Below are 109312 nucleotides of genomic sequence, written 5' to 3'. Positions count from 1 at the left end.
ACAATAAGAATGAAATAACATGGCAGATGTATATAATAACCTGGAAAAGTTATATTTCTGGACTACAACTTGTAGAACCGCCAGGCAGCATGGCCACTGGTCGTGCTGGTTGGGGGATTCTGTGAGCTGCAGTAGTCTTCCTACTGTTCACATAGGCTGCATCTGCACAGGAAATATAATCCATTTTGACATCACTTTAATGTGGTTCAAGCCGATGGAATTCTGGTACCACAACAAACTATAATTCCCAAAATTCCATCACCTTGAACCACGGCCATTAAAGTGATGTCAAACTGGATTTTATCTACCGTGTGGATGCAGTCATAGTTAAAAACAAAATCAATCAACACAAACAGAACAGAACCAGTTACCTACTGCTGTTTGACATAGATGGCCTTGGCATTTCAGGTATCTGTATCTCATTCTCTTACAAAGCAGCCCCACAATTCTATTCTTCATATCAGATTTAATAGTTAAATGGGATGGGAACCACATGTTATACTTGGATGCATTTTTGTTTCTAACACTTTCTCAGGGCTTTGCTATGTTTGAACATATAAACAAACATGAAACACTGTCACTTTTACAGTCGAAACTTAAACATATTTACAATGATATTTAACACTTTTATAGTACTTTTGGGAGTTAAAAATATTTTTCTCTTCTACCAGCGCAGTCCTACAGAACTAAAAGCCTTTCAGTCAAAATGTTTGTTGTTTCTGAAAATCCCACCTACCTTTTCTTCACATCATTGCTTTGTATTGGGAACCAAGACTATACTGTAATCCACATACAATTTTAAACAGTGCCCCAATGTGTGCAGCAAGTTTCCAGGTTTTTAAAAAATATGCTGCTTTAATCAACTACATTTTCAAATATGTGTATTGTTTTGTGCACACTTTATTTCTCTGAAATGGTCTTTAAGAATGCCTTCTCCCCCCTCAGAAATGCTAAGCAAGCCTCACAAATGTGTGTATTCTTGAAGCAAGATGTCTTTCTGCTTGCAACAAGTGAAACATATGAATATTTTACTTCCTTTGAGACTGCTGATCCAATTGAAATTTCTTTCCATCCTTACCTGCCCTCACTGGAGTTTTTGAGCAGGGATTTCTCTTTAAGAGTTTTTCCTTTTCCTTTTTTAAAAAACACCTACCAAGATCATGGCAAGGATGAAAGAAGGAGCTTCTCTCAGTCTCTTCCTTCCTCCTCCACTGACTTCAGTGGACTTTACTACTTACGGTAGTAAGTATGCAGAGAATGGCATTCTTAATGTCTCTAGGAATGTGGTAGTTATAACAAGTGGAGCCTGTAACAAAATGTTGTAGTGTAGAGATTTCCTGTTCAGGATGCCAGCCAGCCTTGCCCCTTCCAAGCTATTCTTTTCCACCATTTGCCCAGTTCTTCACTGCTTAGAGCAGCCAGTCATCATTCTGTGCCTTTTCACATTACATAATTGTTACTCCAAAAGGTGGGGAAACTGGGGGGTGGGGGTTCCCACTAACTGTGTCAGCGTCTTTAAATATTTGGGGATTGTTTAGCTCAAAGAACGCTTTATGAGAGGCTGGGTGACCTGAGGATCGTTCACCTATGTATACTGGTACCAATGTGAGAGAACTCCATTTTTAATGAAATAAAGGAGGTTTTATTTTGAAATCCCATCCACATACACGATAGTAATCCAAACACCATACAGAGATAGTGGAGGCTGAAGGTTGTAGGAGGGTAATGTTTACCAGTCCTGAAGAAGGATCAACGGAAAGTGGGGTTTCGCTCAGAAAAGCCCAAGGGTGACACAAGTAAGAGGGGCTCTCTGTGCACACACAGGGCTAATGTTCCCCAGATGTGCACTATATCATACTGGCTCTGGGTCCAAAGCTGAGTACTGTATGACCCAAATCTGCATCCTCAAAACAATTTGAAATAAAAGGAATGAGAAAATTTTGAACACATCCTTCTGCCATGTTAAATTAAAACTACTCCACTCTTTCTGAATCCACCATTCATTTTAAAGTGTGCATCTCAAAGAGTAATAGTTTTAACTCAGAAGTAAAGTACTTTACCTTGGATACAATCCTCATGAATTTGAAAAAAGAAATAATTTTTCTGGGAACAGTGTAAGTGCTGCATCCCAAATGCTATTTATGTTTGTTTACTTAAGTGAAATTCCTATCATTCCTAAGCATTGTTCAGGCAGACTGGGGCTGATGGAAACTGGAGTCAAACAACATTCGTAAGGCCAGAGTTTCCCCTGCATTGCTCTTATTAGTTAGAGTATCTGCACTGGCTTGAAGATTGATCCAGATTCAAATCCCTGCCTAAACATAGTACTTACTAGATGATGTCAGCCAATCTCGCTTTGTCCTTCTACCTCACAGGCTTGTTGGGAGAAGTAAACTGGAAGAGACTCTTGTGCTTCTTGGGGGTAAAGCTGAGGCATAATTAACAAGTAACTTATGAATGAAGTGGAGCCTGCCTGGCAGAGTTCACCATAAGATGGGAAAATTAGAATGTGATGTTCATCTACATTTAAAATAATTGTTAAAACATTTACACCCTCCCTTTCTTTTACCTCACTTATGGAGCCTTCAAACAAAAACAAACAAAAAAAAATTAATAAGCGATTCGGAAGGTGAGAAACATAATTCTAAAATAAAGAAGCCAAGCAGTGTAGTATTTTGACTTTTCATAAACGTCCCAATCCTAAAGATTTTTACTCAGAAGTAACACTCTGTATTGTTGTTGTGTGCCTTCAAGTCATTTCCAACTTATGGCAACCCTAAGGCAAATCTATCACAGGGGTTTCTTGGCACGTTTCTTCATGGGGGGTTTACCATTGCCTTCCTTTGAGACTGAGAGAGTGTAACTTGCCCAATTTTTTTTCCAGCAAAGTTTACTCGAGCCATGTTCCCACTATGATTTAAAGTGAATTGCTGATTGGGTTATAAGATCGTCGTTTCCATTTGAAACTTATTCCAATCCTACTGTGATCGGTTTCAATTGCGATGAAGAGAGGCAAATGCAAAGCCCCCACTCTTTCCTGACACTAGTTCTTTGGCTGTTCTTTTGAAAAGAATAGATTCTGAAGCGGGTTCAACAGGTAAGAACAACGGATCTGAATTGCATCATTCTGGAGGGGAGGGACTAATGGCAGAGGGGCGTTTACTGTCCCTCCTGTTTTTGGTAGATCCACCATCCCCTTTCAGCGCTGCCTTTGTGTTTATGGTGTGGCCTATGGGTGCATGATTTTTTAAAAATGAAATTGATAGAAGATTCATGGATTTTGCAACTACTTGCAGTCAGTGAGGCAAGGAGCTGCAAAACCAATGAAGCAGTTCTTCTATCAATTTATTTTAAATATATATTATAGTTCTCAAGCTGGGCTGCCCAGGCTGCCGCTTACGTCACTGATGACGCTCAGATGATTGACATGCATTTTGTGGGGACGACAATCGTGCCAAAAAAGAAGCAATTCCTGGGGGATAATGAAAAGATCCACTTTCATAATAGGAATGACGGGCCTTTTGGAATTGATTTACCAGGACGGAGCGAAGGCGAATAGCAAACTGGTTTAAATGTAAGTGGGAATGAGCCCTCACTCTACAGAAAGTGGGCAGAAGTTTGCAGCTGCAGTGTGAAACGGTAAAAAAAATGTATTCCATTTTTTTCTTCTGTTTTGAAAAGGAATTTATTGCACCTTAGCATGGGGATCTCCTCCTTCCTTTCCAAAACCCTGATTTACTCATCCTTCTACTAATGGGGCAGAGGAGGAAAAGACGAGCAGCCTCCCCCCTTTATTAACTTCCTCTTTCCTCCTCTTGAGAACCATCCTAAAGAAAAAAGGCGTGAAGAAAACAGTCCGAAAACAAAAAATATCTGAAAACAACCCCCCATGTATGTTTTTTAAATAAAATGCTTTGAAGCTAGGGCTGCGATGGGGAAGTGTGCCCTACTCAGGCTTGCTTTCTTTGCTCCTTTTTTTCTGAGGGTTGTCCTGACAAGGGATGGCAAAGCTGCTCCTTTTCTCCTCCTCAGCCCCATTTGTGAGTCAGGGTTTTGGAAAAGAAGGAGGAGAGCCCTATGCCAAAGTGTGATAAGTTCCTCATTAAGACATTTTAAATAAAAGGGGAATTAAAACCCGGACTTCATGTTTATTATATATTGTTGTGTGCCTTCAAGTCATTCCTGACTTATGGCAATCCTAAGGTGTTTATGGGGGTTTCTTGGCAAGATTTATTCAGAGGAGGTTTGCCATTGCCTTCCCTTTGAGGCTGAGAGAGTGTGACTTGATCAAAGTCACCCAGGGGTTTTCATGGCACAGTGGGAAACTGGACCCAGGTTTTCTGAGTCATAGTCCAAGACTCAAATCACTAGGACACAATGCAGAGTCATAGTCCAAGGTGCCTTGGACTATGATTCTGTAGACCAGGATTCGAATTCTGGCTCAGCTCTTGGGTGACTTTGGACAAATCACACTCTCTCAGCCTCAGAGGATGGCAAGAACAAACTCACTCTGAACAAAACTTGCCAAGAAAACCCCATGAAAGGGTCACCACAAGTCAGAAATCACTTGAAAGCACACAACACACATATAGATGTAGAGAGATCTTGTAGCCCCTTTGAGACTCACTGAAGAAAGAAGTTGGCAGCATGAGCTTTCCTAGACTTAAGACTTAAGTCTGCTTCCTCAGATGCATTTTAAAATACACGCATCTGAGGAAGTAGACTTAAGTCTTAAGTCTAGGAAAGCTCATGCTGCCAACTTCTTTCTTCAGTGAGTCTCAAAGGGGCTACAAGATCTCTCTACCGACTGATTCTACAGACTAACATGACTATATCTTTGCACCCTACACACACACACACACACACACACACACACACACTTGAGCTATGATGCTGGAGATCAGGATCCCAGTTGGGCCGTGATGAAACCCTCTGGGTGACAAGCCACACTCTCTCAGCCTCAGAGGGCGTCAGTAACAGACCCCTCTGAGCAAAACTTGCCCAGAAAGCCCCATAAGTCGGGGGGGGGGGGCTTGAAGGCACCCAGAAGGAAGGGCTGGGAGAAAGAAGGCGGCCCAAACACCGCCTGCCTCAGTCTCTTCCTCCTCCTCCTCCTGCTCCTCGTGGCGCCTGACGGAGGCGGCCGTTGAGGGGCGCCGTTGGGCTCCCTGTCTGTCTGTCGGTCGCTCTCCCTTCCCTTCCTCCCTTCGGAGGAGGAGGAGGAGGAGCAGGGGCAGGAGGCGGCCCGAGGGGCGGCGCGTGGGGCTGCGGGGCGGGCAGGCGGGATTAGCTCATCTCGGCCGGAGCAGTGGCGGCTCCGTCCCCCTCCTTCCCTTCCCGGTCTCATTCCGGGTCGCAGCTGGGCTCCGTGGCGCTCCTTGGCGGCGTCTCTCCTCCTCCTCCTCCTCCTCCTCCAGCCGGCTCTATGGCTCTGTGTAATGGAGAAGCCAAGGTCAGTGCGGGAGGGAAGGAGGAGGAGGAGGAGGAGAAGGGAGCGGGAAGAAGGAAGGAAGGAAGGAAGGAGCCTCCTCTTCCTCCTCCTCCTCCTCGGGGAGCTTTGTGTAGAAACCCCTCCGGAGGGACGGAACTGTGTCTGTCTGTGTTCCTGTGCGAGGGAAGGCTTCGTGCCTGGCGCCTGAGGGAGGAAGGGAGACTGGCGGGGAGCCTGGGGGGGAGCTGGCCCTCTCCCTGCCTCCGAAGGGGAAGGGAGGGAGGGAGGGAGGAACCGTCCCTCCCTCCCTGCCTCCCTCCCGCCGCTTGGCGCCCTCCTCCCTCCTCCTTGTGGCCCCTCTCCCCCTCCAGGCGTCAGCCACCTTCCCACAGACAGAGGGCACTTCGGGGGCCCCTCATGGCCGACACTTTGGGTTGCTTCCATGGCTCACCCTGCGGAAAGCCCCCCCCCCCATGGCTGACACTTTGGGCCCCCCATGGAAGACACTGTGCCCCACATGGCTACCACTTTGCACCCCCATGGCTGACACTCTGCTCCACATGGCTATCACCGTGCACCCCCCCCCCCTTCCCATGGCTGACACTTTGGGCTCCCGTGGCTGACACTGTGCCCCACATGGCTACCACTTTGCATCCCCCCATGGCTGACACTTTTGCTCCCCATGGATGCCCTTTTTGGGTCCCACAAAGCTGCCAGTTTGCCCCCCCCCCCCATGGCTGGCATTTCGCCCCACATGGCTGCCACTTCAGGCCCCACATGTATGGCTGCCACTTTGGGGCCCCCATGGCTAACATTTCTCCCCACATGGCTGCCACTTTGGGCCCCCATACAGCTACCGCTTTCTCCCCCCCATGCTCGACCCTTTGCCCACATCAGTGCCACCTTGCACCACATGGCTGCCCCCCATGTTGGCTCGGTTGCTCTCCCTGCTTGTTTGCCAGAGCAAAGGCCCTGGTCCTTGTGCATTTGTGTGTTGTGTGTGTGTGTTTTGTTCCCCCACCAGAATGGAAGGAGAGAGGTGACAAAGTCCTGTGCCAGCCCTGGTTCAGGGAGAGAGGGAAGGAAAGACTGGAGTTTAGGGGGTAATGAACTGCTGTTCTGAAATGTAGAAGGACAGAAAAGCCGGTGGTTTGCTTACTTTGGGAGCTGAGGGGGTTTTTATTTTTGTATTGACAGGTGAAAGGGGGGGTTGTTCCTTTCAATGCGGAAGCGCCTCCCCATTATATATTTTATTGTATTTATTTATTTATCTGTATCCTGCTTTCCCCTCAAAACTGGGACTCTAGAACGGCTTACAATTTAAAAGAACAGTAAAAGTAAAGACATACAGAAGTGATGCATTAAAACAGAATTACATGTTTATAATAGCAAAACAGATCACTTCTCAAAAGGATAAAATACAGTTTAAAAAGATAGAAGTGTTTAAAACACTACACTTAATAAAACTTCTCTCCCCCCTTTCTTTCATGACAACCTATTCAATATCGTTGCGTACACCATCTCTCTTATTTCGTAGTTGTGTGCCTTCAGATTTCATCAGTGACTGAGACAAAGTATGGAAAATCTGGAACTATTTCAATTTCTTCATCAACTGCTTTGTTCTTGTGTACCTTCAAGTCATCTCCGATTTCTAGTGACCCTAAGAGGAATCTGTCATGGGGTTTTGTTGGCAAGATTTGTCCAGAGTTTGGTTTGTCATTGCCTCCCCTTGAGGCCGAGAGAGTGTGACTTGCCCAAGGTCACTCAGTGGGTTTCATGGCCAAGCCGGGATCATAGAATCACAGAGTTGGAAGCGACCACAAGGACCATCCCCTGCCATGCAGGAAATTTCAATCAAAGCATCCCTGACAGATGGCCATCCAGCCTCTGTTTGAAGACCTCTAAGGAAGGAGACTCCACTACACTCTGAGGGAGTGTGTTCCACTGACGAACAGCTCTTACTGTCAGGAAGTTCCTCCTAATGTTGAGGTGGAATCTCTTCTCCTAAAGCTTGCATCCATTGCTCCAGGTCCTAGTCCAGTGATGGCGAACCTATGGCATGCATGCCAGAGGTGCCACTCAGAGCCCTCTCTGTGGGCACATGTGCCGTTGCCCCAGCACGGAGTTTGCCAGAGTTTGTTACTAGAAAGCCAGAGGGACATGGCATTTTGCAATAAATAAGTGGGTTTTGGGTTGCAGTTTGGGCACTCTGCGTCTAAAAGGTTCACCATCACTGTCCTACTCTCTGGAGCAGCAGAAAACAAGCTAGCTCCCTCCTCAATATGACATCCCTTCAAGTATTTAAACAGGGCTGCCATATCACCTCTTAACCCTCTCTTCTCCAGGCTAAACATCCCCAGCTCTCTAAGTCTTTCCTCATAGGGCATGGTTTCCAGACCCTTCACCATTTTAGTCTGGGTAGTCCAACACTCAGACCAGTAGGCCACACTCTTGCTACTATTCTTCCCCAAACTCTCCTCATTGGAGTAATGGGAAATTTATTTATTTATTTTTTACATTTTCCATTGTATGTTTGCTGTTCTGAAGTGTGGTTTTCTACTTCCGTAGTTCTGACAAGTTAGAAGTGTTTGTAAAAGTGCTCTGTTTGGAATGAGAAGGTAAATCTCATTACCCTAAGAAATTGCAGAGCTGATCCTGTGCTCAGTGTTGTCTAATTGTCAAAAAAACCCAAAAAAACTTACTGTTCCATATCACCTGAAAGAAAACTCCTTTAAAAACTCCTTTAGATACGTTATTTGTTGTTGTGAGCCTTCAGGTCCTTTCCAGCTTAGGCGATTCTAAGGTGACTCTATCACAGGGTTTTCTTGGCAAGTTTCTTGTGGGGTGGGGGTTGCTATTGCCATCCTCTGAGGCTGAGGGAGTTTGACTTGCCCAGGATCACCCAGTGGGTTTACATGGCTGAGCCGAGATTCGAACCCTGGTCTCCAGAGTCATAGTCCGACCCTCAAAGCACTAATATACCTGTAGTATCTAAAGCCAGAGTTAGCTAGCACCATGCTAGCTAATTCTGGCTTTAGATACTACAGGTATATTAGTGCAATGACATGCAAAATCAACAAAACAGTGATACCTTTATTGACCCAACCAAAGTGCACAAAATACATGTTGCAAGCTTTCGAAGCTCCACTGGCTTCTTCATAGTTTTAAAAAATCATACAGGAGGGGAAAAATTACTACAATGTTAATATCATTAGAACGTTGGTTTTTCAGAATGTAGTAGTTCTGTGCATCTGGGCAAAGGGAGATCTCAATGAGGAGCGAGATAGTAGTCCATTAATCAAGTCGACACAGATAAATTATTGTACAGAGAGACAGCTTGGTGTAGTGGTTTGAGTGTTGGACTGTGATCCTGGAGACCACAGTTCACATTCCCATTTGGCCATAGAAACCCAGTGGGTGGTGTTAGGCAAGTTAAATGCTCCATTATTTTGTACATAGGAAAAGAACGATTGGAAATTCAATTGATTTGATTGTTGTGTTGATTTGTTTGTTATGCCATTATCTGTTGATTCAAAACTTATGTTAATGCTCAGAGGAAACTGGGCACATTGAATTGAATGAGAAATATGTGACAAGATTTGAATTATGCTGGTTGAAATAGTGACCAAAATCCCTTTTTTGCCCATCTTACTAGAATCAACAGTGGATGTGTATACAGTCATCCCTCCATATTTGCGGATTTGATTAATCACGCATTTCATTAATTTGTTCTCTCTAGGACTGTCTAGGTCCTCCAGTGCAACTCTGTGGTCAACTTTAACTTAAAGTTGCACTGAAAGACCATTTGTAGCTACTCCAGTGCCATTCTATGGTCAGTGTATGTTGGACATTGACCACAGAGTTGCACTGGAGGACCTAGAGATTCCTAGAGAGGTGTCCTCTCAGGTAAAAACAGTATTTTTGTTATTTGCGGTTCTTCCATATTCACAGGGGTCTTGTTAATAATAATAATAATAATAATAATAATAATTTGTTTTATTTATATACCGCTATTCCAAAGATCATAGCGGTGAACAGCAAGTAAGCTAATTTGCCCCCAACAGTCTGGGTACTCATTTTAGCGACCTCGGAAGGATGCAAGCCTGAGTCGAGCTTGGGCCCTTTTGCTGGTCTTGAACTCACAACCTTGTGGTTTTGAGTGAATGGCTGCAGTACAGGCATTTAACCACTGCGCCACCAGGGCTCCTTAACCCTGTTCCCCTAACCCTAGCGAATATGGAGGGACAACTGTAATATATATTTTTCTCCATGGGATATTGGCCTCTAATTCTCTGAATGTGTGGTAGTTATGAATGTAATAAGCACACATCTTTCTGAGCCAAGGGCTGTGGATATGGCGCAGTACAGAGTGCCAAAAAGAGGCGGCGGTGAGGCGCCTTTCTTTGCTCCACAGCAGTGCCGCAGCAACCAAATTGTGTGATGCTGCTGCGCAGCAAAAAAGGAGTGACCGGAAGCGGCTTCTTTTGCCGTCACAAACCACCAGTTTGGATGCTGCGCTGCTGCGATGTCATAGTTGTGCACTCCATGTAGATGGTGCTGTGCAGTTGCAACGTCCTCATCACATGCTAGGGTTGGAGTGCGTGTGCACGCACAACCCCGAGGCAACCCTAGCACGTCGCCAAGACGCCGCAAAGGGCCCATCTGTCCAGGTCCTATGTAAATGTGCAGCATGCAGTTTAATAGTTCCAGTTATAGTTGAGAGAGAAGTTCAGAGTTCAGAAAGAAGAGTGATCCTGCTGGTGCTTTGTAGTTTTGTTTTGTTTTGAGGGACAGCCTTCTGTGGAACTAAAGAGATACGGTAGTGGAAAGTTCTCACTGTGCTCTCTTGCCATTTACATGCTGTGTCCAAACATGGGGAAATAAGGACGCTCGAGCAACAAAAACCTTCTTATGCCAAACAGTATGTGTGTAGTGGTAGTGGGTAGAAATGGCATCCCTTCTTCCTCTTGACATTGGCTCCTTTTAAGTGCCCTGCTGATGTGAAAGACTTTAGAGTGGCAGGGAAGCTGTTAAGGTTGTTCATCTTTCTCAAATCTAACTTTGCATCTTGGAGGTGAATGGATAAAGTGCCTGTGTAAGGAGTATAATTGCTACTGGAAACTTATCGCATAATTCAATTTGGCTTTCTTATTATTCCCAATTTTGTGTTAACATCTAAAACACTCAGCCAAATCATTCATTTCTATTGTATTTATTAAATATTCTATAATATAGATCTCTCGATGGTGGACAAGAAATATTTACTTCTAAGACACTCAAATCATTCATTACTATTATATTTGTTAAATAGTTTATAATTTAGCTTTCTAGCTGATGGACAGAAATCCCTGCTCAGTAGGTGTGAAGCCATCCAGTTTTTAAGAAGTTGCCTCAAAAAGTATCAGCTAGTTACTAGTAGCTTTCTTAACTATATCTCTCTCCCCAGACTTTATCTATACAAGGCTACATAGAACTGCTTAATTATTGAGCACATCTTTAGAGTAATTTTGGCCTCATGAGATTTTGTACTCTTATTTGGAGGGAGGGATTTTCTGTTTGCTTCTTGCAGAGGAAACTATGCCTTATGAGGAGAGACTTACAGAGCAGGGTATGTTCAGCCTGGAGAAAAAATGGTTAACAAGCGATGTGACAGTCTTGTTTAAGTATTTGAAGAGGTGTCATATTGAGGATGGAGCAAGCTTGTTTTCTGCTGTTCCAGAGAATAGGACCCATAGCAATGGATTCAGAGGAAAAGAGATTCCACCTCAACATTAGAAAGAACATCCAGTGACAATAAGTGCTGTTTGACAGTGTAACACACTCCTTCAGAGCTTGGTGGAGTCTCCTCCTTTGTAGGTTTTTAAACAAAGGCTGGGTGGCCATCTGTTGGAGGTGCTTAGATTCTGTGTTCCTGCATGGCAGGGAGTTGGGTTGGATAGACCTTGCAGTCTCTTCCAACTCTATGTTCCTGTGCCAGACCAAAAGGTGCTGGTTTGAAACATGAAATCTCATTTAGTTAGGTGGGTCCATAGCTGATCTTTTGCAGAGTTAGATGTATATGAATATGTCCATTGAAATCAATACACTTAGATCTGTAACTCTGCATAAGATTACTACCCTTTAAAAATATGTGTAAAATTAAAAAAATTAGCCAGGCTGCTTCCTACTTCATGTGTCAGTACTTAATCTTCCAAACTGGGTAAGGATACACAGTAGTACAAGATGGACTGCAACTCCCAGCACTGCCCCCCCCTCTCCAATTTTTTATCCTTGTTCTAAATCCCTCATGGTGGGGAGAACAAGGTGTAACCTTTTTTATATTTTTCTCTACAGCAGTTGTATACACTGACACTAACAAGACATCTCTTGTCAGAATGGTGGGATGCTTTCTGTCATTCGGTGCTCATAGTGGATGGTATATCTCTTCAAGACAGGTTTTCCCAGGTTCTAGTGTCTTGTGTTTCTATAATATGATTTATGGTTACTAATATGTGAGTGTTAATATACCAATTTCCCCCAACCTCTGCTCAGCATAATGTGTATGGTTGGGAGCGGTGAATATAGGACAATCTAGTACATTTGGAAAGCAGTAGTTTAGGAATAGTTGCATTCTGCTTGTTGCTGACACTGCTTCTACATTTTCTCTACATTGCCTGTTCCCTCTTTAAAAAAACAAACCAAACCCATAAGCTGTATTGAATATCCAGTCACTATAATGTGTGCAGGTTTTCTTCCCTTACTTTTTAACCCATGCCATCTTGAAGTAGGGAAACTCAGGCCCGATACAGACAGGCCAAAATAAAGCTGCTTCAGGTCACTTTGGAGGTACGCTGTTTAAGCCATGCCAATGGAACGATCCAGTCCTAAGGACTGGAGCACAGCTTTGTCGCAGCTTCTGGACTCTTTGTACGCATGCATCATTTGAACAGCATACCTCCAAAGTGACCTGAAGCAGCTTTATTTTGGCCTGTCTGTATGGGGCCTCAGTTTCCCTTTTTAATTTGTAATCCCTGGGGAGTGTGTGGTCATTGACTGGCAGCAAGGAGAAGAGATCATTCTTCACTTGAGGATATCTGAACTCCCCCTCCCCCCTTTTTTTAACTGAGGCCTTGATCCCATGTTCACCCCTGATAGTAAAATAATCTCTCTGTGACTTTCTCTTGTCACTTCCATGTTGGGAATATTTGTTATCAGTAAGTCTTACCAGGCAAAAGGTTTGACAGCTGACAGTCTTTGTGATGGGATAAATATGGAACTGTCACTATATAGAGGCATATAAGAAGTACTCTGCATGTGATATTGTTAAGGTAAAATACGTGTGGATTTGCTGTGTCAAAAGGGAACATGAAAATTGGACTTTGGGGAGACAATCAAACAAAGAGTTTCATGGATGGTCATCAGTGCATTTCCTGAGTATATATGTTCTCCATTTAAAAACAAGAGGGGTACATGTTGGGGTGGGGGACATGTATGCTTACTGTTACCTCTGAATCCAGCACAGATTGCTGGGTTGAGGTGAGTGAGCATTCATCTTCTAAAGCATGTGGCAAGAATGCGAATGTGACTTAAATCTGTAATGTATTTTGAGTACTGTGGAGTTTTCTGAGCATATTGTAGTGGGTGGATCCGAACCAGTCTATATCTCATCTTCACAATTATGTGGTTGACATTAAAAAAAGAAAATCTACTTTTGCTTGGGCATTCCATTGTCTATGTGTGGTGAATAAACAGAAGCTTTTACCACCACAATTGAAATGACATTTAATTTTTTTTCAAAGGGCAAAATAATGATGGGGAGGGGGCTATGGTATAGGCATTATGAAGGTAGGGCTGCAATGAGTTTGAGTTGGTAATGAGTTTGGCTACTATCTTTACTCCCTCCTTCTTTCACTTGTATGCTTGGGTATGTTTGTGTCATACATGTCTTACTGCAAAAATGTCAGCAGGGGTTCCAGAGCTATTTTTAAAGTGGAGGGTGGGATCAAAACTTGCAGGCATGTCATGAATTTTGCATATTTGCATGAGTATTTTTTTTTTAAAAAAAGTAAAACCACAGAATACAGTGAAGAAGAAGAAACACCACCACCTACAGCAGTTAATGCTTTCATGTTGCCTGTCAACTTATGGTGATCCCATGGATTTCACAAGGTTTTCTTAGGCAAGGGATTCTCAAGAGTTGTTCCTCTGAAGTATAGCCTACAGCGCTTGGTATTCATTGGTGGTCTCCCATCCAAGTACTAACCATCACTGACCCTGATTAGCTCCCAGGAACAGACAGGAACTGGTGCCTTTAGGCTATTTAGGCAGCTCACAAGACACTATTTACTTAAAAAATAAATAAATATGATGCCTAAAACTTGGCATAGTCGTAAAGCACCACTACCAGAAGAAATAATGAACTGACTTTAAGATATTTCCACATGTAATTGGTTTATTTGGTTGATCAGGCACAGATGACAGCATGAATTTCATGAATTAGGCTATTTCCTTCAGCATGAATCCTTGTGATTTAAATTAAACTACACAATCTGATAGCGTGTAAGGGATAAAAAGGTCTTATGTGACTTTGAAGCATCACACTGTCCTTTCATGTATGAATTTTCTGATTCAAAGTGTTCTTAGCTTGTTAGCCATTGCTAACAAAAAGTGGGATAGATTGTCTGGCAAAAAGCGGGATAGAAATAAATTTTTTATTATTTTTATTAAATCCAATTGTTTTTCAGACTCTTGATACAGAATCCTACAACAGTAACTACTGGCCATTGTTCAGTGTGGATTTAAATGAATATTTTCAAACAACAAGTTTTCTGTGATCCAAAACACACTGCAGAAATAATCCAGTTTGACATGACTTTTCTGCCTTGGCTCAGTGTTAGGGAATCCTGGGAATTGTAGTTTATTGTGGCACTAGTGTTCTCTGACCAAGGAGGATAATTATCTCACAAAACTACAATTCCCAGAATTCCCTAGCATTAAGCCAGAGCAGTTAAAGCAGTATCAAACTAGATTATTTCTTCAGTGTGTTTTGGCATTGTGTGGTAAATCAGTTTAGTCAGCCAACTTCATCTCCCCAGCCTATAAGAACAATCAATAACAGTGGTTTCCTGTAAGCAGTTCTTCATTTATAAACAGCAGCTATTGTCTCTATTATTGTATAAGGAGACATTCAAAGATGGATCTGCATCTACAGGGTGTTTGAAGCCCTATAGTGTAATGCAGGAGTAGAAATGGTGTGGATGTTAAACTGCAGTTCCAAGCTGGGGGGGGGGGGGGGGTTGTTTGTAGATTCTGGGAATTGCAGTATAAAAAGTAACTTTCCAGACTCTGTGTTTGATGGTTTGGTTTCTTACTCACTGTTGTTAAGTCTAAAATATATCTCTGAAACAGCTGACATTGTGAATGCAGAAAGACCAGTGCTGCTGTGCCTTCATTGTGGCACTGAAGGAACTCATGTAGTGATATGTCATGACAAGTGGGACAGACAGGTGGCACAGGGGCAAAGAAGCAAAATAAAATTCTAGAGGGGAGTGGTTAAAGCAAGCATACTAGAAATGAAGGGTGAGCAGTGTAAAGTGTCAGGATATCCGAAGGTCTGGCCCTCTGCACCCCTCCTCTTTTTCAATATCAAATTGATATCAAAAAGGATGTTTTAGGCACATACTTGAGAAGTGCAGGAAACTAGCCATGCCATAAAAGGACATTATGACTATAGAAGGAGATCCTTCTGACTCAGCATGGGGAAAACTCAAGAGCACATGGCTAGGATAGATCAATCAAGGTCAGAATCTGCATAATCCCTTCAATGATAGGAGTGACGGTGGGTGATAGACCTGGGAGTTTATCAGACAAGGGAAATTGGAAGTATAATCCAATGGCAATCTGAACGCAGTCATGGGGTTTGACGTTATTGCATGATAGACTACCATACACAATTTCAGGCAATGGGAAGTCAGCCCGAATGCAATCATGGGGTTTCACGTTATTGCGTGATAGGCTACCACATGCAATTTTGGGCAATGGCAAGCTATTTTTGGGCAATGGAAAGTCAGTTTGAAGGCAATTCGAATTCACATAAATTCACTGAACTAGCGAATTTACAGGAATGCATTCTGGCCCCACTTTCTTTTCATTCGAAATTAAGAGAAATTCCTCCCGTGTGATAAACTCCCTGGTGTTTTCAAAAGAACAAAAGTCTGATTATATTTCCCTCTGGAAATATCTCCCAGAGACATTTACACTTATTCAGTCATTTATTTATTATTGACAAGCTCCCTTCTCATTCTTCTCTCCTGGAAACTTCACTTTAACCCCAAAATTTTCTCCGGGGTACATGTTGCCCTATAAATATGTCTGCCAAGGCACCCCCAATTTCGTTTCTCTGGAGGTTCAGACACTGTCAGTATCTTCTTGACTCCTCAGCATTGCTGGTAGCTGCTGAGCTATTGCATTTCATAGTGTCCCCTCATTGGAGCCCTGCTTGTGGAATCGGTAGTGTATTACCCTGTGCAATCCTTGAAGTCGCTGTCTGCTACCATCTTTTATATTGTTAGTTCTTGTGAGTGTGTGTGAGTGGCAATTTCCTTTAACAAATAAAACTACATTTGGATCTTGCATTCTGCAGTTCTTTTCCCAGAACCGGTATATACAGACTTCATCCTCATTTTAGTTGCTTCAGCCCTCTTGGCTGCTGTCATTTGAGCTAATAAAATTCCCCCATTAAATACTGATTTGGGGCGCCTTCTCGGCCCCCTGGCATTTTGGGTAAGATGTGAATATATTGATGTCAGATTGGTGGGGCCTTATTTGGCTAGTAACTTCTCAAAGTGAAATCATCCTATCGTGTTGGTTTGTTGCGTATCAAATATGAATTGTTTGTCAGGCTGGTGCAGTGCCAGTTGAGACTATGATACTATTGAGAGGGGATATTTAGGGGTCCAGACAGCATTATTGCTTGCCGCTTACTTTTCCTTCTCACATAGGAAGAGTGACAGGAACTCATAGCTGATGTTATACAGAACTTGGTGTGTTTCTTGAGTTCTGTGCAACAAAGAACACTCAGAGTGCTTCTGGATCAGACCAGTCTATTCCAGCAACCTGTTTCCTGGAGTGGACAACAAAGTGACCATGGGAAGGCCATAAACAAGACATGAGGACAGAAGGCCTCTTCCCCTGTTTTCTTCTTGGTATTCAGAGACATGTTGTCTCTGATCCTGGAGGGAGCATATAGTCATCATGACTAATAGCTGTTGGTAACCTTACCTGTAAAATTATCTTATCCCATTTTTAAAGTGTAAATTTGTGCCTGACTCTGATAGCAACTCCAATATTCTGAGACTAGTGGGTATAACAGAGTAGGCTAAGTTAAGGGCCTGCTACATGTCTTGTCATTTCATGGCTTGATCTCCTGATAGCTTTTTCTTTTTTTGAAAAGCATCACTGGAATTTGCAGAGATGCATTCCTGCTCTCTGAAAACAGGAAACGGAGAAGTCAAGTTGTCAAAATGGGAAACCTGCCATTGTGAATTAATTTTGGGGGATTCCTAGTAATTACCTCTTCTTAAACCTCTGCAGTCTTCATTTGTTACCTTTGAAGCCCTCTTCCCTCTAGTTAGAATAAGGAGAGTTTTCCCATATTTTAAAACAGGTAATGCATAGTTAGTTACATTGAGCATAAATGTATAGAGTGTTTTTATTTTCTTTAACAGATTTATATCTTTTCTAATTCCAGTGTACTTCTCAAGGTTGCTTACAGCTAGTAAAAAGTGTAGCTTAAAATAACACAAAGTGATATATTTAAAAAAAAAAAAAAATAAGCACAGAGTGACAGGATCTCAGGCCCCATACAGACAGGCCAAAATAAAGCTACTTCAGGTCACTTTGGAGGTATGCTGTTTAAATGATGCATGCGTACTAAGAGTCCAGAAGCTGTGCCAAAGCTGCGCTCTAGTCCTTAGGACTGGACTGTGGCTTTGGCACGGCTTCCAGATTCTTAGTATGCATGTATAATTTAAACAACATAGCTCCAATGTAACCCGAAGCAGCTTTATTTTGGCCTGTCTGTATGGGGCCAAAGTCACTGGTGGAGGTTTTTAAAAAAATATTACACTGTTTGGGTGGAGCAACTTGAGAAGGCTCTTTGTGCTGTACCTGTATATAAGGTGTGGCTGCTATCCAGAGAGCTGATCATGATTTATTTCCCAAATAGCAACTCCATGTATTGGATATGAATGCAGCAAGAAAATGGCACCCTTTTCAGCCTGTAGGATTCATTCCGTTTCTAAGCAGTTTTTGGAGGCTGCATTCCATTGGTAGGCAGTGTCAAAAGCAAAAGGGTGGTGTCAAAATAAAAGCATATTTTAGCTGTTATTGCCAGTAACAGAAGCATTTCAACCATTTAGAATGGGATAAACTAATCAAAGCCAGGAAATCAGAAAGTCTTAGTAGAGTAGTATGGGGGAAAGGGTGCAGATCTTGGAACCAGGGAATGGCAGATCTGATTGGAAAGGATTCTGCCCCAGGATCTGAAATTCCTCACTGTTTCCCTGCAAAGAACTCTTGAATCCCTTGAGATTATTTACATGAAGCTGCCAAGAGGGACGTTTTTGTAGGTACATGGGGTTTGCATACTATTCCAGGACACCCAGTGACTTTCTCTTACCAGGATTTGTAGCATGTTCACAAGTGTAGAGTTTAAAGAACTGAATTGGATTGTCACATGTAGGTGTGAGGAATATTTGTGAACTTTCTTACCTTTATTGAAAACAAAAAAAAAATGTGTTTCACCACATGAAAAATACAGGTTTCAATTACTATTTCATTTTCACTTATTTCTTTCCACCCCAATTCTTTTGTGCTCAAAGAAGTGCATTTCCAGGCAATACATGTGTATGATATAATGTGTATGTTCTTCCCATCTGACTAAAGACCTCTCAAATCATTGGACTGTATTTGCCATTCGTTGTTTCTTTTGCTGTCTCTTCTTAAACATATCCAAGAGTAGCCATGTTGGCCATACAACAAAATACAATAGCATCCCAAATCCACAAAACAGTAGTACCTTTATTGGGCCAATGGGAAATTGACAAAATATATCATGTAAGCTTTCGAAACTCCACTAGCTTCTTCATCAGGAAAAGGTAAAATCCATGGAGTAAAAGTTAAACTCCTTTAGCAATTGAAAAAGTAGCTTCTCTTGAGATCTAGGCTGGATTTTATGACTGTGTCTCCCAGAGCCCACATGGCCAAAGAGAGGAGTGGCCTCTGCCTACATGAATATCACTCCAGTCATCCTAGCTGACAACAACAACAACAACAACAACTGCCTGTGGACCATCAAAAGCTTGCATTATGTATTTTGTGTATTTCTGGTTGGACTAATAAATAAACTGTTATTGGTTTTTAATAGGTATGTAATTTTAAATCTTATATTGTTTAATCTTTTTTAAGAGGGGATACTTTGTATATATGGATGTACTATTTTAACTTTTGTAAGCCACTTTGATTGTTTTAACAAAAAGCGGGGTATAAATAAAATGTTTATTATTTTTAATAAATAATAAATTATTTATTATTTATTATAAAGGTATCACTGTTTTGTGGATTTCTCTTTCAAAGTTCTCTGTTGATGACATAGTGGCCTTGATTCTGCATGTTTGCTTTGACGCCTTAGGCTACCCTTCGTTAACCTTTCCCAATGTCCTAAAGTAAAATATTTGCTAGACATGGCCCTGGGGAAGCATGCTACTTGGGGCAGACTGCACATGTGCCCTCCAGATGTTTTTGACTAAAATTGCCACCATCTCCAGCCAACAAGGCCCATGTGCATGTTGGGGGCAGAGAGAGTTATCTTCAAGTACAGTCAAAGCGAGGTTAAGGAAGGTCAGTTTAGGGGATGATGAACTTCTGACCTGTTTTAGGGGGATGCTGACAAATTAGCACCTGAAGTCTGGGTGGGAACATATTGAACATATTTGTTACAGTTTACTGTCCAATAACCTTTAACAGCTGTAGTAGGGAAAATACAAATAAAGTTTAAAATAAAAAGGCAATACAAAATTCAGTAGTCTTTGAGATTAAGAAAATGTAATATCTAGCATAAGCATTGATGGACAAAGTCCATTTCATCAGGTGCATCATACTGATTTTAGTGTGAGTTTCTGTGGATTATAATCGATGTCCTCTGATGCATGATAGAGTATGACATACACACCTGAGGTATATATTCACAGTAACATAGTTCTGGGTGTGGGATTAGAGAACATTGTTCAGTATAACAATGGATCAAATCCACATTGCTTGGTATCAACAGCTGCCTACTTCTGAGGTAAGCAGAAAGGTCATTACCACGTGCTGGAACTGTAGTACAGTATAGGTTGAGTCTCCCTTATCAGGAATCCCAAAATCTGGAATATTACAAAACCTGTAGCTTTTTATAGGTGGCTTTTTGATGGGTCAGTGTATACAAACTTTGTTTCATGCAGAAAATTATTAAAAATATTATATGAAAAAAAGTATTCAAACTATGTTTGTAAGGTATATATGAAACATAAATGAATTTTGTGTTTAGATTTTGGTCTCATCTCCAAGATATCTCATTATGTATATATATGCAAATAAAGGTATTACAAAATCCATAAACAAATAAATAAATAAATCCAAAACACTTCTGGTCCCAAGCATTTTGGATAAGGGAAATTCAATATGTAGTGGCAGTGCCTAGTTTATGTTGGGTGAGGCTATTCCAGAGCAATGGCACAGAGAAAGCTCTATTGCTTGTTGTCGCCAAGTAACCACCTGCAACTTCTGGTGTATCTAGGAGGGTCTCTAAAGAAGTTCACAGAGTTTGGGCAAAAAGATCTGATACCTCCTGGGTACAACTCACATCCCAACGTGTTTAGTGATGTATACATTTGTATCCAAACCTTAAGCCTGGTAATCAAATAGTAAGCAGTGATGTTGCATGTCAGTGGTGCTAGAGCCGTACTACACTCTTTATAACTTTTGGAGCAAGCATAAGAGTGGCCATATAACTGCTAAAAATGAGTGGAGGTACTTCCTGTTTAAATCTTACCTCAGAACCACACTGATTAATAAGCTTTGGCCCTACTACTGTTCTGTAAGTCCCACAAACCACCATTATATAGATATTACCTGAAGTACAAGACTATTGCCACCATCTCCAGCCAACAAGGTCCATGTGCTGGCAGGGGCAGTGAGAGTTGATTTCAAACACAATCGATACCAGGTTAAGGAAGGCCAATATTTATTTATTGATTATTTTTTAAAGTATTTCTTTATTGCTTCCTAGTCCACAAAGGCTCCTAAGGTGATGAACAAATAAAAACCAGTTAAAACAATACAAAGATAAAAACATTTTAAAAACACATTAAAATACTTTTTAGAAACTCCTAAAAGCATTCTAAGACTATCCTCAGTTTTGAAACAGTTTTTAAAAAGTGATTTCAAATATTGGCGTGTTACAGACTCACGTAAAGTACGTGCTTGGCATGTACTAGGGTTAGAAACCCTAGTACGTGCCGAGCGCGTACAAAATGGCAGCGCCTGTTCTACATGGGAGCCGCCATCTTGACGTTGCATACGCCTATCATCCGCACATTGCGCGGCGGAAATGACGCCGCGAGTGTGCCATTAGCGACTTGCAGCGCCATTTTGGAGCTTCTTTTTTGTTGCGTCTGGGAATTGCGCAGTTTGTCCGCTGCAGTTCCCGGATGCAGCAACCAGCGGCTTTTTGGGCGGTCTGTAAAGCACCATTGATTGCCTTGTAGAACAGCACTGTTTTTACTGTCCACCAAATGCTTAACAGAGGTGGGGCTAGCATAACCTCTTGCCTAGGGAGTTCCACAGGTGAGACTCTGCTGCAGAGAAAGCCTTGTTATGTCTACCCACCAGCCTAACTTAATGTGGTTTTGGGACATGCAACAGGGCCTTCTCTGAATATCTCAAATTTCTGGTAAGACGCCTATGGGAGAAGGCAGTCTTTCAGGTCCAAAACACACTGCAATAATAGTCCAGTCTGAGACAGCTTTAACTGCCCTGGCTCAATGCTAGGGAATTCTGGGAATAGTAGTTTTGTGAGATATTAGCCTTCTCTGTCAAGAGAGCTCTGGTACCACAGTAAACTAGATTTCAGGATTCCCTAGCACTGAGTCAGGGCAGTTAAAGTAATCTCAAAGTGGATTTTTTCTGCAGTGTGTTTTGGACCTCAGATATCTTGACGTCAAGTCATTTAAGACTTTTTAGTTCAACATTAACACCTTTGAATTGAGCTCAGAAGCAAATTGGAAGCCAGTGCAGGACTTGTGTTCTATGGTCTCTAAAATGCACACCTAACTCCAGTCTGGCTGCTGAATTTTGTACTAACTGCAGCTTCTGAACACTTTTCAATGGCAACCCCACGTAGACCACATTACAGTAGTATGATCGAGAACTACTATGTGTCCATGAAAAATTCTTTTACTCTAAATATTAACTACGTCTGTTTCATTGTGTGCGCATAATCATTTGTGATGTTCCTACTTTTTAAAAATATCATTCATACATTGGTGAAAGAATGAAAGATATATATATCTACTAAATAAAAGTAGAAAAATACACTTTTTGTCACTATATTGTTCTGTAAATTTCAGTTTGTGCCAGAAGACCCATTTGTATTTTATTTCAAAAATATGTCAAAACAGGGGCGAGTAAAGCGCAGTCCACAGGCTGGATGTAGCCCACAGAGTCATTTTTGTGGTCCTCAAGGGCCCTAGAACTTAAAAAAAGATATCAAAAATTGTTTTGCCCCCAAATGCTCTCAAAGAGGGTATGGAGGGGGCATTTTCACCATGTTTTCAGCCCTCCCTGGGCCAGTTTAGGCACAAGAAAGGCCTTAAAAAAACAAACACAAACCAAAAACTGAATGTGGTTTTGGTCACTTCTTATTTTGTTTCTCTCCTGAGAATAACATGACTGAAGTGGGATAAAAACTTGGTGAAAATGTCTTCTACTGCCCCAGAGGACATTGGCAGGAAATTGTATTTTTCTCCTGGAGGGTGTGGGTGTGGCCCCTCAGGGTCTCCTGGGGGAATGTGATGCCTTTGCCTCCCACAGTTGCCCACCCTTCTGTTAAAGGGAAATAGTACTATAAAATGTTGCCCTTAAACCATGATAATATTGTTATATCCCATTTTCCACATTGTTGAATCAGTATCACCAACACTAATTGAAAGCAGTTTGCCAGAGTTTCAGACAATGACTTTTGCCCAGCTCTCCCTGGAGATTCCAGGGATTAAATATGCAACCTTTTGCATGCAAATTATGTCCTCTGCCATGGAGTTACATGAAAGTGTTCTGCTACAAAGATTGTATTATACAGTAAATGACCGGATGGCTCAGTGCTTGTTATCTCTGTTTGACTGTGAACACCACTGAATCAACTGATGTTCAGTTGCATTCATACTATGTTTAGGGCAATAGGCTCATCTGTGTTCTAGGAAAATAAAAACCAAATTCTGTTGCATGTTTTAAAGAAAGTAATGTTATCAGTTAGTTATCATATTACTAAAATCAGAGCTTGGTTTTCAGCTATCATTACAGTATTCACATAGTATGGTTCTGCTAAAATTAGAGTTGTTTGGATGTTATTAATGTAAATAACTTCCATGATAAAAATCTGTACTTGAGATGTACTAGAAAATGAATCCCAAGCCTGATAAAAATAATCCATTCTCATCCTATTTACAAAAGCTTCCCAAAAGCATCTGGTAGCAATTAATTTTTCCCAAAGGTGCTGTTTAAAAGCTTGATTTCACTGGCTCCCCCCACTCCTTCCGTCTCTAGATGCTGTTTGCAGCAGTTACTTGCAAGTTACAGAGGTGTGTTTGACTGGTATCAAGTTATTAAGATACAAAAAGCATCTGAATATTATGGGCACCTAGTGCATATGGATTTCTCTCTTCACTGATAGTTGCAATATTTTGCATAAGTAGTAGAGTATGTTTTAAAAAAACATATTTAAGTGAAAACCTATCTAGAATTAATTTTGTATAAATTTTAATTGTTTACCACACTCTGAATAAAAGGAAAATGGATCTTTCATAAAACTAGTCTGGACAGACTCTAGGGGGAAACTAAAAATTGCCATATTTATTATTAAATATGATCTCCTAAACCAGTGCTAGAACTAGTGTGGTGTAATGGTTTGAACACTGGACTGTTACTCAGGAGACTAGGGTTGAAAAACCCATTTAGCCATGGAAACCTGCAGTGCTGGGTGACCTTGGGGAAGTTACACTCTCAGCCTCAGAGAAAGGCAAAAGCAAACCCTTTCTGAACAGATCTTGCCAAGAAAAATGCCTCAGGGTCCCTATACTAATTCAGAAATGTCTTGAAGGCACATAACGACACAATCAGTACTACTCAGAAGTAGTGGTCCATGGACCAGTGCCAGTCCATGAGCCATTGGCTACTGATCTATAGCAAGTTTGCAGGAAAGAAAGAAAGAAAGCTAGCTAGCTAGCTAGCTAGCTAGCTAGCTAGCTAATGGGCACAAATATAATACTGGTCTCTGGAACTTGGTGAGGAGGGGGGATTGCCCACATGAGATAGCTTGAGATGTTCTGTATTAAATTTTACTAATGCAAATTAAGGGTGGGTTTTTTGCATGTTACAGATTGTGAGGCATTCATCACTTACTTTGTGCAACACTACAAGTCAAAAACTTTTCATTTAGTGTTTGTTTACAGCATGGGTAAACAGTATCCCTGCCCCCACGTTTAGTATTACTGGAGACCTCCCCAGGTTTTAGAAAACCTGAAACAGTGGGAACCCTGCTGCCTTCATAGGTAGAATTAGTGGGAATGTGAGAGAGGGTCTTTTCAGTGGCTGTCCATAAACTTTGAAACTTCCTCCCTGGGGCAGATAGAATGTCCCTTCCTTGCTGTCCTTCTGTTGACTGTTGAAGACTTTTAAAAAATTATTTAGAACTGAAAAGTTCTAACAAAAGTACTGTAAGTGCTGTATTATTTTAAACTGTATTGTTTAACTTTTTTAAAAGTATATTTTTAGTATGGCCAATACATTAAATTGGTTTTAATGTTGAATTTTTATGTTTTTAATTGTAATCTTTTTAATGTGTAAGGTACTTAAAGTCCCAGTCCTGGGGAAAAGGCAGAATATAAATAAATTGGATAATGATGCTAATACAGTCGGCCCTTCATATCCACATATTTTTTTATCCACAGATTCAACCATTGATGGCTTGAAAATATTCCAAAAAGATATGAATTCTAAAAAGCAAACTTTGAATTTGCTATTTTATAGAGAGGATACCATTTTACTATGCCATTGTATTTAATGGGACTTGAGCATCCATGGATTTTGGTATCCATGGTTTTCATGGATATCTGTGGGTGGTCCTGGATTCAAACCGCAGTGGATACCAAGGCCTGCTGTAATAACAATACATGTTTCATTTATAAAAATATGTTCTGCCTTTCTGTTCTTGCTCTGCTTTGATTAGGTGTTTACAATAAATCATTTATGCAAATAATGTTCATATTTGTAGCTGGAGAATGTTGGAGAAGATCTCAAGGATGGCCTGTGCCGCTATGAAGGAGCTGTAGTAATACTTGATGCTGGAGCTCAGTATGGGAAAGTCATAGATCGCCGAGTCAGAGAATTGTTTGTCCAGTCAGAGATCTTCCCCCTGGAAACACCTGCATTCGCCATTAAAGAACAGGGATTCCGGTAAGAGTGATCTGTTCGTTTTGCTTTAAAAAGCACTGACTTTTATCTATAAAGGCAGATCAAAGACTTGCCTTGTGCTTTTATTTATTGTGAACCACTTGGCTGTCAAATTTGTAGGGCAATATTTTCATTTCCTCTGGAGCTCTTGAGGAGTAGTTTACACATAGATGAAAATGTGGTTGTTACATATGCCTCTAAGACTACATGATGCAGGTAGGAGATTACATGTTGGATGCATCCCATGTTACACAGGACAGTACTATTGGGAGAAAGCAAGGTTAGAATCTTTACTGTAATTTGTGTTCCCATGTGCAAGGAATTTTTGATGGGAGTGAGCTTCAATTGCTCAATCTTCAGCCACTTTTTGATGTGATAAAGTACTACACATTCCATGTTCCCCTTTCTTAACAGGCAGACTCGCTGTGAGCTTAGGTGCGTCTGAGGACAAGTGCAAGAATTTTCTTGCAGTAATTATCTAAGTGTAATTTTAGCCCCTCACCACATCACATCACATCATAATAGCAGTGGGTTTACATCTGTGGTTGTTACCAATGTGCCAGCCCAAAAATAACATTCCTGCTATTCTTCTGCAAGGCTCCCAGGTTTCAGAAGGAAGGAATTCACTAGCTTGTGAGGTATTCAGAGTATTCCTGTATGCACTTTCAAGACACACAGATGACAAATTTAAGCAGGTGTTCTGTTTTTGTTCATCCCACCAACTATGGCCAGTGGTGCTAAGAGCTTTAAAAGTAATGAAATAGAGATCAAGGTGATGACACATCAGTTCTAAATTTTAGGGGAGTTTATTCAGTGGTGTAGTATAAGCTGTTTTATGTTGGACTGGAGAAGATCCATTAGACTTCCTCAGGAAAGAGAGATGGGAAGATGACAGTTGCCTTTAGGATCTCTCAATTTAAGAGCAAGCTCAGCTTTTCAACAGCCCTGGAAACTCCCTCCAGGTGCCATAGTGGCATCATGAACATCATCATTTTGGCACTAGAAGAACCAACAGTATTCACAGGAGAAATGACTGTCAGTATCAAAAGAAAGATGACTAATCAAAGCCACAAGTGTTATCTGGCACCCCCATTAAAAAAACAAGTTTTTCAGACTTTCTGGTAGTTCTCCAAGGACTATACAAAGGAACTGAATGCAAAAACATTTACTTGTAAGATTTCATGGAGAAGACAAATTCAAAAACAATCCTGTCAAGTTCCTACTGGGAAAAGCATTGCAAGTGTAATGGGAGCAGAGATAGCAGGTATGCTATTGTGCTTAGTTGTAAACTAGTTGTATGAAAATAGAGTTAAGGGGCCACAACTAGGAAACTTCAGCTGAACAAATTACCCATGCCTACAAATAAAGTGGTTATTCTATCCCTAAAGTACAATAGCTGAGGGAGAAGCAATGCCACCACCACCACCAAGCCCTGTGTATCACCCAGCCCCAAAGACAACATAAGTTTCCTTTCTGCTGTATGTGGATGCATTCATGAGTAAGCATCAAGGCTTTTGTTGAGGAGACAGATTAAATGTGCCAAGCAGTTACTGGGCAGTAGCAATAGTGATGGGTGACATTAGGGGAGGATCTCTCAGAGAGAACAACAGTGGCACCATAGCTAACAGTTGTACTGTGCAGAGGGAGCCATGGTAAAGCCTCTTTTGAAGATTTTTTTTTACCATGGAAACCCTGCTGCATAGGAAACCTGTGATGAGACCATCCAGGTGAAACAAGAGATAATGTCAGGATGTACTCAACTAGCTACTGAGGTGTAGAGCACAGACATCTATGAGTAGTGCTTTGGCTAATGATGACACTGGACACAAGCCAAAAGGAAGTTCAGCTGTAGATGTGCTCAGAGACTAAAGGAAAATCCAGAGCGGCACAACATATATTATAGAAACATGGAATGTGAGGAGTATGAATTAGGGAAAGTTAAGACATAGTAAAACAAGAAATGGAACATATAAACCTTGCAATACAGTGCTCCCTTGCCTTACGTGGGGGAATCCATTCTGGACCCCACCGTGTAAGGCAAATACCACGTTTGCTTGAGCCCCATAATGGGGCTTGTGCATGTGGTGCGGTGCAGCGCATGTGCCACAGGTGCACACACCATTGTCAGTTCCGTTATGTGGATTTCAGCGTAAGCTGAAAGCTGCCTAAGGTGTGCCCATGTATGACGTGAGTGCACTGTACTTGGGATGAGCGAACTAATGTGGAGAGGATTGGGACGTTTTGAGCCAGATAATTATACAGTATTTTACTCAGGCAATAAAAATATAAGAAGAATTTATAGTGAGGAGAGATGTAGCAAAAGCAATCCAAGGCTATAATACAAAATCTGAGTGAATCATGTCAATAAGACATGAAGGAAAAACCTATTAGTATAGCCATAGTCCAAGTTTATACTCCAGCTACAGAGGCAAAAGAAGAAGAAACTGAAAGATTCTATCCAGAAATCCAAGACGAAATCGATCACACACCAATCCTTGTTAATCATAATGGATTGAAATACAAAAATAGGAAATGGAGCAGAATCAAAGACTTTAGGATAATTTGATCTAGGATCAAGAAACGAGACAGAAGAATTGACTGACAATTTTGCAAAGCCATTAGTTTGTTCATTGTAAACACATTATTCAAAGAACCCAAGAACTGATTTTGTACATGGACATTACTTGATGGCCAGTATAAAAGTCGAATAGACTATAGTACATAGTTGGAAGCCGAAGGTGAACAAGCTTCATTCTTTCTGCAAAAACAAGACTAGGAGCTAATTGCACAGACCATCTACTAAAAAGTACATGGTAAGAGTAAAGCTAAAAAAGAACACTAAACCAACCATCACGCTAAAAGATTTGGAACGATTATTGAAGAAAGTGAAGGAAAAAAGTGCAGAGGCAGGTATACAATTGAATATTAAGAAAAGAAAAATAAAGACCATAGATAAAGAAAAATAGTGACTGTTCAGTGAAGACATTGAAATAGTTCAAGATTTTCCATACCTTGACTCAATTGGTAAGTAGAATGGAGTCTGCAGTTGAGAAATCAGAAGACTGGAACTTGGAAGGGCAGTGATGAAGAAACTAGGCAAGATCCTGAAGTGCAGATATATACCATTGAATACTAAAGTTAGGTAAATCAAAATTGGAAAGATATGTATAGTGGTAAGAGTAAGGGAATAATTAAGTGACTGTTTGTATGTTGGATTCATGTAACACAAATGTGTAAAGAGGAAAAACTTTAATAAATAAATTTAAAAAGAATACTAAAGTTAGGATGGTCCAAGCCATTGTATTTACTATTTCTATGTATAGTTGTGAAAGGTGGACAGTGAAAAAAGCAGTTAGGAAGAGAATCAACACATTTGAGATGTGGTGCTCAAATGAAGAGTTCTGTGAATACTGTGGACTGCTAAAGAGACAAAGAAATGTGTCCTAGAGTAAATCAAACCTGAGCGCTCTCTAGAAGCCACTAAACTGAGGCGGTTATACTTTGCCATCATGAGAAGATATGACTCTCTAGAAAAGGCAATAATGCTTGCTAAGGTAGAAGGCAGTAGAAAAAGAGGAAGTCAACATTCCAGATGGATAGACTCAATCAAGGAAGCCATATCTTTTGAGTCTGCAAGACCTGAGCAGAGCTGTTGAGGGTAGGGTAACTTGGAGATCTCTCATTCATGGAGTCGCTATAAGTTGCAGTCAACTTGAAGGCAGATAGCAATAAACAACAAAAGTTCAATATCAGAATTAAATTTCTTCTTTCCAGATGTATTCCCAGAAGTTAACTTGTAGTGCAGATAATCTCTAGATATTTAAAACAAGTTCAGTGTGGATACTTCAAATTTGGTTTAATATGTAAAATGCTGAGTTGCTTTCCCCCCTCTCTTTCCAGTATATTAGCACAGTTTTGTCTTTGTTACCTTAATGATACTCCTTGTTTTTACTCTTTAAAGCTATTGTGCATCCCATCAACTATGGGCAGGAGTGCTAAGAAAAGATGGCAGGATGTTAATATAGGCGAGATTCAGACTGCCCAAAAAGGGCGGCCTGCTGGCACCTGGATTTCTGCCGGAGGGAAGCCTCAGCCGCCAAACAGCGAGGCTTCCCATTGGCGGAAAAAGAACCCGCGCTTGCGATGCCCAAGTGCGCAAATTGTGCACTCATGACGTCACAAGCGCAACGCGATGTGCGGACGCTATGCGTCCATCATGTAATGGCGGTGCCCATGTAGACAAGGTGCCGCCATTTTGACGCCGCCAGTACGTACTAGGGTTAGGGAGCGTGTGCATGGTGCATGCTGCCTAACCCTAGTGACACCACCGCCACACCACATTTTGCCTGTCTGTACCAGGCCATAGATATACTGTGTCCTATAACAGTTATGTAATGTGCTTTTTGCCAAATGGCCTTATTAGGAGCGCAGCTAATCCATTAAAAATCACAACCCATCATTACAGTACATGGAATGAAAAGTTACAATAGCACAAGTAACAGACCCTGTGTCTAAAATGAGCAACTTCAAATGGGTTTTTAAACTTACTGTAGTAACAGAGGAGATGGAATAATGGAAAACATTATAACCATCTTCTCCTGATGGTAAGTGGCTTGAGCTAAGTACTACTGGCAACCAAGAGTTACCACTAGATCTGTCATTGTACGAGTGGGAAATTCACTCTTGTCTTTACTACGACTTCTCCTACAGCTGCTCCAAGTTAAGTGGGAGCTCTGCTAGTGCTGACCTGCTGAAGGCATAGCACCCAGCACTAGTGAGGCTCCTGTTCAACTTAGATGTGGGAGGAGAGGTGGTAGAATCAAGACTGGATTTGCCACTTCTCTGACAGCAGTTTCAACCCCCTCTTGCTGGCATGCAAACATTGCACAGGAAGGGACCAACCTATTGGTGAAGATTGCAGCTGGTGAGGACAGATGCTGACTGTCTCAGTACACATTTAATTCACTTTCAGTAGTCTCTCTATATCTATTAGTTTAATTTTTTTTTCACATTACATATACTGAAAAAGGAACATTCAGATTCTTGAATCAAAAGTGGTCCTAAATCCATGATGGTTGCTGCCTATGGCTGATAATATAGAATAATTTGATTAACTAGATCCTAATACTATTTGAAATTTTTGCTGAATGCTAAAACAAAATTGAAGGAATGCTTCGGCATTTCAAAAGTGCTGCATTGGGGGGGAAACTCATTCTACAAATGGTTGCATTTACTAGCAGTTTTTGAAAAGCTGTGCTACTGATCATAATTTTCTCTTAGGCTAGACAATATGCTAACCTTGATAATGTGCTGTTCCATTGCAGTGCATCTTGCTTTTTTTTTGTCAATTAATTTTTCTACAGTTATTTTAAGCAGGTCTTATGTGAATCTGTGGGAAAACATATATTTTATTAAAGCAGTGTTGACTTCCCAAACTCACATTTATGGGTTGTTGTTGTTTTTAAAATGTCTGTTTCCTTCACAGAGCTATTATTATATCTGGAGGTCCAAATTCAGTTTATGCAGAAGATGCTCCCTGGTTTGACCCAGCAATTTTTACAATAGGCAAACCTGTTCTTGGAATCTGCTATGGCATGCAGGTACTGACTGCATTTTTACAAATATTATTTTATGTATGTATTTTTTCCTGCATAATATGTAGCAGGACAGTCTATGGAGATTATAGCAGGAAATAGATGTCTTGAAGTAGACTTAAGAAAATAGCTTCTGAAGAAACTGAAAAAGAAGCAACAATTAGTAGAGTCCTAAGTGCACGTCTATGCATAGATAGACTGTAGGCGTATGTCTTCTAAGTGTTTACAAGCCTTCTTTGTAGTGAATCATGAGCTTTTTGAACCTATCACTGTTTTAAGAATGGGATTGCAGTCACCTACCAGTTCTATTAAATAAATGTCTGGTACAGTATTTAACTTTAACACTGATACTTGTTTGCAGCATTTCTCACAGAAATGAGAAAAATTATGTTTTTGTACTACAATTTTCAGACTTTCTCAGCCAGCAGGTTTGCTAATCATGATGGTCAGGCAATTCTAGGAGCAGTAGTTCAATTTCTTTTCTCAGTTCCACCTTTTAAGCAAACTAATGTGAAGTGAAGACTTAGATATGAGTAGTTTACATGGACAAATGCATGCTCCCCCAAATAGCTTTTCTAGCCATTTTCTTCTCATTTGTAGAAACACTTAAAATAATCAAGGTGTAGTACATGGGTAGAATGCAAAAGGCCTGGTCTGAAGGCTCACAGTCAAGGTAATATAATGGGACAAAAAGGAGAAATGGTTTGAAGATAACACTAGCTGGACAACTAAAATGAAAAATTAAATATTGAAAGGTGGGGGAATTAACCCTAATAAAAAATAGAACAAAGCAGTAGCAAAATTAAAAGCAAAAGACAAAAGAAGTATGTTTTCTCTGACTGTTTAAATGAGGGTAAAGAGAGGAATCTAACAAATAAATGAATGGAGGGAGTTCCTTGCACATAACAGACCATGTGGCAGAATGTGAGAAAACACAAGAAAAGAAAGTGCACAGGGGAATAGCATCTTAATAAGGATATTAGTATTTGGTGAATGGTCTGACTGAGAAGGAAAGTAGAGAGAAAACAACAAAAGATAAGTGGGGTGAGACCATGAACTGATTTGAAAGTTAGAAATTGTTCAAAATTTTAATATTGGACAATAGAGAAAGCCAGTGAAGAGAAACCTATAGAGGTATAATATGATTAAAGTGTGAAGGAAAGAAAATGAAGCATGCCAGAAGTGTTGAGAATGGAGAATAAGTTTATGGGAAGCCAGTGAGCAAAATATTGTAATAATCAACACAAGATAGAATGAGGGTGTGAAGAAGGATGTTAATGAATAAGTAGATAAGAGAGGATGAAATTCAGAAGTATAAGAACTGACAGACCTTAGCTAGAGTAGTAATGCAACATAAAAAGGATTTAAAAAATAGCACTCAAGCATCTTAACTTGCTGAGAAGACTGAAGAGTGATTTTCCCAATGAAGGGAACAAATGAAGGTTTAAGGGGAGATGGAATACATATTGAATTTGAGGTAATGATCCAAAACTGAAGCTGAAATAGCTGCAAGAGTGAGATTTTAGCAAGGGCAGAGGGAGGGAACATAGCAGTATATTGTCAATGTAACAGTGATAACACAAATCTAAGAAGGAAATTGGACTGCCAAGGGGAAAAGTATTATGGGAAGGGGGTGTTAACTGATCTTTGGGGAACATTAAAAGAAAAAAGAAACTGAAAAGATCTGTAAATGGAAGCTGTAGGACGGGGTGGGCAAAATGTAGCCTCCACTGGATGCCACTTTTATAGCCCCCGAAGCCACTACCAGTCCCTCAGATCTGACCAATACCCTCCATTTAAAGAAAAGTGCATTTTTTCATGTAATTTCCCCCTCTAAACCATGCTAAAGTCCCCTAAATGCATGAAAACACGCAGAAATAACCCACCCCTTCAAGCACCCCCAGAATCCTATACTACCCAAAATACCTCTGTTTTCTTGTGCAGTCCCTCTCAAAATGGTGACCGGAGGTAACACAACATCACTTCCTTTTGCCATTTTGAGAGGGACTGCAGAGGGGAAAAGCAGGCTATTTGGGCTTGCTGAGGTGTGTGGCCTCTGGAGGTGGGGGGCTTGGGCATAAAAATAGGATGCTTAGCACTATTTTCTGTGTCAGGAGGGATACCACACAAACTCTGGAAGGACAAAAAAGAGAACTAACAAATAGAGCATCATCAAAGAAGGCCAATATGAATGGAAAATAACCCTTAGGGCATATAGAACAGGGCAAAGCGTGACACTACAGATGGTTTTGGACTGGAATTCCCATCAGCCTTAGCTGATAAGGAATGAAGTTTGCCCATCTCATAGATGACCATTAGAAATGTTAAAATTCAGACTTGCAACAAAGTTTACTACTGGGTAACACAAGCTCCTTGTGCAAAGCAGACTACTATAGCCCCTTTCTTGGTATTCCATTCCATTCCACTCCCTTCCTTCTTTTTTCTTGTCTCCCTGGGTGTATCTACAGCTATACAACTATAGCATTTTGATACACTTTGTTTTCCATCCTGTGAAATCCTGGGATTTGTACTTTCCTGAACTACAAGATGACCCCATGACAGTTACAAGTGTTACCAAATTGCTATAATTGTGTAGTATGGGTACACCCTAAATAAAACAAAATCAGTAGAGACTCGGGACATTGAGTATACTCACTCCTTACTGGACTTTTGTTGTTGTCAAAAGGAACCTTTGAATTTTTTCTCAAGAACCTTGGTACTTCTGAAAACAGTGGGAATTTTTCCAAGCCTTACTGTACTTAAATTTTGTTGTTTCGTCTATCTAATAGTCAGCATTTGAAGAGCTGAGATTGCTGTTAGAATATGCAAGTATGACCTGCAATAAAATGGTGCAGAATGCATTGGAGTGGTTCTGAGCAATCCACAACATTCTATTCCCTCCTACTTAACTCATTCAGTCTTTTGTATTTGCTGAACATGCTGGTCCTCATTGGGCTCAGGAGGCAGGGAGGTACCTGTTTTGCCAACCTAAGAACTGGAATTCTGGAAACTGAGATTGCTGTTAGTATGTGAGAGTTATAATAAGAAATGGGGGAAACCCCTCATTAGTTGTTCAGGTGGTCTGGAGAAAAGGGAGTTTGTGGAAACAAAGATGATAAGATGGCAGCATCTAAACTCTCTATAAAGCATAGAAATAGGATTAAAACTGTATTTATAATAAATTAAAACAAATAATGAAATTTGTGCCAGAGATACTCAGCAACTTTACAGCAAGAATGAAAGCAGCTGAAGGGAGACCACTAAAGTTGGAAGGAAGTAGGCTGAAGAAGACAGAAGGAAAAGGAACCCTAAAGTATAAGAGTAAGGAAGAAAAAACTGTAGTAAGAAGATCTTAGGGATTTGGTGATGGAAGCATAGAAAGAAGAGAAGCTGAGAGCTGACAAGACTGAAGTTTTTTGAAAGGTTTAGAAACCTAGTCCAAAGAGAGTGAGAGCGAAAGTGAAAACTGAAAGAAGAATGGCAAAGAAACTGGGAAAAATCAGTTTCTAAAATTCACTGACAGCATGATTTGGAGAAAGTATGGGCCAAGACAGGTGGCCCTGAAGAGGCAGCTTCAAGCTCTGCAGAAAGCTGGATCAGGACTGTGGCAACCTCATGCCACGGCCCTGATCTGGCTTTTTGATGGCTCAAAAAGAGGCAGCAAAATGCCACTCCTTTTTGAGCCAGCAAAAGGATGCTTTCTGCTGCTGCTGCCGCCTTGCAGCATTCCTGTGATGGATAAATACTGCACTACTGGAGCACCACAATGCTGTCCACCATCTGGTTGGGCAGACGGTGTGACGCCAGCTTGGGAGTGGCATCATCTAAACCCCACACCTCCATGCCACCCCCAAGCTCGTGCTTACTGTTGGTCTGTTTTGGACCTAGAATTAGAATAAAAATAAGGAAGGTAGAACAGAACAGAATATGAACAAGCTCTTCAATTAGTATATTTAAATAAAAGTATTAACACAAGGAGAAGAAAACAGCAGGGTTCAGAAGGATGGATCAACCAGAACAGAATAAATTTATTCCACAGCAGAACAGATTCATTTAAATCAATGGAACTTATGTTAGTATTGCCTAACAAGACCTGTTCATTTCAGTGGTCTACTCCAGTTGTGACTAAAATGGGATGTATCCTTAAGAGAACAATATATGACAACAGTACACAAATTCAGATAACTGAAGGTATAAATAAATGAAGGTAAATTTTCCTACTGTATGTCTCCCAGGATGGACTGAAGGTCAAAAACTTGTTGAATCCTAAGGAATCCAGCAAGTGAAGAAACTCATGTTTTTCTGAGAACAAGACGAAAAGCTGAAAAATGTTTGTGGCCAACTTTTAAAAACATGTTTTCTATAAGATGTGGTTGGTTTCTTTACAAGGACAAACTGTGAGACTTGGAAGTTCTTGAAATATCTATAGTAAGTTCAGAGAAAGAAAGGTAGCTTCTGTCTATATGAATAAAGAAATTGGTCCTGTACTGGGAACTGAAGCTGCTCCACAGTAGTGCACAAATCCAAACAACAGACCCAGGGTGTGATCCTAAGTGAGCTAGTGCAAGACTGTTTGCAGATTCTATTCAGCTCTGAAACATCAAAACGCATCTGCTTAAAATTTGTTATAACAATGCAGAAACAGTCAAGCGCAATAAATGCCATGTCAAAACAGAACTCCCTCAAATAGTAAGGTTTCACGAGAGATCAAATACGATATAGTGAGAAATAATAATAAAGCAAGCTTTGAAATTGCTGACTGCCATAGTCATGCTTTATACGTGCAAGGAGAAGTCTGCTGTTTGTGTATAGTACTTTGTAATCCAAGATAAAAATGGTGGTCCAAGACGACAGATAATCTTCTATGATATGTTGAAAGAATAATGTTCAGCATTTTCACATCTGTTTGAACACTGTATTAACAAAGTGGAATGGTATCCTTTTGCTTTATAATACAGATCACATAAAGAAGCAGTTTCTTAGAACCATGCATAATAATCACTTGTACGTTTTCATGTGTTTAGTGCATATTGTCTTTCATCTCTAGATGCACTCATAACCTGTGACTAGCACATGATATGGAAAATCTTTCTGGGTTGTACTAATCAGACCGTATGGCTAAATTATTTTGTCAGTGCCAGTTAGAATGTCCCCATTGTATCAGTGGGATATATGTAAGAGTTGACTTGGCAAGGCAATGGATTTGCTCTAGCTCAGACTAGTGTTTAGACCATATGTTCTCTTATATAGTTTCACTGTGTTGGAGGCTGGCATGCTTTAGATTTTGGAGAATTATACTGGACAATTTTTAGCTTCTTCAGAGCTTTGAAGAAACATAGTACCTGGTTGTTGCTGCCATTTTGTGGGACCAGAAGTGATGTTGTATCTCTCTCGCCTTTTGGGCTGTTTGGCTTTTTGTAGGTTTTTTTTTGCTGTTTGTGATGGGAAACTATTCTTCCAGCAGAGATTTTGGGAGGCTTGGGCCTTTAGGGGGACACCGTGGTCCTAAGGGCCACATTGGATCCCCTCTAGACTGCATGAAGCCCATAGGATGAATTATTCCCACTCCTGCTCTATGTATAGGGAATTCTTAAGGAGGAAGAGCAATTGTGTAAGTTCTCACCTGCAGTCTCAGTAATATAGTCCAGGAATAGTTTTACTGTGCATCTATTTAAAAAGGCCTAATCAGGCACTTGTATCTTTATATGATAAGCAGCACATATAGAAAAATTGGAAAGGCCACATGTGCTGGTCCCACCCCCTACTGTTGTGTTCCTTGGTCCAACACTGCCTATGTACAGTATTAGGGCCAATATAAGGAAATTCCAACACCTAGGCTGGATGTAGTCACAGGTTTCCCCAACTGTCTGCAAACTTCTAATGTTCTTCTTTCCAGTCAGTGGTCAGAGATAAGAAGCTGTTTAAAACCTGGGAAGCTGTTGCATGAAACTGAGCTTTGGCTGAAGCTGTTTCTCAGGGGCCTCCTCCTAATTAGACATGTGTAGAATTGATCTATGCTTTGATGCTGTGCCTGAGCTGTTGCTTTTGCAAATGTTCAGACTGGTGAAAATTAGATTTGGCCTTGCTCATGTGTCTGTACTGTCAGCCCTGAGTGCTACAGAATGCTGGAATGTGTCCACTGAGACCTTTCTGAATCTGGCATTTGGCCCTCAAAGTCCCCCCACCCCATCCAAGATCCCTATCCCTGTATTAGGAGCATGCCTGTAGAAAGGAAGCATTATATCCTTAGTGCAGACTACATGTTCAGCAGGCTTCTTTTGCAGTGGACTGGCAGAGATTGTGAATGGCACATCAAGCATCTCTACTCTTCACAGGAATGTTAATAATTTAGAAGAAAATTGCATTTAAATAGGTCTACACACTTGATCTTAGCCAAAAGGCCGAAATAGGTCTTGAAGATAAGACGAAGGCATTTATAATCAGTAGTGGTTGGTTTTGGTGACCATGAAGTGACTTGCAAGATGATTCTCTACCAGGTGTTCCCTTGTGAGCATGATGCACTAATAAAATTCCAGTCTTTGTGTGAACCTGCCCATCATGTCTGCAATTGGATGCTAAAAAGGAGAAGCTAAATTAATAATTCTTATGTTTGAATTTTTTTTCTCAGTCAAGAAACAAAGGGTTTCTGGCTCCTCAGAAGTATAAACATGTCTCACTGAACCTAGCTCTTTTTCACCTGCAGAAATGGGAGTAGACAGACTGTTGTTAGTAATTGTTTAAATAACCAATCACCTCTGCAGAATGTTAGTGAAAATTAGAGAAGGACAGGAGCACGACATGAAACCATGAATGCTGCATGGATTATATTTTGTTTCTCTTCTTCTCTGCCCTTATGAGAATGAAGTGACAGGTCCACAGTGATGAAGAGAGATGTAGTGCAGGTGAGCAGAAGAAGGGGTGGCTCACTCAACTCTGTTAGCAGTATTGAAGTAAATATACAGAAATATCTGCAGCTTTGTCACTGATTACGGGTTTCTAGGGCACTGATCAAGTTATCTGATTCCTGGCTGGTTTGTGCACAATGATGTCAGTGCAGATGGAAGCAGTTTAACAGTAACTGAATTGTGGTAACTCAATAGCTTTTCTGTTTTTCACAGATGATGAATAAGGTATTTGGAGGTACAGTACACAAGAAAGATGTTAGAGAAGATGGAGTATTCAGCATTACTGTAGATAACATGTGTTCACTGTTCAGGTATGCAAATACTGTGGTTACAAAAAGGGAAGGTGAGGGTGGATTGGAGATGGTATTGGATTATAAAGGATGCTTTTTACAACATCCTTTTTAATACTCTTTCAAATCATGCAAAAAATTAACTGAAACACTTCAAACTATTATGTAACTTATTAGCATCTGAACTGTTTTAAGTTGATAAATGTTAGGATTATATAATATTTTGATTAGCAAATCAATTAAATATGGAATAGATGGTAACATTGTCAGATGGAGCCACAATTGATTGGAAAAACATGATCAAACAGTCATCATCAGTGTCTGCGCTTCAAACTGAAAGGAGGTCCTAGGGGTCAGTCCTAGAGCCATTACCTTTCAACACTTATATGATGGGGCGGAGGGAATCCTTATGAAGTTTGCAGATGTTACAAAGTTGGGAGTGGTTTAACATAGAATCATAGAATCGTAGCATTGGAAGAGGCCACGGGGCCATCCAGTCAAACCCCCTGCTATGCAGGAAATCCAAATCAAAGCATCCCTGACAGATAGCCATCCAGCCTCTGCTTAAAGACCTCCAAGAAAGGAGACTCCACTACACTCCGAGGGAGTTTGTTCCACTGTCGAACAGCCCTTACTGTCAGGAAGTTCCTCTTAATGTTGAGGCAGAATCTCTTTTCGTGGAGCTTGCATCCATTGTAACGGGTCCTGTTCTCTGGAGCAGCAGAAAACAAGCTTGCTTCCTCCTCTATATGACATCCCTTCAAATATTTAAACAGAGCTATCATATCACCCCTTAACCTTCTTTTCTCCAGGCTAAACATCACCAGCTCCCTAAGTCGTTCCTCATAGGGCGTGGTTTCCAGACCCTTCACCATTTTAGTCGCCCTCCTTTGGACAAGCTCCAGTTTCTCAATGTCCTTTTTGAATTGTGGTGCCCAGAACTGGACACAGTATTCCAGGTGGGGCCTGACCAGAGCAGAATACAGTGGCACTATTACTTCTCTTGATCTAGACACTATACTTTTATTGATGCAGCCTAAAATTAATTGGCCTTGTTAGCTGCCGCATCGCACTGTTGACTCATGTTCAACTTGTGGTCTACTTGAACTCCTAGATCCCTTTCACATGTAGTCTCATTCAGCCAGGTGTCCTCCATCCTTTATCTGTGCATTTCATTTTTCTGCCCTAAGTGCAGTACCTTACATTTCTCTATGCTGAATTTCATTTTGTTAGCTTTCGCTCAGCTTTTTAGTCTATTCAGGTCATTTTGAATGTCAAAGGCCTTACTGGAATCAAGATATACTATATCCACAGCATCCCTTTCATCTAACAAGCTGATAATTTTATCAAAGAAAGAGATCAGATTTGTCTGGCATGACTTGTTTCTCTGAAACCCATGTTGACTTTTTGTAATTATGGAATTGCCATCTAGATGTTCACAGACTCTCTGTTTAATTATCTGCTCCAGAATCTTTCCTGGTATTGTTGTCAGACTAACTGGACAATAATTGTTGGGATCCTCTTTTCCCCCCTTTTTGAAGATGGGAACAACATTTGCCCTCCTCTAGTCTGCTGAGACTTCTCCTGTTCTCCAGGAGTTCCCAAAGATTATTGCCAATGGCTCCGATATTACATTTGTCAGTTCTTTTAATACCCTTGGATGTAGTTCATCTGGTCCTGGAGACTTAAATTCATTTAGATTAACAAGGTATTCATCTACTATCTCTTTACTTATTCTGTGCTGAAATTCCCCTAATCTGTCCTCTGCTCCATTATCCTCAGGTTGCACACCTTTTTGCTTTTCTGAGAAGACTGAGGCAAAGAAGGTGTTGAGTAATTCTGCCTTTTCTCTGTCTCCTGTTAGCATTTTGCCATCTTCTCCATGCAGTGGCCCTACCATTTCCTCCTCCTTCCTTTTGCTGAGGACATATCCAAAAAAGCCCTTTTTATTGTTCTTAACCTCTCTAGCAAGCCTGAGTTCATTCTGTGCTTTAGCTTTTCTGACTTTACCCCTACACATGCCTGCTGTTTCTTTGAATTCCTTTTTCGTGATTTTTCCCCTTTTCCATTTCTTATACATCTTCCGTTTCAAACTTAGCTCAGTTGAAAGTTCCTTAGTTATCTGTCCTGGTTTCTTGAGATACCTCCCATTTTTCTTTCTCACTGGAACTGTTTGAAATTGTGCCTTCAGTATCTCCCTTTTGAGAAAGTCCCATCCGTCCTGAACTCCCTTATCTTTTAGTATTTCTGACCACGGGATCACTCTCAATACTTCTCTAAGTTTACTGAAATCTGCTCTCCTAAAGTCTAGAATGCATGTCTGACTATGCCTGGCTTCTCCTTTCCACTGTATAACAAACTCCAGGAGAACATGGTCACTTCCACCTAAGGATCCCACCACTTGCACGCCATTAACCAAGTCATCCCTGTTGGTTAGGATCAGATCCAAAATAGCTGATCCCCTTGTTGTCTCTTCCACCTTTTGGACAATGAAATTGTCTTCCAGGCAATGTTGGAAGATAGGAACAGAATTCAAAGAGACCTTGATAAGCTAGAATTGAGCAGAATTAATAAAATGAAACTCAGTAGAGACAAATAAAAAAATTCTACATTTAGGCCACAAAAACTAAATGAACAGGTAGGTGTAGGTTGGCATGGGGGCAGGGGGGGGGTACATGGCTTAGCAGTACTACATGTGGAAAACACCTTGGGATTATTTTTGATCATAAATTGAATTTGAGCCAGCAGTGTGATGCTGCAGCAAAGAAGTGAATACTATTTTCACCTGCCTATTAATTGAAACATAATTTCCATGTTGAGGGAAGCAATAGTCCTACTATACTCTGCACTGGCTAGGCCTCATCTGGTATACTGTGTTTAGCTTTGACCACCTCATTTTAAGAAGGATATAGACAAGCTGGAGCACATTCAGAGAAGGGCAATGATGATAAGAAATATGGAGAACAAAACACATGAGGACAGGTTGAAGGAGTTGATCATGTTCTGTTTGGTGAAGAGAAGACTGAGGGTTGACATGATTGTACTCTTTAAATACCTCAAAGGGCTATCACAGAGAGGAGGGGACTGGTTTGTTCTCCGTGGCCCCATAGGATAGGAACAACTATAATGGCTTTAAGTTACAGGAGAGTACATTTTTATTGAACATTGTAAAGAACTTATTGGCAATGAGGGCAGTCTGCCAATGGAATCAATTGCTTAAGAGGTCTCCTCCTCTGGTTGTCTTCGTAAGAGGTTGGATAGATACCTGCTGGGGATGCTGTACCTGGATTTCCTGCAATGAACAGGAGGTTGTACTTTATGGTCCATGAGGCCCCTTTAACTCTGTAATTCTATATTGACAATGTTGTTGTTTTGTTTGATCATCCTGTTCTTGTATTTCTGTTTTTAGAGGACTTCAGAAAGAAGAGATTGTTCTGCTCACACATGGAGATAGTGTAGATAAGGTAGCAGATGGATTCAAAGTTGTTGCACAGTCTGGAAATGTTATAGCAGGTATGCATTTTGCATTCCATTTAAATATTTGATTTCCTCATAAGGAATCTGTCTAATAAATGTACAAATGTGTCTCAGTAAATTTAACACCAAACATTTCTCTTCGTAAACTCTAGGCTGAGCATGTTTTTAAAAATATGGAAAATTCAGCAGAAATTGAACAGTGTGGTGATTGATTCCGATTATATTTTCTATTGTTTTTATTAAAATCTTTCATACACTAAAAATTAAATCTATCAAACAAAATACACACATTCTCAGTTTGTAGTGTCTCTCCACTGTGAGTTGAAAAATAAAGACCTGAATGTTGCACCTGAATTTTTAGGATGATTTACTTACTTAAAAAACAATTTACTTTTCGCTAAAGCCGCATTTTGCACAAGTGAAAATCTTTACATGTTTAATGTTTAGCGGATATTTGTAAAAGTTATGTTTAAAACAATTGTTTGGCACTCTATTCAGTAGTTATAAGATTGTAAGGCAGACATATGATCTCATAACTTTTGGAATTCACATTTATAGTCATTGATGACCAAACATGCCCCCCCCCCCAAAAAAAAAAACCCTATTTTTTTAGCCAGGCAGCACCCCAGCCAAAGGATTTCCAAGCACTGCAGATCAAAGCACTGGGAAGTGGTGACAGTAGTTCTCTCCTGGTTGTGAGCGCATTGAGAAAAGCAATTGCAGCAGGACGACATGGGTTCTCTCCAGCTGTCTGTTTTCAGTGTGCCCTACAACTGGAAGAGTGCTACAACCATCATTTGCTAGTGCCCTGATATGTGGCATCTTGGAAAACCTTTGGTTGGGGCATTGCTTGGCTGAAAACACAGGGTTTGGGGTGGGTGGCATCAGCAGGCCTAGCTGTGATGATGGATCAACCTTGTTGTAGTTTGTGCCTGATGATGATGATGCTATTATGTGTTTACAAGCAGTTACTTCTTTCCAGAGTCCAGAGCAATAGCTGTTACCTGAGAAAATATAACAAAAACCTAAGTCCAATTGGTAAATTGGAGAAGATCTGCTGGACTTTTTCCCTTCCCCACTGCCATTTCCTTCTCCTTTTGTGTCTTGTCTCTTTAGATTGTAGGCCTGAGGGCAGGGAACTGTCTAATTAACAATTTGTAAGCCGCTCTGATAGCCTTTTGGCTGAAGAGCAGGGTATAAGTAAATAATAATAATAATAATAATAATAATAATAATAATAATATCCACTTAGTCACTGGAACCCACATAACTGTTGGCTTATCAAGTTCCAATTGATACAGTACACCTAGTTGGGACTACCAATTGGAGTTAGAACAATGTATTCAGGAAATTAAATGTTTAAATGCCTTTTATTGGGTTTATTGGGGTTTATCAAGTTGTCTTTCTTTGATCATCTTGGCCTGTTTCTGATAGGAAATATTTATAATAATTTAGTAAGATGGTGTGTATATTTATATTTGGCAGGAAAAAAAACGCATTCTAACAGTACTTTAACAAAGGCCTTCCTCTAATTAGTTTTATCATTTATTTAATCACCCCTTCCCTATTTATGTCATCCCTTGTCATACAAATATAATTTATAAATAATCTTCTTTTTGATACCTCCATAGCTATAGCAAATGAATCTAAAAAACTGTATGGGGCACAGTTTCATCCTGAAGTTAGCCTTACAGTGAATGGAAAAATAATGCTGAAAAACTTTCTTTATGATATTGCTGGGTGCAGTGGAACATTCACCGTTCAAAATAGAGAATTGGAGTGCATTCGAGATATCAAAGAGAAAGTAGGATCATCAAAGGTTTTGGTAAGATTTGAACGTTTGACCCACATTTCCTTTTTCTGTTAATTAGAGTTGTTTTTGAATATGATACTTATGTAGTTTCAGTTCTCATGATGGAGCAATATGGCTTTTCTAAAATGTGGGGCGCTTTCCTCACTTGTTGGCCAGTAACATCATTGTATTGTGAGTTGTATGCTATAAAACAATTAAAAGCAATGAAGCAATTGAATTGCTCTGTTTGAGTTGTGGAATTTTACTTGAATGCTTTCTCTCTTTTTCTCAACCTTTTCAGGTTTTACTTAGTGGAGGTGTGGATTCCACAGTATGTACAGCATTACTGAATCGTGCTTTGGATCAAGACCAAGTGATAGCAGTGCACATAGATAATGGATTCATGAGGAAGAGGGAAAGTCAGTCTGTAGAAGAGGCACTAAAAAAACTGGGAATTCAAGTTAAAGGTATTAAAGTTATTTCTGACGTATTAATTGGAAAGATTTATTCAGAGAGGGTTTGACCTTCCTCTGAGTCTGAGAGAGTGTGACTTGCCCAAGGTCACCCAGTGGGTTTTATGGCCAAGCAGGGATTTGAACCCTGGTTTCTAGAGTCGTAATCTAGCATTCAAACCACTATACCAGTGATTCCCAAAATGGTCAGTATGCCCCTCCTGGGGGTGGTGGAAAATCCAGGGAGTCAGTGAGGCAAAAAGGGGCGCACCGGGGAGGCTTCAGTATTGATGCACAAGAAAGATAGGGGGAACCAGCAGCCTTTAGCACTGTTGCGAGAATGAAAGTTGCATAAAACGTCTTTTCAGGGACCCTTAAAACCACAGCACAGCCTTGCTGATCGCTTTGTATGCTGATGTCTTCTGCTCTTCGTATCCCCATGTCACTCCCTTAGTTACATCTTTTGCTAGAAGTGGAGGTTGGGAAACTCTTGTGAGGCTTGGGTGCAGGGCATTGCTTTTGTGGCTTGGAGTGATACCATTTTGGAACAGACTGACTGACTAGAGGAAGGAACTGGAATACATGATGGTGGGGGAGAAGTGGCTGCAAAAAGTAGCTTGCTTAAGCTTTGTCAGGACTTGGCTGAAAGTTGGAACCATTAACAGAAGAAACAATGTTGTGCAGGGAGACACTTGAAGTTGTATGAGAAAGGCACATCTCTGGTGAAGGAGAGGAAGGAGTAACCGGGGTAGATTCTTGGAAAGATTCCTTTGCCTTGGAATGGCTCCTATAGTTAAAATCTTGTAGATTTTGTAGAAGAGATCTCTTGTTCTTTTGTTCTTGTTAGTGTCATCTTTTATTTTTGCTTCTCGTCTGTCCTTTACTGCTAGAGTAACCTCTCGTCTAGATTTCTGTAATGCGCTTTACATGGGGCTACCCTTGTACCAAGTTCGGAAGCTTCAGTTAGTGCAAAATATGGCAGCCAGATTGGTCACTGGTTCATCAAGGTTCGACCATGTTACACCTATCTTAAAAGATCTTCACTGGCTCCCTATTTGCTTCCGGGCACAATACAAGGTGTTGGTTATTACCTATAAAGCCCTACATGGCTTGGGCCTGAGTTACTTATGGGACCGCATCTCCCTATATAATCCGCCCTGCACTCTTAGAACATCGGGTAAGAACCTATTGGAAATAGCAACCTCTAAGTATGTTGCTACTTCACAAAGAGCATTCTCATCAACGGCTCCGAGACTTTGGAATAGTCTTCCTGAGGAGATCTGCTCGGTGGCCTCATTAGAAACATTTAGAAAAGCAGTTAAAACCGAGCTTTTTAGCCGAGCATACCCCACCTGATATGAATACCCCCCTGATATGATATGAATGATATGCCCCTGTCTGTGTATGATCCCTGCCTTGCTTGTTGATGCTATTGTTATTGTCTGATGTTGGATATTTTATTGTTCTTAGCTGCTTTTAATTGAATTTTGAGGTAAACACCTTGTGCTTTTATTTAGTCTGTAACCCTGCTTCAATCCACTGGGAGAGGCGGAGAAACATAAATAAATTTTATTATTTATTATTATTATTAGAAGAGTTTCCTCTGTCATCCACTGAGTCTTCTCTTTTTTTTGGTTGCAGATAGTGTCTTTTTGCATTCTTCTCTGATAATGTCCCTGGCTTCAGTCCAGTGTTCATCTAGCTCCTGGTCAATTGGACTAAATAGTGCAAATCTATTTTTTTACGTTTTATCTACATTCTATGGTGATGTTCTTCAGGTTATATTTTGGCATGGTGGTTGATTTAGTGTTCTTCTGTAGCTTTTTTTGCTATTAGTAGTTCATGGTCTAAATATGTCCAAATATAGAGTCACCGCTTTGGTTGCTTGAAGAATGTGTTTGCAGTGTACAAACTGCTGCCTTGTGATATTCAGTCAGTCACTTTCCTGCTTCATTTCTTGATTCCAAGCCAAATTTTCCTAAAATCTTTGATTCTGTTCTGTTTTCTGTTTTTGCATTCCAATCACCTGTGATTAACAAGAAGTACTGTTTTAGTGTGTGATCAGTTTCCTCCAGCATAATGCCTTTCAAATTCTTCTTCTGCCTCTGTAGTTAGAACATAAACTTGGATTATGGTTATATTGATGGGTTTTCCATGAAGTCTTTCTGATATTATTCAGTTAGACTTTGCATTGTATCTTTTGACTGCTTTTGCTACATCTCTCCTCAATAGTAATGTCATCCCATTTCTTCTTTTCATTTCCTATGCAAAACATGATGCAATTGACTCCAAATGTCCCATTCCTGTCCACTTTAGCTCAGTCACACCAAATATTGCAATGTTTGTACATTCATTTCTTGTTTTACTATGTCTAACTTCCTCTGATTCATGTTTCTCACATTCCATGTTCCTATAATGTGTGTTGTGGAGTTTTGGACTTTCCTTTCACCTCTGAGTGTGTCACCAGCTGAATGTCCTTTCTGCTTGAGTTCAGTTGCATCATTAACCACAGCACTACTTGTAGTAGTCTGCTATTTTCCAGTAGCTTGTTGGGTGCTATCTGTCCTGGGAGTTCCATCTTCTGGCACTCTTTCTGCTTTCATTCTGGATTTTTTTCCTGGTAGGGTATTAGTGGTAAAAGGCATTAAAAAGGGATTTACCATGTACTAACAAGTGCTAGCTTGGTGCCACTACCATTGTTTCTGAGAGATCCACTGCCTGTGCCACCCCCTACTACTGCTGCTGCCCAGTGGCTGTTTGGCACATTTACTCTGGTTCCTCAGCAAAAGCCTGTCTGACATGGAGGACTCTACCATCAGCATAAGCTTTTGCCTCACTGGAACACACACTCCCACCAACACAGAAACGTAGTGCCATTGGTGGGAATTTTCAGTAAATAAAACGTATGAATATTGGAAAGAACTATAGGAATGCTTGGTTGGTGAAACAAATTCTTGGTAGAATTAGTTGACCCATGCTAAATTCTTGAAAAAGAATATGAGAGAACCTCAATGTAGCAGTTCTGAAATCCTTTCAGAAATGTTTGCAACAACAACAAATCTTGTGCCTTGTGCAGTGGTAAATGCAGCTCACTGGTTCTACAATGGTACAACAACTCTGCCTATTTCTGAAGAAGATAGAACTCCACGGAAAAGGATCAGTAAAACACTGAATATGACTACAAGTCCTGAGGAAAAACGCAAAATTATTGGTGACACCTTTGTGAAGGTACCTGTTTTATCAATTATCATCATCATCATCATCATTATTAATTGTATTTATACCCTGCTCTTTAGAAGTGCTCTCAGAGCAGCTGACAAATCGTTAATTAGAAAAGTGTGTGTGTGTGTTTATCTATGCATGTACACATATGTTTACATGTTTCTGCCAGCTAACCTACTTGCTGATTTGGAAGCTTTTCTCAATCCAAGCCTTTGTGCATACAGATTTTTTTAGAAGTCCTTTTGTGTTTAGTGCAGTGTTTCCCAGAGTTTTCAGATGTACACCTGTTCAAAAATGTGAACACAATACAACCTAAGCATCACCATTGTGATATTTTAAAAAATCACTATTATTTTGTTATCTAAGGGATCTTTGTTCAACCATTCTGTTGCCAAAGTTTACTGGAGTTCTTGGCCTTTTATTATTGTGATATCCCTGTCTTTCCTAGCAGCTTTCAGGATTATGCTGCCACAGCAAGACCCGCTTAGACCAGTTTATCCCACCTTGCAGGTGTAGGCAGTGTTTGTCTCTAGAGATGTCTTTTAGCCTACAGCTCCCACCCTCCTCTGCTAGCCCGGCTGCCTCTGCCATAATGGGTGTGATGCTGTTGCCTGGTAGTCCTTTTGGGTCTGTCAGGGCTGCTGACTGAATGGAAGATGCAGTCGCCTCTCTTTCCAGCTCTGCTAGACCTGGAAAGCATCTCCTTCTTCAAACCTGGAAGACCTAGAGGGCAGACCTTTGTGACCAGCAGCCACTAGTGGGGGTGGGAAGGGCTGCTGTGCCATGTAGCCCTTCCAGGTTTGCTGGCCAAGTGGGAAAGGGAGTTTTTTCCTGCCTGGCCAGCAACAGCACGAGCAGACCCTTCCCACCTTCAGCTAATGGTTGGGGTGGACTGCTGCCGCCACATGACAGCCCTTCCGAGTGTGGTGAATCTCCTGGCTAAGTGGCAAAGGGTGACATACGACTCTTTCATACTTCAGTGCCATAACTCATACTCTCACCCCCAAGCATGCTTGGCACACACCCCAGTCATCCCTCTTCTAGCCAGGCCATCTTTGCTGTAATTGGAGATGAGGTGCTGCTGCTGCTACCTGGCAGTCCTTCTGGGTCTGGCAGATCTGCTGGCTGAGTGGCAAATGGAGGCAAGCAACGCTCTTTCCTGCTTGGCTCACAGGCCTGGAAGGCAGCCCCTTTCCACCAGTGCCTGCTGTTGGAGTTGGGCTGCTGTTACTATCCAGCAGCCCTTCCAGGTCTGGCCAGTGGCAGCAGGGGAGGCTATGGATGCTTTTCATTTTGTGAAAGGGGAAGAGTCCATGGCCTCCACTACTGCTGCTGGTATCTTCCTTTCTAGACCTGGCCAGCAGCCCTGTCATGCCTAGAAGTACCCCCTCAGTGTACCGTAGAAGCACCCTGGTTGGCAGAGGGGGGTAGCTGGCAGGGGAGTCTTGGAAACACCTTTTCATCCTCCTCTAAGGTGTCACCCAGTGCTCTCTGCACCTCCCTAGGGAATGCCCCTGAGTGTATGTGTATCCTAGCCATGATTCAATTTTTTAGGCAAGTGAAACAGAATAGGCTTTTGAGTATGGCCCACATTTTTGTCCAGTAGGGGTCACCCACTATCCATTAAATTTGGGTATATTGAAATAATAGTATTATGTTCCACTGGCACCAGATTAAAGCCAGTACTTAAAATACTGTATTGCTTCTGGTTTGTTTCATGCTCCAGTTCCAAATCCCCCCCCCCCCCCCCAGTCTCATATACCTATAGAAGAATTCCTACATCATTAGAAAGATGTTTCTTTTGCAGCCAGAACACATTATAATGGCATATTTATTGCCAGCATTGCAAAAATACTGTTTATGTGATAAAAATACCATAGAGACACAGTGAATAAAATTACACACATTAATCCATAAATACTATATGTCTCTCTAGAGCAGTGTCTACGGACAAAACAAAAAGCATGTATTTCTCTTTACCAGAGACTTATATGTAAACAAATGAACACGATAGAATTGTCATATAGTAACATTGTTTATTCCCAGTGTTGCAGAGTTCATAGGTTTCTTAAAATTTACACTGACAGTAAGCTTAATCAATCAATCAATCAATCAATCAATAGCAGTAATTAGATTTCCACTTCCTACTGAGTCAGCTGAAGTTTGTATGAATATCCCTTACCATACACTGAGGACTGCATTCATGAAAACTTGTTAGCAACAAGATTTGCTGGCTGAATTACAGAGAAGCCTCTTCTCTATCTTGTTTTCTGTCTCCTCCTGTCCCCTCCCCATATGCTAGATTGCTAATGAAGTTATTGGAGAAATGAACCTGAAACCGGAGGAAGTCTTCCTTGCCCAGGGCACCTTGAGGCCTGATCTCATTGAGAGTGCTTCCATTGTGGCTAGTGGCAAAGCAGAAGTCATCAAGACACATCACAATGACACAGAGCTTATCAGAAAACTGAGAGAAGAGGTAAACAGAATGTAGCATTCCCTTTTTTACAGTTATCTCAAGTCCAACTGAATGTGCTGAGCCCAAAGGCAGGCTTTATACTTATCAGATCTACTTTGTTTTGAGTAGAATACCAAGAACCTCCAATCAGAGCCAGATACAAATTGGAATGGGAAGAATGGGAAGCAAAATACAGCTCCAGCACCGCATGGGGCAGTGCATTGCCTTCACTGGAGGCCTCTGAGAGACAATTCACCTTTTTGGATAAGTTGCAGCCCCTCCCTGCACTGTTTATGATTCCTGCCCACCCCCAAACCAAAAGTGGATTTCCAGCCACTTCTGGGTTACTGTTTTGGGAAAGGGGGATTTTTTGGCAAAAGCATGCAGAAGCAGGAAATTGTTCCCAAAACCCATTGCAAGTTGCTTCCCTTGTCTAAGAGTAAATGAACAGAGTCCTTTCTAAGTGTTATGAGACACAGAATTTGTTTTGAGTGCCAGAGATTAACTGAGTGAGCACAGTCAGTCTCTTCCTAAACAGGAGAAAGTCCACTTCCTCACAGCTTTCATATTTTCAGAACCAAATTGGGGTTGGGAAATTATTTTGTTGTTGCTTCTTAAATAATAGGAAATCAAAAACCTTTACTAATCACCTGCAGACTACTCATAAGATATACAAGTATATCTACCTGATAAACAGCACTACAGGATGCTCCAGTTCCTTTTGTACTGTGCATATAGCATAGATTTCTCAAATATGGGGGTGTCTTCATATCCTAAAGCAAATAAATAGCAGCAACCTAGGCATATTGGTGTACAGGTGCACATACAAAAAGATTTATTATGCTGAATAAATAGAAGAACCATTTCAGATTCAGTCTTAGATGTAACTCAGAATTTTTGTTACTGCTTGCAAGACAGCAGGAGGGTGGAACAGCTAGACTGCATTAATTTTATGAAATGTGTACATATACCATATGACAGCAGTTACTTAGCCTCCCTACTGAGTGCTCTGAATCACTTTGCTGTTTTCTTGGTGTTTGTGACATTTCATTGGAGTGGTAGAGGCAAGGTTTAAATTACAGCCTTGGTGTTGATGGTATTATATTAGAAAGTAGTTTTTCTCATTAGTTGTATGCTACTTCAAAGAGAGGTTCTGAATGCAAATGGCATTGTGTTTCCTTGCAGGGCAAAGTAATAGAACCACTAAAAGATTTTCATAAGGATGAAGTAAGAGTACTTGGGAGAGAACTAGGTCTGCCTGAAGAGCTGGTCTCAAGACATCCATTCCCAGGTATAAGGTTATTGATACTCACCAAGACCCATAAAACCCTTCATCTAGCACAATAAGGAAGCAGCAGATAGCAGAACTTGGAAATGTTCCTTTGTTGCAATGTATCTTGCAGAATCTCTGTGCTACTGTGGCTAGTGGCCGTGATTGTTAGGTAATTTTGGGAGCTGTATTTTTTTTTTAAATCCTTTCCCAATCTTTGGTATAAAGTCTCTTCCACCATCAGGATGGCTATTCCTGACATAGCATAAGAATGTCTCTTAGAAAAATACCTCCCTCTTAAGGGGTTTTTTTTAGCCCTAGAAACTGAATGCACTGTTCTTATCATTCATTGCTTCTAATGATGTGATGTAGTCATGGCATTTGTGAACCTTTCTTCCACAGTAGTTCATGGAACATTGCCAAGGTACATGTTCCTTTCACTTGTGGTTTTTCCCCCCTGTTTTTTGTATCCAAGCCATTGTCAATATTTTGAGAGTTGAGAGCAGGTGTGGTAAATGGTGGTGAATACACTTGTATCTCCACATTCGCTAGAGTTAGGGGCACAGGACCCCCGTGAATATGGAAAAACCGCAAATAACAAAAACACTATGTTTTTACCTGAGAGAACATCTCTCTAGGAATCTCTAGGTTCTCCAGTGCATCTCTGTGGTCAACATCTGCTAGAAATTGATAATAATAATAATAATAATAATAATAATAATTTTTATTTATAGCTCGCTTTTCCAGGGTAGGTCAAAGCGGGTTACAACAAGGCAAAAGAAATACAAAAACAGAATACAAGACATACAATATGATCACTATAGAATCATTGACTGTAGAATTGTGCTGGAGGAGCTCCACATGCCTAGTGGAGTGCTCTCTCTAGGAATCTCTAGGTCCTTCAATTTGACTTTTGGTTAAAGTTGACCATAGAGTTGCACTGGAGGACCTAGATACTTCTAGAGAGAACATATTAATAAAATCCATGAATAATCAAAGCCGCAAATGTGAAGGGATGAATGTAGTTGGAAACATAATAATAAATCTTTTATAATAAAACCTTTATTTATATTTCCCACTTCTCCCCATGGATCGAGGTGGGAGTACAACACATAAAATCAGCATTACAACAAACATGAATTTAAAACCTTGCTTTAACTCTTGAACTCACTCCTAGTTGGCTCAAGACAAGCCACCCAAGGCAAGTTCACTGCCTCTGCTGTATGAAAATAACAAATACTGATTTGGTCCAAAATAGGACTCTATTGGACAGAAAGTTTGATGTTTTGGATCACTGAAAGTCACCTTTCTTCTACCTGACAGTGATTTGAAAGGTCCCTTGCAACTAGAAGGGGCAGGAATGAATGCTTGTTAGACATGTGCTAAAAAGACACCATGCACAGAATCCGGAAACTGGATAGTTGCAGCTTTCCCTATCAACCTAACATAGTTTTAGACACAGGCTGCTAGTCATTGTACACAATATCAACTATTGTTGCACATGTTCAGATAGCTATGGCTAGCAGCAAAGTATTAGGCTGGAGAGAACCTGTAACTAGATTTTTTTTTAGATTGTAAGCCTGAGGGCAGGGAACCGTCTAATTAAATAATAATAATAATAATAATAATAATAATAATAATAATAATAATAATAATTGTAAGCTGCTCTGAGACCCTTTAGGGCTGAAGGACGAGGTATAAATACTGTAAATAAATAAATAACTAATATAAGTTACAATTAAGATTGCTCAAAGTACATACAGCTTATATTCAAAGTGTAGCAGACAACAATACTGTTCAATTGTATACTGATTAAGTAATTTTTTTAGGAGAAACTTAGAATTCATTGAATTTCTTGACCACCTCGATAGTTACACAGATTTATTTCTGCTTGGAGAATGAAAATGAGGCTGGGCTTCTTAGTGCAAAATGGAAGGCAGAATAAAACAGGATTGTAGGATAAGGTAGAATAGGAAACAGTTTAGTGTTTGAAGTCAGAAAACAAGGATAGATATGTAGCTCATTTTTCTTGTAACAAAACTTTATAACAAGAAAAAAAAATCAAAATCCATATTGTGGTAGTACATATATTATGCTAACCTGCCAAAAAGGGCACAAAAATGTGTGTAAATATTCAAAGATTCAAAAGCTTCATATTCCGAATTTTCCGGCATATAAGACGACTTTTGGGCCCATTTTATATGCTGGGTTAAGCGTTTGCTGGCTTCCACAGAGACAGGCGAATGGCGTAGCCACCTCTCCATCTCTCGGGGGGGGGGGGTGTCCTTTATGGTTCCTATCCCAGCAGGCACCGTGGCCGGGCTCCCTTTCTTGCCGCCATTACAGCTGAGGGTGAGGGAATGGGGGGCCGGAAAAGGTGGCGGAGAAGTGGCTCCAGAGCCGGTCTGGCGGGAGAGGGATGGTCCCTTATGCCGCAGCCCGAGATGCTCTGCTCCAGCAGCTCCTTCCACGGCGTTGAGTGTTGTTTTGGGCCGGATTGTGGGAGGCCCTACTGCCACTTCTGACACCCGCCTGCCAGGCCTCCATAGAGGCCCCCTCAAGCCAGCGTGTGTGGGTGCCAGACCCCCATAATTTGGCCTATAGTAGGTCGGGGCTACACGCAAGTGGGGGGTGGTCTTATACGCCCAGTCATCTTATACGCTGGAAAATACGGTACATTTTGTACTTTCTTGGATGGTCTAATAAAAAAGCACAATTGGCCCTCCACATTTGTGGCTTTGACTTTTGTGGATTTGATTATTTGTGGTTTTGATTAATATGTTCTCTCTAAGAATCTCTAGGCCATCCGAGAAAATACTTCTCTAGGCATTTGTAGGACCTTCAGCATGATTCTATGATCAACTTCTGGCAGATGTTTACCATAGAGGGGCCAAGACAGCTAACCCCACTTTTCATAATGAGTATATTCATAATGCATTTCTGTTGTGCAAAAATAATAAAGAAATCATAAATTCCTCAGAACTCATAGTAGTATGTATTTGCCAGCACTTTGCTAAGCCAATTACAGATACCGTAAATGGTGTTGTACCCAACATGCTTCTGCTTGCAATCATGTAGCATTTCTTTAACATTACTAACGATTTGTATGCTGCCTGTTGGTAACATTATGCTGTTGCAATATTGCATTTTAGGTCCTGGCCTTGCAATTCGGGTAATATGTTCTGAAGAACCATACGTTTGTAAAGATTTTCCTGAAACAAACAACATTTTGAAAATCTTAGCAGACTTTTCTGCAAGTGTTAAAAAGGTAATTTTAAGTAGACTTGAAGGACGTAAATTTAAGCAATCAGGCTACGTTTGTACTTTACTCATACTTACATTAAAATCAAACCTCTTTGGGAAGTAGCACATAATTTCCTAGTCCTCTCTTTTATTAAGAAATCCTCAAGCCTGCCTTCTCATCTGACTGCTCTATATTTTCACTATTTCCCTATGTAATTATGTTACATCACTAACCGTTTTCTTTCCTATTGGGGTCATTTCACACCACACAGTTGTAGCACTAAGATTCCACTTTTAATTTTTGTGGCTGTGGAATCCTGGGGTTTGTAATTAGTGAGGCACTAGAGCTCTTTGGCTGAGAATTCTAAGTATATCATAGCAATAGCAATATCATTTACATTTCTATACCACTTATCAGTGAACTCAATCACTCTCTAAGCAGTTTACAGTCTGTAAGCAAATTGCCCCCAATAAACTGGGTACTCATTTTACCAACCTATGAAAGCATGGAAGGTTGAGTCGACCTTGGAGCCCTGGGATGGAACTCACAACCTTGTGGTTGCAGTACTGGCCTTTAACCACTGCTTCACAGCTCCTTTTCACCCTCAACTGCAAATCCCAAGATTCTACAGCATGTTGTTATGACAGTTAAAGTGGAATCATACTGCTGTAATTATGTAGTGTGAAAGGGCCCCAAGACTCTGTAAATGTTCACTTGTTTTCTATAAGCAGTGACATCCTTGCCCCTGGTGTCACCCTGTACTTTTAGGGCGTCCTGGGTGGTATGCTTTAGCCTTCTCTGTTGTTCTGGCACCATTCTACTCATGAGTAGAGTGATGCTGTGGCAGCAAGGTAGAGAGGGCCACACTCAACATTTCCTTTGTTGCCATGGCACTGTTCTTCTTGTGAGTAGAGTGGTTCTGCGGCAGTGAGGCTGAGAGGGGTGCAGAGGAGACTGCTGCTGCTGATGATGATGTGAAGCTGATAGAGGTGCACTTGCCCTTTGTCACCCCACAGCCTAAGGAAGGCCTGACTAGGTGTCACCCCTTTTCTAGGGTGTCACCCCATGTAGGCCACATCCACCATACCACCTAGTGATGTCACTGTTTATAAGAAGTTTTGCTTCCCACAAGGATATTTTCAACATTTGTCTCCTTTTTTTCTCCTCCTAGCTTTTCTCTTCATCTTCTGACTCTTCATAGCCTAGCAATTTACAACTCATTTCCTTCATTCTCCTTTATATCATGTATAAGTACATTGTGTGCCCACCAAGTGTATACATCTCAGATTGTATCTTTGTGTAGTGAATAGTAGGATTTTTAAGTGCTTTGGAAGTAATAGTTGTGACCAGACCTCGTGAGGCACTGATTTGGTCTGTCTGCTTGCTAGAAATTTATCTGTCCTTTTACCATGACCCTCCTTATGATCCAGTTTCTTTCTCCATTCAGACCACTCAATGTCTAATGAGATGTAGTCTGCTAATATTTTAAAATTTTAGATAGATACTTTAAAAAAACCTATTTGCTTTGTTTGTGTAGCCTCACACACTGTTGCAGAGGGTCAAAGCATGTACAACTGAGGAAGATCAGGAGAAATTAATGCAAATCACAAGTCTACATTCACTGAATGCTTTCTTGCTGCCAATCAAAACTGTGGGAGTACAGGTTAGTAAAGCTGAGTCTACAGGAGTGATATCTAAAATGAGTGGAGACCAATAGGAAAAAGCAAAAATTGAAAAACAAAAATAGGACTGGATGGAAATCTCATTTTTTAATATGGGAGGGGGGGGGAGTATTTTTCTTTTTAAACAGTGCAAGCCAATTAAAAGGTAAATTAAGATCTTTGTGGTCCTAGATATGGTTACAGTTAATGCAGTTCACAAACGTTTGAAAAACGTGCTTTAAAATACTGGTTTTGTTTGTATGTTCTGCAGGGTGATTGCCGATCTTACAGCTATGTATGTGGGATCTCCAGTAAAGATCCTCCACACTGGGAGTCCCTAATGTTCCTGGCCAGGCTCATACCGCGCATGTGTCACAACATAAACCGGTACCTATACACAGTCTACTTGAAGGAACGCCTCCTCCCATATAGTCCTCCCCATACACTCCGGTCCTCCAGGAAAAAGCTCCTACAAATAAGAAAGACCAGATTGACGGTGACCTCCCGGAGATCTTTCTTGGCCGCCGCCCCAAAAATTTGGAACGACCTGCCGGAAGAAATTTGCCAACTATCCTCACTGGAGGCTTTCAAAAAGACGACAAAACCCCTTCTCTTCCGGCAGGCCTTCCCAGACTGAAATTTGCCCAGAACCAATTGAACCTTTTCCACACCTCTTTAATCATGGATTGTGCAATAATTGTGATGTATTATATATTTTAACTGTGTCCTACTGTGTAACTTTAAATTTGGGTGGGAGGGTTAGACAGGGTTTTTGTGGGTTTTAATGTTCGATTTTTATGTACTATATAATGTTGTTACCCGCCTCAATCCCCAAAACGGAAGAGGTGGGATATAAATAAATATTTCATTCATTCATTCATTCACATTGATGTTCAGTAGCTCACTTAAATTTTGCTTTTTCAGGGCAACTTTACATATGACAAGTAAAAACAAAAATGCTACATAAGAGGACAGATTACTGCTTTATTTATATGCCTTTTACTATACTGTTGAATAAGGTCTATTGAGAGGAAAGAGAAATTCTGCTTCAGGTTCCCAGTTTTACCCAGTGCCTTAAGCCATCGGCAAGCTATTTTGTGTTAGCTTTGGCCAGGGAATCTTTACTAATCTATTTTATCTATCTGTTAGTTGCATTTTACATCCTGCCTTTCTTCCAGTGAGTGTAGTTGGCAGGTGTATCTTTCCTTTACCCTCACTTTCTTCCACCTACCCTGTTAGGCAGGTCAGATTGACAGAGTATGACTGACTAGCATATCCAGTGAGTTTAATGGCTTTGTAGAGACTATAACCGGGGTTTCCCAGGTTTCAGACCAATACCCTGATTTGTAATTTTGTCCTTTTATACTTGTTAGTGATTTCGATGGGAAAAGTGGTTGTATTTCTATCTAGCATGGAAAGGTAGATGCTAATTTTTATAATAGATAAATCCACTAAAAATGTTCACATCAACACTGTCTACGTCTCATATACTGGGGAGTTAAGCAGAGTTAAAGTTCTAAGTGCTGCATGCACTGTTTTTATAGCAGAGATTTTAAAGCAAGAAAAGGGAGCAATTGAGTACTGGAGCAAATACTATGGGTATTCTGAATGTCCATGGACAGAATTTTCAAACAGGATACAAAAGTAAATGAACACATTTCACAGGGAACCAGTAGTAGTGCAATAAAACTTAGCCTGGTTGGCTAAAGCAAGTGTTCATAATGCTCTACAGAATTCTGACAGTATATTTAGCTGTATTGCTTGAACACAGATTCAGTCAACCAAGACCATATAAAGGCTCCAATTTAATGCTCTATTTTCTTCTCTCCTTAGAGTTGTCTATGTGTTTGGCCCACCAGTCAAGGAACCTCCCACAGATGTTACTCCCACTTTCCTGACTACAGGAGTCCTCAGTACATTGCGGCAAGCTGATTTTGAGGCTCATAATATTCTCAGGGAGTCTGGTCAGTATGTGCTTTTGTTTTGTTTACTATGTTTGCAACAGTCCAGTCTATTGTAAGTTTGCAACACTCCAATTATTTATTTTTGGCAACCATTTCAAATGATTTTTTTTCAAATAATTCAATTCTTTGTATAAGATAATAGAATAAAAGTTTGCATAACTGATCCTTATTCTATAGAATTCTGGCTTTGGACATTTGAATTGCCTGGGACATGGCATTTTCTTCATTTTATAGCTGAAAACATATAAAAATAAAAAGCAAATGACATGAATGTTAAATTAAAGCAGTGCTTCTCAATTATTTTCTGTCATGCCCCCCCTAGGAAGAAGAAAACATTTCGCGCCCCCCGCGCGACTGTAAATAGTATCATTTGTCTATAAAATTGTTTGCCGAGGTCAAACGAGCCCCCCCTTTACGGAGCCTCGCGCCCCCCCTGGGGGGCCCGCCCCACTATTTGAGAAGTACTGAATTAAAGTCACATCCCTAGTGTAACATGCAGTGTTTCTGAAACATATTTTAGAGCACAACTTATCTCGACACTATCTTTTTAGTTTCGTTTGTACCTTCAAGGGGATGGTAGTAGTCCAAATTGTCATTCCCCTCTCCCCTGTGATAGGAGTTAGGCTGGTAGAGTTATGAATCTCCTACAAGCTGGGTCTATTTCTATAGTAACCATTCTCTTTTGGTCAGCCTAACAATGTTATTAATTGTAGCATTGCTCTTTTTATTAAAGGTTATTCTGGAAAAATCAGCCAGATGCCAGTAATCTTGACACCGTTGCATTTTGATCGAGATCCCTTACAGAAACAACCTTCCTGTCAAAGATCAGTGGTGATTCGAACCTTTATTACTAGTGACTTCATGACTGGTATTGCAGCAACTCCTGGCAATGAGATTCCAGAAGAGGTAAACTAAATTGCTATTACCACCACTACTACTTGAGATGACCAATTATTTGTATGTCTATTTGCCAATTGAAAAAAAAATCTATTCCTTCATTTTAAAGTTGTTTTTAAAAGTGTGTATTTTTTCATCATTGAAATCAAGCAATGATATAGAATAAGGTTACCTTCTAGGTAGTGATGACAATTTGGTACCTTCTGAATATGTTGGATTGCAGCTCTCCACAATTCTTGACCATTGGCTATGTAGGCGGCTGCCTACCTGTACTTAGTAAACACTATGTGGTGGTAACCTGAGAGGAACAGATTGTTCTGGGTCTTAAGGACCCTCACAGTATTGTTTGGCTAAAATAATGGCCTTAAGTTTGAAAACCCAAAACTTTGATGTTGTCAAGATCTTGATCTTATGATATGTTTTATATGCTTTGTCATTTTCAATTTAATTTAATTTATTTAAAATTATTTTCAGCTTTCATGTAAGGTAGCAAAACCATTTATTTATCCATGCAAGTCCTTTCTACTGGCTGCAATCTACATTAAAAATACATTTCTGTTCACAGTGATCTGATATAGTATGGCATCATAAGGTAGCTTTACAGAGAAAATAAGTCTCAGTGCAGCTCTCCTATGTGTAAGCTTAGCACTTGTGAGCTTGCACCCAACAGTACCAGTCTGGGTCAAAGCCCTACTTTCATCCAAGTGCCTTGAAGAAACTACAGCTTCATCTGTTCAGTGTTTGTTGCAGCAATAGGCAGGCATGTAGTCTGTCCTAGCAAGGTGTTATTAAGACTAACTTTCTAATAAAGCACATTTTGTTATTAAATACAGTCAGCCCTCCCTATTACAGGATTTTTATCCATGGATTCAACCATCCATGACTTGAAAATATTTTAAAAGATATACATTCCAAACAGCAAACCTTGATTTTGCCATTTTATATAAGGCACACCATTGTATATAATGGGATTTGAGCATCTGTGGATTTTGCTATCCACAGGGGACCTTAGAACCAAACCCCAGCGAACACCAAGGACCTACTGTATTTCCATTTTATAACTGGAGTTGAAAGAGGGAGAAAAAGTAAGGAGCTAGCATTGCTACAGCTCCTTCAGTAGCAATGCTACTCAGTAGGGGGAGAGGGGAGGAGGCCAAAGATCTTGGGAAGATGAAGAGTCATGATAGTAATTAGAGTTCCCTCTGAAAACCCCTTTTCTGTCTTGGGGCCCTTTCACACTACTTACTGTAGTTTCAGCATTGTGATTCCACTTTAGCTGCTATGACAACATGCTATGGAATCCTGGGATTTGCAGTTTAGGGTGAAATACTTAGAATTCTCAGCCTGAGAGATAATATCCCAGGATTCCATAGGATTCAGCCATGGCAGTTAAAGTGGAATTGATGTGCTATATAACTTTGTAATGTGAAATGGCCCCAGGTGTTCTGTGTAAAATTTACCCCTTTCTGGAGCATTGCAGCAAGTCCTAAGGACCAGACATAAATTTCAGATAAGTTAATAAGGGCTACATACTAGCAGCAGGTGGAGCCAAAGGCAAAACGGGACCAGACTATCAGTATATTTTACCTTAAAGCTTTTCCTGCTGCAGGTTGAGTATCCCTTGGTTGGAATGCCAAAATACTGCATTGTATATGTATTTAGAGGAAATAGAATAATTTGATATTTACAACCATCAGCTAGTAAGTTGGAAACCATATGACTTCTCTTTTTCTCTTTTGTTATTTTGTGTATTGTTAGTTTTTATTGTTTGTGGTAGTAATTAGTTTTAAATTTATAGATTGAATGTATGGACTTTTTTTGTAGGTGCACCCTATGTTTTGTGTTATATTACCAAAATTTATGTGTTGATAACCCCCACCCCCCCAAAAAAAACCCAACAACACCAGAGGACACTCAATGCAAAAACTTAGAAATCTCCAAACAGTGATGTGAGTGTGGCCATTTGAAGAATTCCTGAGAACCAGATTAGGATTCCTGGTGGGCCTGAATCAGAGGGCCTTATGGTACCCACACTTGACCTAGAACATTCTGGTTCATTTAAAATGAGGTGGGCGTGAAAGGCTAGGGGGCAGCATTAGCCCTCCAGCAGACTTTGGAGGGCTGCATCACCCACCACACCTGCTTCTACTCTCTCTCTCTCTCTCACACACACACACACACAATTTGTTGTGCTCCCAAACAACCTCCAGGGGACTGGGAAGCATGTTTTAATGTGGCAAATAAATAAATAACATTTTGGGGAAATTCTCATTTTGACCTTGGGGGTCTGAGAGGGGCTCCAGATGTGGTGGAAATGCCCATCCACACTCCCTAGAGATCATTTTGGGGGCATTTCAGAGCAAAATAAAATGTGGGAAAGAGGGGAAAAAGATTCCTGGGGGCCACATGCAACCCACAGGCCACACTTAGCTTGATTTAAATCAGTTTACAGGAAAGGCCTGAATTTTTTCCTTCATTCTTTCAGAAATATTGTCATTTATGTTCTTGTCTTCTTTGTTTGTTCCTAAACATAGGTTGTATTGAAAATGGTGACAGAGATCAAGAAGATTCCTGGCATTTCACGGGTGATGTATGACTTGACATCGAAACCACCAGGAACAACTGAGTGGGAGTAATTATTTCCCCTCCAGTGAAAGTACTGTATGCAGTTTTAAATTATATCAGAAACCATTCCCAGTGTTGACATGCAGTACTGTGAAAAGAGTGACCGGAGCTGCTGCTACATCACATATGATTATTTTTTATTTCTTTTCTCCTGGAGCGTAATCTGCAAATTAAGAGTGATGACTTGGGGTGGGAGGGATGTGTAAGGTAAGTGGGGCTGAGGATATGTACGGGTAAAATAATTAGGGCAGCATTGCCTATGTGCAGATAGATTTATATTGCTTTGCCTTTCTTTTTGTTTTATTGACTCTTCCCAATTTTTTCATGTGTTTTTACCGTTATGTCATTTCAGTGTCTCTTTTTAAATTTTTTGTATACTGTGTAAAAAGAGACCGTTTATTTACATTTACCAAAACCATTGTTAGAGCCTATTAATAATGTAAAATGAAAAAGTGACCAACTGCTTTTGAAACAGATTTATTATAAATAAATATTTTGCCAAATGGAGTAGTGGGTATTGTTGAATTGTGGAATTAATGTATATTTGTTTGCTGTGTACTGTAAATTCTGTTCCATGTCATTTGGAGTATTAATACCATGGCAATAAGTGTTGACACTCTAAACAAATGGCTTTGGCACTCAAATAATTACTAGGTTCCCCTTCCCCCAAGTCTTCCCATCTTCCATAACATTCTCAAAACAAGCAACTTTTGTTTAAGAATCTTTAAGCATACATTTTCTCCACCATGCAGTGATATCTATATTTAATGTGCATTAAATCAGTTACAAGAAAGCCAGATTTGAATTATGTACATAGCTGAAAACACATCTTGTGGTTTGGACAGTATCAAAGTAACAATCCACATTGCAGTCATCAAAATCTGCATCCTTGTTCAGTTTCTGCTATTATTTTGAATTATCAGTCATATCTTTCCTATTGGTTTTAAATTCTACATCATGGTACTTTATAGAGTAAAGGGAAGTACTCCTTTTATGCGCACCTTTATAAGGTGCATTAAAATGTTTTTCTGATTTGTATTTAATGGGGTTTCAGAGCCAGCATAGCCTGTTGAATATAAATGAATTTCTTCATTACTAAGTTGTGAAGAATAGGCTACCAGTAAGTTGAACATAATTATTTGCTGCCTCTGGTCTGCATTATGATTAAAAAGCTAGATGGTTCTCCATATGTGTGGGTTATGATCTAGATAGCATGAACTCAAATCAAATTTTGTCTAATATATGTAGTTAGAGTAACTGGAATGAGGGAAGCACTTAGTTACCATAAAGCATGGATACCTTCTGCCCTTCCATATGTTGGACGGCAATTTGCATCAGTCCAAGCCAGTAGAGTGAATAGTGAGGCATGGTGTGCAACATCTGGAGGACCAGAAGTGGTTCATACCTTCCATAAAGAATACACTTCTCCTCTAACATTGGATTGACTTGACTTCTCTTGCCTGTTATAAATGCCACCTCAGCTCACAGGTCCACCATAAATCAGTGCAAACCCATGTACAAGCTTGCTAGGGCACAAGTGACCGTGCTTGGAAATTCATCAACAACTCAGCTTCATGAAGAGGAAGGAAAGAAGTATTTCTGTTTAATGCAAGATTTGATTGTGAAATATGTCATTCGGAATTGCATTCAAGATGGGTCTTATGTGAATTACCAAGATGTGGTTGATGCAATGCCCAGATCAGTGCTTTTCTGACTAGTCTCTGCTGGCTACAGGTAACAGCATTTGCCAAGAGGACACAGTTGGAGGAAGTAAAGGAGTGGTGCTGGCTACAAGTCCACTGATGACTTCTCAGAAAATGATGATGAGAGCTAGTATGGTGTAGTGGTTTGAGTGTTGGACTAGGATTCTAGAGACCAAGGTTCAAATCCCTACTCAGCCATAGAAATCCAGTGGGTGACTTTGGGCAAGTCACATGCTCTCAGCCTCAAAAGAAGACAAAGGCAAACCCTCTCTGAACAAATTTTGCCAAGAAAATCCCATGATAGGTTTGCCTTAGGGTTGTCTTAAATCGGAAATGACTTGAAGGCACACAACAACAACTATACACACCTGGTGTTTGTATAGATGGAAGTTCTTTCATTGTACTAACAATCCTGCCGTGCCATATAACTGTTTGCTGTCTCTTCAAGACCTTTCTTGTGGATATCATGCAACATACAGATAAGTTCCATTCGGCAAGATGGTGCAAAGAATAGTACAGTACTGGACTAATTTCATGCAACTCATGGTGAGCAATCTTAGTGCTTTGTCCATTGTTTTGGAGAAGGTGTGGTCAAGTGAATTTAGTATATACTAGGAAATACTTTTTGTGTTCTTACTGGTGGGTTTGTGGTGGCAAATCAAAATTTAATGATTGTTTGGAAATCTAACATCTCTTGTGAGATCAGCATTCAAATTCCTTGGGGGGAGATGCTGCTTCATGATGATTCAGCAGTGGGATGCTCCTGGATCTCTTGCTGTCTTGAGGTGCTTAGTACCTTTTCTTTTAATGAAAATGAAACAATTTTGAATGCTATTTTTAAGTTTTTAAAAATTCTATAATATGTAATCTTATCATGGTTAGTACACATCTAGAAAAATGTTATAACTACATCCAAAAGAGACAAGACATTTAACTAAATCTTTGTAACTGGTTTTAAAATATTTTGCTTTCATATTCACTATATTAGGTAAACAAATAGACAAATTCTGTGTACTAGTAAGTGTGTGGATTTTATTACCTCCCAACCATTTCTTGATAATTTATTTTTAAATAGGAACCATTAACAAAATGGAATTTGGCAAACTTTATAAGGGCAAATATGCTTGAGCCAGAAGCAAACACATGTGAGGTGTATTGCATTTTAAGAGTTGTTTAAAAAAACAGTGTTGTGTCAAACAGGTTTTCCCCCCCTTAAAAATATAAGTCTATTCAGTTTGTGAGGGAAGTTAAATGTGAAGTATACCTTAATTATCATCCTTCCAGTCCTTGAATGTACTTTATAGTGTTGATTCATGTAATCTCAGCCAGATGCAGAAACAGATTACTCTTGTAATCTGAAGGGAATGTATAACATGTAGGTTATGAATGCAGTTGCTCCTGTTCAGTCTGTTCACCCTCTAGCCTTCAGTAAGGCATGTCAACATTTTCAAAGGAATTTGTATAGGGAATAATTGCTACCATTTTCATTTTTTTAAAAAAACCAACATTTTCTGCGTGTAAATTATAAAATTACTGTGAGCCTTAATTTTTATCCACAAATAAAAGTTACCCATTTGGATACTTGTGTGTTTTTTTTTAAAAGCAATTTATGTCGGGGAGTAACTTTTCTTTACAAGACATTCTTTTTTTCTTTTGCTCTCTAACAAAGTATTATTAGCCCACCTTGGGTCCCTTGGTGTGGGGGAAAGGGTAGAAGTTGAATAAACAAATAAATTATTGAAGAGAACATATTGTTGTTAGCTCTTTGGGGGGATAGTTAACAACAAAGGAGAGAATTAGCACAAAAGAGCAAAGGAAAAGGACAACAAAATTACTAATAAAATTAGGTTTGTCTTACCGAAAGAGATGCATGTGCAGAGAGTGGACTTTTTGTCCTGATTTGTGGCAGGTGGTTTAACACTTTCTCCAATCTGATCTTGGAAACTAAGCAGTCTCAGTCCTGGTTAGTACTTTGATAGGAGACTACCAACAAATACCAGGTGTTGTTGGTGATATTTCAGAGAAAGGAATTGGCAACACCATCTCTAAGTATTTCTTGTGTAAGAAAATCCTATGAAATTCATGGGGTCTCTGTAAGACAACATGAGACCTGAATACCATACACAAACATTTAGTGTGTGGAATACCAGGTATGTGTATCAAGTTCCCTTTCAATTCGTGGCAACATCATGAATTTCATTGCATTTTCTTAGGGAAGGAATACTCAGACGTGGCTTCGCTAGTTCCTTCCTCTGAAATATGGGTATTCAAGTCTCATGTTGTCTTACGGAGACCTGGTATTTGTTGGCAGTCTCCCATCCAAGTACTAACCATGGCTAACCCTGCTTAGTGTCCAAAATCATTTCTTCTGTCTTTTGAGGTAATACAATAAAATATAGAAACCAAGTACTGCAAAATCAGAGGTGAAAGCAGTAAAGAGAAACTACTGAGTAAGCCACTCATGGGCCTGGTTCCTGAGCCAAGCTGAAACACCCTTTCTCTGGATGTTATAACAATACAGACTGGCTTACTGACATGTCAGACTACAAACCTAAGTATTTAATCTGTGCTGCATGGTCTGATTTCCCTTGAAGTGATTATCATGGTGCAGTCACATGGATGATTTCTTGGCACTGATTTTTATAACTGACCTCAAAGACAGTGCTACAAAAACAAGTTCTTAGTAAAACACAGTCCTATCCCGGTATATCACATGAGCTAAAAATTCTTCAGGATGTTTTTGAAAAAGACAGTTATGATTAAGTCTACTCACCTCTAGATTAGTCAGGCAATGAAACGAGGACAATTGGAATGGGTCAGGTTATAATGTGGCAAATAGTATATACCCAGTATTATTTCTGCTCTTTGCTGCTTTTGCATTTGGCAAATATGTGACATTTGCAGATGTGAATTGGGGTGTATTGGCTGGCAGGGCAAGTTAGTTCATTGCCCATTTGAGTGTGTCACAGACACCATCCAGAATATTACAGAGATACCTGAAGTACTACTGTATTAATTCTTAACCATAGAATGCTTGCTGAGATGCTATACTTTCTGAGTAATTGCCATTCAGATCAATTGCCATTCCATCCATGTAGCCATGTTTAGAGGAAGTAACTTAAAAGAATCCTATACATGAAATAGTAGCCCTTGATGATTAGAATACTGGTAGTAGATACAGTTTTAGGTTTCTTTCTTTCTTTCTTTCTTTCTTTTTAAAATAGCTCAAATTAGCTGATGACACCCAAGTATACTTCTCTTCACCTTAAAAAAAAGCTTTAGCTAAGGATAGTTTGTCTCCTCTGAGAGAATGCTTGGATGAGGTAGTGGACCCGATGAAGACAAACAAATTGAAATTGAATCCAGACAAGACAGGTGATTACTATTAAGAGTCCTGATCTGGGGTTGAAGGTGTGTTAACAAGTTCTGGATGAGATCACACTCCTGAAAGACTGTGTTCACAATTTGGGAGTGTTCCTGGATCTGTATCTCCAAATGTCAGTTCAGATAGATGCAACAATCAGGAGTGTCTGCAACCAGCTTCATCTGATAGGCCAACTGCGTCTGAACTAGAGGATCTAAAGACGGTAGTGCACACGCTGATAACCTCAAGGCTGGACTTCTGCAATGCACTCTACATTGGGCAACCTTTGTACCAAGTCCAGAAACTCCCAAGTGGTTCAGAATATGGCAGCTAGATTGATTACGGATACATCCAGGAATGATTGCATTACACCAATCTTAAAATCACTCCACTGGCTGCCAATTAGTTTGCGGGCAAAGTACAAAGTGTTGATTATTACTTACATGGTTTAGGTCCAGTTTACCTACAGGCCCACCTTCTCCCATACAATTTGCTCTGTACACTCAGGTCCTCTTGGAAATGTTTGTTCTAACTAGCCAAAAGGACTGGCAACGGTTTCCCAGAGGACCTTTTAATAGGCTGTCCCCAGACTGTGGAATGACTTGCCAGAAGAGATAGGAGAGCTGAAAATGCTGATGGCAGTTAAAACAACATTAAAGACACATCTCTCCTAGCCTACCCAGTCAATTTTAAACCATGACTTTGTACATTTTAAAGAATGTACTCATATGAGTGTATTTTATTGGGTTTTATATTATTGGATATTAACTATTGGTTTTATGTGTTTTCTTTCTTTTTAAATTGTGTTTTGTATTTTAAAATGTACCTTGCCTTGAGGAGAGTTGGAAAAGAAATACATTTATTAGTAGTATTAGTATTATTAAGCTTTGTGAGGTTTCAAACTCTTATTGAGTGTTTTCCTCCTGGGTCACAAGGGCCTCACTGAGGAAATTGTTGAGCACAATTCTCCTGTTGTCATGTGGATAACCCATGGTTATAGATTTTAAGTGTTCCTTGTGATTTTCTCATTCTTGCATGCTATCAGCCAGAAAATTGAATTAGTATGTTAATTAAATTGCCTCTCTGTAGCATTAAATATCTTAATGTAAGTCACTCTGTTCTTTTGTTGTTGTTGTTTTTTAAAATCATTTGAGTAAGTGTTCATAAATATGTTTCAAGAAGCACCCATGGATAAGTCGATGGTAAAACTCAGAGCATATACCATAAATTTTTTAACCAATAAATATAAATATATGAATTTTTCAGTTTATACAGAAGTATATTCGATAACTTTTAAAAGATTTTTAAAAGACCTTTTGGAAGGAGCCAGTAAAAAAATGTGCTTCTCTACAGTCAACATAATAAACTCCATGCTATTCTGTCAATCACATGGTCTGGTCCCACACAAATGTTTTTACTGAGTTAATTAATGATAGCTTAACAAATCAAATAATTTCAATTAATAGTGTTTATGGTAGTGAATTAATCTTCTCTCCTAACTGTAAACAATATCAAATCAATTTTCAAACCTAACCTAAGCTTTGTTTGTGTGTTACATGAATAACTGAGTAAAAATGCATGGCACTGAGCTGTTTGTTTTATGAAGTGCTGAAATAGATTTACACATGAAGATTTTATTTAGATTACCACACTACACTCTTGTAGTGGTGCCATTCCACTTTTACTGTTCTGGCTGCCTCCTGTTGCATTCTGTGATTTGTAGTTCAGTGAGGCCTAAGAGCTCTCTGGCTGGAAATTCTAAATGCCCCCCTCTCTAAACTGCAAATTCTAGAATGCAACAGGATGCAACCAAAACACTAAAAATGGAATAGCACCCCTATAAGAGTGCAGTGCGGTTATCTACTATGTAAATTATCACATGGAGGACGGGGCGTCCTTGTCCCGTCCTTCCAGCACGATTGCGCAGAGATTTTTACATGACATCATCATTATCCCATTCTTACCTCGTTCTTATTGTGTGATCATGGTAAGATTTTCAGATGTCATGCTTATCCCGTCCTTCTCCCATCTGTGATGGGGCATGGCCCCATTACTGTGTATTAACAGAAACTCACGTTAATACAAAGACGGGTGCTACTGATGGGAGGACAGGATAAGCGCAGACACGATAAGGATGGGGTAAGGACAAGAGTGATCCCCTCTGCCTCATATGATAATCCCCTATGTCTATTGTACTTTGTATTGCATTTTTTATTTATTAATTTGTTGACTTAATTTATATGCCACCATTCTTAAATCACAAAGGGTGTGGGCGGGTCATTTGTTAGGACTGCCCTAAGCACTGTAATATGTTTTTGAATCCTGCACAGTAACTGGAGACCTGAATATATCAATGTATGCACATATTCCATAATAATGTCTTGCCTTCCTTACCCCCCTTTTCTTCCTTCCTGCTCATTTGCTAAGCAAGAGGAATGGTCTGAGCATACCTAGTAATCTAGCATAATCAGCAGACCTCTAGCCAGCACTGGAGAACTCAGGAGATTCCAGAAGTGACTAATGAAGCAAGCTCCATATGTTTTTCCTTCAACACATAGCCCCTGACTGTTAACAATCCATTCCTGCCTTTGGTAGGAGAAAAGGTGTGTGTGGAAATTTATGATGTTATATTGGAAATCATAGTTGTGTCTGTGGAGCTCTTCCTTTAGGCAGGGCAGAAAAGGTTCTTCTTACTTATTTTATTTTTTCATTAAAAGGACACATCTCATCTTCCTTCCCCAAAGCTAACAGTCCAGGTGATTTCTATGAGCCTAATAAAATGAGGGATGCAGTGACTCAAGTGGTTAAGATGCTGACTCTGTTGATTGCAAGAGTGGCAGGTTGGCAGTTTGAGGCCTGGATGTTGGATGATGGGGTGAGCTCGCATCACTAGTCCCAGCTTCTGCCAACCTAGCAGTTTGAAAGCATACAAATGCAAGTAGATAAATAGATACCACTTCGGTGGGAAGGTAAACAGCGTTCTGTGCAGTCATGCTGGCCACACGATCACAGAGTAGTCTCTGACAACACTGACTCTTCAGCTTAGTAATAGAGATGAGCACCACCTCCTATGGTCAGACACGACTTGTCAACCTTGTCAGTAGGGAATACTTTTACCTTTACTTTAATAAAATGAAGAATTGTCTTTTACAGAGCTACATCTGACCTGTCTGCCCAATCCTTTCACCTGCATGGGCAAATAGGTACCAGTTCCCATGTGTCTTGGTGAGAGGCTGAAACTCCCCAGTAGTTCCAAACAGATCAGTCTCAGAAGTTTGACAAGGAGCCAGTCCAGAGAACTCATCATTCTTACCAATCTTCCTGGACTGCAATATGAGTATTGGTATATGTCATGCTCAGCCCAATAACAGCTGGAGCCTAGCAATATCTGAAGGAGCCTCACCATTGCTTTTAAAGTTGGTTTCCTGTTCAGTCCTCTTCAGGCATGTGCAACACATGACTGCTTTTTCTGTGACAGTGAGGAAGTGCTTAAAGTTCATGTGCAGGCAGACATTCCTTTCACATTCCAGAACAGTGAAAAGCATTGTGATCAGGTGCATAACTGAATTGTTCATAGGCATGACACATGATGTAGGGAAGGCGTCATATTTATACTTTTCAAGACATATTGCTGCTATTTAACTGACCGCTTCTCTGCTTCACATGAGCAACAAACCCACCACCGCTGTCCTTAACCAACCTTTCTGCTGTTTTATAAGGGGAGAGGTTACTAGAATATACAATTCTGAGGTCTCTAATTGTCTGGAGAGTGTTGCAGTTGATATCCCAACTGAATGCTAAAACATACCTCAGGTGTTATGTATATTATGTATAAACCCTGAACTCTCCCCAGGTAAGAGGTGGGCTGTTTACATTATGCAGGTCCAAATACCTGAATTAGGTCTGGGCTGTTTTTATAATGCCTAGACTAGTGGAGTTCGGGGGGTGGGGGTTGTGTGGCATGTGCCAGATGACACCCTAGAAGAGTAGTGAGACCTGATCAAACCCTACTCCTGTGGGGGGAAGGGGCAAGTGTGCCCCTCCTGTTTTTGCTGCTGAGGCCATAGCTGCTTCGAAAGTAGGTGACCATGCCAGTGGTCTACCCAAGAGTACAGGGCTGTGTTGGTGATCTACTTAAGATCAGGGCCCACACCAGGGGTTTACTTGAGAGTAGAGGATGCACCAGCAAGTGGACCACCAGGGCTACTTCCAACTTGTGAGTAGACCACAGCCACTGCCCTCTTCACCAAAGAGAAGGGGTTAGTGGACCCTTTTGGCCATTCCCTCGCCAACCACCCCCTTTGCCCTTACCTCAAAATAGATCACCAGGGTAGCACTTCCCTTCTCTTTCCCCCAGGAATAGGTGATCAATTAAAACAACTAAGGCCATTTCAGTGCGGCACATTTTGCACATTTTGACTTCAGAATGAGCAATGCTTGGCAGCAGCAGTAACAGCAACACCAAATGGCACAGCAGGACGCATAGTAAATAGCTGGACAGCATTGCAATGGAGAACTCTGGATCTCCTGGGAAGATCTGGATCAAACTGATTGGTTTAAAACTTTTTTTGCGGAGGTGTATATACAGTGGGCTCCATGCTGAACTGTCCAGATGTCATCCAGACAGTTGGAACCAGAACTGAGGATTGGGCCCTATATCATCTGGACTCCTTGCCATGGGAACTGGGGAGAACTTTCTTTGGCCTATGCAGACAAGGCCTCAATTACATTTCCAGCCTCTCCTTTCCTCTGCTCCAGCTGAGCTAACTTTTGCATTCAGTTTGCAACTGAAATAAGCCAACAATGAAGGCAGAAAATAGACAGACAAAAGAGAAAATGGGACATTCTAAGAGTAGTTGAAAAAAAATGGGACATCAAAGGATTAATCAGGTCTGTCTCTGCCAAACTGGGACAATTAGAGGATATGTCCCTGGAGTTGGGTGCCCCACTTAACCAAATAGTATGGCTAGTCTTCAGGAACATCATCATCTACTTTCTTCCCCAAACTAGGACCACTTCCCTTTTTTACATAAATAATACCTTTTTGTGTAAAATAATTTGTTGCACTACTTGTTACGAAGCTCAAAAAAGTAACTTGTTACTATTAATGTATATATACACAAAACCAAACAATAACACTGCATTGTTTCGTTTTTTGTGTTTTTTTCGGGCTATGTGGCCATGTTCCAGAAAAGTTTCCTCCTGACGTTTTGCAAAACGTCAGAAAGAAACTTTTCTGGAACATGGCCACATAGCCCGAAAAAAACACAAAAAACTATGGATGCCGGCCATGAAAGCCTTCAACTTTACACTGCATTGTTTGTTACTATTTTCATAGCTTGTGGGAGAAGTGTTGCCACTTCTCTTAACAACACATCATTTATCATCATTATTATTATTATTATTATTGGCCCTCAAAATTCAGTAAGGGATATTTGGGGACATGAGGCTCACCGAAATGGCATTGGGGCAATATGTACTGCATGGGCCATTCCTGCTGTACAAAGTGGCCAAGTGGAATTTGCCTAAATTTTGCTGTAATTTTTACTTCAAAACAAATGTTTCACATGACTCACAGCAGAGAAGAACCCTGCCTGCTTCTTTTGCAAAGCTCTTAAGCCTTTCCAGGAACCATAGTGAAATAGGATCCAGTTCAGATATGCAGGAAAAGCATGTGATACCACCTTTTCTGGGCTGTATAACATCAGATTGGGGGAAGGGAGAACATGCATTTCAGCTTTTCAATCAGTTTTTTAAAAAATCCATCCTTGCAATCCCAATAAATCATGGAACCTAACTCTACAAAAATCTACCTGATGTGCAGAATATGTTTAATAGCTTGTGATGCAAAATTACAGGCTGTGAGTGTTTCGAAATCTGAGTTTTTTGTCCTTTTGTTCCAGATAGTCCAATTTATTTGCCAGTCCATCAATTGAAAACTTAAAATAAAATCAAATATGCTTTGCATTTTTAGGGTGGTTAGAATATAGGCAGAAATGTCTGGAGTAATAACATTTCTCTTTCCAACTGCTTTATTTGAATACCATTGGGGGAGGGAACTCTCAAATTTGAAATATACAGTATTACCTTTGACGATTTTTCCAAGGGTTGTCAACCGAGTTATTTTAAGATTCTTTCACAATGTTGTAAGGAGACATCATACAGAGCCTGCTATAAGGGGCAGTGCAGGACCATTTAATGCTGACAACTGCCTTACATAGTTAGTTGTGATAGATAAAGCACTGAAACACACATTTCCCTCCATTTATCATCAATGTTTTACTGCCACCCAATGTTCTAGATGAAGATGAGCAAACAGCTAGAAGGTAATTGGAAATAGGAAATTCATGAAGAGATGTTTGCTGTTGCGTATAGCCACAGAGTAATATATAGTCAGCTACAGTGGGAACTGGTGGCTTCCATGTCAGTGGGCTGGTGAATCCACTCTGGGTTTTATGTCAGACCTTAAAGGCACTGTTATGATGCTGAACCTATTTTAGGGATAAGGTACTAAGCAGGTCTGGTTAGTATTTGGGAGTGAGACCACCAGGGAATGACAGGTGATGTAGGTTTTGTTCAGAGAAAGACAATGATAAACCACCTGTGAGTACTCCTTGCCTAAAAACACTATGAAATTCACCATTAGTCAACAGATGACCAAATGATTATTACTGATCATTTAAATTTCAAGCTAAAATCTGGAGTGAGTTTACTGTCACACTGACGTGAAAGCAGTTGGTCAGTTGTATGCAGCAATTACAAAAGGTACCACTGGAATGTTCTGTGACAAAGTTAATTTTGAGAAATATAGGTTATAGCCCTTTGCTGTTTGGTTAAATAACTAAAGTATTCTGAGCCTTAAAGTCATGGCTAAAGAATCCTCAGCCAATGTTTAATGAAGAATAGGAAATTCCTGGAGTTTCTGGCCCATGTAAAGGAACAGCAAGACAATGATGATGGCCTACATGTACAAGTGAGACCTGCAACAAAACGTTGCAGTATACCTTCATCTAATGTTCAGCCTTTCCATCCAGACAAGGTATCTGACTCCTCCCCAAATGGTTTTTGTTTTTATTTTGGCTACAGAATAAATTATTGGCTACAACTCTATTAGCACCTAACACTTGGAGCTGTTATCAGACAGAATGATATAGAAACAAATTGTTACATATAACCATACTGTAAAAGCAGAGGGAAGATGGCAATAAATTAAGAAATGTAAAATATTTCATTAAGTTTATTATTTATTATTTATTATTATTATTATTATTATTAACCTTTATTTATAAAGTGCTGTAAATTTACACAGCGCTGTACATACAATCTTTTTAATTGGACGGTTCCCTGCCCTCAGGCTTACAATCTAAAAAGACACGACACAAAGGGAGTGATGGTGGGGAAGGGGCCTCTCTAGTAGGATAATACATATAAAATACATAGCAATACAGGAAATGATTGATTAAAACAGACAACAAAAGAACATCAAATAGAATTATGAAATGCCTGGGAAGGCTTCTCTGAACAGAATGGTCTTCAGCTCCGTTTTGAAGCTGGTTAAAGAAGTGATGGCTCTTGCTTGTGGGGAAGAAGGTTCCAGGAGTGAGGGGCAGCAAGTGAAAAGGGGCGAATCCGAGATGGGGCAGAGGAAATCCTGAGCTGGGACAGCAGACCTTGACTACCAGAACGGAGGGCCCTAGTGGGAAGGTGAGGGGAAATAAGGTCTGATAAGTAAGGAGGGGCCAGCCCATGGAGGGCTTTAAATGTTGACAGCAGGAGCTTATACTGAATGCGGAAAGGGAGTGGGAGCCAGTGAAGGGAAATTTATGTCAATGTCTAAATAAATAAAAGTTATCAACATTAGAACTCTCAGTTTACACCCAGGGTAAATCCACTCCATCCCTAGGAAGCCAAACAGAAGGGTCTTACAATGCTTATGGAAGATACCCTAGGTTAAGTTTAGGCATGAATAGAGCCAAATTGATATAATGGTATGATATGCTGTCTGGCCTGCTGTTTGTATTAAGCCTCTAAGCAGCATGTTGTCTAGTTGTTTTTTTAAATTAATTTCTGGGCAAGGTACAAAGTGTTGGTTATTACCTTTAGAGCCCTACATGGCTTGAGTCCAGGTTACCTACAGGACCACCTCCTTCCATATAATCTGCCTTGTACATTCAGGTCTTCTGGCAGACATTTACACCAGTCATCCAGGACTAGGTTGGCAACTGTCAGCCACAGGACTTTTTCTTCAGTTGCCCCTAAACTGTGAGATGACCTGCTGGAAGAGATTTGACAACTTAATATGATGTTCGAATTTAAAAGAGCATTGAATATTTGAAAATCTGTTAATCCTTGAACGCCAAGGTCTCTTCTGGCAGGCTTATCCACTTGATATTTAAATTATGAAATTTAAATGATTAATTTTAAAGGTGGATGGATTTTGAGTGTGCATGTCTTATTTGTCCTTTTAAACTATTGCATGTGTTCATTAATTTAAATTGATGTTGTGCATTGTTTATTTTTTGTCGCTTCCTGCACTGATCCATGGGGCAAGGTGGGTAAGAAATAATAATGATGATAATGATAACAACAACCTTGAAAACCTGTCTCAAGATTTCAAATATTTAATATTATTTTAATATTTAATATTATTCATCATTTAATGTTATTTTAATTCTAGCTTATCAACCATTGAGATACAATGTTTAGAGCAGGCAACTTGGGCTAGGAAGACCCAGATTCAGCTTCCCACACAGCTAGGAAGCCATGTAGGTGGTCTTAGAGCTGTCACAACCTCTCGTTTTAGCATGTTTAACAGGGTTGTCATGAGGATAAAACTGGGATGGAGGGGTGGGGGGATATGCTATTTTGAACTCCTGCAGGGGAAGGCAGGATATAATTGTAATTAAGCAAAAGCTGAGATTTTAGATCAAAGCTTTTGGAATATAATGCTTCACATGTGCAGTTACACACCCCTCCCTGCAGCTATCATACTCCAGGGCTGCAGTTCCCCCATCTTCTTCAGTTAGTGGAAGGGAGCTGATGGCAATCTCCATCCAGGAGAACACACCTGTTTCTCTTCCCCCTTGTTGGCACCCAGGACCAGCACTAACTGGTCACTTCCCTGCTGCCTCCTCTCCAACCTGTAAAGTGCCATAGCAGAGATCTTGATTGTGTGTGGGTTTGGTTTTTTTTTTGGGGGGGGGGGATCTCACTTAAGGAACTAGTAAGTAATTCTTTGTATAACATCCTCAAACATGCATGCATGTGTGTAACCTTGCTTTTCCACTTGTATTTCACTAATGGATTCAGGCACTGATACTCATATGGTGACTCTAAATCATTATAATGTTTGCATATTCTGGTTACACCACTCAGAAACTACTGGATGGATCCCACTTGGATTGATTTAGAAATAATTATTTAGCTATAATTGAAAATAGGGCAGCCACTTGTTAAAATTACTGCAGAATGTTTTTTTTAAAAAAACAGCATTCTCTTATCTCCAAGAGTTTTCATTTCTTAATTTCTATTACAATAACTGTTCTAATAATATGATTATAACTGTCTGAGGAAAAAGGAAAGAGAGAAGAAGTGGAAACAGCAGGCATTTGCCTCGTAGGCAGCTCATTAACACAGTTCTTTCTCCAAAGCCATCTTGGGATCTGATGACCTCCTGTTGTATCCTTTGGAAATAAATTAGAATGAAATCCAAAAGAACAAACATTTCAGCTTAGAATGAAAACTGTAGTGAGAAAAAGGTCCAGATTTCTGCCTCCATTGGTTTAGTCCCCTGATACCTGGGCTGACTTTCGCAACCTGGGTTCAGGTGTTCTGCATTGGTAGAAGGTAAGGACAAGTAGTGACAAGTCATATGGTGTTTGTACCATTTTTACAGAAACATTTCCCTGAAGGAAACACAAAGGCAGCACACAGACTTGTCCTATTTTATCCTTACAACATCCCAGTTAGGTAGGTTAGACAGAAAGATAGAGAACTACATGTGACGGGCTAGGAACAAATCAAATCCTAGTATTTCTGGTCAAAATCTGATACTAGCTTCAGCTGACCACGTTCATAATTTTGAGCCCAAATTATTTCACACAATTTTTTGGACAGTGTGGGGGCAAAGAGAGGAGTGAATACAACATAGAGATACACTTTCTCTCAAAACTGATCACAGCAAGGAAGAGGAACACAGCTGGAGCATTATTTTGCACAAGTGTTCACTTGTTACTTTCAATGTATATTGGCATAGAAAGCGTTTGGCTCTTCATTTTAATAATAATGATAATAATAATAATAACAACAACAACAACAACATTTATTTGTATCCCGCCCCTCTGAGAACAATCGGGGCGGCTAACAAAGTTAAAAATACAGCACATATAAAATCCCTGGTGACCTCCCCTCCTTAAAAAAGTATTAAATCCAATGCAGAATTAAAAACAAACAAACAAACAAAAAACATACAAGTTAAAAACTGACCAGAAGGTTTTTCTTTTGTTTTTGAACTACAACTACACTTCCCACAGTCTCCCTGTATTCTGACACTAGGTGGCTGCTTGCACATGGATTCTATTGAGCCACCCAACATGCCTACTGCTTCTGTAGCTTACTGTGTTCTGAACTCAGGGGTGCTAAGTGATGATCACATGGCTGGTGGCAGTGGCAGATGCATCGGGTGGCAGAGTGGAATGCATTTCAACAGCCACCTGGCATTGGAACAGAAATCCAAGATCCAGAGCAACTGATGAGGTGTTTTGATTTGTTTTAAGGGTATACCCCTGTTCTGGTGCTAAATGGACCAGAAGTTGCCTGGTCTCTTGAGAGGATGGGGGAGGCCATTTTATTTGGCCTATGCAGCCAGGGTCCCAATTGTTACCTGGAAGCTGAATGTTACCACAGCTGTGTTCATGGCTTTCAGAGTTGTTGGGCAATAAATGAATGTTTCTGAGCTCCAGATGTTCCTTAGGATACTTCTGAACCTAGAGAAAGGATATCACTGTCTTGATGTGGAGATAGGTATTTATTTATTGATTGATCACAAATTTATTTAATCCCTGTTTAAAAGCATTTAAAAGCATTGCAGACCATCCCTACTCACTTGCAGCAGTGAAATTCTCATCAGATAAGACTATGAACTGCATGGATCTGTTTATTGTCATTTGCAAACACACTCTTTTCCAAATGGGCACTGATCTACAATTCCCTTTGAACAGACAAAACAACATCCAATGAACATGGTAAATTATTGGCCAATTTGCACCCCCCCCCCCCCCGCTCTTGAGTAGAAATCACTGTGAAAAAACCTCTCAACCCTTGGTCTGATTTGGTTGAATCAGTTGTCCACACACCAAGAGTCATGCATCCCCTGCACTGAGCACAGTTTAGGACTTCAGCAGAAATGATGGCACACCAAGCAGGCTCACAGGGCGCTCCTGCCTTTGAGGAAGTGGCAACACAGAAGAGGATGGGCCAGCAGGGCAGATGCACTGTTTGCCCAGCTGGTCTATGTGCACAACAATATGGCATTGCACTAGATTTGGCCTGGTACATGTGGTCACAGTTGTGGTCAGTCCAGGGCCAGTCTGGGGCATAATGCTCAAGTCTGAGAAAACAAACCAATGCATGAAAACAACAACAACAACAATGAATTCAAATTAAAAGAATAGAGATTTTACCTAAACATTAGGAGAAATTTATTTACTGTAAGGATTGTTCAACAGTGGAATAGACTGCCTCAGAGGGTGGTGGATTGTCTGGTCTTTAGTAGAGGTTGGATGGGTGTCTTTCCAGGAGTGTTTTAGTTGTATATTCCTGCATGGCAGGGGTTGGACTACATGTCTCTTGTGGCCCCTTCCAGCTCTACAATTTTATGATTCTATAGCATCAGTGCAACAATAGATTTATGACAGATTCAAAATACATAAATTGCTTAAATTTTAAATACATGGTATTTGGCTAAAAAGGGGGGGGGGGGAGATGTTTTTTCTTTCTTTTTTCCTTTAAAATCAGAGTAACCGCTCCTGTCCTTTTAGTTCTGTACTAGTGTTTTGCCTTGACAGCTGTGCAGCAAGAGGAATTGATTTCTCTCTTCCCCTTAGGAATTCACCTGCTGCTTCATAAGCTGATGAATAATAAACAGGCACGAGCCACATAAAAGCCTCTCGTCTTTTTTTTCGAAACAGCAATTATTTCCTTCTAGCAGCTCAGAGTTAAAAATGGCCTTCACAAAGTTGTGGGTGCTCATAGGATTATTTATTCAGGCACTGGAATATGCACCCACCCGAGGGCAGGATGACACAACTGATGGGGAGGCCGAAGAGGGTGAAGAGGAATGCAGACTGCTGGGGAAATTTAATTTACGGGGCTATGTTGAAGCCGAGGATGCCATGCATGTTATAGGAGGGATGTTCCCAATTCACTTCAGGACCATACTGGAAGAAGATCCGACAAGCACACCACCAATGTCACCGCTGTGTGAAGGGTAAGCTACTTTTATTTACTGCTTGGCAAAGGAAACCTCAGTGTGGCAAGCATAGTGTATTGTTTTGCATGAGAAATAGTGGTAGCCAAAGGAGATTGGCTGGCCTACATATGTTGTGCAGAAACAATCAAGTGTGAAAGAGATGAAAGAGACAACAAAACTTCCAGCAATGCTTGTGACACTGCCACTAATTTCCTTTAACTCACTGTTGTGTAGCAAATGTGATGAGTTTTGAAATAAACACCCATCAAGCAGTGTCAGTGCCAGTGTGTGTGTGTGTGTGGGGGGAGGGGGAGCATCTTCCATAGACACCTGCCAAACCTTCTTCAAAGCAGAGGAGCTGCTGTCAGTTCTGGAGCTGTGTTCTCAATGCCACTGTACTACTATACTGCTTCTGCTTGTTCACCAGCCTTATCAAGGAGAAGCAAAGGTTCTACAATTTCATCTTTCTCCCTCTAGCTAGTATTGCAGATCCAAATAAATCAAATGCTTGACAGACATGTTGGAGAGGGGAGTCTCTCTCTCTAGCCTAGTGATCAGTCTGTCTGTCTGCCCGTCCATCTGTCATTTTATTTACAGTATATCTTTCCCCCCTAGAACTGAGACTCAAGACAGTTTACAAGATTTTGAAAAGTACAATTAAAATCATGAGTGGTAAATAGAAATAGAGGTAGAGATATTGACTTTTCTCCTGTTTTGCACCAATAGACAGAATGAATTCCACTCCAGAGTAGGGATCAGTCGTCACTCTTGCTATTTTTAGATAGGGTGTCCCTTTCTTCAAACTGGCCCTTTAATAAGTTTTCATGTTTGTTGAGTTATTGTGAAGATTATGAGTGCATTTTTATATATGGTTGTTAGCCATCTTGCTAACTTTTTTTTGCAGTACAAAAGTGCTGCTGCTGCTGTTTTTGTTGGTGTTATATCCCGCCTTTTTCCAGTGCTGGGATTCAAGGCATCTTACAAAAATTAAACAGATACAGATCAAAATGAAATAAAAATTAACAAGACAGAAAACAAATGGATAATTGTAAGTGGCAAAGAAAATGCTGACAAACTAAGGGAGGGCATCTTGAATCAAAAGCCTCCCAGTTGTGAACAGAGGCAATAGTGGAATTATTGTTTAGACATGGCTGCTGATTTGTCCGGTAGATCTGTGCTACACAGTTATAGCACACTGAGGACACTTTAATAGCCATAGCTGCACCTTACAGAACTGTGGGATCTGGTGGAAGACTGAGATTTCTGCCACACTGCAGAATTAATGCAGTTTGAAACCTCTATAACTACCATGGCTCCATCTTATGCAATCCTGGGAGTGGTAATTTGTTGTAAAACCTTAACTGTCTAACAGAGGATCCTAAATATCTCAGAAACTACAAACCACAGAACTCCATAGCATGGAGCCATGACAGTTAAAGCAGTGATAAATGTCATTAATTCTGCAGTCTAGATGCAGTCACCGGCAACAATAATTCCAGCACTTGGGGGTGGGAGGAGTTTTTTTCCTGACAGATATAATTAATATCATTGTTTTTCAATAGGAAATGTTTTTTTTCAAAAAAAACGGAAACAGAATGGAGTGGATACATAGATCAATGTACTTTGCAATGTCCTCTCTTTAGGCCTCTATGACTTCAGAGGCTCTACCAAGATGAAATGCTCTGTGCTGTGCAGCTTAGCTCCTAAGACCTTGGAAACAGTTCAGGCAGGTGGCAGTGTTTCTGGGGGAAATGCTCCCAACACAAAGTGACTCGTTAGAGGATGTCGTGGTTACAGTTATTAGGAGAGCAGTTTCTGTCCATTGCCAGGAGTGCCATACAAGGGAATGAGGTGGTACAGTGTGAAAGGCAGGACTGTGTTATTTCAGACTGTGGGGGGAAGGTCACGTTTTCCAATGCTCTATTGAAACAGGGGTAAAGAACCTGTGGTCATCCAGATGGTGGTATTACAAATCCTATTGCCCTGGTTATTGTCTATGTTGGCTAGGTCTAGAACTGATACAAACTGGAAGCCCACAACCCCTGGAGAACCTGTGGTTCCCTACTCCTGCTTTAAAAATTCCCTGCAAATAATGAGGGAGACATTCCTAAAAGTGTGTCTTTTGTTGTGCTGGAAAAATCCATTTGGCAAAAGTTATGCCCTTGTGGTCTCTTCCAACTCTATGATTCTACGATTCTATTACCATCTCCCTCTGGAAGTGCTGTTATAGCTTGTGGAGAGGCAAGGAGAAAAGCCACTTCTCTCTTGTCACATCTTTGCTTTCTTTTGTCATGCAATAAGGCTCTGGGCCTTAAATAAGTTCTTGGCCAATATCCATGTTGACCGGGGACTTCTGGAAGTTGTAGTCTTAGGGGGAAATGAATATTTCAAATTTGTATATGAATACAGATTTGAAATATTCATTTCTCCCTAAGGGAAATGTTAGGAGTTAGGAGGAGTTTGCATAACTTGTACATGACCATCTGCTTTCTTCTTTGGCACCTGTTGGTTCCAAGGATGTAACAGTAACTTAAAACCCACAAAAAACTATGGATGCCAGCTGTGAAAGCCTTTGTCTTCACATTGGACATCTTTGCTGGGAGAAACTGTTCCAAGACACCCGGAGACTAAAAACGCACATCTATTCTGCTCACTAATCTTCCTGCTACACTGAAGAGACACAAATACTATATCATACTTTCTCAAAGAAAAAAGGAACTTAAAATCTCCATAGGTGTATCTACAACCGAATGGAACATGCAGTGTTACGGGAGAGAATACACACCACCCGCAAAGAACTGGTTAACACAGATAAGAAGCTGCTATCACTCCACCTCAGCATCAGTCAAAAGATTGACTGATGGGGACAAAATTGACAGCCTCACAGACACATGGAAAAAGATATGGTGGACCACACCAAAAGACAGAAATAAAAAATCAAGAGATGTCACAAGCACCAGCTGAAACCCTCACTAACTGGACACATCATGAACCATTGTCAATGTGACAGAGTGGCAACTTTTGAAAGAAGAAATATACATCCTGGCCAAAGGAGGCAGCTTTGCAGAAACCACCACCAGAATCCCAGTTGAAGGCATCATTGTCCAGGTTGAATCCACTCTCCACCATCTCCCAGAGGAGGAAGCAGAAGAGATAAGAGAAGAAACAGCAAGGATTCTGCACAAGGTAAAACCACCACCCAGCAACATAACCAAAAAACAGGGAAAGCCATAAAGGATCTCAGTTTGGACCCAGAAATCATCATTCTCCCAGCAGACAAAGACAATGCCAGAGTAATCATGGAAACAGAACAATACAAACAAAAAATCAAGGAACTCCTGGATCCTGCAGTATACAAAATACTGAACAAGACCCAACCAACAAAATCACCAGGAAAACAAACACCTTGATCAAAAACTCCTCAATTTAGCCAACTACACACCAAAGTTTATGTAAATGTGAGGCTCTCCCACCAAGACTTTCCAAAATCCACAAAGATTCCATTCCACTCCAACCCATAGTGAGTGCCATTGGATCCCCAACATATGACTTGGCCAAGTTTCTGCCCACAAAATTACAAACCCATATGGGGCAAACCTCGCACTATATCAAGGATTCAGCTCACTTCCTAGAAAAAAAAATCAACAACCTTGAACTCAAACCCAGGGACATACTAATCAGCTTTGATGTAGTCTCTTTATTCACCCAAGTCCCTATAATGGACACCATGGCACTCATCCGACAAATTTTTCCAGAAGACATCACAGCCCTGTTCAAACACTGCCTCACCACAAGCGACTTCCAGTGAGACAATGGATTCTACAAGCAGAGAGAGATGGGGTAGCCATGGGAAGCCCTCTGAGCCCCTTTATAGCAAATTTTGCATGGAATGCTTTGAAAGGCAAGCCCTGGAAACAGCATTGAAAAAGCCCACAACATGGTTCTGATATGTGGATGACACTTTCACCATTTGGAGTCATAGAGAAGAAGATCTTACTGTGTTTCTGAACCATCTGAACAACATCCACTCGAACATCCAATTCACGACGGAAGAAGGAACATCTCTCAAGTCCTTTGTCTGACTATGTGCTTCCAGTCCCTTTCCTTAGCCAAATCCCTTCACCTTTTCCAGGCACAAAAGGATTGTGCTAGCAAATCTGATGATATCATCAAGGCAAGTGTCTTTCTAGATCCTGGCTAGCTCTATCTGGGTTTGCCATGTGCATACCGGTCAGGTGTCCACAGTAGGGTCAAATCCAGGTCACACACCCCAACTTTATTAATTTAATATCAAATAGGGAAGAGTGAATGGGGGCTAAATCTTGGGGTAACATCTCCTCAGAATGTGTTACATTTTCCAGTTGTTCTGGGCTTCAGAAGTGCTGAGTGCTCCTGGCAAATCACAGAGAGTTCAGTGTGGTTTAAATAACAACAATCCACCTGGCACTAATGGTTATAAAAATAAAATAAACTGCTGCACTCTTGCTGGGAATAATATCCGGTGCTGGAAAGGATTGCCAAATAGTGGTGCATGCACCCTGAATGCAAAACAGGGCATATACATACTGACTGCTCTGTATACATATTGGTGGAAAATAATAGATTTCCTCTTCCTTTCTATGGGGATTTCTTTGCTTCCTCAACAGTAGGAAAAGCATATTTACACAGTATATTGCCATTACTGCCAGTGAGAGAGAGAGTAGCTGTGTTGTTCTACTGCAGTATTGTGAATAATTCATAGAGAACTGTTTATATATCTGATTTCTTCTCATCCAACCCATTCCCTGGCAGGTGGATGGTCTCAAATGTATTTATTATACAAAATTATTCATTATGAATTGGGTCTGGAAATTATGCAAGAGAATTGCTTTTATATGTGTTGTAATTTCCAAATGCATAGCTCTGCTTTTCTGATTCCAAAGCACATGGCTCAACTTGTTTTTTTGTTATTGATTCATTGTATTCCTTTGTCTCTGTAGGAAGTGCAATTTCTGGGCACATGTGACAGCCCTTCTGAGCACTGCTTTGTCCCACCTCCTTCTAATAGTTTCATCAGTAGCCCATGTTTGGGGGTAATTTGGTTGGGCTCCAAAGCTGCAGTGTGACTTTGAATTATCAAATGGCCAACCAACATGAGCAGGCTTTCTTTGCTGTTTGCAGGCTCCCTGGCCCATATTTATTTATTTATTTATTTAGGTATTTATATCCTGCCCTTCAGCCCTAATGGCTCTCAGGGCGGCTTACATTTATTATTATTTTTAACCAGACAGTTCCCTGCCCGCAGGCTTACAATCTAAAAGACACGACACAAAAGGAGAAGGGAATGGTGAGGGGGGAGGGGATCAGGTCCAGCATTCTTCTCTCCCTCTGAGGCCTGGACCAAGGCAGATAGTTTGGTGAGGTACTAGGAACTAGCACTATCTCACCAAACTACAAATCCAAATACAGGTAGATTTCAGCTAATGAAATAGTTGTGCCCCTGAGTGTTATGTTCTTACCAAAGAGTTTGGTGCCAGGAAAAATAACATGGAAAGAATAAACATAGGTTCCTACACAAAGAAAAAGAAGCAAACTTTTTATTCATCGCTATCCATATGTGAAATTAAACAGCGAAGTCAGGTATGCTTTTCGTAAGTAAAAAAACACACACATTGAACCTCATGTTGAATCTCAGTGTTCCTTTTGCAGAGGAAATGGCTAAGCAAAGCTCAGAACCTTGCTCCATGACAGAGCTTAGAAGCATCACATTGCAAGCGGTGGCCTTACCTGGAATATGTTACTTTTTAATATAGTGTGTAATAAATGCAACATGTTCTGCATAACTGGAATAATGTGGGCCACAGTCCACAAAAATGTATGCCCAATAAAGATGCCACTAGACTCTTCTGCATTTTGTTTTGCTCCTTATATCGTTATTTTTTAATCAGTAACATAAACACTGCTACGTTGCTACTTCTTTAGCAATAAAATATTATTATTGCTACATAAAAATGTCATTTTAGAAAGTCATTTGTGGGGATATTGAGCCATAGTTGCTCTTTCTTAAAAAAATAAAAATAAACAGGCAATGTATTTACTATTAAAATGCAACAATAATATGTAATTATTTTTAAAAGGAACAGATAACACTCTGATGTGCCAGTTTAAAAATAATTATACAGTGGTCTCTCCACATTTGCTGGGGTTAGGGGAACAGGACCCCTGTGAATAAGGAAAAACTGCAAAAAAAAACAAACAAAAAAAAACAAACACTTTTCTTTTTATCTAAGAGAACACCTCTCTAGAAATCTCCAAGTCCTCCAGTGCAACTCTATGATCAACATCTGCTAGAAGTTGATTATAGAATCATGCTGAAGGATCTACAAATGCCTAGAGAAGTGTTTTGTCTAGGGACATCTAGGTTCTCCAGCACAACTCTATGGTCAACTTCTGGCAGAGTTGTGCTGGAGAACCTAGAGATTCCTAGAGATATCATATTAATCAAAACCGCAAACAATCAAATCCACAAAAGTCAAAGCTGCAAATGTGGAGGGCCAGCTGTATTCCACACTCTGTTCCATTTTTTAAAAAAGAGGTGAGAAAGTTCAAGGGGTCAACTTTCCAACCCTCCAAAGAACCCTCCTAGAAGTGTGCTACCCTGGAGAGCAGGGACTGACCAGAAGGCTATTTCTAGTTTGAAAAAAGTACTTCTCCTTCTCAAAAAAAAAAAAAAAAAAAAAGAGTCAGATTTGTGGCTAAAACAAGGTCTGAGGAGCTCCCACAACTTTCCCTATATGACATCTACTGCTCCTGGAAGGTTCTACGAACAGCAGTTCTCATTTTTGACTTTAGGGAAGTAGTCTAGTTGGTCCACAAAGGGCCTGGAGTTCACAAAATGATTTTGGAGTCACATGAGGCTCATAGGCTGCATGATTCCAACTAGGTTTGGTGTTTTGATGGATTAAAGTTCAGTCTCTTTTCTGGTTTCTTTCTCAGTAAACAAGAGCAAAAATAAATAAACTCAAGATGCCTTCTCTGGTTTGTTGTGAAACTGCTTGAGTAGACTTTAGGTATAATGAGTCGTTTATCAATATTGGAGAGCCACCTAAGTCATAAGAAGGTGGTACACACCCTAGATATTATATTTTTCTTAACTGCCATCAAGTTGGTGTTGATCTATGGTGACCCTATGAATGAGAGACCCCCAAGTCACCCTGCCCAACTGCTCTGCTCAGGTCTTGCAGACTCAGACTGTGGCTTCCTTGACTGAGTCTCTCCACCTATAATATGGCAGATTATTGCATGGTAAATCCACAGCAGATCTGCACTGGGTTACATGCGGATTGTAAGCATCAGCCATGGATCTTAGCACACTGCCCTGTGCCCAGGAAGTAGGCAGCCTGTATCCAACCTGGGCTTTTATTTATGAAAAGCTGCAGTAGAAGCCCAGTTTGGATACAGGCTGTCTACTGTTTGGACACAGGGCAGTGTGATAAGATCTATGGCTGACAGTTACAATGTGTACATAACCTGGCACAGATCCAGCATGGATTTCCCGTGTGATAATTTCTGTGGTCTTTCTTTTTGTCTACTGTCTTCTACCTTACCAAGCATTTTTACTTATCTAATGAGTCATGTCTTCTTCTGATCTGTCTGAAGTATGACAAGCTCAGTTTAGTCATCTTGGCTTCTAGGGAGAGTTCAGGCTTGATTTACTCTAGGGAACAATTTCCCAATTATGGTCCTGTCCTAAATGTATTTGCTTTAAATTCAGTTTGATAGTTTTTGGAAGCATTTTCTTTCACGTTACCAGTAATATACTTAGGATTGCACCTTTATGTTAATTTTCTGTTCACAATTTTTAAAAATAATTTGTATATGAAAATTGCCTTATTTCAGATAAGATTTGGGGCCCAAAGCTGAGAGAGGAGAACTACTTCCTGGAGTGTGCTTCTTGTCCCTTCCCTTCAGCACCATTGTCTATACATTCACTTACAAATGTGAACAAATATGGATGGATATGATAGTTGCAACTTTTCTTTTAGGACCCTCACAAACATGTATGCATTGCATTTCTCCCACACAGGTTTAATTTCCGAGGTTACCGCTGGGTCAAGGCCATGATCCATGCCATTAATGATATTAACAAACGAGATGACATTCTACCAAACATAACACTTGGCTACCAGATCTATGACACATGCTATACAATGTCCAAGACTGTTGAGAATTCTTTGGCTTTCCTTACTGGACAGAATGAAACAACTCCTGTCTTCCGATGCAGTTCCGGAGCTCCTTTAGCAGCAGTCGTTGGAGCTGGTGGATCAACCCTTTCTATTGCTTCTTCCAGAATCCTTGGGCTTTACTATTTCCCTCAGGTATCAGAAATCCCATAAAAGGTTAATGGTAAGAAGTGAAGGTGATGGTTGGCATCCTGCTTTGTGGAGGCATAGAGTAATTCCCCACACATCAAGTTATGCATTGACTGTGCAGTGCAACTCGTATTGAATGACAACCTTGCACAAATGAATGCGTTCAACCAATGCACAATCCAATGTGTTCAACCAATGCACAATCCAATGTGCATTGCATACACAACAGTACCACATGTACAATGGCACCCCATGCACAGCTCTGTTTCCACAATCTTGAACTGAATGAGGACAGAACCCACCTGACAAAAATATCCAATAATTTCTGTAAGGAACATATGCATGTGTAAGATATCAATCGATCCTAGCTATTATGCCAAGACTGCAAAACAGGCTCATATTACTTGTCTATAGGACATCTAAAAAGCAGTAGAGCCAGGAACAGAACTCTATATTTTTCAGCACAAGCCACTCTTCTTTTCTTGGTTTTGAAAGGAAGAACATAGTTTTATATGGAAAACAGCAAGATTGTCATACTAGAGCAGGATTTCCTTCTTTGCTTTGCCTTCTGTTGTAACTCCTTGACTCACTCCCCTCAACAGCACATGGCCAAAGGCAGAGGTGGCAGTCATGTGGCACTCCAGAATTTGTTGGACTGCAAATTGCAGGTTTTCTCCTAGCTGACTATGTTGGCTATGGTTATTGGCCTAGCAGTCTAGCAACATCTGAAAGCCTCCATGATCCCTGACCTAAGGGGAATGAGTTAGCCAGTTATGAACTAGTGGCATCAGTCAGCATACAAGGTGAGCTGCTTTTTTCTAGGAATGAAGACTACATCCCAACAACTATGTATCTGAACTGCAAAGCTGAAAGACTGTCATAGTTGGAGGAACACTGGGCCTGGACAGTGAGGCCAAAATAAAGCTGCTTCGGGTCACTTTGGAGGTATGCTGTTTAAATGACACACGCATCTTAAGAGGCCAGAAGTTGTGCCAAAGCTGTGCTCCAGTCCTTAGGACTGGAGCGTGGCTTTGGCATGGCTTCCGGCCTCTTAAGATGCATGCATCACTTAAACAGCATACCTCCAAAGTAACCTGAAGCAGCTTTATTTTGGCTTGTCTGTTCGGGCCCACTGTTATTATTAAAAAGAGACCTGAGTTTTAATTTGTAAAGAACAGCAGGAGGTGCCAAAACCAAATCAGCATCTAGATTCTTCCTAATGTTGTGATGGAATCTCTTTTGCTATAGTTTGAATCCATTTATCTGGATCTTATTCTCAGGAGCTGCAGAAAACAAACTTGCTCCATCTTCAGTATCCCATCTTTTCAAATATTTAAACATGGCTATCATGTCACCTCTTAACCTCTTCTCCTAGCTAAACATACCTAGCTCCCTAAGCCTCTTCTTACACCATAATTTCTGAATTGCAAGAAGGGAGAAATATTTCCCATGGCCAGAGCTGTTTGTACTGTTCCTTTGGCTTTTCTGATCTTCTGGCTATTACAGGCTCAGCCTGTCTATCGCTCCAGTGCCTTCATGATATAAGAGTTTGCCTTATTTTTGCCTGCTTCCCCACTCATACAATTTTCCCTTCACCTGCCAGTTCCTTCCTTCCCATTAATAGGAAGCTGCTTATGATGGGTCAGGCTTTTTTTGTCCTCCTAGAAGTGTCTACTGTGACTGGAATTAGCTTGTGTTTTTTGCAGAACCTGCCTCTGGAGGCTTTTACATAGAGATATCAGGCATTGAACTTGGCTCCTTCAGGGTGGGATGCCACTACCCATGCTACTGTGGTACATGCACTGGTAACTTCATGACTTGATTTCTGAAATGCGCTCTGTATGGAGCTAACCTTGTACTTAGTTTGGAAACTTTAATTAGTTTGGAATGTGGCAGCCATGTTGGTTTCTGGTAGAACCAGATGTGATCATATTACACCTATTTTAAAATTGCTCCACTGGCTGCCCATTGGTTTCCGGGTGTAGTGCAAGATGTTAGTTATGACTTTTAAATCCCTAAATGGCTTGAGTCCAACCTATCTTCGGGACTGCCTCCTTCCGTATAATCCACCCCGCGCACTCAGGTCCTCTGGCAGGAATTTGTTGCAGCCTATAAAAACTAGGCTGGCTGCCACCACCTAGAGGACCTTTTCTTCAACCACTCCCAGATTATGGAATGGCCTGCTGGAGGAGATCCAACATGTTACCAGCTTAGACAGCTTCAAAAAGGCTGTCAAGACAGATCTCTTCTGGCAGGCTTTTTCTGAATAGAAAACCCGCCCACCAATTTGAACCTACTACCCCTCTGAATTTTGCTATAGCTCATTTGCTTGACTGTTTATTTTAATGTATGATTTTAAATTGTGAAATTGTTTAATTGAGGTTTTAGGGGACAGTGGGATATGGGATAGGGGACTGTATGGACTTTTTAACTTGTAAGCCACCTTGGTTGTCATTGACAGAGAGGAGGGATATAAATAAAAGTTTTATTATTATTTTTATTTCTGCTAGCTAGGGAATTCTGAGAACTATAGTCCAAAAACGGATTCCCAGTGATTGGGCGGTATATAAATAAATCCTATTATTATTAATATTATTAAAAAGTAATGCCCCCAAGCTCCAGTCCCTCCACTTGGTCTCCCAAGCATGCTACTCCCATTGCTTTTCTCAGACAGCGAAGAAGTCTACCAGTAGCAGACAACTTATGCCAGGCAAGAGCAGGTTATCTATGTCTGAAACTCTCCAGATGGGTTAAACTATGCCTCCCAGCATTGGGCATGGCTGGTAATGCTGGAATTATAGTCTGACATATCCAGAGTGCACCAGGTTGGGGAAAGACGGCACACGGGATGGGCAATATTTGCCACAATTCTGTTTTCTTTATGTTTGCTCTTTTCTTTTCTCTTTAGGTTGGCTATGCATCCTCATCATCACTTCTCTCTGATAAGTATCAATTCCCCACCTATCTTCGTACCATCCCAAGTGATAAAGTACAATCTTATGGAATGGCGGACTTAGTTCATCATTTTGGTTGGAGATGGATTGGAACAATAGCAGCAGATGATGATTACGGCAAATACGGTGTCAAAGCTTTTAAAGAAAAGGTGGAGAATTCCCATACCTGCATTGCTTTCTCAGAAACGATCCCAAAAATATATTCCAGGAATAAGATCCTACAAGTTGTTGATATTGTAAAAAACACCAATGCTACAGTCATTGTGGTATATTCATCTGACATAGACTTCCATCCATTAATGGAAGAACTAATAATCAGCAACATCAGTGCTAAAACCTGGATAGCAAGTGAGGCATGGGTCACATCAGATTTAATTGCTAGACCAGAATATTTCCCACTCCTTGGTGGAACTATTGGTTTTGCAATAAAAAGGGGAGAAATACCAGGCCTTAAAGAGTTTCTCCTTGACTTACACCCAAGTAAAAATCCAGATGATGACCTGGCAATTGAATTTTGGCAGACTGCATTCAACTGTACTTGGCCTAACAGCAGTGTCCCATACAATACGGACAACAGAAAAAATGTCACTGGCCATGAAAACATCACTGATTTTTTTTCAGATGAGTTATGCACTGGAGAGGAGAAACTTGAAGACCTTAACAATACATACTTCGATGTTTCACAACTCAGAATTACGTATAATGTTTATAAGGCTGTATATGCTGTTGCTTATGGACTTGACCAGTTACGCCTCTGTGAGGGAAGTGGTCAAGATGGACCATTTTTGCCAGAACGTAATTGTGCAAAAATAGATGAGTTTGAACCTTGGCAGGTATGTAGACATTTAAAAATAATTATAAATCTTATGTATTTTAATGGACTATTAGGCGGGATACATACCGCCATTTAGTACATATAGGATACGTACTAGGGTTAGGAAGGGGCGGTGCTTCCGCACCCCCTAACCCTAGTACGTATCCTATACGTACAAGATGGCGGCGCCCCTTCTACATGGGCGCCGCCATCTTTACGTACTGGACGCATAGCGTCCAGACATGTCGCGGCTCCTATGACGTCGCGAGTCCGCGCCAGGCGCCTCGCGACGTCATAGAGGCGCCGCAAGAAGAAGCTCCGAAATGGAGCTTCTTTTTTGCTCCGCGCGGGAGCCGCGCGGTTTGACTGCTGCAGCTCCCGCGTGGAGCAAACGGCGGCGGCAGCAGACCGCCGCAAAGCGGCGGTTTGTATCCCGCCTTAGATTTGTAAATAGGCAAGAAAAATGCAGCATGGACTTCAAAATCAAGGGAAGGAATAGGTGCCATCAAATGACCTTGAGAATTTTCCAAATCTTTCCTATCTACCAGGATGTTGTTGTTCTCTCCATCATGTTTTAGACTCCAGGTGAGTATTTAATAAGAGCACTTATATTTGAGACTCTGTGTAACACAGTAGCTAAGTAATCAAACTAAGAACAAGAATTTCCCAGTATCAAATCTTGACTTTCCCATGAACTGGTTTGGTGATCTTTGGGACATCATTATCATTAAAGGCTTAATCATATGAACTCAATTCTCACCGCAGTTGTGCTTGTTCGTGAAAACAGGCTTATACCTGTTTGTACTCACCACATGTCGTCCCAATCGCACAACCACTTCCATTTCACTCTTTTCCTGACTCCCCATTAACTCTCCTTCTATGTCCTATGCCTTCCAGGGTTTTAATCCCCTACCACCACTTCTTCAAACAATTTAATATTAAGCTCTGCTACTGCAATTTAATTTTAAAAGAGAGAGAGAGAGAGAGAGAGAGAGAGAGAAGAAATGGGGAAAAGAGTAATCTGGCTGCTTGGGAGTAGTGAGGAGGAGAGGGGTCAGGGATAGAACACCTGACTGCCAATAACATGATGCTCCAGCAGCAGCATTTTGCATCTGGGGATTTGTTTTATTGACAGCTCATTGATGAGTTTCTCCTGTCAATGAAAAAGGACATTTATCATAGTTGGGAGATGCCGCAACTACAGATAGGAGGTGGCATCATGTGATAAGTATTGCCAAAACCACTTTTTCCCCCCAGATCTAATTGCAGTTTTAAAACTGCTTATAGTAATTTCCTTAGACACAATTGTTCATCTGTGGAATTGGGATGATGACATTTATGATAACGACATCACTTTACACTGTAAGACTATTGTAAGGGTTGTGGAGATAATGGCCAGAACCCTGTTGGTGCATTATGATGGTGTCAGTGAGATGTATGCCATCGTAACTCACTTTTTGGGTCAATGCAGAGGTCAGAATTCTTTACCAACCACATGACAATGACATTCTTCCCAGGCCCCCCTTTCAAGAGGTTTAGCCCCTACATATGTCTCCATGTCATTGGAGAGCAAGGGGATTTAAAGAGGTGCATCTAGCTATTTTCCTACCACTGGATGTGCAGCAAGGCTATCATCTGTAGGGATCTCCCAAGGACCTCTGGAGGCCTGTGCCTATTGCAGTATGTCCAACTACAGGAAAATAGCTGGATACATCTCAGCTGATCCCTTGGCTCTCCAGTGATATGGAAATAGCTGTGTTGGGTGCTTAGACCCCACCTAAAAGGTGGGGTCAGGGTAGTAGTCTTAGGAGATGAAGCTACATGGAAATAGCTAGATGCCACTAGTATATCTCCTGATGCAGGATTCCAGCCAAAATGATTAATTTGTTATGTGTGCATCCCAGTCCTCTAATCAGAAAAAAACTGTCAAGGTTACAGCACTTCTCTGAGTTTAGTTTCCTTTGGAATGAGGTCACTAGACAAAGCTTCTCCATATTTTGCAATATTTGTCTTTCTTTGGAGATACATGTATTACAAGTTAGTGTCTCAGCCTTATAATCTAACATTTCAAATGGTAGCCAAGGTCTGTGCTTGTGCATCAAATGTGCCCACTGGCAACCCCAAGGTACTTAGCACAGATCCAAACTTCAGCTCTTGGATGATCTTCTCTTCCTGATCAGTTGATATTAAAATTGGCAGACTCTTCTCTCTTCTCTTACAACATGCTCATCTGGGAGGGGACAGAAGAGGCACTCTTAAAAACATCTTTAGCAGCTATTTAGGGCTAACAACCTAAACCACTTAACAAATGTCTCCTGTTCAGAGGGCTAGACTGGTTTGGAAACCCAGCTGACTTTGAGTATTTTATCAGTCATCTACTGTATTTTACAATCACAAAACACAGAATTGGAAGGTAGTCCAAGAGCACATCCAGCTCAACCCCAACCCCATATCAGTATAAATGGGCAAAAAACCCACAAAAACCTACCCCCCCGTGACCCTGTCTAAACAACAGAGGACCAAATCCTTAACTCAAGTGCAAACTGTCCTCATGATGTGAAGCTATTTCCCTATCCCTCCCTTAAACTGGTGTAAAAAAAACCAACACCTCACACTTTGCAGGAAAATCTGGAGCACTCCATAGCAATGCACATAGCCATATATCTACAGGTGCATCCTACTGTGCGATACAGCACCACTATCACCACTGCCATGAGTCATGCCCTCTGAGATCACAATGAGATACCCAGTCATGTGATAGACACTGACCTCAGAGGGAGCAAATCACACCAGTGGCAGTGAAGGTTGGCACCATGTGCTACAGTAGGATGCAAGTATGGACAGCTCACTAGTGCCTAGTGCCTCTATGGAGTGTGGAGGTAAGGGAATCCAGGGGCCAGAATACTCTGGGAGAAGTCTAGAGTATTCTGGCCAGTGTAGACGAGCCCACAATCATCTTTTATAGCTAGTTGTTCTATACACCAAATGACCATTATTAAGAGGAATTAAATTGTCCTTTCAATTAAACACAATGGTTTCATTAGGGGGTGCAGTGATACAGACCTCACCAGGTGACACCCCAAATAGGGGTGTCACCCAGTGGGGTAGTACTGTGCAGGACTTGAAAAGCTGGGGGGTGGGGTGGATGGCTGCCAGGACCACATAGGACTCGAAAGCCCCATGGGACCTGGAAGGCAAGGGGGACTACAGTGACGACTGAGCACACTCTTCATCTCACTACCATGGCACCATTCTATGTGCCATGGTAGTGAGGTGGGGGAGTCCTCTTTTGGCCTTGCCCCTGAAACCCCACCCCCAGAAGCCCTGTCTCATTGCACCGGGTGACACCCTGGGTGGGGATACCACCAATTAATCATGCATTCTAAAGACATCAATCATTTTCTAAAAGTGTCAGTGATAATTAGTGGAATTTCAGTAAGTGTGGAAAGGAAGTTTAACTTTTTCCTTACCTGCTGTGGTCCTTTGAAACTAGGAAATGCTGGCCCAACCATTAGTAAAAGTGTCACAATCATCTCAGGAGCTCATGGATGGGCAAAGAATTGTGATAAATTTAATTGATGATGATGACTGAGTGATTGTACTATTACTGCTTGGGCGAAGCATTTTTGAAATTATAAGACACCCATAGGGATTTGCTCCCCCCAAATTTTTTTCTCTCATTGATGAATGCATTCTTTATATACTGAGCAAGCTCAGTCTTCAATAGGATGTCTTGATGTGCCCTCTTCTCCTTCTGCAAACTCAGAATTATCCCGAATGTCTTAATTTATTCCTTTTTTTTTTTTTTTTACAAAAATGATGCTATTTCGGAAACATACATGACAGCCTTCGTGAATGCTGTACAATTGTCAGGCCAAGAGCCAAAACCTAGGATTTGTGGCCAGAACATAAATAAAATAAATAAATAAACTAAGATTTAAATTTAGTGTCTGGAGCTCTCATGTGTGGAGGGCCTGGTGGTGTCATGAAATATGATACATTTGTGCTGGTCTATGACCGTAATAAAGATGAACTGAAGTGAAATGAACTGAACTAATACATAGCATTGTCAGATCTGGACCATCCCAGGCATTGAGATTTAAGACCTAGAACCTGAGATCAAGAGACCACTCCTTGTGAGGTTACAGAGAGTGGGATCTGGTGATCTTTCAAGGGGCAGCTCCTGAGATGTGTGAATGCTAATGATATATTAAGCATTAATTATAGTTGGTCAGAGGATGCCAGTCAAATTAAAATTAAAATAATAATAATAATAATAATTTGTTTTATTTATATACCGCTATTCCAAAGATCATAGCGGTGAACAGCAAGTGAGCTAATTAGCAAGTAAGCTAATTTGCCCCCAACAGTCTGGGTACTCATTTAGCGACCTCGGAAGGATGCAAGCCTGAGTCGAGCTTGGGCCCTTTTGCTGGTCTTGAACTCGCAACCTTGTGGTTTTGAGTGAATGGCTGCAGTACAGGCATTTAACCACTGCGCCACCAGGGCTCCACTAAAAGAGTCTCCTCCTTTTGAGGTTTTTAAATTAAGGCTGGATGGTCATCTGTTGTGGGGTGCTTTAATTGTGTCTTCCTATATGACAGGGGGTTGAACTGGATGGCCCTGGAGGTCTCTTCAAACTCTATGATTCTTTGCTTTAAAAAAAAAATCTAACAAACGAGAAAAGAAGACAGGTGTCAATAGTAGCCATTCAGAAGCAGCCTGCAACAGTGGAAGTTAGTCGCACACAACTTTAAATTTTCTTCTTTTCAGAGTAGTCATCCTCATCCCTTAATGGAAAAAAATATACACAATACTTTATCAGATATATACAATTTTCAGCTTTTGCAGTAATGGGAAGTTGAAATAACAAAAAGCAAAAAATTACATTTAAGAAATAGATATACTGTATACTACTAAATAATATCAAAACAATTTAAATAAAAAAGACTAATATATATATATATATATATATATATATATATATAACAAATATTGAGCTATATTTAAATCTAATAGGTAACTATACAGATATGTTTTATAACATAATACATAGCTATAATTAAAGCCTACTTCCACTTATTTTGTCCCTTCACCCTCATCCTGTCCCCTGTCACCCTCATCCTTGAGAGCCAGTGTGATGTAGTGGTTTGAGCATACTGTATATACTCATGTATAATTCTAGAAATTTTAATCAAAAATTGACCCACAAACCCTGAGTTGACATCTATAGGTCACAGTAAGTATTGTATCTAACTCTTATTTAAAAAAGAAAAGAAAAGAAAAAGATAAAAGGAACCATTCCCTAATGAAAATCAAGGGCATAGTCTGTCCTGGAAGCTCTAATTACACCCCCCACCACCACCGCCATACACACACATCTATTCTGCCTGCTGGAAACTTGTAAGTTACTTTGGCATTGTTTTCCTTTGCTTCATCCTTTGGATCAGCGATTCCCAAACTGTGGTCTTCCAGTTTTTTGGGACTTCAACTCCCAGAGCCCCCAGCCAGCTTGGCCAACAGTGAGGAATTCTGGGAGCTGAAGTCTGAAACATCTGGAGGACCAAAGTTTGGGAATAACTGTTTTAGATCCTTTGTTATAGTCGAGTATGTACAGTAGTTTGTGTTGGACCATGATACTAGAGACCAGGGTTCAAATCTCTGCTTGGCATGGAAACCCTATGGGTGACTTTGGGAAAGTGGCATTCTTCCAGCCTTGGGGAAGGCAAAGTCACCCCCACCCCAGAACAAATCTTGCCAAGAAAATCCCATGATAGGTTTGCATTAAGGTTTCCATAAGTTGGAAATGACTTGAAGGCACATCACCACAACATTAGCTCTCATCCTAGGATTCATCTCCTCTCCCTGAGGCCAAGAGAAGAGGCCATGCCCTGATAGCTGGGAACCCTGTTCATGGGGCCACTGCATTCAGTGAAAGTATCTGACTGAGGATGGTGTCTGTGCTGAGTATCTCCCCAACCAGAAGAAATCATAAAGCAAGAAAAACAGATGGATCACACTCTGAAAATCAAATACAGCTGCAAAATAGTATAATAATAATTCATTCATTTTACACTATATTCGTATATTGCCTGAGGTGTACTCAGCACTATTGTGCCTAATATTCCAAAGGGGTTTAGACAGCTTCCTATATTTCTACCTCCCCACTTTTTTTTCTAACCCCAGGAATCTTACTATGGTGATTGGTGGATTTAGGGAGGTTGTAATCCAAAACAGTAACATTTCCCAGCTCTGATTTGTACTATATGCTTTAGGGCAAACTCTCACAAGCCCCTACAACAAAAACAAAAGCAAAGCAAAACAGTAGAACAAATGATCATGATAAAAGTTTCAGATGAAATTGCATATCAGAGACCAACAACAGCATCAGTGAAAAGCTTAGTGGAATAAGGATCTGGGTAAAGCATAGCGAGAATTATGCAGTTTTATTACTGTTGATTATACAATATTTCTTACTAACACCAGCTGAGGCTTCCTCATTTACCCTTCACATGTTAGACTGCAACCTGAGCACCCTTCACAATTGTAAGGTCACAACTGGTTGATGGGTTCTGCTCACCTATCAGCCCACTCAGAGCCAGGGAACAGGGCCTTTTAAGTCAGTCTATGGACCTCAGGAAGTTTCATATCATGTTGGTGGTCCTTCTACTAGCCTAATACCAGGATTTTAAAAGTTAATAGTAGCATATTAAACTGAGTATCAAAATGAACAGACAAAGCATTTGAAGAATAAAAAAATTAGATATAACATGATCGCAGTACCTACTGTACATACTCATGTATAAGCCTAGAATTTTTAGTCAAAAAACTGACCCCCCAAAAAACCTGGGTTGACATCCACAGGTCAATGTAGGTACTGTACTTTAGCTCTTATAAAAAAAGGAACCATGGCCTAGTGAAAGGTGAGAGCTTAATCTTGGCGCACCTAAACAAAGCATCAACCCCCTCTACTATCTCATCCATCCAGCACAAACAATTATGCCTGTCAAAACGTTTAACGATCTTTAGCATGGTTGTCCTTTACTTCAACTTTTACATCATTTGTTACATGCTGCTAAGTTTTACCCTCGAGTTATCCACAGGTCATATCAAAATCCAATCTTTTGGCCCCTAAACCTGCCCTCGAATTATACATGAGGTTGACTTATAGTCAAGTATATTCGGTAATCATCCATTGGCTGCACAGCTGAGGTTTTTTGTGGGTGTCTTTGAACTCTATGCTGATCCTATTATGGTAGTTTTGTCTGGATATAACCGGTATGTTAAGAAGTTTAATGTATTCTTCTTTATGCTTCCTGATTCATAGTTAATGTATTACATGAAGAATAAGATGCAATTTACAGTTCTCGATGAGTTTGTGAACATAGATGACAAGGGAGATGTGTTCACCCCCTATGACATTTTAAACTGGCAGAAGAATGAGACTGGTGATATTACCTTTGTGAAAGTTGGAGTATTTAATATGACTGGGGAGAACAATGGAGAGTTTTTTATAACTAACGAATCAATATTTTGGAACAATCCATCAGGAACAGTAAGTGAATTGTTTCTTGATCCTGGTTTCTAGTTCATCAATCTTTGCTACCCTGACTGCCAGTTTGACACAGATCTTTATTTCTGTCAATTTATGTATGATGTATGATAGCCACCTATTGTATAATGTTTACTTCTGCTTTTAAAGGTTTGTTTATAAGTGTGAGAAAACCAAAGATGGTCAGAATTGGGAAAGGGTAAATTAATGACACCTTCTAAATTCACAGATGTAGAGCATTTCCACTGTGAAAAAAATTGCCCATGTTTGCTCATGAAAGAAATAACCCCAATTTACATCGACACTGACAAATTTAACTTAGTGAAATCTGCATTAGATGTGCAGGACATTTCATTGGTGCAGAAACTGAAAGAGAAAATTTGTAGAAAGGAGGAAAAGATTACACATTTGTACAAAGGGCAGAAATGAATTGGGGGTGGGGGGTGAATTGTGCAGAAGGGCTTTTGGGAAAGATAGGGACATATAAACTTATCTTTGCCAAGGTCCTTTCTAACCTGCAAAATTTAAAGAAATAAATGAGGCAAGAGATTTGCTGCACTAATATGCTAAAATAGTAGAATGTCAATCATTTGCCAGGATTATGAGAGAATACCATAGTTATAAGTGAATTGCTGCTCAACTGTAATATCAATTTGCTTCAATAAAGATAGTCTTTTGCTGAAAAAAAGAGCACCTATGGGATTCTATTTTACGTGTCTTTTGAAGAGAAGGCAAGGCCTGGTGGCTGCAGGGGGCATTTTCCCATCCCTAAGACTCTCTGAGGGGCACACCAGCCCATCTTTTTAAAAATTACTTTTTAAATGGATTTAATGGATTCAATGGATTAAATGATTCAATGGATTTAATGGGGTGAGGGAGGCACACCTTACTTTTAGAGGACAATTACAAACTCTAGAAGTGTTTGTAATTCTCTAGAAGAAACCCTTAAAGTGAACAAAATTTGGCCACCAGTCCTGAGGAATAGCAAAATAAGGACTCAGCAAATGCAAATGGGAAACCACTCAGAGTCAGGGGCATTCCCAGCAGATAATGATCACCAATTAGCAGACGTTAATCCTCGTTTGCATTAGCCTCCCAGCGTGAGGCCTGCAATCAGCACAGAACAAGACACATGCAAATCACTGCTGCATTCCCAGGCTCACACAGTATATATACACCCAATTTTTCCAGGCAAAGCATTCTCTGAAGATGCCAGCCACAGATGCTGGCGAAACGTCAGGAAGAAACTTTTTTGGAACATGGCCACATAGCCCGAAAAACCCACAAAAAATTCTAGAAGTGTGATTCTCTTGTTTTTGGAGGGTAAAAAAAAAAAATCTCCTCCCAAAATTTTTATGGTAAACAAATCCCCTGGGGGGAGGTCTAAGAGCCCTATGTGACACAAGGACTGCCTTATTCAAACCCCTGCCATAAAGGGAATGGTGCCATTCAAGAAAGGTCCATCACTTCCCCTTCCCAGCAAATGCCCACTTTTGCCAAGAAGGGAAATGAGCTTCTGCAGTGTGTGGCTGACGTTTTAGATTCTCCCAAAAAAAATGCCAGATTTCAGAATCAGGTATTGCATTTTGTGAAAATTGAAGATGGTGGCTGTACATTGTGAAGTGGGAAGCTACTGCTTTCAGAGGCAATATGGAGTGGGAAGAGTACAGTCTTATGAACATCAAGGCACATGTTCACATAGTGCTTATGGACAACACAAAGGGAATTGTTGTTCTACAGGACAGAACCATAACAGCAGTAAGATTACATCACTCAGTGGGCCTTCAGATAGTATGTACACTTTGACTGAACCTTACTATGTTTGACTGAATGTACAGTGGGCTGTCATCATCCACGGATGGCATGCAACTACGCACATGTCACACCACCATTGCAAACAACAGGAGTTTAGGTCCTGCATTTTTTTATCTGTGGGTGTGAGGGTTTGGAACAGATCCCCCATGGATACAAAGGGTCAACTGTATTATACCAAATGAAAATTTGGATCTAAACAGTTTCAATATATCAGGCCTCATACAATTAATTTTTTCAAGTAGGGTCAAGACACAGACAAAGACACCACTGTGTTGTTTCCATCCCAATTGCCTTGCAAAATTTAACTACACATGGGCTGGCATCCAGTGAGTGACAAATACAAACATTACTTTTGGTTACTTTTGCACATCTTTCATTTTGGGCTATAGTCGATGAAAGAATGCAGGGCCTGCATCTGGTGTGACTCCCTCTCCAAGCAAGGTTCTGTTTTTCTGACAGGATTGCCTTACTTGTGGCTGTATAGTAGTCAGAGGAAGAAGGGGGAAAATGAAGGGCAGCCAAACAGCCAGCAGTCTCTGTGCCTGCAGCTGTCAGCAGGGAGAAAAAAGGGATCCTCCTTGACCTCCCCAGAGATCAGTCCGAAAGGATGATATCTTCCTGTTGCCGATTACAGGAATGGAGCTGGCTGGCTGGCCACCCCTCATATAGTTTAGCATATAATTTAGGGCTGTCAGAGTGAAAACTGGAGAGAGCTTCTATACCTTTAATGGTTGAATACAAAAGGGAATTTCAGCTGGTGTTACTTGTTACCTGGTTGTATGACAAGCAGCACCTGCTCAAAGACCCTCTTCTACACAGCAATTAAAAGAATAGGAGCCATCTCCATTTTTAATCTGATAACCCTAATATAATGATAGCCAGAGTGACATAGTGATTTGAGTGTTAGACTAGGACTTTGTGAGGTCAGGCTCAAATCCCTGCTTGGCCATGGAAACTCACATGCTCAGCCACAAAGGAAGACAATGACAAACTTCCTCTGAATAGACCCTTGGGAAGAAAATGCAAAGTTCACTTTATGGTCACCATAATTAAAAAGTGACATGAAGACACAACAACCCTAATTAACCCCAATTGCACATATAGTACATTTCCCTTCTGAGATCATATTCAGCTGATTTCACTGGTTCTCCTTGTTGGTGCTGTTTTTATTACAGTCTCTGTAGTACCATCTCCTAGTCAGACATACCTAAGATGAGATACTTCTTCCATGGCAGGAAGAGACACTTTTGATTTTTCTGTCAGTGAATAACATGTCTTTTCTGTATCTTTCAGCGTCCACGTTCAACATGTAATAAAAATTGTCAGCCTGGTTATCGAAAGGGGATCCTTCAAGGGAAGCCCTCCTGCTGCTATGATTGCATAAGGTGTGCCGAAGGCCAGATCAGCGATTCTGTAGGTATGGATGGCTCTTAGCATTTTAGATAATGGGGACAGTGGAGAAGAGGTAGAGCCATTGTGTGGGCTTTGGCCAGACTCTGGTTACCTGAAAGTTAAGTATGAGTCCACACTAGAAGGTTACAGTCCACTATGGTTTCAGTTTAGTTTTCCTTTTTGTTTCATCTTCTTAGTCCTCATTCTTTCTTGCCCAGAGTATAACACATTCTGTCATAAGACTAGGGATGTTACTCTTTATTAATTTTTTCTTTCAAAAAGAGAGTACTTTTAGCAATTTTCTACCTGCTGTGAGAAAGTCTTTAAAAACTGTGGAGTTTTTGAACACTGTTCACAATTCAGCACTTATTCTGTGTAAAATTTGTACATGGTTGTTTTACAAAAAGAACAGTGGTTTTGTGCAGAAAACAGCATTTCCCCCAGTCCAAAGCAACCATATATTAATTATGCACACAATAAGTCCTGAATTGTGAAGATTCTCATCAAACCAGAATTCTTCATGGCAGTTTCTTGATACTCAAATTAACATTTTGAATAGTATCCCCATCTCTATGTAAGACTGCACAGAACCTTCCCACCAAAGTGGTACCTATTTATCTACTTGCACTTTTACATTCCTTTGAACTGTAAGGTTGGCAGAAGCTGAGACCAGTGATGGAAGTTCACTCCATCATGTGGCACTTGGGTCTCGAACTGCCGATCTTGCAATTGTCAGAGTCAGCATCTTAAGTGCTGAGCCGCCATGTCCTTATTATATAAATATATAATTGCCTACCCCCTACTATAGTCAACAGTGAGGCAAATGCACTGACTATGCACCTATTCTAGAGCACCTTCAATCTGTTCTTTAATACATCTTGAGGCTGAAAACAGATGCCAGAGCAGTGGACCAGGACAAATTAATTCCCCTATACTATTTTCAGAAAAAGTACAGTAATTTTGGTTGGGTTTTTTTCCAGATGCAAGGGAATGTACAGGCTGTAAAGAAGATTATTGGTCCAATGAACAAAGAAGTAAATGTGTACTTAAAGAGGTGGAATTTTTGGCTTATGGAGAAGCTTTAGGAATGACATTGATTGCTCTGTCCATAGTGGGTGTTTTATTCATCTTGGCTGTGACTGGTGTCTATATCAAGCATAGGGCCACACCTCTTGTGAGAGCAAATGACCGTGAGCTGAGCTTCCTCATTCAGTATTCTCTTTGTGTCACCTTAATGACTTCCATCCTCTTTATTGGTAAGCCAGAAGACTGGTCATGCCAGTCCCGTCAGGTGACCCTCGCCTTGGGTTTCTCTCTTTGCCTGTCTTGTGTCTTAGGGAAGACTGTAATGCTTTTCCTGACTCACTTGGCCAAAAATTCAAAGGTCGCAGAGAAAGCCCGAATGTCTTTCAAGCCAATTTTCCAGAAAATAATTGTCCTCCTCTCTATACTGACTGAAGTGGGTATCTGCACTGCGTACCTCATCTTGGAGCCTCCCCGTATGTATAAAAACACCCAGTTCACAACTCTGAAAATCATCTTTGAATGTGATGAAGGTTCTATCTTATATCTGTGTGTTATGTTTGGCTTTGATGTGTTCCTCGCCATCTTATGTTTCCTCACTGCCACTGTCTCTCGAAAGCTTCCCAATAACTTTAATGAGGCCAAGTTTGTCACCTTTGGGATGTTGGTTTTCTTCATTGTCTGGATATCATTCGTTCCTGCTTATTTAAGCACAAGAGGGAAATTCAAGGTGGCTGTGGAGATATTTGCAATTCTGGCCTCCAGTTTCGGCTTGACAGGGTGTATATTTGTACCAAAATGTTACATTATTTTGTTGAAACCAGCAAGAAATACAGAAGAAATTGTTGGTGGCAGAGCGACTTCCAATGACAAGAGTGCACCACCAACTTCAGCATCTTGCACTAGTGAAGTTAACAACACTACTGTTTCCACTGTTCTTGAAGATTAGACTTTTTTAGCTACTGTCTGTCACAGTTCCACTAGTTTCTTTCACTTCTTCCTCCTCCATTTTGAGAGAAAGCAGATGCCTGGTTCTTATCAAAGTTGCACCTTCTGCTTCTGGCAGAATAGCACCAATAAAGCATACCCAAACTGCTTGCTGGCAAACTAACGTAAGACACTTTTTGAGGAGCTTTGCATTCTCATGATTATATATGTTGGCCTCAATCCAATCCTAGACAAGCAGAAAGGAGGTTCCACTTGCACAAGAGAGGAGTGGGGTGGTGGTGGTCGATGACTTCCAGTTCCTCTCATCTGCAGCTACCTCTGCCACATCAATGCTAACCTGGGGCATTCCATGACCCTCAGAGTGGACTTGAAAGAGGCAGCAGGAAGAAGACAGGAAAACCCTGTTCCATGAACAATCCTTTCTCAATTCACCCGGCCCTGTTATTCCATATATGACAGTTTGAAATAAGGGTGGATAACATCTGTGGGGCCTGGGATCATCCATTTCCTTGAGCCCTAGAGGCTACACTACTTCTACTGAACTTTCAGTACAAATGCCTACTGAAATTCGGTAGGGCAGTGGCAGAAAAAAGCTGGGGAGGTTGTACTTCCATTTTAAAAGAGTGCATGTGAGGAACATGCACCTTGTTTGTTCATGCTTCTGGAATGGTCCCAGGAGGGCAAATGTTTTTGAAAACAAGCTGCATGTTCCCTGCATACCTTTCTTTTAAGCAACTGTGTGTGTGGGGAAAAATGTTTGGTTGGAGCTCCACCAAATTAGGCAGTGTTCATGAAATGAGAAAGAACTATATACAGCCCTTGGACCTTGTGTTGCCCACTCCACTTTAAAACAATGCAAAAAATAATGTAACAATGTAAAAAGAACAGGCTGGAATCCTGTTCCATAGTGATGAATACATAACCTATAGTCGAATAACCTATATTTATGCATTCATGACTGTTTTGTATTCATGATCCCTACATAGACCCTAGTTTAGGGACTGTGAAAGTCACCCAGTCCTTACCTACTGGGCAGTAGCAGCTGTGACTGAGCAGGATCTATTCCACTGTCAATCAGGAAGCGGCTGGCTAATGGTCCCACTCCCTCCTATGAGCAGTCTCTGTTGTGAAAGGGAATTGTGACAAGTACCCTGCTTCTGCATATTACACTAGAAATTGCTCACGGGAGAGGGTGGGGATGTCAGTTAGCTGCTTCCTGACTGACAAGGATTGACAAGACCTTTGTTGATCTCAGTGGGTGTTTTTGGTAATTGGGGATTGTAGGATCAGGACAGGATTCACTGCATAGCTTCGTAACCACAGTGCTTAGACATTCATAGAACTCCAACAGGATTCTGGCCAAACATTTCAACATAATGACATCTTATTTTCATGGAAGTCCTGTAATATTTTCCAATAAATCAAATTATTTACAGTTGCTTCATGTTGTGTGTTTTTCTAATGGGATGCTTCCACTGCTTTTCTGCTGATGCTGTATTAACAATTACTTAAATATAAATAATATTAAAAATATAAATAAACTCTATTATTATTATTACTTGAATAAATTTGGATTCTTCTGGAGTGGTTGATCTGGAACTATCTCTTATGAACATATGAAAATGCAGCACACCAGACTGTAATTGTTGTTATTATATTGTTATTACATTATTATATTTATTTGTATCCTGCCCTTTCCCCAAAATTGGGATGCAAGGTGACGTACAATTTAAAAAGAACAATACAGCTAAAAAGATACAAAAAGTGAAAATTAAAATGGAATTAAACTAATTACAGTATTAAAACAGTTCAGATCTACACCTAATAAAATAGAATTAAAATGAAAAAATGGGAAAAAAACCCACTCTATTTAAAACTATGCAGCACCCATGGTCTTTAAAGAAATCCTGTTCTTTAAAAACTTTCTTCAAGTCCTAACCCAGTGAGGCAGCCCAAAAGGATACCATGCTCATCTAGCCATGTATACAGTTGGCCGTTCTTATCCACAGATAAGAAAAATCCACAGATTTTTTTATTCATGGATTCAAGCATCCACAGCTTGAAAATATTCAAAAAAGTATAAATTCCAAATATCAAACCTTGATTTTCCATTTTATAAAAGGGACACCATTTTGCTATGCCATTATATTTAATGGGACTTGAGCATCCATGGATTTTGTTATCCATGGAAGCAAACCCCAGCAGATAACAAGGGCACAGTGTATTTTTCTCTGACAGCCGAGCAGCTCTCCAAGATCTTGAGCAAAGACCTTTCCCAATATTTTATTATCAGATTCTTTTCAATGGAGATGCCAGAGTTACAGACACAGAGTTGTAAAATGTCTTTTTGGTAAATCCTATGTTCAGTGGAAAATAGCCAGAGCTTACAATACCCCGAGAGATGTCTGTACAGCTATGGCTTGCAGATGTCTAGAGACAAAGAGTCTCTAGGTAATTGGAAAAGTTAATTTTTGACTGCAGCTCCCAGAAGCCATGCTGGATGGGGAAATCTGGGAGTTATCACCCAAAATGTAATTTCCCCCAGCTCTGTTTCTTTCCCCAAAATTCTCTGCTAAAAAGTTCTTCTAATCAGGATTGGAAAAAATAAGTTTTTTAAAAAATCCCCCAAATTGGCCTAAACTGTTTAAACCAGGTTGTTTTTCTGTTTTTCTTTGCATGAAACTAGGTTGGTGTTTTGTTTTTGTTTTTGTTTTTTTACATTAATGTGTAAGATTATACCAATACAGGAATAAATAAAAAAATTAAATAGCAAAATGCAGTTCAGATGTTATGGCCACTAACATAAATAATAGTTATTCTTTTTAAAAGGCTATTTTAAAGCAAGTAGTTCTGGCTGAACCTATGTTAACTGAAGGATTTGTTTCTGAATGGTATTTCATGAACAACAGGTGATTAAAAAGAAGCAACTGATGTTGGCTACCCGTCTAACAATGAACAACTGCCAATAAACTGTTAAAATTAAAATATTTAAATTCAAACAGTCATTGTTTTTCCAGTAAGTGGAATGGAAAACCATAACAGCCAGTCTTTTAAAAATGAATAATCACTTTTAAAAAGGAGTGTTTCTAAGTGATTTTTCTAAAAAAAATAGCCATAAAAACAGAAAAATGCTGTTTTCTGCAGAACAACCATGTGTCAATTTTGTGCATAATAAATCCCCATTACAGTATTTTCTGCTCAAGAATTAACATTTCTACATTAAAATATAATTTTCCATAAAGAAAATGCTGTTTCCTGCACAGAAAATGCTGTTCTCTAAGCAAAACAAACATGTGTGAATTTTGTGCAGAATAAGTCCCAAACTATGAAGATTTTCAGCACTTTAGGATTCTTCTCAGCCAGGTTTCTTAACCCTTGAAATACATATTTTTGAACACTCTTTCCATCCGTATCCCATCCTACCTGTCTTTTATCCCTTGACCTCATAATGCAGAAAGTGAGCTAGTTTTACAAAATGACTGCCATGGCCAGATGTTGTAGGTTTATGTTCTCTGCAAACTATGGGTAGTCTATACTGTCCACTATGGATATGTCAAGAATATGCTGTTCCTGCATCGGTGCATGTGATTGATCCACCATGTACACTTTTGGCTTGTCAAGATGAATCAAACAGCAAGGTAAATCTATGAAGAATTCTCAGAAGTGAATATACACTTGGCTTATTAGTCATCCTCCTTTCTATGTGTGCATTTGGGGGCAGGGGGACGGAATATATTCTTTGCAAAAATATGAGAAGAGGAGTGGGTTTATTGGGGAAACTAGCTTATAATAATTTACAATGAAAACAGAAATTGTCCACTGCGTTTCCCCCCACCGGTGGAAAACTAGGTGCCTGCAAACCGCCCTTTTGGGGTGGTCTGTACCGGGCCCTTGTTAGTGAACTGCTATCTATACCAGAATGGTGCAGTGGTTTGAGCACTGGACTACATCTCTGGAGATCAGGGTTCAATTGCCTACTCAGTCATGGAAACCCACTGGGTGTCTTTGGGTGAGTCACACACTCTCATTCCCAGAAAACCCTGTCATGGCTTTTTGTGCACAGGAGGTTTGCCTTTGCCCAACCCTGAGAGAGTGTGATTTGCCCAGGTTTCATGGGTTTCATGGCTGAACTGGGAATCGAACTGTGGTGTTCTGCGTTGCAGTCCAAAACGCAAACCATTATGCTAGATCACCTCTCTCAATAATTTCTCAAGAGCAGGAGCCCAGTATATCAGCAGTCTTACACCATAGCTCAGCATAACAGTTAATTAACAGCTCATTTCGTTCCATTTTTCCTTTCTTCCTAGCCACTGTCTCATTAAGTATGAGGTGCACTGATTTCTTGGCCTCTTTGTATATCTGAGTCACAGCCTCTTTTCTGTGACAAGGGAACTCACTTGTACACAGTTGCCATCAGCATTTGCAGGAGTTGCACGTACCAACCATTTCCAGTTCTTACCAATCTATTTTTAATCCCTTTCTTCAGACCCTCCTACAAAAAGTATACTTGATCCTAAGCAAAAACAATGTTATATGTGAGAGAAAGTAATCCCCCCCCCAAAAAAAAACCTCCAAAGGTAAAAAAAAAAATAATTTTTTTTTGGGAGAGATAACATTGTCTCTCACTGTGAAACTCATAGCTGAAGAATGGGACAAGCACACTTGATTAACCACACTGGAGAATCTGTCAAATTGTACTCTCAAGTGATCAAATACTTGTTTGGATTCCAACTGCTAACTCTAGTTATACCATAAGATAAGCTCAAAAATTTAAGGCCATACCAGCAACTTAATTTCAGACTTACCTCTGATATGCCCTTTCATTGGAAGATATGGGGCCTTTTCACATCCTATGGAATCTTGGGATTTGCAGTTTAGGGAGGGATATTTAGACTTAGCTGGAGAGCTCTGATGCATCACCCCACAGCAAACATAGAATTCCATAGATGGTACCACAGCAGTTAAAGTGAAATCTTCATACCATAAATGCATAGGGTAAAAAAGCTCATAGAAAAACATGTGTAAGTAAGTTATAAGTTGCCTGTTGACCTATGGTGACCCCATGAATTGCATAGGGTTTTCTTAAGCAATGAATCCTCAGAGGTGATTTTTGCCAGTTCCTTCCTCTGAAGCATAGCTTCTGGCATTTGTTGGTGGTCTCCCATCTAAGTATTAACCAGGGCTGACCCTGCTTAGTATCTAAGATCAGACAGGATCTGGTGCCTTTGGGGTTGTTAGGTCCTTAGGGATGCCATAAGTCAGAAATGACTTGAAGGCACACAACAATGGCATCCTGTTCAGCAATTATTTCATTGCTATGCTGCCTTTCTCCCAGGAAGGAACCCAAGGCAGCTCACAAGATAAAAATATTTCTTTAAATTTTACAATAAAAATTTAAAAACAATTAATATCATCTAGTTAAAACAGTATAAAATTAACACATATTGTAAGGTACAATACTTTAAGCTGGACTTATGACATTGTTACCACTGGGGATTAATGTTTGTGGTCGCGAACAACTGAATATAACCGAAAAAAACCTACCTTCACAGTCTGGCAGAATGCTGACTTAAGTATTTCTGAGATCGGAGTGCTGAGAAATGATGTTGATTATGCACTCCTGATCATGAGATGCATAAGGACAGTTGTGGCAAGATCCAGTGGAGTTTGTCCAAGTACCTGTTCTCAAGGAACCCCACAACTGGGAGGGCACTGAGGACATAATTGCCCAGTGCCCCAATCTTGCGTTCCTTGGAAACATTTTAGTTGAGGTGCTGCCAGGCTGCGAAGATAGGTTTGGGGTTGAGCATCATCTGTTGCAACTATGCTGGAGCTCCATCAATGTTGTTATGGTGATGATGCAGGATCTTGGCCAATTGTTTTTTTAAAAACCACTGCATTGCCA

The 109312-nt window shown here is 40.5% G+C and overlaps 2 protein-coding genes across 2 annotated transcripts; both read left to right on the top strand.

Annotated features, from left to right (window-relative positions):
- The first annotated feature begins 5263 nt into the window (after nt 1–5263).
- GMPS (guanosine monophosphate synthase) lies at nt 5264–64306 on the top strand. Its single transcript, XM_089508988.1, has 16 exons — nt 5264–5452; nt 24996–25177; nt 30660–30774; nt 37887–37984; nt 41373–41476; nt 43072–43265; nt 43534–43699; nt 46761–46912; nt 49209–49382; nt 50547–50652; nt 53784–53899; nt 55413–55538; nt 55808–55923; nt 57370–57500; nt 58234–58406; nt 60932–64306. Exons 1-16 carry the CDS (start codon nt 5426–5428, stop codon nt 61031–61033), a joined length of 2082 nt encoding a protein of 693 aa, XP_089365114.1. The 5' UTR covers nt 5264–5425; the 3' UTR covers nt 61034–64306.
- Nucleotides 64307–78310: 14004 nt separating this feature from the next.
- Nucleotides 78311–103408, top strand: LOC149318091 (vomeronasal type-2 receptor 1-like). The gene is made up of 6 exons (XM_089507931.1): nt 78311–78576; nt 86624–86915; nt 89818–90696; nt 98005–98232; nt 101338–101461; nt 102417–103408. The coding sequence occupies exons 1-6, from the start codon at nt 78311–78313 to the stop codon at nt 103406–103408; spliced, it is 2781 nt and encodes a 926-aa protein (XP_089364057.1).
- The last annotated feature ends 5904 nt before the right edge of the window (nt 103409–109312 follow it).

Source organism: Sceloporus occidentalis, unplaced genomic scaffold, assembly GCF_023333645.1.
Source record: "Sceloporus occidentalis isolate IW3139 unplaced genomic scaffold, rSceOcc1.0.p SCAF_2, whole genome shotgun sequence".
Lineage (NCBI taxonomy): Eukaryota > Metazoa > Chordata > Lepidosauria > Squamata > Phrynosomatidae > Sceloporus > Sceloporus occidentalis.
This window is presented reverse-complemented; position numbering and strand designations above follow the sequence as displayed.

What these genes read in the sequence shown, in the direction of transcription:
- LOC149318091 (XM_089507931.1), top strand. Translation starts at nt 78,311, where the DNA reads ATGGCCTTCACAAAGTTGTGGGTGCTCATAGGATTATTTATTCAGGCA. An exon ending in ATGTCACCGCTGTGTGAAGG is followed by an intron (nt 78,577 to 86,623) that starts GTAAGCTACTTT and finishes TCTCCCACACAG; the next exon opens with GTTTAATTTCCGAGGTTACC. An exon ending in GGAACAATCCATCAGGAACA is followed by an intron (nt 98,233 to 101,337) that starts GTAAGTGAATTG and finishes TGTATCTTTCAG; the next exon opens with CGTCCACGTTCAACATGTAA.
- GMPS (XM_089508988.1), top strand. Translation starts at nt 5,426, where the DNA reads ATGGCTCTGTGTAATGGAGAAGCCAAG. An exon ending in TAGGATCATCAAAGGTTTTG is followed by an intron (nt 43,266 to 43,533) that starts GTAAGATTTGAA and finishes CAACCTTTTCAG; the next exon opens with GTTTTACTTAGTGGAGGTGT. An exon ending in GCAATGAGATTCCAGAAGAG is followed by an intron (nt 58,407 to 60,931) that starts GTAAACTAAATT and finishes TCCTAAACATAG; the next exon opens with GTTGTATTGAAAATGGTGAC.